Consider the following 144,179-nt stretch of genomic DNA (forward strand, 5'->3'; position numbering starts at 1 on the left):
AGCCAGCAGAACACTCCAACACTCAGACATCATTTACAAACAAAGCATTTGTGTTTAGTGAGTCCACCAGATCAGAGGCAGTAGGGATGACCAGGGATGTTCTCTGTTTAGTGAGTCCTCCAGATCAGAGGCAGTAGGGACGACCAGGGATGTTCTCTGTTTAGTGAGTCCTCCAGATCAGAGGCAGTAGGGACGACCAGGGATGTTCTCTGTTTAGTGAGTCCTCCAGATCAGAGGCAGTAGGGATGACCAGGGATGTTCTCTGTTTAGTGAGTCCTCCAGATCAGAGGCAGTAGGGATGACCAGGGATGTTCTCTGTTTAGTGAGTCCTCCAGATCAGAGGCAGTAGGGATGACCAGGGATGTTCTCTGTTTAGTGAGTCCTCCAGATCAGAGGCAGTAGGGATGACCAGGGATGTTCTCTGTTTAGTGAGTCCTCCAGATCAGAGGTAGTAGGGATGACCAGGGATGTTCTCTTGATAAGTGTGTTCTGTTGAAAAATGTGACAATTTTCCTGTCAAAATGTAACAAGTACTTTTGGACGTCAGGGAAAATGTATGTAAAAAGTACATTATTTTCCTTAGGAATGTAGTGAAGTGAAAGTTAACAAAAAATACATAGTAAAGTACAGATACCCCAAAAAACGACTTAAGTAGTACTTATAAAGTATTTTTACTTAAATACTTTACACCACTGCAGATTTCACAACACACTGTGTACCCTCAGGCCCCTACTCCACCACATATCACATAATCAATGTGTGTGTGTATAGTGCGTATGTTATCGTGTTTTTGTATACATGTGTCTATGTTTGTGTTGCTTCACAGTCCCCACTGTTCCATAAGGTGTGTTTTTACCTGTTTTTTAAATCTGATTTTACTGCTGCATCAGTTACCTGATGTGGTTCCATGTAGTCATGGCTCTATGTAGTACTGTGTGCCTCCCATAGTCTGTTCTGGACTTGGGGACTCTGAAGAGACCTCTGGTGGCATGTCTTGTGGGGTATGCATGGATGTGCCAGTAGTTTAGACAGACAGCTCGGTGCATTCAACTTGTCAATACCTCTCAGAAAGACAAGTAGTGATGAAGTCAATCTCTCCTCCACTTTCAGCCTGGAGAGATTGACATGCATATTATTAATATTAGCTCTCTGTGTACATCCAAGGGCCAGTCGTGCTGCCCTGTTCTGAGCCAATTGTAAATGTTTTTAAGTCCCTCTGTGGCAGCTGACCACATGACTGAACATTAGTCAAGGTGTGACAGAACTAGGGCCTGTAGGACCTGCCTTGTTGATAGTGTTGTTAAGAAGGTAGAAACTAGGGCCTGTAGGACCTGCCTTGTTGATAGTGCTGTTAAGAAGGTAGAAACTAGGGCCTGTAGGACCTGCCTTGTTGATAGTGTTGTTAAGAAGGTAGAAACTAGGGCCTGTAGGACCTGCCTTGTTGATAGTGTTGTTAAGAAGGTAGAAACTAGGGCCTGTAGGACCTGCCTTGTTGATAGTGTTGTTAAGAAGGTAGAAACTAGGGCCTGTAGGACCTGCCTTGTTGATAGTGCTGTTAAGAAGGTAGAAACTAGGGCCTGTAGGACCTGCCTTGTTGATAGTGTTGTTAAGAAGGTAGAAACTAGGGCCTGTAGGACCTGCCTTGTTGATAGTGTTGTTAAGAAGGTAGAAACTAGGGCCTGTAGGTCCTGCCTTGTTGATAGTGTTGTTTAGAAGGCAGAGCAGTGCTTTATTATGGACAGTCTTCTCACCATCGTAGCTACTGTTGTATCAATATGTTTTTACCATTACAGTTTAAAATCCAGGGTTTAGTCACCTCAACTTGCTCAATTTCCAGATCATTTTTTACAAGATGTATTTGAGGTTTAGGGTTTAGTGAATGATTTGTCCCAAATACAATACTTTTAGTTTTACAAATATTTAGGACTAACATTCCTTGCCACCCACTCTGAAACTAACTGCAGCTCTTTGTTGAGTGTTGCAGTCATTTCAGTCGCTGTAGTAGCTGACATGTACAGTGTTGAGTCATCTGCTACATAGAAACTCTGGCTTTACTCAAAGGGGGAATTCCTGATTCTACCTGGATTATGTTGGAGAGGCTTCCATTAAAGAACACCCTCTGTGTTCTGTTAGACAGGTAACTCTTTATCCACATTATAGCAGGGGGTGTAAAGCCATTATAGCAGGGGGTGTAAAGCCATTATAGCAGGGGGTGTAAAGCCATTATAGCAGGGGGTGTAAAGCCATTATAGCAGGGGGTGTAAAGCCATAACACATGTTTTTCCAGCAGCAGACTATGATCAATAATGTCAAAAGCTGCACTGAAGTCTAACAAGACAGCCCCAACAATCATTTTATCATCAGTTTCTCTCAGCCAATCGTCAGTCATTTGTGTAAGTGCTGTGCTTGTTGAATTTCCTTCCATATAAGCGTGCTGAAAGTTGGTCAGTTTGTTTACTGTAAAAATGCATTGTATCTGGTCAAACACCATTTTCTTTTCCAATAGTGTACTAAGGGTTGGTAACAGGCTGATTGGTCGGCTATTTGAGCCAGTGAAGGGGGCTTTACTATTCTTGGGTAGTGGAATGACTTTAGCTTCCCTCCAGGCCTGAGGGCACACGCTTTCTAGTAGGCTAAAATTGAAGATGTGGTAATATTATCCTCAGTCATTTTCCATCCAAGTTGTCAGACCCCGGTGGCTTGTCATTGTTGATGGACAACAATTTCCACAGTCACTTTACAGAATTCAAAATTACAATTCTTGTCTTTCATAATTTGGTCAGATATACTCTGATGTGTAGTGTCAGTGTTTGTTGCTGGCATGTCATCCCTAAGTTTGTTTATCTTACCAATGAAAAAATCATTAAAGTAGTTGGTAATATCAGTGGGTTTAGTGATGAATGATCCATCTGATTATCAGTGGGTTTAGTGATGAATGAGCCATCTGATTATCAGTGGGTTTAGTGATGAATGAACCATCTGATTATCAGTGGGTTTAGTGATGAATGATCCATCTGATGGTTTAGTGATGAATGAACCATCTGATTATCAGGGGGTTTAGTGATGAATGAACCATCTGATTATCAGTGGGTTTAGTGATGAATGATCCATCTGATTATCAGTGGGTTTAGTGATGAATGATCCATCTGATTATCAGTGGGTTTAGTGATGAATGATCCATCTGATTATCAGGGGGTTTAGTGATGAATGAGCCATCTGATGGTTTAGTGATGAATGATCCATCTGATTATCAGTGGGTTTAGTGATGAATGAGCCATCTGATGGTTTAGTGATGAATGATCCATCTGATTATCAGTGGGTTTAGTGATGAATGATCCATCTGATTATCAGTGGGTTTAGTGATGAATGACCCATCTGATTATCAGGGGGTTTAGTGATGAATGATCCATCTGATTATCAGGGGGTTTAGTGATGAATGAGCATCTGATTATCAGGGGGTTTAGTGATGAATGAACCATCTGATTATCAGGGGGTTTAGTGATGAATGAACCATCTGATGGTTTAGTGATGAATGAGCATCTGATTATCAGTGGGTTTAGTGATGAATGATCCATCTGATTATCAGTGGGTTTAGTGATGAATGATCCATCTGATTATCAGTGGGTTTAGTGATGAATGAACCATCTGATTATCAGTGGGTTTAGTGATGAATGATCCTTCTGATTATCAAGGGGTTTAGTGATGAATGATCCATCTGATTATCAGTGGGTTTAGTGATGAATGAACCATCTGATTATCAGTGGGTTTAGTGATGAATGATCCATCTGATTATCAGGGGGTTTAGTGATGAATGAACCATCTGATTATCAGGGGGTTTAGTGATGAATGATCCATCTGATTATCAGTGGGTTTAGTGATGAATGATCCATCTGATTATCAGGGGGTTTAGTGATGAATGAACCATCTGATTATCAGTGGGTTTAGTGATGAATGATCCATCTGATGGTTTAGTGATGAATGAACCATCTGATTATCAGTGGGTTTAGTGATGAATGAACATCTGATTCAATGAATGAAGGAGCTGAGTTTGCTTTTTTTCCCAAAATTTCATTTAAGGTGCTCCAAAGCTTTTTACTATCATTCTTTACGTCATTTATCTTCATTTCATAAATGTACAATTCACGAGGTGACCAGCCTCATTAGCAATGAAAGTACAAGGCGAACATTAGCTTTCCTTTGGCAAATTTTGTAACACTATCATATAACATGTCAATATCGATAATGATTATAAAACAATACGGTTTTCAGCGTAACATGCATTAGATATCATTTTAAAAGTAAAAACACCACATGAATCACGTTTCATACAATTGAAGTCGGAAGTTTACATACGCCTTAGCCAAATACATTTAAACTCAGTTTTATACAATTCCTGAGATTTAATCCTATTAAAATTCCCTGTCTTAAGTCAGTTAGGATCACCACTTTATTTTAAAAATGTGAAATGTCAGAATAATGAGAGAATCTTTTATTTCTTTCATCACATTCCCAGTGGGTCAGAAGTTTACATACACACAATGAGTACTTGGTAGCATTGCCTTTAAATTGTTTAACTTGGGTCAAACGTTTCAGGTAGCCTTCCACAAGCTTCCCACAATAAGTTGGGTGACTTTTGGTCCATTCCTCCTGACAGAGCTGGTGTAACTGAGTCAGGTTTGAAGGCCTCCTTGCTCGCACACGCTTCTTCAGTTCTGCCCACAAATTTTCTATAGGATTGAGGTCAGGGCTTTGTGATGGCCACTCCAATACCTTGACTTTGTTGTCCTTAAGCAATTTTGCTACAACTTTGGAAGTATGCTTGGGGTCATTGTCCATTTGGAAGACCCATTTGCGACCAAGCTTTAACTTCCTGACTGATGTCTTGAGATGTTGCTTCAAATATCCACATCATTTTCCTCCTCATGATGCCATCTATTTTGTGAAGTGCACCAGTCCCTCCTGCAGCAAAGCACCCCCACAACATGATGCTGCCACCCCCGTGCTTCACGGTTGGGATGGTGTTCTTCGGCTTGCAAGCATCCCCCTTTTTTCCTCCAAACATAACGATGGTCATTATGGCCAAACAGTTCTATTTTTGTTTCATCAGACCAGAGGACATTTCTCCTAAAAGTACGATCTTTGTCCCCATGTGCAGTTGCAAACCGTAGTCTGGCTTTTTTATGGCAGTTTTGGAGCAGTGGCTTCTTCCTTGCTGAGCTGCCTTTCAGGTTATGTTGATATAGGTCTCGTTTTACTTTGGATATAGATACTTTGTACCCGTTTCCTCCAGCATCTTCACCAGGTCCTTTGTGGTGTTCTGGGATTGATTTGCACTTTTCACACCAAAGTACGTTCATCTCTAGGAGACAGAACGCGTTTCCTTCCTGAGCGGTATGACGGCTGCGTGGTCCCATGGTGTTTATACTTGCGTACTATTGTTTGTACAGATGAACGTGGTGCCTTCAGGCATTTGGAAATTGCTCCTAAGGATGAACCAGACTTGTGGAGGTCTATCATTTTTTTTCTGAGGTCTTGGCTGATTTCTTTAGATTTTCCCATGATGTCAAGCAAAGAGACACTGAGTATGAAGGTAGGCCTTGAAATACATCCACAGGTACACCTCCAATTGACTCAAATTATGTCAATTAGCCTATCAGAAGCTTCTAAAGCCATGACATCCTTTTCTGGAATTTTCCAAGCTGTTTAAAGGCAGAGTCAACTTAGTGTATGTACATTTCTGAACCACTGGAATTGTGATACAGTGAAATAATCTGTCTGTAAACAATTGTTGGAAAAATGACCTGTGTCATGCAGAAAGTAGATGTCCTAAGCAACTTGCCAAAACTGTAGTTTGTTAACAAGAAATTTCTGGAGTGGTTGAAAAACGAGTTTTAATCACTCCAACCTAAGTGTATGTAAACTTCTGACTCCAACTGTATATACCTTTGACCAGATGCTGTGGTGATTATGTGCACACACATCAATAATAGTACCAGTCAAACATTTGGACACACCTGCTCATTCAAGGCTTTTTCTTTATTTTTACTATTTTCTACATTGTAGAATAATAGTGAAGACATCAAAACTATGAAATAACACATATGGAATCATGTAGTAACCAAAAAAGTGTTAAATCAAAATATATTTTATATTTCAGATTCTTCAAAGTAGCCACCCTTTGCCTTGACAGCTTTGAACACTCTTGGCATTCTCTCAAACAACTTCACCTGGAATTATTTTCCAACAGTCTTGAAGGAGTTCCCACATATGCTGAGCACTTGTTGGCTGCTTTTCCTTCACTCTTTGTTCCAACTCATCCCAAACCATCTTAAGTGGGAGGCCAGGTCATCCGATACTATCAAGACACAAGCAGACACTGGAGGCAGATGGTTGGAGTATTGCAATGTTTATTAATCCAAAAGGAGTAGGCAAGAGAATGGTCGTGGACAGGCAAAAAGATTAAAACCAGATCAGAGTCCAGGAGGTAGAGTGGCAGACAGGCTCGTGGTCAAGGCAGGCAGAATGGTACAGAGTCCAGAACAGGCAAGGGTCAAAACCAGGAGGACTAGAAGAAGGAGAATAGCAAAAAGCAGGAAAATGAGAAAAACGCTGTTTGACTTGGAAACACAAAACGAACTGGCACAGAGAGATAGGAAACAGGGATAAATAAACCAGGGAAAATAAGCGACACCTGGGTGAAGATGGAGATTATGTTAGTGTATTAACATAATAATCTGATTTTGCTTTTTTAATTAGTTTTACACAGATTTCTCAATCAACTGAAAGACTGCCAGTCTGGGCCAGAGTCTGTGAATCTAACTTTGGTCCAGGCAGCATCTCTATTGTGTATGACTTCAGATAGACTAAACCAAGGGAAAGACCCATTTTTAATTCTCCGTTTTTTAAAGGGAGCATGTTCATCAAAGCATCCGTATATTCTTGACACATACAATGGGTCAGTGGTCACTAATATTCAAAGCAAATACCCCACTCCCAGCATATTTCTCTGGAGTATTTGTAAATATGAGGTCAATCAAAGTCGATTTCGAAGGGTGCGTTAAGTTCGGACAAGTAGGCTATGTAATCAGCTAGGACAAATTTAGATTAGTACAAAAATCCTTTAAACAGTCAGCATCCTGCATTCCTCGTGTAAAATTGAAATCTCCAGCGATTAAATCAGTGAGTTCGTTTAGTACACAGATTCCTATAACTTATTTTTTAGTTTGAACCCAACTGAAGACTTAAAGCGAACAATTCAAATAGTTTAGGACTGGAGGTGGCCTTAGACAGAGACACAGAAAGAAGATTCTTTGTGTAAATAGCAACACCACCACCTTTGCCTTTCCTATCAGCCCTAAACACATTGTAACCATCTATAGCAACCTCAGAGTACAGGGTTTTGGGCTCCCAAGTTGCACAGTGATCTAAGGCACTGCATCTCAGTGCAAGAGATGTAATTATAGTACCTGGTTCAAATCCAGGCTGTATCACATCCGGCCGTGATTGGGAGTCCCATAGGGCGGTGCACAATTGGCCCAGCGTTGTCCGGGTTTGGCCGGTGTAGGCCGTCATTGTAAATAAGAATTTGTTTTTAACTTACTTGCTTAGTTAAAAAAGGTTAAATTAAAAAATAAAAAAAAGGAAAAAATCTTGACATGATCCATTTTGGGTAATAAACTACAAATGTTAAGATGTAAAAATGTCAAAACATTTCTGCATTTAAAACCACACGGAGTTTAAATACAAGTCAGATTACTTTGAGATTTCAGAACAACAGGAGACTCAAAGATCGGATTATAACTATTAGGAAAAGAAACCAAAGTAGGAATAGCAATGACAGTTCTACGATTAGCACCATTAGTCATGTCAATCAATCAATCAAATGTATTTATAAAGCCCTTTTTACATCAGCCGATTTCACAATGTGCTGTACAGAAACCCAGCTTAAAACCCCAAACAGCAAGCAATGCAGATGTAGAAGCACGATGGCTATGAAAAACTCCCTAGAAAGGCCAAAACCTAGAGAGGAACCAGGCTATGAGGGGTGGCCAGTCCTCTTCTGGCTGTGCCGGGTGGAGATTATAACAGCACATGGCCTAGATGTTAAAATGTTCATAGATGACCAGCAGGGTCAGACAATAATAATCACAGTGGTTGTAGAGGGTGTAACAGGTCAGCACCTCAGGAGTAAATGTCAGTTGGCTTTTCATAGCCAATCATTCAGAATTAGAGACAGCAGGAGCGGTAGAGAGAGGATCCAAAACAGCAGGTCTGGGACAGGTAGCACGTCCAGTGAACAGGTCAGGGTTCCATAGCCGCAGGCAGAACAGTTGAAACTGGAGCAGCAGCATGATCAGGTGGACTGGGGACAGCAAGGAGTCATCAGGCCAGGTAGTCCTGGGGCTCAGGTCCTCTGAGAGAAGAGAGAGACAAAGAGAGAGAGAGAGAATTAGAGGGAGCATACTTAAATTCACATAGGACACAGACAGGAGATATGCTCCAGACATAACAGACTGACCCTAGCACCCCAGAACATAAACTATTGCAGCATAAATAGTGGAGGCTAAGACAGGAGGGGTCGGGAGACACTGTGGCCCCATCCAATGAAACCCCCGGACAGGGCCAACCAGGCAGGATATAACCCCACCCACTTTGCCTAAGCACAGCCCCCACACCACTAGAGGGATATCTTCAGCCACCAACCTACTACCCTGAGACAAGGCCGAGTATAGCCCTCGAAGATCTCCCCCACGGCACGAACCCGAGGGGGGCGCCAAACCCAGACAGGAAGATCACGTCAGTGACTCAACCCAATCAAGTGACGCACCCCTCCTAGGGACGGAATGGAAGAACACCAGTAAGCCAGTGACTCAGCCCCTGTAATAGGGTTAGAGGCAGAGAATCCCAGTGGAGAGAGGGGAACCGTCCAGGCAGTGACAGCAAGGGCGGTTCGTCGCTCCAGTGTCTTTCCGTTCACCTTCACACCCCTGGGCCAGACTACACTCAATCATATGACCTACTGAAGAGATGAGTCTTCAATAAAGACTTGAAGGTTGAGACCGAGTCTGCGTCTCTCACATGGATAGGCAGACCATTCCATAAAAATTGAGCTCTATAGGAGAAAGCCCTGCCTCCAGCTGTTTTTCTTAGAAATTCTAGGGACAGTAAGAGGCCTGCATCTTGTGACCGTAGCGTACGTGTAAGTATGTACGGCAGGACCAAATCGGAAAGATAGGTAGGAGCAAGGGAATATAATGCTTTGTAGGTTAGCAGTAAAACCTTGAAATCAGCCCTAGCCTTAACAGGAAGCCAGTGTAGGGAGGCTAGCACTGGAGTAATATGATCAACTTTTTGGGTTCTAGTCAAGATTCGCCTGTGTTTAGCACTAACTGAAGTTTATTTAGTGCTTTATCCGGGTAGATGAAAAGTAGAGCATTGCAGTAGTCTAATCTAGAAGTGACAAAAGCATGGATACATTTTTCTGCATAATTTTTTAACAGAAAGTTTCTGATTTTTGCAATGTTACGCAGATGGAAAAAAGTTGTCCTTGAAACAGTTTTGATATGTTCATCAAAAGAGAGATCAGGGTCTAGAGTAACGCCGAGGTCCTTCAGTTTTATTTGAGACAACTGTACAACCATCAAGATTAATTGTCAGATCCAACAGAAGATCTCTTTGTTTCTTGGGACCTAGAACTAGCATCTCTGTTTTGTCCGAGTTTAAAAGTAAAACATTTGCCGCCATCCACTTCCTTATGTCTGAAACACAGACTTCCAGGGAGGGCAATTTTGGGGCTTCACCATGTTTCATCGAAATGTACAGCTGTGTATCGTCCCCATAGCAGTGAAAGTTAACATTATGTTTCTGAATGACATCACCAATATATAGTGAAAACAATAGTGGTCCTAAAACATAACCTTGAGGAACACCGAAGTGTACAGTTGATTTGTCAGAAGACAAACCATCCACAGGGACAAACTGATATATTTCTGACAGATAAGATCTAAACCAGGCCAGAAATTGTCCATGTAGACCAATTTGGGTTTCCAGTCTCTCCAAAGAATGTTGTGATCGATGGTATCAAAAACAGCACTAAGGTCTAGGAGCACGAGGACTTGGTCTGATGCCATTAAAAGGTAATTTACCACCTTCACGAGTGCAGTCTCAGTGCTATGATGGGGTCTAAAACCAGACTGAAGCATTTCGTATGTCACCACTTTCAGATACAACATGTGGAACTCTCATAGAGACTAAAGAGGAAATGGTAAAAACTGACTTACATGTAATGATAATATTGTCCTCGTATCAATTTAACTGACCAACAATCTTTCCAATGTTTGATGACAACAGCAGGGAGCCATTTTCACCCAGGTGAATTCCGTCTTCCACAAAGTAGCCAGGCCTATTCCAGAAGGAGTCAAAATTGTTGACAAAGGACTTTCCCAAGTCCTTGGTCAGACTCATTAACCACTGGCGAAGAGACCAAAGATGGCTAAAACACTCAGTCCCACAAGGCGAGGAGATGTAATTGGGCCAGAGACAACTATACGTTATGCTAATTTCTGAGAATTCTCCAAGAGCTGTAATAAATTGTCTCTTGGCTTTACAGATTTCACATAATATCATTAGACCCAATATGCAACACAACTGTTTTCAGGGCAGGAATCTGTTTCTTGATGGTGGGCATGACTTCTGATAAATCCAATGCCTTAGCTCCAGGAAAACAAAGTGTATGGGTATTTCTGACTTCTAACAATGGAGCTTCCCACAATAATGGTTGATGGCTGTTGTCCATTTCGAGCCGGAGCCCTCAGCCCAACCCATCAGGGGCTCCTCTAACTCGCCCCCCACAAATGACAGGAATAGGAGAACCCACCTTAGACCCCGGCGATGCCATCACAATGTTGGCCGATACGGAAGGAACCTCCTACGCTGTATGACAAGATGGCGCCAGGACATCATGCTCCAGAGCAGCGAAGCTATTTCGATGTTGTCAGCCCATTCATGAATCACGTCACCGCAGAGTGCTCAGAAAGTGGAGGATGCCGCCCTCGACTTCCGCAATGAACGGTGACGTGTCTCCCTGTCCGGCCAGCCAGGTCCAGGAGAGGATCATCCCGCCGACTCCATTCTCCGTTGGTGAGTGACCAATTCCTAGCAGCGGCCAGTCCACCAAAGATAGCCTGCCCGAAGGCGAGACTCCCATCAGCCCAGCGCAATACACGGCCCTTGGAGTGGAGAAAAACGAGAAAATCGCAGGTCTTGGCTTTCCCAGAAGCCTGTGCAAATTAGCTATTTGTATGCCCAGCGTAGCAACTTCTTCTCTGTAGCCCTCCATGAGCAGGCAATTATCGCACTGAAAGTGAGAGTGTTCGACTTCCTCCAGGAACAGGGCGAAGTATATGCAACTCCTACAGAGTTGATAGTGCAACAAGTCCTCCATTTGATCAATACAACGGCTCTGAGATATGAATAATATTACTACAAAGATCATGCACGCAATGTTAGCTAGCGAGCCAGCCAGCTAACGTTAGCTGGCAAGCTAACAGTACAGTTTAACTTGAAATAAAAATGACTTTCTGTCAAAATTAGAAACGAGTAATATCTGAAAATGTAGTTAGCTACACTATCTTACCCGTATACATGGAATGGATGCTTCTCCCTGTCACGGATGCCATGGTTGCCCTTAGTTTGATCTCCTCCTCCTTAGCTATCATACTCTAATTCCACTGATTTCAAAACTCGGTCCTCCAGAAAGTGGAGAGCAACACTTATGCAGTTCTATTACGTGATATATATATATTTTTAAAGCCGTGTTAGACAGGATTACCTACACATACTGACCAGTTCAAATAGACAGAAGCGTGCTACATGGCGGACCAATCCAAACTTGTCTCTCGGCATGTCCAGCCCACTCATTATCTCAGCCAATCATCTTTATCTGTTGCTAAAACAACTAGGCTGGTAATTTAAGAATTGTATTCGTATGTACATATGGCATATATGTTTGTTATTAAGGCACATGAAAGTTCACATTCCAGAAGGCATTTCTGCCTAAAAACACATTTTGATCAAAATAAAAGTTTACGTTAAAATGGTTCTCCTGTGAAGTAGTGAAACCTAGATAAGTTCAGGAGTAAAAGTTTGACTTGTTTCAGGAAACTAGGCGTATGTTGCGATAACAAAGGGTTTGAATACTTATTGACTCAAGACATTTCATATTTTCATTTTTATTTAATTTGTAAACATTTCTGAAAACTCCACTTTAACATTAGGGCATTGTGTGTGTGTGTATGCCACTAAAACAAAATCTCAATATAATCAATTTTAAATTCAGGCTGTAACACAACAAAATGTGGAAAAAGTCAAGAGGTGCCAATACTTTCTGAAATGTACCAGCCATCGTATTAGCTGCTAGCTTGCAGCACCTTGCCCGATTTGAATCATATTTGGTACATAGCCAGAGTGAATTTACGAACGCGCCCTATCTACTCCGATTTCAAATCGCTCTCTTCTGAGTGTGCCAGAGCGCAGAATAACTGTTTAGTTTACGAACGCTCAACACCCGTTGAATATGGTGAATTTGGAGTGAATTTCCGAACGCCCAGAGCACACTCCGGCACTCCAGAGTGAATTTCTGAACGCCCAGAGCACTCTCCGGCACTCCAGAGTGAATTTCCGAACGCCCAGAGCACACTCCGGCACTCCAGAGTGAATTTCCGAATGCCCAGAGCACACTCCGGCACTCCAGAGTGAATTTCCGAACGCCCAGAGCACACTCCGGCACTCCAGAGCAAATTTCCGAAAGCCCAGAGCACACTCCGGCACTCCAGAGCGAATTTCCAAACGCCCAGAGCACACTCCGGCACTCCAGAGCGAATTTCCGAACGCCCAGAGCACACTCCGGCACTCCAGAGTGAATTTCTGAACGCCCAGAGCACTCTCCGGCACTCCAGAGTGAATTTCCGAACGCCCAGAGCACACTCCGGCACTCCAGAGTGAATTTCCGAATGCCCAGAGCACACTCCGGCACTCCAGAGTGAATTTCCGAACGCCCAGAGCACACTCCGGCACTCCAGAGCAAATTTCCGAAAGCCCAGAGCACACTCCGGCACTCCAGAGCGAATTTCCAAACGCCCAGAGCACACTCCGGCACTCCAGAGCGAATTTCCGAACGCCCAGAGCACACTCCGGCACCCCAGAGTGAATTTCCGAAGGACCAGAGCACACTCCGGCACTCCAGAGCGAATTTCCGAACGCCCAGAGCACACTCCGGCACCCCAGAGTGAATTTCCGAACGCCCAGAGCACACTCCGGCACTCCAGAGTGAATTTCCGAACACCCAGAGCACACTCCGGCACTCCAGAGTGAATTTCCGAAGAACCAGAGCACACTCCGGCACTCCAGAGTGAATTTCCAAACGCACCCATATTTGATGAGAGACTTGGTCGTCTGATTCAGTCAGGTAGCAGCAGGTAGCACCAGTACCTATGGGGCAGAGTTATGGGAGACCCGAATCAGCTTCCAAACTTTTGTTTGTTCGTCGCGATGGTCAGTAATGCCACGTTCGAAACACTTGGGAACTCGGAAATCTCCGACTTCAGTGCGTTCAAAACAAATGGGAACTCGGGGAAAAAAACGAGCTGCGACTGGGAAAAATCTATTTGAACGGTGATCCAACTCGAGTACTCTTTCTAGAGCTCCGACATTCCGACCTGAAGATCACCGACGTCATGATTTGGTCTCGTATTTTTCCGAGTTCCCAGTTGTTTTGTTCGTTAGGCAGTCTGATCTGGCGCTGACGCCGGGTCACGGAGGAGAGAGGACGGAGGACGGTCTTTCTGTCGTTTCAAAACAACTGGGAACTTTCGGAATAACAGACGTCTTGACGTGATGATATTAACATCCGAGCTCTAGAAAGATGCCCGAGTATCCGACATGAATACCGAGTTGGATGACCGTTCACAACGTGTTTATCCTAGTCTGATATCGTTTAATAGTTGTTCCCAGTTGTCCTGAACGCCCTGAAGTTGGAGATTTCCGAGTTCCCAGTTGTTTTGAACACGGCATTCTGCCCGAACCAGAAAACCCCTGGTGTCACGCCAACGACAGATCACAACATTCACAATGGAACTTTCTTATCAATCTATCAAAACCGCGAATCAAGCAAGAGAGGCGGTGAGTATTGTTTTGATCAATATGGCTTCATATACAAAGGAATCACTATATTTCTCGCATCATGTTTGTATTAATAAGTAAGTTAACTTTCACAAGCAACCAGTTAGCTAGCTAGTTGCATGTAGCATTCAGCGCCCACTGTTGCCTAGGCAACCCGTCTGGTTGAAAGACGTCTGGTTTGTTACCTGGCTGATCATTATATTACACTTATTAACTCGTTTCTTACATTAGGAAGAAATGAGGACAGAGTCCAGAAGAAGAAATCTACTCATATTAATCTTTCATCATTTAATGGAGGCAGGGTAAGTCAGTGTTATATACTGCATATCTGAGTGTGATTACTGTAAAGTAGTCGAGGTCTACAGAAGGATGGACTAGAACATGATTATGTTGTTGACAGGTACATGGATGCTGCCAGTGCCCTGGAACAGGATACCAATGTCGCACTCCGGCGGTTTGAAGTGTGTGACAATATAGACCTGGACACAGTGTTGATGGAGTATGAGAGTTACTACTTCATCAAGTTCCAGAGATATCCCAAACTAACCAAGAAACGGCCAGAACCAGGTTGGCATGGCGACAGAATCTCACTAATGTCATTCATATGTTTTATTATAGTGCCATGCATCTTCAAGGATACCCAGCCTACATGGGCTCAGAAGACACTGCATTTTCTGTAGCAAAACAAAATAATAATGTATACAATTACAATGAAAAACTATTGAAAAACAACCTGCGGTTTAGGTTATCTTGTGGTAACATGTGGTAATGAATCATATCACTAATTGCTATGTGTTTTGGGTTATCTCCTGTTCATCTCTTTTCAATCTAGTTGAAAGTAGACATGCAAGAAGTTGTGGAAAAAAGAGGTGAGCCTTTTTTCTCTGTTAAAACAAGCTTTAGAGTATGGTGTTGGATTTCTGGAATGGCTCAATATCAGTGTTCTGTCTGTCTGTCTGTCTGTCTGTCTGTCCTTCAGGGTCCCCTGTACTGGAGTTCAGCCCCTGCCCAGAATAAACTCCTCCCACAGACCCCCCTCCAGGGGTGGAGTCAAGAAGACAGAACCCAAGATGGTGGTCAAGGACGCCAGTAGAGCTGTTGGTGTACGTTTTCACACCACTCTGTTTCAAACAATCAAATCAGTTTACTGAATGTGTTTACATTTCACTATAGACCCAGCAGATGGAACAGGCTGTTTGTACCATGTGACATCCCAAATGGCACTCTATTCCCTATATAGAACCCTATGGGACCTGGTCAAACATAGTGCACTATATGGGGAATAGGGTGCCATTTGTTCCTGCTGATCACTATGATTGGCAGATATTGTTGCAGGAGAACGGTGGGCGCTCCACTCCTCCAGAATCGACAGAGTTCGGTCTGAATGTTTCCCCCATCATCAGGAACGGAGCAGGAGAAGGACAGATGAAGAAGGTAGGGAACGGGAACACACACACACACACACACACACACAGTTTTGTACAACTAACCTCGAGGGGACACACAATTCAGTCCCATTCTAAATCCTATTTTTCCTAATCCTATCCTGAAAACCTAACCTTAATCCTAGCTCCTAACCCTAATCCTAACCGTAACCTGAAAACCTAACCTTAACCCTAGCTCCTAAACCTAATCCTAACCCTAACCCCCCTAGAAATAACATTTCAGCTTGTGGGGACAAACAAAATGGCCCCAGTTGGTCCACTTTTTGTTTGTTTACTATTCTTGTGGGAATTTGTGGTCCTCACAAGTCTAGTTAAACACGTCCACAGACACAGACACAGTGTCAAAGTGTTTCATGAGTTTTAGCTGCTGGTATTTTGCTATGTTGATAGTCCTGTGGTTGTGTTGCTTTTCTCTGTTAGGGTCAGCTGATTGAAGGGTTAGGGTTAGGGTCAGCTGATTGAAGGGTTAGGGTTAGGGTCAGCTGATTGAAGGGTTAGGGTTAGGGTCAGCTGATTGAAGGGTTAGGGTCAGCTGATTGAAGGGTTAGGGTTAGGGTCAGCTGATTGAAGGGTTAGGGTTAGGGTCAGCTGATTGAAGGGTTAGGGTCAGCTGATTGAAGGGTTAGGGTTAGGGTCAGCTGATTGAAGGGTTAGGGTCAGCTGATTGAAGGGTTAGGGTTAGGGTCAGCTGATTGAAGGGTTAGGGTTAGGGTCAGCTGATTGAAGGGTTAGGGTCAGCTGATTGAAGGGTTAGGGTCAGCTGATTGAAGGGTTAGGGTTAGGGTCAGCTGATTGAAGGGTTAGGGTCAGCTGATTGACGACAGAGACCTTATCCAGGATCCATCCAACAGTCTGTCAGACCCCATGGTACTGTACTGACCCATAACCCTACCATCCAGACCCCATGGTACTGTACTCTGACCCATAACCCTACCGTCCAGACCCCATGGTACTGTACTGACCCATAACCCTACCGTCCAGACCCCATGGTACTGTACTGACCCATAACCCTACCATCCAGACCCCATGGTACTGTACTGACCCATAACCCTACCATCCAGACCCCATGGTACTGTACTCTGACCCATAACCCTACTGTCCAGACCCCATGGTACTGTACTCTGACCCATAACCCTACCGTCCAGACCCCATGGTACTGTACTCTGACCCATAACCCTACTGTCCAGACCCCATGGTACTGTACTGACCCATAACCCTACCATCCAGACCCCATGGTACTGTACTGACCCATAACCCTACCATCCAGACCCCATGGTACTGTACTCTGACCCTACCGTCCAGAACCCATGGTACTGTACTCTGACCCATAACCCTACCGTCCAGACCCCATGGTACTGTACTGACCCATAACCCTACCGTCCAGACCCCATGGTACTGTACTCTGACCCATAACCCTACCATCCAGAACCCATGGTACTGTACTCTGACCCTACCGTCCAGACCCCATGGTACTGTACTCTGACCCATAACCCTACCGTCCAGACCCCATGGTACTGTACTCTGACCCATAACCCTACCGTCCAGACCATATGACATGGTACCCCCTTTAACCCATGGTAATGTATACAGTCTGAACATATGCACACAGACCATGGAAGAGCTATGAGAGCTCATTTCAAACCTCAAACCACAAAATGATGTTGTTCTCTTCTCTCCAGGAGCCTCTTCTGAAACCCCTCAGCGCCTTCATTGGGATGAACAGTGAGATGAGAGATCTGGCTGCTGTTATTAGCAGGGTAAGAGCTGTTATGAGCAGGGTAAGAGCTGTTATGAGCAGGGTAAGAGCTGTTATGAGCAGGGTAAGAGCTGTTGTTAGCAGGGTAAGAGCTGTTGTTAGCAGGGTAAGAGCTGTTGTGAGCAGGGTAAGAGCTGTTGTGAGCAGGGTAAGAGCTGTTGTGAGCAGGGTAAGAGCTGTTATGAGCAGGGTAAGAGCTGTTATGAGCAGGGTAAGAGCTGTTGTGAGCAGGGTAAGAGCTGTTGTGAGCAGGGTAAGAGCTGTTGTGAGCAGGGTAAGAGCTGTTGTGAGCAGGGTAAGAGCTGTTGTGAGCAGGGTAAGAGCTGTTGTGAGCAGGGTAAGAGCTGTTGTGAGCAGGGTAAGAGCTGTTGTGAGCAGGGTAAGAGCTGTTATGAGCAGGGTAAGAGCTGTTAGCAGGGTAAGAGCTGTTATGAGCAGGGTAAGAGCTGTTATGAGCAGGGTAAGAGCTGTTATGAGCAGGGTCCTTTTTATTTATTTTGGGAAGTCGTTGAAGACCTTTTAATCTGTAATACTCAGGTGAAACACTAGAGGACTGAACAGCTGCTTTTGTTGTGTGAATTTTATGCCACCATTGTATGAAATGTGTGTGTTTATTAATGAAGGTCTGAGCTCCATCCCTCTCCTCTGTCTAAAGGACATCTATGTACAGGACCCCGCTGTGCGCTGGGATGACATTATAGGCCTGCAGGCCGCCAAGCGATTAGTCAAAGAGGCTGTCGTCTACCCTATTAAGGTACCGGCCGTGAGCACCATGCTTTCTCTGCTGCTGTACCACTTCCATTCTATTTCTGAATATGTCTCCACTAAAAGCAGTAGGAAACCAGGTGCTGTTATTTGTGAAAGTGACATTAAATCTATACTTGAATACCACCCAATAAGGGTCTAACAGACGGGCCTTTAATGTCCTATCACAGCCTAATGATGACACTGATACACATTACTCTGTATGTTTCTTTACCCTCCCTGTGCCTGCTGAGGCCCAATCCTGTGTATGTTACTTTACCCTCCCTGTGCCTGCTGAGGCCCAATCCTCTGTATGTTACTTTACCCTCCCTGTGTCCGCTGAGGCCCAATCCTGTGTATGTTACTTTACCCTCCCTGTGCCCGCTGAGGCCCAATCCTCTGTATGTTACTTTACCCTCCCTGTGTCCGCTGAGGCCCAATCCTGTGTATGTTACTTTACCCTCCCTGTGCCCGCTGAGGCCCAATCCTGTGTATGTTACTTTACCCTCCCTGTATCCGCTGAGGCCCAATCCTGTGTATGTTACTTTACCCTCCCTGTGCCCGCTGAGGCCCAATCCTGTGTATGTTACTTTACCCTCCCTGTGCCTGCTGAGGCCCAATCCTGTGTATGTTACTTTACCCTCCCTGTGCCCGCTGAGGCCCAATCCTGTGTATGTTACTTTACCCTCCCTGTGTCTGCTGAGGCCCAATCCTGTGTATGTTACTTTACCCTCCCTGTGTCCGCTGAGGCCCACTCCTGTGTATGTTACTTTACCCTCCCTGTGCCCGCTGAGGCCCAATCCTCTGTATGTTACTTTACCCTCCCTGTGTCCGCTGAGGCCCAATCCTCTGTATGTTACTTTACCCTCCCTGTGTCCGCTGAGGCCCAATCCTCTGTATGTTACTTTACCCTCCCTGTGCCTGCTGAGGCCCAATCCTCTGTATGTTACTTTACCCTCCCTGTGTCCGCTGAGGCCCACTCCTGTGTATGTTACTTTACCCTCCCTGTGCCCGCTGAGGCCCAATCCTGTGTATGTTACTTTACCCTCCCTGTGCCCGCTGAGGCCCAATCCTGTGTATGTTACTTTACCCTCCCTGTGCCCGCTGAGGCCCAATCCTGTGTATGTTACTTTACCCTCCCTGTATCCGCTGAGGCCCAATCCTGGTTCTTCAAATGCTACTGTTACTTACACCTGCTTTTGTGTTTAAAAAAAATATCTCTTTATCTAGAAGGAATAGATTTGACTCTTCCTCACTATTTAAACATTGCTACTTTATTTATTTTTTTGTCAAACTGTGTAAATGGTAAACTTCTGTCCATCAATGGTTCATCTTACGGTACGGCCCATCTTACAGTACGGCCCATCTCACGGTACGGCCCATCTTACGGTACGGCCCATCTCACGGTACGGCCCATCTTACGGTACGGCCCATCTCACGGTACGGCCCATCTTACGGTACGGCCCATCTCACGGTAAGGCCCATCTCACGGTAAGGCCCATCTCACGGTACGGCCCACCTCACGGTACGGCCCATCTCACAGTACGGCCCATCTCACGGTAAGGCCCATCTCACGGTACGGCCCATCTTACGGTACGGCCCATCTCACGGTACGGCCCACCTCACGGTACGGCCCATCTTACGGTACGGCCCATCTCACGGTAAGGCCCATCTCACGGTACGGCCCACCTCACGGTACGGCCCATCTTACGGTACGGCCCATCTTACGGTACGGCCCATCTCACGGTACGGCCCATCTTACGGTACGGCCCATCTCACGGTACGGCCCATCTCACGGTACGGCCCACCTCACGGTACGGCCCATCTTACGGTACGGCCCATCTTACGGTACGGCCCATCTCACGGTACGGCCCATCTCACGGTACGGCCCACCTCACGGTACGGCCCATCTCACGGTACGGCCCATCTCACTGTACGGCCCACCTCACGGTACGGCCCACCTTACGGTACGGCCCACCTTACGGTACGGCCCATCTCACGGTACGGCCCATCTCACGGTACGGCCCACCTCACGGTACGGCCCACCTCACGGTACGGCCCATCTCACGGTACGGCCCATCTCACGGTACGGCCCATCTCACGGTACGGCCCATCTCACGGTACGGCCCACCTCACGGTACGGCCCACCTCACGGTACGGCCCATCTCACGGTACGGCCCATCTCACGGTACGGCCCACCTCACGGTACGGCCCATCTCACGGTACGGCCCATCTCGGTACGGCCCATCTCACGGTACGGCCCATCTCACGGTACGGCCCATCTCACGGTACGGCCCATCTCACGGTACGGCCCACCTCACGGTACGGCCCACCTCACGGTACGGCCCACCTCACGGTACGGCCCATCTCACGGTACGGCCCATCTCACGGTACGGCCCATCTCACGGTACGGCCCATCTCACGGTACGGCCCATCTCACGGTACGGCCCACCTCACGGTACGGCCCACCTCACGGTACGGCCCATCTCACGGTACGGCCCATCTCACGGTACGGCCCATCTCACGGTACGGCCCACCTCACGGTACGGCCCACCTCACGGTACGGCCCACCTCACGGTACGGCCCACCTCACGGTACGGCCCACCTCACGGTACGGCCCATCTCACGGTACGGCCCATCTCACGGTACGGCCCACCTCACGGTACGGCCCATCTCACGGTACGGCCCATCTCGGTACGGCCCATCTCACGGTACGGCCCATCTCACGGTACGGCCCATCTCACGGTACGGCCCACCTCACGGTACGGCCCACCTCACGGTACGGCCCACCTCACGGTACGGCCCACCTCACGGTACGGCCCACCTCACGGTACGGCCCATCTCACGGTACGGCCCATCTCACGGTACGGCCCACCTCACGGTACGGCCCACCTCACGGTACGGCCCACCTCACGGTACGGCCCATCTCACGGTACGGCCCATCTCACGGTACGGCCCATCTCACGGTACGGCCCATCTCGGTACGGTTGCTGCTCGACATTGTAATTTGATCTGACTCTATAGAACTAATATTCCTTCATTCTGTCCTCAGTATCCACAGCTTTTCACTGGCATCCTGTCTCCATGGAAAGGTCTGCTGTTATACGGACCTCCAGGTACACCACACACACACACACACACACACACACACACACACACACACACACACACACACACACCTCACACACACACACACACACACACCTACACACACACACACACACCACACACACCTACACACACACACCACACACACACCTACACACACACACACACCACACACACACACACACACACCTCACACACACACACCCCTACACACACACCCCTCACACACACACCTACACACACACCCCTCCCCCTACACACACACCTACACACACACCACACACACCCCTACACACACACCACACACACCCCTCACACACACCACACACACACACACACACCCCTCCACACACACCCCTCACACACACACACCTACACACACCCCTACACACACACACCACACACACCCCACACACACACACACTCCTCACACACACACCCTCACACACACACACACACCCACACACACACACACCCCTACACACACACACACACACACACACACACACCTACACACACACACCTACACACGCACACTCACCTACACATGCACACACACACCTACAGACACTCCTACACACACCTTCCTACACACACACACACACACCCCTACACACACACACACCTACACACACACACCTACACACGCACACTCACCTACACATGCACACACACACCTACACACACACCTACACACACACACACACACACACCACACTCACACACACACACCCCTACACACACACCTACACACACACACCTACACACACACACCTACACACACACACCTACACACACACACACACACACACCTACACACACACCCCTACACACAAACCTACACACACACACACACACACACACCTACACACACACTCCTACACACACACCTAACACACACACACACACCCCTACACACACACACACACACACACACACACACACCCCCTACACACACACACCTACACACACCTACACACACACACACACACACACACACACACACACACACACACACACACACACACCCACACACACCCCTACACACACACACACACACACCCCTACACACACACACACCTACACACACACACCCTACACACGCACACTCACCTACACATGCACACACACACCTACAGACACTCCTACACACACCTTCCTACACACACACACACACACACCTACACTCTTACACACACACACACACACACTCACCTACACATGCACACACACACACACACACACCTACACACACCCCTACACACACACACACACACACACCTACACTCCTACACACACACACACACACACACACTACTACACACTCCTACACACACACACTCCTAACCTCTCCTCTCAGGTACAGGTAAGACCCTGCTGGCCAAGGCTGTAGCCACAGAGTGTAACACCACCTTCTTCAACATCTCAGCCTCCAGCATCGTCAGCAAGTGGAGAGGAGACTCTGAGAAGCTGGTCAGGGTACGTGTCTGTCTGATGCCCCTGTATGAACGGTAGAGACTGTGATGTTTATTAGTTGACATAATGCACTCCTCTCTCCAGGTGTTGTTTGAGCTGGCTCGCTACCACGCCCCTTCCACCATTTTCCTGGATGAACTGGAGTCAGTTATGAGCCAACGAGGGACTGGAGGAGGGTGAGTTACGGGGAGAGAGGGGAGGGTGAGTTACGGGGAGAGAGGGGAGGGTGAGTTACGGGGAGAGAGGGGAGGGTGAGTTACGGGGAGAGAGGGGAGGGTGAGTTACAGAGAGAGAGGGGAGGGTGAGTTACAGAGAGAGAGGGGAGGGTGAGTTACGGGAAGAGAGGGGAGGGTGAGTTACGGGGAGAGAGGGGAGGGTGAGTTACGGGGAGAGAGGGGAGGGTGAGTTAGAGAGAGAGAGGGGAGGGTGAGTTAGAGAGAGAGGGGAGGGTGAGTTAGAGAGAGAGGGGAGGGTGAGTTAGAGAGAGAGGGGAGGGTGAGTTACGGGGAGAGAGGGGAGGGTGAGTTACGGGGAGAGAGGGGAGGGTGAGTTACAGAGAGAGGGGAGGGTGAGTTAGAGAGAGAGGGGAGGGTGAGTTACAGAGAGAGAGGGGAGGGTGAGTTAGAGAGAGAGAGGGGAGGGTGAGTTACAGAGAGAGGGGAGGGTGAGTTAGAGAGAGAGGGGAGGGTGAGTTAGAGAGAGAGGGGAGGGTGAGTTAGAGAGAGAGGGGAGGGTGAGTTAGAGAGAGAGGGGAGGGTGAGTTAGAGAGAGAGGGGAGGGTGAGTTACGGGGAGAGAGGGGAGGGTGAGTTACAGAGAGAGGGGAGGGTGAGTTACAGAGAGAGGGGAGGGTGAGTTAGAGAGAGAGGGGAGGGTGAGTTAGAGAGAGAGGGGAGGGTGAGTTACAGAGAGAGAGGGGAGGGTGAGTTACAGAGAGAGAGGGGAGGGTGAGTTACAGAGAGAGAGGGGAGGGTGAGTTACAGAGAGAGGGGAGGGTGAGTTAGAGAGAGAGGGGAGGGTGAGTTAGAGAGAGAGGGGAGGGTGAGTTAGAGAGAGAGAGGGGAGGGTGAGTTAGAGAGAGAGAGGGGAGGGTGAGTTACGGGGAGAGAGGGGAGGGTGAGTTACAGAGAGAGGGGAGGGTGAGTTAGAGAGAGAGAGGGGAGGGTGAGTTAGAGAGAGAGGGGAGGGTGAGTTACAGAGAGAGAGGGGAGGGTGAGTTAGAGAGAGAGAGGGGAGGGTGAGTTACAGAGAGAGGGGAGGGTGAGTTAGAGAGAGAGGGGAGGGTGAGTTAGAGAGAGAGGGGAGGGTGAGTTAGAGAGAGAGGGGAGGGTGAGTTACGGGGAGAGAGGGGAGGGTGAGTTACGGGGAGAGGGGAGGGTGAGTTAGAGAGAGAGGGGAGGGTGAGTTAGAGAGAGGGGAGGGTGAGTTACAGAGAGAGGGGAGGGTGAGTTACAGAGAGAGGGGAGGGTGAGTTAGAGAGAGAGAGGGGAGGGTGAGTTAGAGAGAGAGAGGGGAGGGTGAGTTAGAGAGAGAGAGGGGAGGGTGAGTTAGAGAGAGAGGGGAGGGTGAGTTACAGAGAGAGAGGGGAGGGTGAGTTAGAGAGAGAGAGGGGAGGGTGAGTTAGAGAGAGAGAGGGGAGGGTGAGTTAGAGAGAGAGAGAGGGGAGGGTGAGTTAGAGAGAGAGAGGGGAGGGTGAGTTAGAGAGAGAGAGGGGAGGGTGAGTTAGAGAGAGAGAGGGGAGGGTGAGTTAGAGAGAGAGGGGAGGGTGAGTTAGAGAGAGAGAGGGGAGGGTGAGTTAGAGAGAGAGAGGGGAGGGTGAGTTAGAGAGAGAGAGGGGAGGGTGAGTTAGAGAGAGAGAGGGGAGGGTGAGTTAGAGAGAGAGAGGGGAGGGTGAGTTAGAGAGAGAGGGGAGGGTGAGTTACAGAGAGAGAGGGGAGGGTGAGTTACAGAGAGAGAGGGGAGGGTGAGTTACAGAGAGAGAGGGGAGGGTGAGTTACAGAGAGAGAGGGGAGGGTGAGTTACAGAGAGAGAGGGGAGGGTGAGTTACAGAGAGAGAGGGGAGGGTGAGTTACAGAGAGAGAGGGGAGGGTGAGTTACAGAGAGAGAGGGGAGGGTGAGTTACAGAGAGAGAGGGGAGGGTGAGTTACAGAGAGAGAGGGGAGGGTGAGTTAGAGAGAGAGAGGGGAGGGTGAGTTAGAGAGAGAGAGGGGAGGGTGAGTTAGAGAGAGAGAGGGGAGGGTGAGTTAGAGAGAGAGAGGGGAGGGTGAGTTAGAGAGAGAGAGGGGAGGGTGAGTTAGAGAGAGAGAGGGGAGGGTGAGTTAGAGAGAGAGAGAGGAGGGTGAGTTAGAGAGAGAGAGAGGAGGGTGAGTTACAGAGAGAGAGGAGGGTGAGTTACAGAGAGAGGGGAGGGTGAGTTACAGAGAGAGAGGGGAGGGTGAGTTACAGAGAGAGAGGGGAGGGTGAGTTAGAGAGAGAGGGGAGGGTGAGTTAGAGAGAGAGGGGAGGGTGAGTTAGAGAGAGAGGGGAGGGTGAGTTACAGAGAGAGAGAGAGGGGAGGGTGAGTTACAGAGAGAGAGAGGGGAGGGTGAGTTACAGAGAGAGAGAGAGGGGAGGGTGAGTTACAGAGAGAGAGAGAGGGGAGGGTGAGTTACAGAGAGAGAGAGAGGGGAGGGTGAGTTACAGAGAGAGAGAGAGGGGAGGGTGAGTTAGAGAGAGAGAGAGGGGAGGGTGAGTTAGAGAGAGAGAGAGGGGAGGGTGAGTTAGAGAGAGAGAGAGGGGAGGGTGAGTTAGAGAGAGAGGGGAGGGTGAGTTAGAGAGAGAGAGGGGAGGGTGAGTTAGAGAGAGAGAGAGAGAGAGGGGAGGGTGAGTTAGAGAGAGAGAGAGGAGGAGGGTGAGTTAGAGAGAGAGAGGGGAGGGTGAGTTAGAGAGAGAGAGAGAGAGGAGGGTGAGTTAGAGAGAGAGAGGGGAGGGTGAGTTAGAGAGAGAGGGGAGGGTGAGTTAGAGAGAGAGGGGAGGGTGAGTTACAGAGAGAGAGGGGAGGGTGAGTTAGAGAGAGAGAGAGGGGAGGGTGAGTTAGAGAGAGAGAGGGGAGGGTGAGTTAGAGAGAGAGAGGGGAGGGTGAGTTAGAGAGAGAGAGGGGAGGGTGAGTTACAGAGAGAGGGGAGGGTGAGTTAGAGAGAGAGAGGGGAGGGTGAGTTACAGAGAGAGGGGAGGGTGAGTTAGAGAGAGGGGAGGGTGAGTTACAGAGAGAGGGGAGGGTGAGTTAGAGAGAGAGGGGAGGGTGAGTTACAGAGAGAGAGGGGAGGGTGAGTTACAGAGAGAGGGGAGGGTGAGTTAGAGAGAGGGGAGGGTGAGTTACAGAGAGAGGGGAGGGTGAGTTACAGAGAGAGGGGAGGGTGAGTTACAGAGAGAGAGAGGAGGGTGAGTTACAGAGAGAGAGAGGGGAGGGTGAGTTACAGAGAGAGAGGGGAGGGTGAGTTAGAGAGAGAGAGGGGAGGGTGAGTTAGAGAGAGAGAGGGGAGGGTGAGTTACAGAGAGAGAGGGGAGGGTGAGTTACAGAGAGAGAGGAGGGTGAGTTACAGAGAGAGAGGGGAGGGTGAGTTACAGAGAGAGAGGGGAGGGTGAGTTACAGAGAGAGAGGGGAGGGTGAGTTACAGAGAGAGAGGGGAGGGTGAGTTACAGAGAGAGAGGGGAGGGTGAGTTAATGCAGCTCTCTGTGTTACTAATGCAGTTCTCTGTGTTACTAATGCAGTTCTCTGTGTTACTAATGCAGTTCTCTGTGTTACTAATGCAGTTCTCTGTGTTACTAATGCAGCTCTCTGTGTTACTAATGCAGCTCTCTGTGTTACTAATGCAGTTCTCTGTGTTACTAATGCAGTTCTCTGTGTTACTAATGCAGTTCTCTGTGTTACTAATGCAGTTCTCTGTGTTACTAATGCAGTTCTCTGTGTTACTAATGCAGCTCTCTGTTCTCTGTGTTGCTGTCCTGGTCCAGAGGAGAGCACGAGGGCAGCAGAAGGATGAAGACGGAGCTTTTGGTCCAGATGGATGGACTGGCCCGATCTGATGATCTGGTGTTTGTCCTGGCAGCATCTAACCTACCCTGGTCAGTCTAACCCTAACCTACCCTGGTCAGTCTAACCCTAACCTACCCTGGTCAGTCTAACCCTAACCTACCCTGGTCAGTCTAACCCTAACCTACCCTGGTCAGTCTAACCCTAACCTACCCTGGTCAGTCTAACCCTAACCTACCCTGGTCAGTCTAACCCTAACCTACCCTGGTCAGTCTAACCCTAACCTACCCTGGTCAGTCTAACCCTAACCTACCCTGGTCAGTCTAACCCTAACCTACCCTGGTCAGTCTAACCCTAACCTACCCTGGTCAGTCTAACCCTAACCTACCCTGGTCAGTCTAACCCTAACCTACCCTGGTCAGTCTAACCCTAACCTACCCTGGTCAGTCTAACCCTAACCTACCCTGGTCAGTCTAACCCTAACCTACCCTGGTAAGACCTGGCGTTTGTCCTGGCAGCCTCTAACCTGCCCTGGTAGGTCCTGGTGTTTGTCCTGGCAGCCTCTAACCTGCCCTGGTAGGACCTGGTGTTTGTCCTGGCAGCCTCTAACCTTCCCTGGTAGGTCCTGGTGTTTGTCCTGGCAGCCTCTAACCTGCCCTGGTAGGTCCTGGTGTTTGTCCTGGCAGCCTCTAACCTGCCCTGGTAGGTCCTGGTGTTTGTCCTGGCAGCCTCTAACCTGCCCTGGTAGGTCCTGGTGTTTGTCCTGGCAGCCTCTAACCTGCCCTGGTAGGTCCTGGTGTTTGTCCTGGCAGCCTCTAACCTGCCCTGGTAGGTCCTGGTGTTTGTCCTGGCAGCCTCTAACCTGCCCTGGTAGGTCCTGGTGTTTGTCCTGGCAGCCTCTAACCTGCCCTGGTAGGTCCTGGTGTTTGTCCTGGCAGCCTCTAACCTGCCCTGGTAGGTCCTGGTGTTTGTCCTGGCAGCCTCTAACCTGCCCTGGTAGGTCCTGGTGTTTGTCCTGGCAGCCTCTAACCTGCCCTGGTAGGTCCTGGTGTTTGTCCTGGCAGCCTCTAACCTGCCCTGGTAGGTCCTGGTGTTTGTCCTGGCAGGCTCTAACCTGCCCTGGTAGGACCTGGTGTTTGTCCTGGCAGCCTCTAACCTGCCCTGGTAGGTCCTGGTGTTTGTCCTGGCAGCCTCTAACCTGCCCTGGTAGGTCCTGGTGTTTGTCCTGGCAGCCTCTAACCTGCCCTGGTAGGTCCTGGTGTTTGTCCTGGCAGCCTCTAACCTGCCCTGGTAGGTCCTGGTGTTTGTCCTGGCAGCCTCTAACCTGCCCTGGTAGGACCTGGTGTTTGTCCTGGCAGCCTCTAACCTGCCCTGGTAGGTCCTGGTGTTTGTCCTGGCAGGCTCTAACCTGCCCTGGTAGGTCCTGGTGTTTGTCCTGGCAGCCTCTAACCTGCCCTGGTAGGTCCTGGTGTTTGTCCTGGCAGCCTCTAACCTGCCCTGGTAGGTCCTGGTGTTTGTCCTGGCAGCCTCTAACCTGCCCTGGTAGGTCCTGGTGTTTGTCCTGGCAGCCTCTAACCTGCCCTGGTGAGACCTGGTGTTTGTCCTGGCAGCCTCTAACCTGCCCTGGTAGGTCCTGGTGTTTGTCCTGGCAGCCTCTAACCTGCCCTGGTAGGTCCTGGTGTTTGTCCTGGCAGCCTCTAACCTGCCCTGGTAGGTCCTGGTGTTTGTCCTGGCAGCCTCTAACCTGCCCTGGTGAGACCTGGTGTTTGTCCTGGCAGCCTCTAACCTGCCCTGGTGAGACCTGGTGTTTGTCCTGGCAGCCTCTAACCTGCCCTGGTAGGTCCTGGTGTTTGTCCTGGCAGCCTCTAACCTGCCCTGGTAGGACCTGGTGTTTGTCCTGGCAGCCTCAGGGTTCAACACCTACAGGGTCAGGAGGGTTAGAGGTAGTATGGCATGTGGGCTCGGTAACAGAAGAGGTTTCTCCCTCTGTCTTCTCAGGGAGCTGGATCATGCCATGCTGAGACGTCTGGAGAAAAGGATTCTGGTTGGCCTTCCCTCTGGCCCTGCCCGACAGGCCATGGTCTCTCATTGGCTGCCTCCACTCAGCTGCACTGGAGGGGTGGAGCTACGCACCGAGCTGGCCTATGAGACGCTAGCACAGGTAGGGGAAAGGAACAGGGGGATCTCACATCTGTTGACTATATGATTGACTACTAAAAAGCTGTTCTTGCCATAATATGGACTTGGTCTTTTACCAAACAGGCTTCTTCTGTACACCACCCCTACCTTGTCACAACACAACTGATTGGCTCATTAAGAAGGAAATAAATTCTACAAATTAACTTTTAACAAGGCGCACCTGTTAATTAAAATGCTATAGTAATAGTAGTAATAGATGTTATCTTGTATCATAGTAAGTTAGCTAGTTGTAGTAGTAATAGATGTTGTCTTGTATCATAGTAAGTTAGCTAGTTGTAGTAGTAATAGTAGTAATAGATGTTATCTTGTATCATAGTAAGTTAGCTAGTTGTAGTAGTAATAGTAGTAATAGATGTTGTCTTGTATCATAGTAAGTTAGCTAGTTGTAGTAGTAATAGTAGTAATAGATGTTGTCTTGTATCATAGTAAGTTAGCTAGTTGTAGTAGTAATAGATGTTGTCTTGTATCATAGTAAGTTAGCTAGTTGTAGTAGTAATAGTAGTAATAGATGTTGTCTTGTATCATAGTAAGTTAGCTAGTTGTAGTAGTAATAGTAGTAATAGATGTTGTCTTGTATCATAGTAAGTTAGCTAGTTGTAGTAGTAATAGTAGTAATAGATGTTGTCTTGTATCATAGTAAGTTAGCTAGTTGTAGTAGTAATAGTAGTAATGGTAGTAATAGATGTTGTCTTGTATCATAGTAAGTTAGCTAGTTGTAGTAGTAATAGTAGTAATAGATGTTGTCTTGTATCATAGTAAGTTAGCTAGTTGTAGTAGTAATAGTAGTAATAGATGTTGTCTTGTATCATAGTAAGTTAGCTAGTTGTAGTAGTAATAGTAGTAATAGATGTCTTGTATCATAGTAAGTTAGCTAGTTGTAGTAGTAATAGTAGTAATAGATGTTATCTTGTATCATAGTAAGTTAGCTAGTTGTAGTAGTAATAGTAGTAATAGATGTTGTCTTGTATCATAGTAAGTTAGCTAGTTGTAGTAGTAATAGATGTTATCTTGTATCATAGTAAGTTAGCTAGTTGTAGTAGTAATAGTAGTAATAGATGTTATCTTGATATATTAATACTAATATCTGTATATTCTAGGCGATGGAAGGATACTCTGGGTCTGATATCAGGCTGGTGTGTAAAGAAACAGCCATGAGACCAGTCAGGAAGATATTTGATGCTTTGGAGAGCCACCAGCAGGGTAAGGAAACAGCCATGTGACCAGTCAGGAAGATATTTGATGCTCTGCAGAGCCACCAGCAGGGTAAGGAAACAGCCATGTGACCAGTCAGGAAGATATTTGATGCTCTGCAGAGCCACCAGCAGGGTAAGGAAACAGCCATGTGACCAGTCAGGAAGATATTTGATGCTCTGGAGAGCCACCAGCAGGGTAAGGAAACAGCCATGTGACCAGTCAGGAAGATATTTGATGCTCTGCAGAGCCACCAGCAGGGTAAGGAAACAGCCATGTGACCAGTCAGGAAGATATTTGATGCTCTGCAGAGCCACCAGCAGGGTAAGGAAACAGCCATGTGACCAGTCAGGAAGATATTTGATGCTCTGGAGAGCCACCAGCAGGGTAAGGAAACAGCCATGTGACCAGTCAGGAAGATATTTGATGCTCTGGAGAGCCACCAGCAGGGTAAGGAAACAGCCGTGTGACCAGTCAGGAAGATATTAGATGCTCTAGGGAGCCACCAGCAGGGTAAGGAAACAGCCATGTGACCAGTCAGGAAGATATTTGAGGCTCTGCAGAGCCACCAGCAGGGTTACATTGTCATTTTTACTCAGCTGAAAACTCCGGTTTTGACAATAAAAAATTGAGGATTTCGTTTTTCAGTAGCACTTGGCTGTGTGCAGTAGATTTAGCATGTAGAATCATCTGGAAATGAATATAAAATGATGGCCGTGGTGATAGGACGGCTATCCGTTATTAATACCTCTCCTCCCCTTACAGGGAGCTGCAACATGCCTATCTGTTATTAATACCTCTCCTCCCCTTACAGGGAGCTGCAACATGCCTGTCATTCACCTGGAAACTGTGGCAACAGAGGACTTTCTGGAGGTGATCGCTCACACCAAACCCTCGGCCAGGAACCTTACAGACAAATACACCGCCTGGGAGACCGAGTACGAATCTGTGTGACACACTCAACGTAGCAATATACAGCACCGTCAGAAATATTCAGACCCCTGGACTTTTCCCACATTTTGTTACGTTACAGCCTTAATCTAAAATGTATTAAATAAAATGAAAAAAATCCTCATTTACACCCCTTAATGACAAAGCGAAAACAGTTTCAAAAAAATTAACTGAAATATCTTAATTATGTAAGTCTTCAGACCCTTTGCGATAAGGCTCGAAATTGTGCTCAGGGACATCCTGTTTTCGTTGATCATCCTTGAGATGTTTCTACAACTTGATTGGAGTCCACTTGTGGTAAATTCAATTGATTGGACATGATTTGGAAAGGCACACACCTGTCTATATAAGGTCCCACAGTCGACAGTGCATGTTAGAGCAAAAACCAGGCTCTGAGGTCGAAGGGATTGTCCGTAGAGCTCGGAGACAGGATTTTGTCAAGAAACAGATCTGGGGAAGGGTACCAAAACATGTTCTGCAGCATTGAAGGTCCCCAAGAACACAGTGGCCTCCATCAGTCTTAAATGGAAGAAGTTTGGAACCACCAAGACTCTTCCTAGAGCTGGCCGCCCGGCCAAACTGAGCAATCAGGGGAGAAGGGCCTTGGTCACGGAGGTCACCAAGTACCCGATAGTCACTCTGACAGAGCCCCAGAGTACCTCTGTGGGGATGGGACAACCTTCCAGAGGGACAACCATCTCTGCAGCACTCCACCAATCAGGCCATTATTGTAGTGGCCAGACGGATGCCACTCCTCAGTAAAAGGCACATGACAGCCCGCTTGGAGTTTACCAAAAGGCACCTAGACTCTCAGACCATGAGAAACAAGATTCTCTGGTCTTATGAAACCAAGATTGAACTCTTTAGCCTGAATGCCAAGCGTCAAGTCTGGAGGAAACCTGACACCATCTCTACGGTGAAGCATGGTGGTGGCATGAGGATATGTTTTTCAGTGGCAGGGACTGGGAGACTAGCCAGGGTTGAGGCAAAGATGAACGGAGCAAAGTACAGAGAGATCATTGACGAAAACCTGGTCCAGAGCACTCGGGACCTCAGACAGAACAACGACCCTAATCACACAACCAAGACAATGCAGGAGTGGCTTCAGGACAAGTCTCTGAATGTCCTTGAGTGGCCCAGCCAGAGCCCGGACTTGAACCCGATTGAACATCTCTGGAGAGACCTGAAAATAGCTGTGCAGCGACGCTCCCCATGCAACCTGACAGAGCTTGAGAGGATCTGCCGAGAAGAATGGGAGAAACTCCCCAAATACAGGTGTGCTAAGCTTGTAGCGTCATACCCAAGAAGACTCAAAGCTCTAATTGCTGCCAAAGGTGTTTCAACAAAGTACTGAGTAAAGGGTCAGAATTTCTTTCATCTAAAAAAACAGTTTTTGCTTTGTCATTATTGGGTATTGTGTGTAGATTGATAAGGGATTTTTTTTTAAATTCAATTTTAGAATAAGGCTGTAATGTAACAAAATGTGGAAAAGGTCAAGGGGTCTGAATACTTATCGAATGCACTGTACATATCTGTTGCAATGAGCATCTTAGATTAGCAATACAATGTAATAGGTCAGTGTGTCTGTACATAGGGCTTGTCTGAGACTGAACCTTTGGTTAAAAACGGTTCCTGTAACTTCACTGAAGAAATGGAAGGTTGCTGACCTGTGTTTTATACAGCTGAATGGAGTCTCTATGTTCAATTAAAGACAATATGAGTCATTGGTAGTACTAGTCATGATCACTTTTATAAACATAATTACACACAAGACATTTTTCAGAAACATGCCATTTTAAACACTCTTCACAAGTGCAAAAGTTTGATGCAGTCTTGTTATCCCACTACCTATTCATCAACACGGAAACATAACACTACCTATTCATCACACAGCAACTTAACCCCAGTTAGATGAGGAACACAGCAGCCATAGTTAGATGGAGTGTGAGATGTTAGAGGAGGCGTTACTGTCTGGTGCGGGCCTAAAGGAGGTGTTAGTCTGGTGTGGGACTAGAGGAGGTGTTAGTCTGGTGTGGGACTAGAGGAGGTGTTACAGTCTGGTGCGGGCCTAAAGGAGGTGTTAGTCTGGTGTGGGACTAGAGGAGGTGTTACAGTCTGGTGTGGGACTAGAGGAGGTGTTAGTCTGGTGTGGGACTAGAGGAGGTGTTACAGTCTGGTGTGGGACTAGAGGAGGTGTTACAGTCTGGTGTGGGACTAGAGGAGGTGTTACAGTCTAGTGTGGGACTAGAGGAGGTGTTAGTCTGGTGTGGGACTAGAGGAGGTGTTACAGTCTGGTGTGGGACTAGAGGAGGTGTTACAGTCTGGTGTGGGACTAGAGGAGGTGTTACAGTCTAGTGTGGGACTAGAGGAGGTGTTAGTCTGGTGTGGGACTAGAGGAGGTGTTACAGTCTGGTGTGGGACTAGAGGAGGTGTTAGTCTGGTGTGGGACTAGAGGTGTTACAGTCTGGTGTGGGACTAGAGGAGGTGTTACAGTCTGGTGTGGGACTAGAGGAGGTGTTACAGTCTAGTGTGGGACTAGAGGAGGTGTTAGTCTGGTGCGGGACTAGAGGAGGTGTTACAGTCTGGTGTGGGACTAGAGGAGGTGTTAGTCTGGTGTGGGACTAGAGGAGGTGTTAGTCTGGTGCGGGACTAGAGGAGGTGTTACAGTCTGGTGTGGGACTAGAGGAGGTGTTAGTCTAGTGTGGGACTAGAGGAGGTGTTACAGTCTGGTGTGGGACTAGAGGTGTTACAGTCTGGTGTGGGACTAGAGGAGGTGTTAGTCTGGTGTGGGACTAGAGGAGGTGTTAGTCTGGTGTGGGACTAGAGGAGGTGTTAGTCTGGTGTGGGACTAGAGGAGATGTTACAGTCTGGTGCAGGACTAGAGGAGGTGTTAGTCTGGTGTGGGACTAGAGGAGGTGTTACAGTCTGGTGTGGGACTAGAGGAGGTGTTAGTCTGGTGCGGGACTAGAGGAGGTGTTACAGTCTGGTGCGGGACTAGAGGTGTTAGTCTGGTGTGGGACTAGAGGAGGTGTTACAGTCTGGTGTGGGACTAGAGGAGGTGTTACAGTCTGGTGCGGGACTAGAGGAGGTGTGTTACAGTCTGGTGCGGGACTAGAGGAGGTGTTACAGTCTAGTGTGGGACTAGAGGAGGTGTTACAGTCTAGTGTGGGACTAGAGGAGGTGTTAGTCTAGTGTGGGACTAGAGGAGGTGTTAGTCTGGTGCGGGACTAGAGGTGTTACAGTGGTGTGGGACTAGAGGAGGTGTTAGTCTGGTGTGGGACTAGAGGTGTTAGTCTGGTGTGGGACTAGAGGAGGTGTTACAGTCTGGTGTGGGACTAGAGGAGGTGTTACAGTCTGGTGCGGGACTAGAGGAGGTGTGTTACAGTCTGGTGCGGGACTAGAGGAGGTGTTACAGTCTGGTGCGGGACTAGAGGAGGTGTTACAGTCTGGTGCGGGACTAGAGGAGATGTTACAGTCTGGTGCGGGACTAGAGGAGGTGTTACAGTCTGGTGTGGGACTAGAGGAGGTGTTACAGTCTGGTGCGGGACTAGAGGAGGTGTTAGTCTGGTGCGGGACTAGAGGAGGTGTTACAGTCTGGTGTGGGACTAGAGGAGGTGTTAGTCTGGTGTGGGACTAGAGGAGGTGTTACAGTCTGGTGTGAGACTAGAGGAGGTGTTACAGTCTGGTGTGGGACTAGAGGAGGTGTTACAGTCTGGTGTGGGACTAGAGGAGGTGTTACAGTCTGGTGTGGGACTAGAGGAGGTGTTAGTCTGGTGTGGGACTAGAGGAGGTGTTAGTCTGGTGACTGCAGGACTAGAGGAGGTGTTACCCATGTCTGGTGTGGGATCTAGAGGAGGTGTGTTACAGTCCGGTGTGGGACTAGATGGAGGTGCTACAGTCTGGTGATGGGACTAGACGGAGGTGTCTAGTCTGGTGTGGGACTAGAGGAGGTGTTAGTACCGGTGTGGGACTAGAGGAGGTGTTAGTCTGGTAGTGGGACTAGAGGAGGTGTTACAGTCTGGTGTGGGACTAGAGGAGGTGTGATCTACAGTCTGGTGATGGGACTAGACGGAGGTGTCTACAGTCTGGTGTGGGACTAGAGGAGGTGTTAGTACCGGTGTGGGACTAGATGGAGGTGCTAGTCTGGTGATGGGACTAGACGGAGGTGTCTAGTCTGGTGACTGCAAGAGTGATGAGATATACCCATGTCTAATTGATCTAATAGTGATGAGATATACCCATGTCTAATTGATCTAATAGTGATGAGAGAGCCATAGTTAAAGGATGTGTTGGAGGATGTGGTCCACAGCTTGAGTGAAGCTGTCACAGGTCAGGTATGGCGGAGGATTAATTTTACCCTCATCTCCCACTCTGTATTTACCTATAGAAGACAACATGCTATGAATCAATAGAAATGATTGGCATTAGTTGCTTTTAAATAGGTTTTCTTTGAGTTATGAAGCGATGTCATGTCTCTTACCGGTTCTGACTACAATTCCCAGCATGCCAATGTTTTGAGCCCCTCCCACGTCATCTCTGGCGTCCTGTAAGGGGGGGTAGATATTGAACAATACAGTTAAACAGATTGACGTTAGATGTAATACTGCAGTTAGATTGTGGCTTCTATCAATGTAATGTCTGCATCATTTCCAATCCCCCATACAGTGGCAGCAATAACCTCAACCAAATGTTTTCTGTAGTTGTGGATCAGACCTGCAAAACGGTCAGGAGGAATTTTGGACCATTCCTCTTTACAAAACTGTTTCAGTTCAGCAATATTCTTGGGATGTCTGGTGTGAACCGGTCTCTTGAGGTCATGCCACAGCATCTCAATCGGGTTGAGGTCAGGACTCTGACTGGGCCACTCCAGAATAGAGGCATGGCCGATTAATTAGGAACAATTTCAAGTTTTCATAACAATCGGTAATCTGCATTTTTGGACGCCGATTACATTGCACTCGACGAGGAGACTGCGTGGCAGGCTGACTACCTGTTACGCGAGTGCAGCAAGGAGCCAAGGTAAGTTGCTAGCTAGCATTAATCTTATCTTATAAAAAAACAATCAATCTTAACATAATCATTAGTTAACTACACATGGTTGATGATATTACTAGCTTAACTAGCTTGTCTTGCGTTGCATATAATCAATGCGGTGCCTGTTAATTTATCATCGAATCACAGCCTACTTCGCCAAACGGGTGATTTAACAAAAACGCATTCGCGAAAAAAGCACTGTCGTTGCACCAATGTACCGAACCATAAACATCGATGCCTTTCTTAAAATCAATACACAAGTATATATTTTTAAACCTGCATATTTAGTTAATATTGCCTGCTAACATGAATTTATTTTATCTAGGGAAATTGTGTCACTTCTCTTGCGTTCTGTGCAAGCAGAGTCAAGGTATATGCAGCCGTTGGGCCGCCTGGCTCGTTGCGAACTGTGAAGACCATTTCTTCCTAACAAAGACCGTCACTAATTTGCCAGAATTTTACATAATTATGACATAACATTGAAGACTGTGCAATGTAACAGCAATATTTAGACTTAGGGATGCCATCCGTTAGATAAAATACGGAACGGTTCCGTATTTCACTGAAAGAATAAACGTTTTGTTTTCTTAATGATAGTTTCCGGATTTGACCATATTAATGACCTAGGCTTGTATTTCTGTGTGTTTATTATATTATAATTAAGTCTATGATTTGATAGAGCAGTCTGACTGAGCGGTGGTCGGCAGCAGCAGGCTCGTAAGCATTCATTCAAACAGCACTTTCCTGCGTTTGCCAGCAGCTCTTCGCTGTGCTTCAAGCATCAGCGCTGTTTATGACTTCAAGCCTATCAACTCCCGAGATTAGGCTGGCAATACTATAGTGCCTATAAGAACATCCAATAGTCAAACGTATATGAAATACAAATGGTATAGAGAGAAATAGTCCTATAATTCCTATAATAACTACAACCTAAAACATCTTACCTGGGAATATTGAAGACTCATGTTAAAAGGAACCACCAGCTTTCATATGTTCTCATGTTCTGAGCAAGGAACTTAAACGTTAGCTTTTTTACATGGCACATATTGCACTTTTACTTCTCCAACACTTTGTTTTTGCATTATTTAAACCAAATTGAACATGTTTCATTATTTATTTGAGACTAAATTGATTTTATTGATGTATTATATTAAGTTAAAATAAAAGTGTTCATTCAGTATTGTTGTAATTGTCATTATTACAAATATATATATTATATATAAAAACCGGCTGATTAATCGGTATCGGCTTTTTTGGTCCTCCAATAATCAGTATCGGCGTTGAAAAATCATAATCGGTCGACCTCTACTCCAGAAGGCATATTTTCTTCTGTTGAAGACATTCTGTTGTTTTACTTGTTCTGGGTCGTTGTCCTGTTGCATCACCCAACTTCTGTTGAGCTTCAATTGGCGAGGGTTCACATACTTTTTCTTGCCACTGTGTGCGGTGTGTGTGTGTGTGTGTGTGTGTGTGTGTGTGTATATATATATAATATATATAAATATATAGTTTTTATATATTTTCCTTTATTATTTTCAGCTTAGCCTACCATCCCGCCCCTAATTGGAGTAAACTAATGGACAACAACAGTTCATGCTTATACATTTTACGGACACAGTATATTTTACAATAATTATTTGTTTTTAGTTTTTAGTCCCATCCTTCAGCTCCCATCTATCTCTGAACACCATCCAGTCCCATCCTTCAGCTCCCCTCAACCCCTCCCATCTATCTCTGAACACCACCCAGTTTTGAGTTCTATTTGCCATATATTTTTCAGCTGTCCTGTTTCACAAAAGTTCTGAACCTACAGTGCCTTCGGAAAGTATTCAGTCCCCTTGACTTTTTTCACATTTTGTCAGGTTACAGCCTTCTTCTAAAATGTATTAAATAGTTTTTTACCCCTCAATCTACACACAATACCCCATAATGACAAAGCAAAAACAGTTTTTTAGATAATATTTTTGCAAATGTATTACAAAAAAATTATATTCACACCCTTTACTCAGTACTTTGTTGAAGCACCTTTGGCAGAGATTACAGCCTCAAATCTTGTTGGGTATGAAGCTACAAGCTTGGCACATCTGTATTTGGGGAGTTTCTCCCATTCTTCTCTACAAATCCTCTTAAGGTCTGTCAGGATGGATGGGGAGCGTCGCTTCACAGCTATTTTCAGGTCCTCTCCAGAGATGTTCGATTGGGTTGAAGTCCGGGCTCTGGCTTGGCCACTCAAGGACATTCAGAGACTTGTCCTGAAGCCGCTCCTGCGTTGTCTTGGCTGTGTGCTTAGGGTAGTTGTTGTGTTGGAAGGTGAACAGTCGCCCCAGTCTGAGGTCCTGAGCGCTCTGGAGCAGGTTTTCATCAAGGATCTCTCTGTACTTTGCTCCGTTCATCTTTGCCTCGATGCTGACAAGTCTCCCAGTCCCTGCCGCTGAAAAACATCCCCACAGCATGATGCTGCCATCACCGTGCTTCACCGTCGGGATGGTGCCAGGTTTCCTCCAGATGTGACACTTGGCAATCAGGCCAAAGAGTTCAATCTAGGTTTCATCCGGATAGCCTCAGACAACAACATTGATCTGTACGCTGACTCGGTGAGCGAGTTTATTAGCAAGTGCATCGGTGATGATGTACCCACGGTGACTATTAAAACCTTCCCCAAACAGAAACCGTGGATTGATGGCAGCATTCGCGCAAAACTGAAAGTGCGAACCACTGCTTTTAATCATGGCAAGGCGACCGTAAACATGACCGAATACAAACAGTGTAGCTATTCCCTCCGCAAGGCAATCAAACAAGCTAAGCGTCAGTACAGAGACAAAGTGAGAGTCGCAATTCAACGGCTCAGATACGAGAGGTATGTGGCAGGGTCTACAGACAATCACGGACTACAAAAAGAAAACCAGCCCCGTCGCGGACACTGACGTCTTGCTCCCAGACAAACTAAACAACTTCTTTGCTCGCTTTGAGGACAATACAGTGCCAACGACACGGCCCGCTACCAAAACCTGCGGGCTCTCCTTCACCGCAGCCAACGTGAGTAAAGCATTTAAACGTGTTAACCCTCGCAAGGCTGCCGGCCCAGACGGCATCCCCGGCCGCGTCCTCAGAGCATGCGCAGACCAGCTGGCTGGTGTGTTTACGGACATATTCAATCAATCCCAGTCTGCTGTTCCCACATGCTTCAAGAGGGCCACCATTGTTCCTGTTCCCAAGAAAGCGAAGGTAACTGAGCTAAATGACTATCGCCCCGTAGCACGCACTTCCGTCATCATGAAGTGCTTTGAGAGACTAGTCAAGGACCATATCACCTCCACCCTACCTGACACCCTAGACCCACTCCAATTTGCAATTCCACTGCACACTGCCCTAACCCATCTGGACAAGAGGAATACCTATGTAAGAATGCTGTTCATCGATTACAGCTCAGCATTTAACACCATAGTACCCTCCAAACTCGTCATTAAGCTCGAGACCCTGGGTCTCAACCCCACCCTGTGCAACTGGATCCTGGACTTTCTGACGGGCCGCCCCCAGGTGGTGAAGGGTAGGTAACAACATCTCCACCCCGCTGATCCTCAACAATGGGGCCCCACAGGGGTGCGTTCTCAGACCCCTCCTGTACTCCCTGTTCACCCATGACTGCGTGGCCATGCGCGCCTCCAATTCAATCATCAAGTTTGCAGACGACACTACAGTGGTAGGCTTGATTACCAACAACGACGAGACGGCCTACAGGGAGGAGGTGAGGGCACGGTCTGAACTAGAAGCACAAGCATTTTGTTACACTCGCATTAACATCTGCTAACCATGTGTATGTGACCAATAAAATTCGTTTTAATTTGACCAGAGAAGCTTGTTTCTCATGGTCTGAGAGTCTTTAGGTGCCTTTTGGCAAACTCCAAGCGGGCTGTCATGTGCCTTTTACTGAGGAGTGGCTTCCGTCTGGCCACTCTAAAATAAAGGCCTGATTAGTGGAGTGCTGCAGAGATGGTTGTCTTTCTGGAAGGTTCTCCCATCTCCACAGAGGAACTCTAGAGCTCTGTCGGGTTCTTGGTCACCTCCCTGACCAAGGCCCTTCCCCCCCTGATTGCTCAGTTTGGCCGGGCGGCCAGCTCTAGGAAGAGTCTTGGTGGTTCCAAACTTCTTCCATTTAAGAATGATGGAGGCCACTGTGTTCTTGGGAACCTTCAATGCTGCAGAATGTTTTTGGTACCCAGATCTGTTTCTTGACACAATCCTGTCTCCGAGCTCTACGGTGTCAGATAAATTCTATAAGAAGAGAGACTGCAGAGTTTTTCAAACAACATATTTATTATAAGATTTGCAAAAATGAAGCAATCAACCATCACTGAGGTGCACCAGCCATTTGACTGCCTTTCCTTCCAGTTCTCTGCTGCCAATGACTGGAAGGAATTGCAAAAATCACTGAAGCTGGAGTCTGATATCTCTCCCTCTAACTTTAAGCATCAGCTGTTAGAGCAGCTTACCGATCACTGTACCTGTACACAGCCAATCTGTAAATAGCACACCCAACTACCTCATCCCCATAGTACTTACTTATCTCTACGTGCACATCATCATCTGCACATCTATCACTCCAGTTTTAATGCTAAATTGTAATTATTTCGCCTCTATGGCCTATTTGTTGCCTACCTCCCTACATTTGCACACATATATTTTTATTTTGTGTTATTGACTGTAGGGTTTGGTTATATGTAACTCTGTGTTGTTGTTTTTGTTGCACTGCTTTGCTTTATCTTGGCCAGGTCACAGTTGTAAATGAGAACTTGTTCTCAACTGGCCTACCTGGTTAAATAAAAAAAATACAAAATAAATAAATAAATAAAAGGGAAGACATCCTCCTCCCTCATGTGCTACCCTTCCTGCAGGCTCATCCTGACATGACCCTCCAGCATGACAATGCCACCAGCCATACTGCTCGTTCTGTGCGTGATTTCCTGCAAGACAGGAATGTCAGTGTTCTGCCATGGCCAGCGAAGAGCCCGGATCTCAATCCCATTGAGCACGTCTGGGACCTGTTGGATCGGAGGGTGAGGGCTAGGGCCATTCCCCCCAAAAATGTCCAGGAAATTGCAGGTGCCTTGGTGGAAGAGTGGGGTAACATCTCACAGCAAGAACTGGTAAATCTGGTGCAGTCCATGAGGAGGAGATGCACTGCAGTACTTAATGCAGCTGGTGGCCACACCAGATACTGACTGTTACTTTTGATTTTGACCTCCCCTTTGTTCAGGGACACATGATTCCATTGCTGTTAGTCACATGTCTGTGGAACTTGTTCAGTTTATGTCTCAGTTGTTGAATCTTGTTATGTTCATACAAATATTTACACATGTTAAGTTTGCTGAAAATAAACACAGTTGACAGTGAGAGGACGTTTCTTTTTTTGCTGAGTTTACCTTATTTAAATACAGTACCAGTCAAAAGTTTGGACACTTTCTCATTCAAGGGGTTTTCTTAATTTTTTTTAATTTAATTTTACTATTTTCTACATTGTAGAATAATAGTGAAGACATCAAAACTATGAAATAACACATATGGAATCTTGTAGTAAGTGTTAAACAAATCAAAATATATATTATATTTGAGATTCTTCAAAGTAGCCACCGTTTGCCTTGATGACAGCTTTGCACACTCTTGACATTCTCTCAACCAGCTTCTTGAGGTAGTTACCTGGAATGCATTTCAATTAACAGGTGTGGCTTTTGCAAAAGTTAATTTGTGGAATTTCTTTCCTTAATGCGTTTGAGCCAATCAGTTGTGTTGTGACAAGGTAGGGGTGGTATACAGAAGATAGCCCTATTTGGTTAAAGACCAAGTCCATATTATGGCAAGAACAGCTCAAATAAGCAAAGAGAGAGCCACAATCCATCATTACTTTAAGACATGAAGGTCAGTCAATCCGGAAAATGTCAAGAACTTAGAAAGTTTCTTCAAGTGCAGTCTCAAAAACCATCAAGCGCTATGATGAAACTGGCTCTAATGAGGACCACCACAGGAAAGGAATACGCAGAGTTACCTCTGCTGCAAAGGATAAGTTCATTAGAGTTACCTCTACTGAGGAGCTCTCATGAGGCCATCTACTAAAACCACTAAAGGACACCAATAAGAAAAACAGACTTGAGCAATGGACTTTAGACCGGTGGAAATGTTATTTGTCCTTTGGTTTGATGAATCCAAATTTGAGATTTTGGATCCAACCGCCGTGTCTTTGTGAGATGCAGAGTAGGTGAATGGATGATCTCTGCATGTGTAGTTCCCACCGTGAAGCATGGAGGAGGTGGTGTGATGGTGTGGGGGTGCTTTGCTGGTGACACTGTCTGTGATTTATTTAGAATTCAAGGCACACTTAACCAGCATGGCTACCACAGCATTCTGCAGCGATACCCCATCCCATCTGGTTTGCGCTTTTTTGGTTACTACATGATTCCATGTGTTATTTCATAGTTTTGATATCTTCACTATTATTCTACAATGTAGAAAATAGTACAAATAAAGAAAAAACATTTAATGAGAGGGTGTCCAAACTTTTGACTGGTACTGTATACTTATTGATTACTTTACATGTAAAAGGAATGTATATGATGGGGTCAATGAAGGGTGGATAGGAACTTGGTGTATGGAAAGTTACTGAGACAGACATGGGGAAGTGCAGAAAGTTCACATTATGTTCCTAAGGAGGGAGGCAAAGGGCAACAGTCTAGTTAGTCTCTGATAAGGCAGACCAGCTGTGGAACTATGGAGGAGCAAGGAATTCAGCTGGAGGTCAAGTCAATAGCTAAAGTGAGAAGAAACCTCTGGGAGGGGGGCCAGAGGGGCCCACGACAACAACCCTCCTACTACAGTCTCACACACACACACTTCTACGCCCATGAAGGTTCAAGCATCAGGCAGGACCATGACTACACCAGTGAGATGAAGAATGTAGTTCCTGCTTAGCAACAGAGACGTATTGGCTGTCAGGATGTGTAAGGAGTTGACTATTTGGATGTTATAAATATGTGCTTGTGTAATCAGACCTTTATAGATGTATGGCCCAATGGGTGAATGAACTTGGTTTGAGCTCTTCCTATTCGTCCGTTTGAGTTTTTACTATGTTTGCTCAGAACCTAACATGATGAATTGGAACGCAGACTGAGCCAGGCCTAATCGCCCAATATCAGTGCCCGACCTCACTAATGCTCTTGTGGTTGAATGGAAGCAAGTCCCCGCAGCAATGTACCAACATCTAGTGGAAAGCCTTCCCAGAAGAGTGGAGGCTGTTATAGCAGCAAAGGGGGGACCAACTCCACATTAATGCCCATGATTTTAGAGTGAGATGTTTGACGAGCAGGTGTCCACATACTTTTGGTAATGTAGTGTATCTGTGACCAACAGATGCATATCTGTATTCCCAGTCATGTGAAATCCATAGATACAATACATTTATTTCAATTCACTGATTTCCTCATATGAACTGTAACTCAGTAAAATCTTTCAAATTGTTGCATGTAGCGTTTATATTTTTGTTCATTGTAGGTAACCCTAACCCAACTATATAGGGAATAGGGTACTATTTGGGAGTCCTCCAGTGTGACTCACATCTCCGATCATGATGGCCTCTTCAGGACAACAGCCAATGTCCCTCAGAGCCTCCAGGAAGAATGTTCCCTCAGGCTTCCCCACAACGGTGGCCTGACAGTCTGTAGAGTACTCTAACCCTGTCACAAAGGGTCCGGGGCCCAGCGCCAGACCATCCTTCGTCTTATAATACCTGGCCTTATGGATGGCTATGAGGGGGGCCCCGTCTAGAACCAGCCTGGTAGATAGAGGAAAAAAATAGAGTTTTATTTGATGTGTACTAAGGCAGCTGAAAGCTCACTGCAGTAGCACATACAAGAAAACACATTTAAAACAATAAATTGAGATGTGACATATACAGTGGGGTCTGAAATGATTAACACCCATGATAAAGGTGAGCAATAATGACTATAAAATAGATCAAATACTGAGCTATATTACTCAAACAGGTAGGAGTAAAAATTGACACCTGTAGAGATTCTTATGAATAAAGTAGTAAAAAGTATTTGGTCCCATTGCACGCAGTGACTACACCAAGCTTGTGACTCAACTTGCACAAACTTCTTGGATACATTTGCAGTTCGTTTTGTTGTGTTTCAGATTATTTTGTGCCCAATAGAATTTAAATGGTGAATAAAGCATGTATTGTCATTTGAGTCACTTTTATTGTAAATAACAATATAATATATTTCTAAACATTTCTACATTAATGTGGATGCTACCATGACTACAGATAATCCTGAATGAGTGAGAAATTTACAGATGATCAAAGATCTGTATTTATTATGGATCACCATTAGTTCCTGCCAAGGCAGCAGCTACTCTTCCTGGGGTTTATTATGGATCCACATTAGTTCCTGCCAAGGCAGCAGCTACTCTTCCTGGGGTTTATTATGGATCCCCATTAGTTCCTGCCAAGGCAGCAGCTACTCTTCCTGGGGTTTATTATGGATCCCCATTAGTTCCTGCCAAGGCGGCAGCTACTCTTCCTGGGGTTTATTATGGATCCCCATTAGTTCCTACCGAGGCAGCAGCTACTCTTCCTGGGGTTTATTATGGATCCACATTAGTTCCTGCCAAGCCAGCAGCTACTCTTCCTGGGGTTTATTATGGATCCCCATTAGTTCCTGCCAAGGCAGCAGCTACTCTTCCTGGGGTTTATTATGGATCCCCATTAGTGCTGCCAAGCCAGCAGCTACTCTTCCTGGGGTCCGGAACAATTAAGGCAGTTTATACAATTTTAAAAACATTACAATACATTCATAACAGATTTCACAACACACTGAGTGTGTTCCCTCAGGCACATACTCCACTAACACATATCTACAACACAAAATCCATGTGTACGTGTGTGTATAGTGCATATGTTATCGTGTGTGTGTGTATGCATGTGTCTGTGCCTATGTTTGTGTTGATTCACAGTCCCCGCTGTTCCATAAGGTGTTTTTTTAATCTGTTTTTTAAATCTGCTTGCATCAGTTACTTGATGTGGAATAGAGTTCCATGTTGTCATGGCTCTATGTAGTACTGTGCGCCTCCCATAGTCTGTTCTGGACTTGGGGGACTGTGAAGAGACCGCTGGTGGCATGTCTTGTGGGGTATGTATGGGTGTCTGCCCTGTTCTGAGACAATTGCAATTTTCTCAAGTCCCTCTTTGAAGCACCTTACCACACGACTGAAGAGTAGTCCAGGTGCGACAAACCTAGGGCCTGTAGGACCTGCCTTGTTGATAGTGTTGTTAAGAAGGTAGAGCAATGCTTTATTATGGACAGACTTCTCCCCATCTTAGCTACTGTTGTATTAATATGTTTTGAACATGAGTTTACAATCCAGGGTTACTCCAAGCAGTTTAGTCACTTCAACATCTACAATTTCCACATTATTTATTACAATATTTAGTCGAGGTTTAGGGTTTAGTCAATGTGTCCCAAAATACAATACTTTTTGTTTTTTAAATATTTAGGACTAACTTCTTCCTTGCCACCCATTCTGAAACTAAGTGCAGCTCTTTGTTGAGTGTTGTAGTCATTTCAGTCGCTGTAGTAGCTGACGTGTATTGTGTTGAGATATCCACATACATAGACACACTGGCTTTACTCAAAAAGTAAGGGACCTAGACAGCTGCCCTGGGGAATTCCTGATTCTAACTGAATTATATTTGATAGTCTTCCATTAAAGAACCCCCTCTGTGTTCTGTTAGACAGGTAACTCTTTATCCACACTATAGCAGGGGGTGTAAAGCCATAACAGATATGTTTTTCCAGCAGCAGACTGTGATTAATAATGTCAAAAGCCGCACTGAAGTCTAACAAAATGCCCCCCCCCCCCCAAAAAAATTTTTTTTATCATCAATTTCTCTCAGCCAATTATCAGTCATTTGTGTAAGTCCTGTGCTTGTTGAATGTTCTTCCCTATAATCGTGCTAAGAGTCTGTTTACTGTAAAATAGCATTGTATCTGGTAAAAAAATATTTTCAAAACTTTACTAAGGGTTGGTAACAGGCTGCTTGGTTGGCTATTTGAGCCAGTAAAGGGGGCTTTACTATTCTGCGGTAGCGGAATGACTTGAGCTTCCCTCCAGGCCTGAGGGCACACGCTCTCTAGTAGGCTTAAATTGAAGATGTGGCAAATAGGAGTGGCAATATGGGCCGCTATTATCCTCAGTAATTTTCCATCCAAGTTGCCAGACCCCGGTGGCTTGAATTGTTGATAGACAAGAATAATTCTTTCTCCTCTTTCACACTCACTTTACGGAATTCAAAATTACAATTCGTATTTCATAATTTTGTCAGATATACTTGAATGTGGTGTCAGCTTTTGTTGCTGGAAAAATAATGTAAGTAGTTAACAATATCAGTGGGTTTTCTGATGAATGAAATTATAAAATATAATAAAATCGCTCCAAAGCTTTTTACTATCATTCTTTATGTAATTTATCTTTGTTTTATAGTGTAGTTTCTTATTTTTATACAGTTTAGTCACATGATTTATCAATTTGCAGTACGTTTGGTTGTGCAGTCAGACTTATTTTATTACTTATATTATTAAGCCATTCTTTTTGCCTCATCCCTCTCAACCATACCATTTTTAGATTCAGCTTGATGGAAGCCAGTCAATATTTAAATCACCCAGAAAATATACCTTTGTTTGAAAGTGTTTTGTAAAGTTCTTGGTAGCTAGCTAGCTTCTTAGTATGGATACTGCGACGCAGTTGGCATCAGTTGCTGGGATTGCTTGTCTCTTTCCAGTGATCCTGCCGATCAAGGACGGGTCTGAGGAGCTATTTGGCGTCGGAGCTAGCCTAGCTGCTAGCTAGCTGCATATCAAGCTAGCTGGGTTTTCAGGAGCCCGTGATGCGGTTAGCCATTGTGGCTGGGACAGCAGATTGTCCCGGGTTTATGGCTGTCTAGATCCCTGCTGTTTGTTGTTTTCAATCTTCCCCGTGACCTGCCCTGTTTGGAACGGCGAGGAGTAACAGCCTAACATACGTTGCTAGCTACTATGAGAAAGACCAAAGCCGGTGGGAGTACCATTGAGGACAGTGGTGTCTCTCTATCACACGTGAAGGATCTTTTAAAATGAACAAAAAGAGACCTACAAGCAGTTGTTACAACAACAAGAAAATAGCTTCAAGTGTTTTGTTCAGTTACTCGCGGATCCTACTAATAAAAGAATGGACGACCTGACCAGAGAGGAGGACCTGAATAACAGTTTGCCGTTTGAGTTGAAGGAGAACAGCAAGATGGCAGTAAGTCTGTAAGTCTGTAAGTCATTGAGAGAGGACATCAGTTCGGTGTGTGAATCCATGACAACGATGACGGATATATCAGAATCTCGAGGGACAATCAAGACGGCACAACATGGTTGTGGACGAAATTGCAGGACCTCCACATGAGACCTGGATGGAGTCTGAGGACAAAGTGAGGGAAATGATCTCTGAGAAATTGAAGATGGACCACATGAAGATTGAGGTGACAGGCCGATCGTGGTCAGGATCCTGAGGTTCAAGGACCAGGTAGCTGTTCTGGAAAGGGCCAAGGTGACAGGCCGATAGTGGTCAGGATCCTGAGGTTCAAGGACCAGGTAGCTGTTCTGGAAAGAGCCCAGGTGACAGGCCGATAGTGGTCAGGATCCTGAGGTTCAAGGACCAGGTAGCTGTTCTGGAAAGAGCCAAGGTGACAGGCCGAGAGGCTGAGAGGAACGTATATTTTCCTCAACGAGGACCATCCTGAAGCTCCAGAAGAGGAAAGAACTGATCCCAGACATGAAAGCTGCCAGAGCGCGTGGGGGCATTGCTTACATCCGCTATGACAGGCTCATTGTCCACCCTCCCTCCCAGAAGCCTGGAAGGGATGAGAGAGCCAAGACTATGGGTTCGTAGCTTCAACCCTGCAGCACCAATTGATTTTTAGTTATTTCATTTTATTTAACTAGGCGAGTCAGTTAAGAACAAATTCTTATTTACAATGACGGCCTACCTAAAGGCAAAAGACCTCCTACAGTTGAAGTCGGAAGTTTACATACACCTTAGCCAAATACATTTAAATTCAGTTTTTCACCATTCCTGACATTTAATCCTAGTAAAAATTCCCTAGGTCAGTTAGGATCACAGGATCACTCACATGTTTGGAATGTGAAATGTCAGAATAATAGTAGAGAGAATGATTTATTTCAGCTTTTATTTCTTCCATCACATTCCCAGTTGGTCAGAAGTTTACATACACTCAATTAGTATTTGGTAGCATTGCCTTTAAATTGTTTAACTTGGGTCAACTGTTTCGGGTAGCCTTCCACAAGCTTCCCACAATAAGCTGGGTGAATTTTGGCCCATTCCTCCTGACAGAGCTGGTGTAACTGAGTCAGGTTTGTAGGCCTCCTTGCTCACACACGCTTTTTCAGTTCTGCCAATATAGATGCCATCTATTTGTGAAGCGCACCAGTCCCTCCTGCAGCAAAGTACCCCCACAACATGATGCTGTCACCCCCGTGCTTCACAGCTGGGATTGTGATCTTCGGCTTGCAAGCCTCCCACCTTTTTCCTCCAAACAAAATGATGGTCACTATGGCCAAACAGTTCTATTTTTGTTTTATCAGACCAGAGGACATTTCTCCAAAAAGTACGATCTTTGTCCCCATGTGCAGTTGCAAACTGTGGTCTGGCTTTTTTATGGTGGATTTGGAGCAGTGGCTTCTTCCTTGCTGAGCGGCCTTTCAGGTTGTGTCGATTTACTGTGGATATAGTTTTACTGTGGATATAGATACTTGCGTACCTGTTTCCTCCAGCATCTTCACAAGATCCTTTGCTGTTGTTCTGGGATTGATTTGCACTTTTCGCACCAAAGTACGTTCATCTCTAAGAGACAGAATGCGTCTCCTTCCTGAGCGGTATGACGGCTGCGTGGTCACATGGTGTTCATACTTGCATACTATTGTTTGTACAGTTTGAATGTGGTACCTTCAGGCGTTTGGAAATTGCTCCCAAGGATGAACCAGACTTGTGGAGGTCTACAATATTATTTCTGAGGTCTTGGCTGGTTTCTTTAGATTTTCCCATGATGTCAAGCAAAGGGGCACTGAGTTTGAAGGTAGGCCTCGAAATACATCCACAGGTACACCTCTAATTGACTCAAATTATGTCAATTAGCCTATCAGAAGCTTCTAAAGCCACATCATTTTCTGGAATTTTCCAAGCTGTTTAAAGGCACAGTCAACTTTGTGTATGTAAACTTCTGGCCCACTGGAATTGTGATACAGTGAGTTATAAGTGAAATAATCTGTCTGTAAACAATTGTTGGAAAAATTACTTGTGTCACGCACAACGTAGATGTCCTATCCAACTTGCCAAAACTATAGTTTGTTAACAAGAAATGTGTGGAGTGGTTGAAAAACGAGTTTTAATGACTCCAATCTAAGTGTATGTAAACTTTAGGAACTTCAGGAAATAACACTACAGGAACCAGATTATCCACATGTATCGATCACATTTTTACTAATACTGTAGAAATGTGTTCTAAAGCTGTATCTGTACCCAGTGATCACAATGTAGTGGATATATCCAGGAAAGCCAAAGTTCCAACATCTGGGCCTAAAATAGTATATAAGAGATCATACAAAATATTTTTCTGTGACTTATGTGGATGTTAAAAATATTTGTTGGTCAGATGTGATTAATGAGGAGCATCCAGACGCTGCACTTGATGAATTTATGAAATTGCTTCTTCCAATTATTGATAAATATGCACCTGTTGAGAAACTGACTATTAAGGCTCCATGGATTGATGAGGAATTTAAAAAATGTATGGCAAAGTGGGCAAACTTAGGAAATGCCAACAACGAACAGCGAGCAATTGTATTCATGCATAAAAAAAACGAATGAAAGAAAAGCATTGCAAGTATGAATTTTGTAAAGTTAGTATGGGAGAGGTGTAAAAATTATTGTTATCGATCAATAATGACAAACCTCCTGGCATTGACAACTTAGATGGAAAGCTACTGAGGATGGTGGCTGACTCTATAGCCACTCCTATCTGTCATATCTTTAATCTGAGCCTAGAGGAAAGTCTTTGTCCTCAGGCCTGGAGGGAAGCCAAAGTCATTCCACTACCCAAGAGTGATAAAGCAGCCTTTACTGGTTCTAACAGCAGACCTATCAGCTTGCTGCCAGCTCTTAGAAAACTGCTGGGAAAAAATGGTGTTTGACCAAATACAATGCCATTTCTCTGTAAACAAATTAACAACAGACATTCAGCATGCTTATAGAGAAGGGCACTCAACATGTACTGCACTGACACAAATTACTGATGATTGGTTGAAAGAAATTGATAAGATTGTGGGAGCTGTACTGTTAGATTTCAGCTCAGTCTTTGATATTACCATAACCTGTTGTTGAATAAACGTATGTGTTATGGCTTTTCAACCTCTGCCATGTCGTGGATTCAGAGCTATCTATCTAATAGAACTCAAAGGGTTTTCTTTAATGGAAGCTTCTCTAATGTCAAACATGTGAAGTGTGGTGCACCGCAGGGCAGCTCTCTAGGCCCTATACTCTTTTCACCAATGACCTGCCACTGACATTAAACACAGCATGTGTGTCCATGTATGCTGATGATTCAACCATATACGCATTAGCAACCACAGCTAATGAAGTCCCTGGAACCTTTAACAAAGAGTTGCAGTCTGTTTTGTAATGGTTGGCCAGTAATAAAGTGGTCCTGAACATCTCTAAAACTAAGAGCATTGTATTTGGTACAAATCATTCCTTACGATCGAGACCTCAGCTGAATCTGGTAATGAATGGTGTGGCTGTTGAACAAATTGAGGAGACTAAATTACTTGGCGTTACCTTAGATTGTAAACTGTCATGGTCAAAACATATAGATTCAATGGTTGTACAGATGGGGAGAGGTCTGGCATAATAAAGAGATGCTCTGCTTTTTTGACACCACACTCCAAAAAGCAAGTCCTGCAGGCTCTAGTTGTCTAATCTTGATTGTTGTCCAGCCGTGTGGTCCAGTGACGCAAGGAAAGACCTAGTTAAGCTGCAGCTGGTCCAGAACAGAGCAGCACGTCTTGCTCTTCATTGTAATCAGAGGGCTGATATAAATACTATGGCTGCCAGTCTCTCTTGGCTAAGAATTGAGGAGAGACTGACTGCATCACTTCTTTTTATAAGAAACAATGTGTTGAAAATCCCAAATTGTTTGCATAGTCAACTTACACGCAGCTCTGACACACAGACTTATCCCACCAGACATGCCACCAGGGGTCTTTTCACAGTCCCCAAATCCAGTACAAATTCAAGAAGGAGCACAGTATTATATAGAGCCCTTATTGCATGAAACTTCCTTCCATCTCATATTGCTCAAATAAACAGCAAACCTGGTTTCAAAAAACAGATGAAGCAACACCTCGCGGCCCAACGCCTCTCCCCTATTTGACCTAGATAGTTTGTGTGTATGCATTGATATTTTTGTCGCACTGCATTGCTTTATCTTGGCCAGGTCGCAGTTGTTTGAGTTTATTGAGTTTATTTTATTTTTACAGGGACAGTGCACATTAATCAACGTTTCAGTAAAAGTGCCGGTTTTAGCCAGCCGGCTAATTTTCAACCGCAGTCCCTGGGCAGGTTATTAAAAACAATTACAATATAGACAATCATTGAACAGTGAGCACACGCAGAGTAACATAGGACAAGCAAGACATAGCATACAGACAGAGCAACATAGGACAAGCAAGATGTAGCATACAGACAGAGCAACATAGAACAAAAAGCAACAAGACAAAATCCATAAAAACAACAAAGTGTTTCCACACCTCACAAGCTACAGACAACAGACAACATGGAAAGCGGCAATACACAGCTAGGGATTATGTTCACAAATCTGATTGACCTTTAGCCATGTCTTCATGCATTTTGTGAAAGTGTGATAGGTGGTGCAGTTATGTGTGTCTGATGGCAGTGTATTCCAGACATGGGAAGCTCTCACAGAGAAAGCAGATTTACTAAAGGTGCTTTTCCTCAAGGGAACTATACAGTCACCTCTCATGGCAGACCTTGTGGATCTGCTGCCATATGTTTGGGTTTTCTGTTTAACAAAAATACTGAGTGGAGGGGGAGCTAGGCCATTTAGGATTTGGAATACAAGACATGCGTCGGTGTACTGCACAAGATTTTCCCAACTCAGGAGCTCATGCTTTCTGAGGATGTAACAGTAATGATGGCTATTGGGCTTTCTATCGAGCACTTTGAGAGCCTGTTTGTAGACAGACTGAATAGGTTTTAATGTTGTATAGCAAGCTTGGGTCCAACTAGTCAAGCAGTATGTTAAGTGGGGGAGTATCATCGATTTGAAATACAGTTTTGCTACCTCTGTGGTCAAACAATTTCGTATAAATCGGAAATTAGCTAGGTTGAATTTGGTTATTTGAATTACCTTTTTCACATGCTTTTTAAAAGAGAGGTTGGAATCAAGTATGATTCCAAGGTACTTAAAATCAGATACCACCTGGAGCTTCTCCCCTGATACATAGACATCTGGCTCAGTAGCATCTGTTGCCCTCTTTGTGAAGAACATGCAAACTGTTTTTTTCACATTGAGATGCAAACACGAGTCACTGAGCCACTTTGTAACCTGGACCATTACAGTAGTGACTTCTTGTGCAGCTTGTTGTTTGCTCTTTGCATGCACATATATCACTGTATCATCTGCATACATTTGAACTTCAGACCCAGTGCAGACGGAAGGCAGATCATTAATGTACAAGCTGAACAGGAGGGGCCCCAGTATTGACCCTTGGGGCACGCCCACATCATAGCTAAGAGTGGGCGACAGCTCATTGCTCACTCTGACACACTGAGTTCTGCCTTCAAGGTATGATTTCATCCATCTCAAGGCATCGGGGGAAAAGTTGAACTTGGACAATTTTGTGATGAGAATCTCATGGTTAACAGTATCGAAAGCCTTCCTTAGGTCCAGAAACACAGCCCCAACAACGCCCCCTTTGTCCATCTTGGACTTCACATTTTCCAGAAGAAAGCAGTTGGCCGTTTCTGTGGAGTGTTTCGCTCTGAAGCCAAACTGCATGAAGTGTAATGTGAAGGGGCTGTTGTTGAGGTGGGAAATCAGTTGTTCTGCTACACACTTTTCAACAACCTTCGACACTACAGGTAGTATACTAATGGGCCTGTAGTTACTCACATCAGCAGGGTCGCCCGATTTAAAGATGGCCGTTATTATGGCTGACTTCCATACCCTTGGAAACACCCCCAGACCAATAGATGTGTTGGTGACCTTAGTAATGGGGCCAATGAGTGACTCTTTGTAGTTTTTAAGAAAGAGTCCAGCCCAAACACATCTTTGGATTTAGAGTTCTTTAGTGAGCTAATCACCTTGTTCACCTCTGACTCAGAAACCTCCCTTATGATGAAGACGGGTTGAGCGTCATTCACTAGCACTGAGCCCAATAAACCAGTGGAGGGTTTCTGTGTCAGTACCCTGACAGAGTCAATAAAGTAGGAATTGAAGGCTATTGCTATTTCAACTGCATCCTGTGTTAGATTGTTATTCACCACGATCAATTTAGAATTTCCCTTTGCCTCACCAATTATGTTAATAAAAAAGTTTGCCTTGGCCTGTCTGATTTCTTTCATCACCTTATTTCTCAACATGGTAAACCTATGTCTGTCATGCTCTAATTTGGATTTTAGGGCTGTTTTTAGAGCATAATCTCGTTCTTTCATCAATTTCCAAATTTCTCCATTTAGCCAAGCTAGAGTGCTCTTTTGGCCAGGTTTGGATTTGATTTTCTTTAGGAAACCATTTATTGTAGCCTGGATTGTGGATAGAAAAACCTCACTATCAGCTTCCACGTCTGTATAGGACAAGAGATCATTCCAGTTAATTCCATTAATTGCTTTTTCAAAATAGTTTAATTCACTCTTAGGTATTCTTAGTTGATCCGGCTTTCTAACAGTAGAGAGCTTAAACCTGCTCTTAGACAACTTTCTGGCTATAAGTGTCAAATTATGATCAATTATGATTGTAAATGATAACTTGTTCTCAACTGGCCTACCTGGTTAAATAAAGGTTAAATAAATAAAAAATACGTAGGCTGTGTGTGTCTTTTTAAAATGTATGTAGTTCTGTCCTTGAGCTGATCTTGGATGTTGATGTTCTGTATTATGTCATTCTGAATTATGTTTCATGTTTTGTGTGGACCACAGGAAGAGTAGCTGCTGCTTTTGCAACAGCTAATGGGTATTCTAATAAAATACACCCCGCCCCCCCAAAAATAAAAAAAATAAAATGTTATTTGTCACATGCGCCGAATACAACAAGTGTAGACCTTAACGTGAAATGCTTACTTACAAGCCCTTAACCAACAATGCAGTTCAAGAAATAGTTAAGAAAATATTTACTGGAATAAACTGAAGTAAAAAAAATCTGAAATCAAACAGTAACAAGATATTTACATAACAATAACGAGGCACAGGGGATACCGGTACCGAGTCAATGTGCGGGGGTACAGGTTAGTAATGAGGCTATATACAGGGGATACCGGTACTGAGTAAATGTGAGGGGGTACAGGTTAGTAATGAGGCTATATACAGGGGATACCGGTACTGAGTAAATGTGAGGGGGTACAGGTTAGTAATGAAGCTATATACAGGGGATACCGGTACCGAGCCAATGTGCGGGGGTACAGGTTAGTTAAGGTAATTTGTAACGTGACTATGCATAGATAATAAACAGAGAGTAGCAGCAGTGTAAAAACCAATGGGGGGGGGGGGTCAATGTAAATATTCCAGGTGGCCATTGGATTAATTGTTCAGCAGTCTTATGGCTTGGGGGTAAAAGCTGTTAAGGAGCCTTTTGGTCCTAGACTTGGCGCTCCGGTACCGATTGCTGTGTGGTAGCAAAGAGAACAGTCTGTGACTTGGCTGACTGGAGTCATTGACAATGTTTTGGGCCTTCCTCTGACACCGCCTAGTATATAGGTCCTGGATGACAGGAAGCTTGGCCCCAGTGATGTACTGGGGCCATACGCACTACCCTCTGTTGCACCTTACGGTCAAATGCCAAGCAGTTGCCATACCAACCGGTGTGCAACGGTCAGGACGCTCTCGATGGTGAAGCTGTAGAACATTGAGGATCTGGGGACCCATGCGATATTTTTTCAGTCTCCTGAGGGGGAAAAGGTGTTGTCGTGCCCTATTCACAACTGTCTTGGTGTGTTTGGACCATGATAGTTTGTTGGTAATGTGGACACCAAGGAACTTGAAGCTCTCAACCTGCTCCACTTCAGCCCCGTCAATGTTAATGGGGGCCTGTTCGGCCCTCCTTTTCCTGTAGTCCACGATCAGCTCCTTGTTCTTGCTCACATTGAGGGAGAGGTTGTTGTCCTGGCATTCTCTGACCTCCTCCCTATAGGCTTTCTCATTGTTGTTGGCCTACCACTGTTGTGTCGTCAGAAAACTTAATGATTGTGTTGGAGTCGTGTTTGGCCACACATTCATGGGTGAACAGTGAGTACAGGAAGGGGCTGAACACGCACCCCTGAGGGGCCCCAGTGTTGAGGATCAGCGTGGTAGATGTGTTGTTGCCTACCCTCACCACCTGGGAGCGGCCCATCAGGAAGTCTAGGATCCAGTTGCAGAGGGAGGTGTTTAGACCCAGGTTCCTTAGCTTATTGATGAGCCATGTGGGCACTATGGTGTTGAACGCTGAGCTGTAGTTAATTAACAGCATTCTCACGTAGGTGTTCCTTTTGTCCAGGTGGGATAGGGCAGTGTGGAGTGTGATTGAGATTGAGTCACCTGTGGATCTGTTGGAGCGGTGTGCAAATTGGAGTGGGTCTAGGATTTCCGGCATGGTGTTGTGAGCCATGACCAGCCTTTCAAAGCACTTCATGGCTACCAACGTGAGTGCTACGGGGCACTAATCATTTAGGCAGGTTACCGTCGCTTCCTTGGGCACAGGGTCTATGGTGGTCTGCTTGAAACATGTAGGTTTTACAGACTCAGACAGGGAGAGGTTGAAAATGTCAGTGAAGACACTTGCCAGTTGGTCCGCGCATGCTTTGAGTACACGTCCTGGTAATCCATCTGGCCCCGCGGCTTTGTGAATGTTGACCTGTTTAAAGGTCTTGCTCACGTCGGCTACGGAGAGTGATCGCAGTCTGGAACAGCTGGTACTCACATGCATGCTTCAGTGTTGCTTGCCTCAAAGCGAGCATGAAAGGAATTTAGCTCGTCTGGTAGGCTCGCGTCACTGGGTAGTTCGCGTCTGGGCTTCCCTTTGTAGTCTGTAATAGTTTTCAAGCCCTGCCTCATCCGACGAGCGTCAGAGCCGGTGTAGTAGGATTCAATCTTAGTCCTGTATTGACGCTTTGCCTGTTTGATGGTTCGTCTGAGGGCATAGCAGGATTTCTTATAAGTGTCGGGATTAGTGTCCCCCTCCTTAAAAGCGGCAGCTCTAGCCTTTAGCTCGGTGCGGATGTTGCCTGTAATCCATGGCTTCTGGTTGAGAACTGTACGTACGGTCACTTATTGATGAAGCCAATGATTGAGGTGGTGTACTCAATGCCATTGGATGAATCCCGGAACATATTCCAGTCTGTGCAGCAAAACAGTCCTGTAGTGTAGCATCCGCGTCATCTGACCACTTCCGTATTGAGAGAGTCACTGGTACTTCCTGCTTTAGTTTTTGCTTGTAAGCAGGAATCAGGAGGATAGAATTATGGTCAGATTTGCCAAATGGAGGGCGAGGGAGAGCTTTGTATGCGTCTGTGTGTGGAATAAAGGTGATCTGGTGTTTTTTCCTCTGGTTGCACATGTGACATGCTGGTAGAAATTAGGTAAAACGGATTTACATTTGCCTTAGGGATGCATGATATATTGGTAAGCATATCGGAATCGGACGATATTAGCTAAAAATGACAACATCGGCTTGATGTCTAGTTTAACGCCGATATGCAAAACCAATGTCAAAGCTGACGTGCATACCTATATAACGTAGGTCGATGACGTCACGACAAATACAGCGGTACACGTGCAACACAGCATTCCTAACCTAGCCCACAATGTCTGCTGTGTGGATCTATTTTGAAGTTTCAAAGGAAGATAACAAAAAAGGCCATATGCAATGTTTGTGCTGCTATTATTTCCCTAGGAGGGGAGAAAGTGAAATCTAAAATACCACAAACCTAATTCCTCATTTGAAAGTGCATCACCCCCAGACGTTTAGCGGCTACTTAGAACAAAGGCAGAAAACAACAAAGCGCACACTTCCAACTAAACAAGTTCAAGTCGAGCAGTCATTTGAAAGAGTGAGAAAATGTCAGCGAGACAACTCAAAGGCGAAATCCATTAAAGCCAAGATAATGGAATCATTGCCCTTGACAATCAACCGTTCTCTGTCGTGGATGATGTTGGCTTTCGCCGACTGGTCGAGCACCGGCACACACTACCAAGTAGGCGCTATTTTTCAGATGTTGCCCTACCGGAGTTACACAGTATTGTTGAAACTCACATCCATGAGCTACTTGCTATGGGCGTCACTGCTATTAGCTTCACGACTGACATTTGGACCAGCGATGTCAGCCCCAGGAGCATGCTGAGTCTGACAGCACAGTGGGTCGATGAGGATTTCCTACTGAGGAAAGCCGTATTGCATGCTCAAGAATGTGCTGGTTCTCATACCGCTGGTGCCATTTCAATGGCATTTGAGAACATGTATAAAACTTGGAAACATGAATACACTCCTAGCTCCATTCGAACAACTGACTGGAGAAATAAGCTCATCAACTGCGTCTGCAGCAGACGTGATACCCTCTGTCATGGCATTGAAACTCCTGCTCAACAAAACTGCGGACAGACCGTGGGGTTAAAACTTGGAAAAGTACTCTAGAGGCTGTGAACAAGTGATTCGGTGGCATTCTCTCTGAGCCTCTTTACTGTGTCGCCACCATGCTCGATGCTAGGTACAAGGATCGCTACTTCGATGCAGACAAGAAACAGGGTTTACGTGAAATGGATGGAAACGGACACAGTTACAGTGCGCACCGAGGAAGAGGACTCATGACAGAAAAGGCCACGGACAGAGTTGAAACTTCACCGCTTGACATGTATGATGAAATCCTGGTTGAGAATAAAACGACTGAACAAATGAACAATGAAACAGCACAGCAAGTAAGTGAAAGAAAAAGGTTTTGATTATGTTTTACTGGTAATGGGGACATACGTAAATGCCAACAAAATAACTTTTTGGTCAGTGTGTGAGTGTTTCAACTATTTAACTGAACTAGAATACTTAAAAGGCAGCAAAAATGTTAAATATCGGTATCAGGTTTTTTGGCATGGAAAATATTGGATATCGGTCAAAAATTTCAAATCTGTGCATCCCCAGTTCGCCTGCATTAAAGTCCCCGGCCACTAGGAGCGCCGCTTCTGGATGAGCATTTCTCTTGGTTGCTTATGGCCTTATACAGCTCGTTGGCTGCCATCTTAGTGCCAGCATCGGTTTGTGGTGGTAAATAGAAGGCTACAAATAATATAGATGAGAACTCTAACGGTAGATAGTCTGGTCTACAGCTTATCATGAGGTATTTTACCTCAGGCAATCAATAACTTGATGCTTCTAACACACTGACAGCGTCATTGTGCAAAATAGTATGCAGCATCATCTGGATATGTCTGCAACAAAAGTTCAACATTCACCTTCTGCTACCATTTCTGTCAAGTCGTCTACACATACAGTTTAACGCATATGTTCAATAAATCCAACGTCTGCACCACACTGAACGCACTGCAACGCAATGCTGCATGGCAAACGCAGTGTTTCATTGGAAATTAATGTCATTCTGGTGTAAACAAAATGCAATGACGCTGTTGGTGTGTTCGAAGCGTGAGACTTCTTTAATATTAGATAACGCGCACCAACAGTTATTGACAAATAGACACATACCCCCACCCATCGTCTTACCAGACGTAGCTGCTCTGTCCTGCCGAAACACGGAGAAGCCAGCCAGCTCTATATTATCCGTGTCGTCGGTCAGCCAAGTCTCGGTGAAACGTAAGATATTTCAGTTTAATGTCCCGTTGGTAGGATAGTCTTAATTGTAGATCGTCCAGTGTGTTTTACAATGGGGTAGTGGTGGTTTATCTACTCAGCAAATTCTTACAAGGCACCCAACCCTCCTCCCCGTCTTTTCTTCATGCTGATGATGGGGATTTGGCCTTGTCTCAACAAAGCAGTATATCCTTAGCGTCGGACTCATTCATTTCACACGTTATCTAGATAAGATCACAGCCCCAAGACATGCTAACCTTTCACCATTACAATAACAGGGGAGGTTACAGTATGAGGACTGACTCAGCTGTTTACCTGAATGCTTTGTTGAGCGTCTGGTAGTTGAAGTGGTCTGGAGCTAAGCCTATCACCACAGCGTTGGGTTCGGATGTCTCCAGACCTGCAGCACAACATGGATAGAAGACGCTTTATAGAGTTAAAACTACACCTGCATCTCAAATGGCACCATATGCCCTGCACTACTTTTGACCAGGGTCCATACAGCTCCATTGGGATGCATTCTAAATGTAAGTTAGTTTGCTATCTGCTCTGCCTCATCTAGCCCTGTCTCTCACCTGAGAAGTCCTCCAGTGCACTGTCCGCCACCAGCAGTAGGGGGCGTAGTTGTCTCTGCTCCACGAGGCTCCTGGCTGCTGTCAGGGACGTGAAGATCTCCTGCTCCTGGATGTCAAAGTTCAGACTGTGGAGACGCTCCACAAGGTTCCTCTTACACTCCTTAGTGGTGTTGGTCACAAACTTCACTGCTACAGAGGACTGACGCAACCTAGTGTATAAATCACATAGAGACCGTGTCACTTCAGAAGAAACTCACAGAATTAAGGACTGGGTAAATATGGGGACTGAGGCATGCTGCAGAACAAATCTCAGACGTATTTGTGATTTCTTACATTCAGATGGAACCAGAAGGTTGTGTGAGCAGCTCAGGAGAAGTGGCTGGGTGAGTACTGAATAACAAGGCTCTGGGCAGACTGACCTGTTGAGGGCGTCTTGTGCTCCAGGTACGGCTGTGTCTTCTACATGGAGGGTTCCACTCAGGTCAATCAGCACTGCCTTCAGAGCCCGTCTGGTCGCCATGATACCAGGTACCTATGTACTGTATACATACACCCTTAGTGATAGAGATAAATCCATGCACATAGAGATCCTATTCAATTAGTTGAGTATCTGGAGCATCAGCATTTGTAGTAATGAACCCACAAATGCTGATGCTCCAGATACTCAACTAGTCTAAAGGCCAGTTTTATTGCTTCTTTAATCAGAACAAGTTTTCAGCTGTGCTAACATAATTGCAAAATGGTTTTCTAATGATCAATTTGCCTTTTAAAATGATAAACTTGGATTAGCTAACACATCGTGCCATTGGAACACAGGAGTGATGGTTGCTGATAATGGGCCTCTGTACGCCTATGTAGATATTCCATTAAAAATCAGCCATTTCCAGCTACAATAGTCATTTAGAACATTAACAATGTTTACACCGAATTTCTGATCAATTTGATGTTATTTTAATGGACAAAATGTTTAGATTTTCTTTAAAAAACAAGGACATTTCTAAGTGACCCCAAACTTTTTAACGGTAGTGTAGTTATTATGTAAGTGCTGCTCTTACTTTATCCATCACCAACATAGTGGATTAAACACAACGGGGCTAAATATACTGAGGCTGTGTTGCTGCCAGGACAAAGCACTGTGTGTATCTATATATATATATATCTACATATATACACACACACACACACATCTCTAAATAATAGGGGATTACACAGCTGAGTTTGCGCTCCATGCAGGGGGTTTGTGTAACTAACATAGTGGTGGCAGGGTAATGCTAGGAAGACATGGGGATGATGGGGGTGTGTATAATCATCGTACATAGGCCTTATTTGGATAAAGGTTCTCTGTATAATTAAGAAAACTAGGAAATAAATAAATCTAGTAGCTAAATCAACCGGTAGGCTTTATTCTGGTTGCCAACGTATCTAAAGAAAAAGTCAGAGTTGCAACAGCGTGAGCAAGCAGACCAACGATACAGGCTAACTAGCAAACATAACTAACGTTAGCCTGTTGGGGAAACACCGAGCTAGCTACTCCTAAAGTGTTGTTTGAGAGTTGACGTAGTTTCTATCAATGTAATGTTTAAGAAAGATACATAAGGTAGTGTGTAAAGAAATACCAAAACTCCAGTACTTGGAAAACATAGGCTAAGTACGGTATGAAGTTTCGCAACGGCACCTTCCAGCCAACGCTTGTCGAATGTAAACAAAGCTCTGTGACGTCAACATGTTGCGGTCCTTCCGGTTGACTGGAATATTTAGCCGCCTGTCAAACTGCCTGTTTCAATTCGGTTCGGTCAACGAGAGGCTGTTTCTGTAGAATAATAACACAACAATAACATATCAACTATTGAATGTCATCTTCTAATGGGGAAGATGAATAATCACACGCACGCCCACGTGTTATTCTCCTATTATCCATTAATAATTTAAAGGGTTATATGAAACAGATTAGCTACCGGGTTGTAGCGTTCGTAGAATTGACCGAAACGGTGGCGGCGTGTGTGTTTTTACTAGGAATGATGTGCATTTTAACCCTCGTTCAGATGTGAAAATGGTTGGTCTTGAGGTTGCATGGATAGAAACACTTCTTTCTGAATGTCGTCCTATACTTATTGGTGTGTGTTATCGGCCTCCTAAACATAATCATTTCTATAATTTACTTGAATCGAATTGTTGTGATCACAATGTATTTGCTGATAGGGAATGTATTCTGCTTGGCGATTGTAATACAAATGTGCAGTTATCACCCCAGAGAAGTACACTAGTAAATACCCTGTCTGACTTTAATCAGTTATTTGGACTAAAACACCTGATTGTTGAGCCAACCCGGGGGTGTATTGACAGTAAATCAACTTTGGATTTGATTATTGTATCAGACTAAGAGAACGTCTGTCAGTCAGGAGTCTTAAATATTGGGTTTAGTGATCAAATGGTAACCTACTGTACCCGTAAGACATCCACAATCCTTCTAGAGCCAGGTAATATATACATGAAGGTACGGTCTATGAAACAATACTCAAAATAATGTTTTGTAGAGGTCCTTGGAATTTTGGATTGGTCTCATGTTCTAAACTGTGATGATAAAGCTTGACTCTGGCTCCGATGAAACAAATTAGAATCAAACAGCGGTCAAGGAAATGGATCACTTCCGAGATCTTAGACCTCATAAGGAAAATGGATCGCGACCTGGCCAGATTCAGAGGGTCAAATCTACAACATTATGACGGTTATATTAACTGTAGAAACCAGGCAACATACAAAATGGATTTAGGCAAAATCCCAACATTATATAGACACTGTTAATGACAACTTACATCATCCTCGTAAACTGTGAAATGTTAAAGGACATTGGCTCAAAAACTCCCCATAAGGTAAAATACTGAAGTATTGGCCTGGATATTGATTATGTTTTATGTTATGACCAGGCAAAGGTTGCAAATTATTTTAACACATTTTTTTACCACTATAGCCTCATCTCTGGTTAAGAAGTTACCCACCTGCTCTGGACACTATGGCCAATTGTTCATTAACAACTTTTACCATAGCAAAGGTATCACAAATCATTTGTTTGAGCTGTGCATGGTAACAGAGGACAAAGTTTCCAACCTACTATGCTTTGTTAGGTTCTAATCCTCAGAGTAAAAAACTCCACGGACACTATGAAAGCTCAACCAAGTTTATTCTGCCCAGACGGTCAATTCAGCTGCATTCAGACAAAAACATTTTCAAACAAGCACTGATATTTAACCGTTCCTCAGACTGAGTCCCCTCCTACCCATCTGTACAAACATCGTTCTTTACTGCTAGGCAGGACACTAGTGATACGGGCTATAAACTTTTATTTCTCCCTTAGGTGACCTGACCTCAACCCCCCTCCGTCACTAATCCGTGGCTCTCTCCCCTTATCAATGCCTGCCACATGTAATCGCTTCCCTGCACTCAACACATTCCAAGCTTAGTGGCACACACTATGTACCTTCCTCCTATAACCATTAACTTCTGCTGTAGACCCTCTAAACCTCAGCACTCCCTCAGTGACATGAATAAGTATATTTCATATTCTCAGAACCCAACAGTTTAAAATACACTACGTGACTAAAAGTATGTGGACACCTGCTCGTCAAACATCTCACTCTAAAATCATGGGCATTAATATGGAGTTGGTCCCCCCTTTGCTGCTATAACAGCCTCCACTTTTTTTGGGAAGTGTTAATGTTCCATATTAATGCTTGTTAAACACCTGTCAGCTACGGTGTGGCTGAAATAGAGTTTGAAGGGTGTCCACACACTTTGTGATTTTTTTGTAGGAAAAAAATATACAAAGTATTTCCTGAGTTTTTATACCTCTTAGATATAGGACAGACACTTCAACATCTTGTTTCTTAGGATGTCATTTTTCACTGTCCTTTTTGCCATTGATGAATGTGTTTTTCAATGTGTTTCTATGGGCTTTAGTAGTAAAGACCAAAATCAATATTTTATCAAATATTTTTATTTTTTATATTTATTTGATACCCAAAAGGGTCCTAAAATTCAAAATCAAATAGCTAAATGATCCATATTATGATAATCTTATATATATATGCAAATAGTCTCATGGTCCTCAATGAGCAGGAAAAACTGCACTGGTGGAAGAACACCCACAGACCGGGCATGCACACTGACAGGCCTCAGTTCCAGGTGAAAAACAGACACATACACTGACATATGGAATATATATATATATACAGTTGAAGTCAGAAGTTTACATACACTTAGGTTGGCGTCATTAAAACTCGTTTTTCAACCACTCCACAAATTTCTTGTTAACAAACTACAGTTTTGGCAAGTCGGTTAGGACATCTACTTTGTGCATGACACAAGTCATTTTTCCAACAATTGTTTACAGACCGATTATTTCACTTACAATTCCCTGTATCACAATCCCAGTGGGTCAGAAATATACATACGCTGAGTTGACTGTGCCTTTAAACAGCTTGGAAAATTCCATAAAAGGATGTCATGGCTTTAGAAGCTTCTGATAGGCTAATTGACATCATTTGAGTCAATTGGAGGTGTACCTGTGGATGTATTTCGAGGCCTACCTTCAAACTCAGTGCCGCTTTGCTTGACGTCATGGGATAATCAAAAGAAATCAGCCAAGACCTCAGAAAAAAATGATAGACCTCCACAAGTCTGGTTCATAAACACCATGGGACCATGCAGCCGTCATACCGCTCAGGAAGGAGAAGCGTTCTGTCTCTTAGAGATGAACGTACTTTGGTGTGAAAAGTGCAAATCAATCTCAGAGCAACAGCAAAGGACCTTGTGAAGATGCTGGAGGAAACAGGTACAAAAGTATCTATATCAACAGTAAAACGAGTCCTATATTGACATAACCTGAAAGGCCGCTCAGCAAGGAAGAAGCCACTGCTCCAAATCCACCTTAAAAAAAGCCAGACTACGATTTGAAACTGCACATGGGAACAAAGATCGTACTTTTTGGAGAAATTTCCTCTGGTCTGATGAAACAAAAATAGCACTGTTTGGCCATAATGACCATCATTATGTTTAGAGGAAAAGGGGGAGGCTTGCAAGCCGAAGAACACCATCCCAACCGTGAAGCACGGGGGTGGCAGCATCATGTTGTGGGGGTGCTTTGCTGCAGGAGGGACTGGTGCACTTCACAAAATAGATGGCATCATGATGTGGGAAAATGAAGTGAATATATTGAAGAAACATCTCAAGATATCAGTCAGGAAGTTAAAGCTTGGTCAAAAATGGGTCTTCCAAATGGACAATGACCCCAAGCATACTTCCAAAGTTGTGGCAAAATGACTTAAGGACAACAAAGTCAAGGTATTGGAGAGGCCATCACAAAGCCCTGACCTCAAACCTATAGAACATTTGTGGGCAGAACTGAAAAAGCGTGTGCGAGCAAGGAGGTCTACAAACCTGACTCAGTTACACCAGCTCAGTCAAGAGGAATGGGCCAATATTCACCCAACTTATTGTGGGAAGCTTGTGGAAGGCTACCTGAAACAGTTGACCCAAACAGTTCACTTTAGTGGCTACTTCCGGCGCCGACAAAGATGGCCGCCTCGCTTCGCGTTCCTAGGAAACTATGCAGTATTTAGCTTTTTTTATGTGTTATTTCTTACATTGTTACCCCAGGTAATCTTAGGTTTTACTACATACAGTCGGGAGGAACCTTTGGATATAAGAGCAACGTCAACTCACCAACATTACGACCACAAGCATTTCGCTACACTTGCATTAACACCTGCTAACCATGTGTATTTGACAAATACATTTTATCAATTTGAGCAGCAGCAGCTGAAAAATGAGCTCCTACAAATATTGAAATTTACATGGTTTTTAGAGTGAAGTACATCGGAAAAAAGCAAAAGAAAACTGCAAGACTGAATAGGAGAAAAAACAAGCAACAAACAAAGAAGATAGGCTTTTGAAAAATAACTATTTTTCATAAAATTGTAGTTATCTTAGCAAGCTGAATTGTTTACCAGTTGCTAAGCAGTTGCTAGGGACTCTTTTGGAAGAAGCTAGCTAGCTAACGAAGAACAACAAAGAATATCTAGTTAACAGAAGAAAAGAAAGAGAAAATCAGGACAGAAGAAAAAGGATATCAAAGTGAAACAGTTCTCTAAAGACACAGGAGACAATAATACAAGAAACAACACTTCTGTAGCTTGTCAACTATGTGTCTGTCTATCCCTGTTCTCTCCTCTCTGCACAGGCCATACAAACGCTTCACACCGCGTGGCCGCTGCCACTCTAACCTGGTGGTCCCAGCGCGCACGACCCACGTGGAGTTCCAGGTCTCCGGCAGCCTCTGGAACTGCCGGTCTGCAGCCAACAAGGCTGAGTTCATCTCAGCCTATGCTACCCTCCAGTCCCTAGACTTCCTGGCGCTGACGGAAACATGGATTACCACAGATAACACTGCTACTCCTACTGCTCTCTCTTCGTCTGCCCACGTGTTCTCGCATACCCCTAGAGCATCAAGCCAGCGGGGTGGTGGCACTGGAATCCTCATCTCTCCCAAGTGGACATTCTCTCTTTCTCCCCTGACCCATCTGTCTATCTCCTCATTTGAATTCCATGCTGTCACAGTTACCAGCCCTTTCAAGCTTAACATCCTTATCATTTATCGCCCTCCAGGTTCCCTTGGAGAGTTCATCAATGAGCTTGACGCCTTGATAAGTTCCTTTCCTGAGGATGGCTCACCTCTCACAGTTCTGGGTGACTTTAACCACCCCACGTCTACCTTTGACTCATTCCTCTCTGCCTCCTTCTTTCCACTCCTCTCCTCTTTTGACCTCACCCTCTCACCTTCCCCCCCTACTCACAAGGCAGGCAATACGCTTGACCTCATCTTTACTAGATGCTGTTCTTCCACTAATCTCATTGCAACTCCCCTCCAAATCTCCGACCACTACCTTGTATCCTTTTCCCTCTTGCTCTCATCCAACACTTCTCACTCTGCCCCTACTCGGATGGTATTGCGCCGTCCCAACCTTCGCTCTCTCTCTCCCGCTACTCTCTCCTCTTCCATCCTATAATCTCTTCCCTCTGCTCAAACCTTCTCCAACCTATCTCCTGATTCTGCCTCCTCAACCCTCCTCTCCTCCCTTTCTGCATCCTTTGATTTTCTCTGTCCCCTATCCTCCAGGCCGGCTCGGTCCTCCCCTCCTGCTCCGTGGCTCGACGACTCACTACGAGCTCACAGAACAAGGCTCCGGGCAGCCGAGCGGAAATGGAGGAAAACTCGCCTCCCTGCGGACCTGGCATACTTTCACTCACTCATCTCTACATTCTCCTCTTCTGTCTCTGCTGCTAAAGCCACTTTCTACCACTCTAAATTCCAAGCATCTGCCTCTAACCCTAGGAAGCTCTTTGCTACCTTCTCCTCCCTCCTGAATCCTCCTCCCCCTCCCCCCCCCCCTCCTCCCTCTCTGCGGATGACTTCGTCAACCATTTTGAAAAGAAGGTTGACGATATCCGATCCTCGTTTGCTAAGTCAAACGACACCGCTGGTCCTGCTCACACTGCCCTACCCTGTGCTTTGACCTCTTTCTCCCCTCTCTCTCCAGATGAAATCTCGCGTCTTGTGACGGCCGGCCGCCCAACAACCTGCCCACTTGACCCTATCCCCTCCTCTCTTCTCCAGACCATTTCCGGAGACCTTCTCCCCTTCCTCACCTCGCTCATCAACTCATCCTTGACCGCTGGCTACGTCCCTTCCGTCTTCAAGAGAGCGAGAGTTGCACCCCTTCTGAAAAAACCTACACTCGATCCCTCCGATGTCAACAACTACAGACCAGTATCCCTTCTTTCTTTTCTCTCCAAAACTCTTGAACGTGCCGTCCTTGGCCAGCTCTCCTGCTATCTCTCTCAGAATGACCTTCTTGATCCTAATCAGTCAGGTTTCAAGACTGGGCATTCAACTGAGACTGCTCTTCTCTGTGTCACGGAGGCTCTCCGCACTGCTAAAGCTAACTCTCTCTCCTCTGCTCTCATCCTTCTAGACCTATCTGCTGCCTTTGATACTGTGAACCATCAGATCCTCCTCTCCACCCTCTCCGAGTTGGGCATCTCCGGCGCGGCCCACGCTTGGATTGCGTCCTACCTGACAGGTCGCTCCTACCAGGTGGCGTGGTGAGAATCTGTCTCCGCACCATGCGCTCTCACCACTGGTGTCCCCCAGGGCTCTGTTCTAGGCCCTCTCCTATTCTCGCTATACACCAAGTCACTTGGCTCTGTCATATCCTCACATGGTCTCTCCTATCATTGCTATGCAGACGACACACAATTAATCTTCTCCTTTCCCCCTTCTGATAACCAGGCGGCGAATCGCATCTCTGCATGTCTGTCAGACATATCAGTGTGGATGACGGATCACCAGCTCAAGCTGAACCTCGGCAAGACGGAGTTGCTCTTCCTCCCGGGGAAGGACTGCCCGTTCCATGATCTCGCCATCACGGTTGACAACTCCCTTGTGTCCTCCTCCCAGAGTGCTAAGAACCTTGGCGTGATCCTGGACAACACCCTGTCGTTCTCCACTAACATCAAGGCGGTGACCCGATCCTGTAGGTTCATGCTCTACAACATTCGCAGAGTACGACCCTGCCTCACACAGGAAGCGGCGCAGGTCCTAATCCAGGCACTTGTCATCTCCCGTCTGGATTACTGCAACTCGCTGTTGGCTGGGCTCCCTGCCTGTGCCATTAAATCCCTACAACTCATCCAGAACGCCGCAGCCCGTCTGGTGTTCAACCTTCCCAAGTTCTCTCACGTCACCCCGCTCCTCCGCTCTCTCCACTGGCTTCCAGTTGAAGCTCGCATCCGCTACAAGACCATGGTGATTGCCTACGGAGCTGTGAAGGGAACGGCACCTCCATACCTTCAGGCTCTGATCAGGCCCTACACCCAAACAAGGGCACTGCATTCATCCACCACTGGCCTGCTGGCCCCCCTACCTCTGAGGAAGCACAGTTCCCGCTCAGCCCAGTCAAAACTGTTCGCTGCTCTGGCACCCCAATGGTGGAACAAGCTCCCTCACGACGCCAGGACAGCGGAGTCAATCACCACCTTCCGGAGACACCTGAAACCCCACCTCTTTAAGGAATACCTAGGATAGGATAAAGTAATCCTTCTAACCCCCCCCCCCCCTTAAAAGATTTAGATGCACTATTGTAAAGTGGTTGTTCCACTGGATATCATAAGGTGAATGCACCATTTTGTAAGTCGCTCTGGATAAGAGCGTCTGCTAAATGACTTAAATGTAAATGTAATTTGATTTGAAGTTAAACAATTTAAAGGCAATGCTACCAAATACTAATTGAGTGTATGTAAACACTTTTTCAAAGAAATAATAGCTGAAATAAATCATTCTCTACTATTATTCTGACATTTCACATTCTTAAAATAAAGTGGTGATCCTCACTGACCTAAGACAGGGAATTTTTACTAGGATTAAATATCAGGAATTGTGAAAAACTGAGTTTAAGTGTATTTGGCTAAGGTGTAAGTAAGCTTCCGACTTCAACTGTATATATTTTAACTGCATTGTTGGTTAGGGCCACGTAAGTAAGCATTTCACTGTGAGGTCTACTACACCTGTTGTATTCAGCATTTCACTGTGAGGTCTACTACACCTGTTGTATTCAGCATTTCACTGTGAGGTCTACTACACCTGTTGTATTCAGCATTTCACTGTGAGGTCTACACCTGTTGTATTCAGCATTTCACTGTGAGGTCTACTACACCTGTTGTATTCAGCATTTCACTGTGAGGTCTACTACACCTGTTGTATTCAGCATTTCACTGTGAGGTCTACACCTGTTGTATTCAGCATTTCACTGTGAGGTCTACTACACCTGTTGTATTCAGCATTTCACTGTGAGGTCTACTACACCTGTTGTATTCAGCATTTCACTGTAAGGTCTACTACACCTGTTGTATTCAGCATTTCACTGTAAGGTCTACTACACCTGTTGTATTCAGCATTTCACTGTAAGGTCTACTACACCTGTTGTATTCAGCATTTCACTGTGAGGTCTACTACACCTGTTGTATTCAGCATTTCACTGTAAGGTCTACACCTGTTGTATTCGGGGGATGTGACTAATACAATTTGATTTAAGAGTGTTGTGGAACTCATTATAAACAGCCTTCACATCTGGAGAGAAAAGGAGAAATTGAGGAGAGAGAAGGAGAGAGAGGGGGAATGAGAGATCAGGGCATGACAGATGTAATTTACATTTTACATTTTAGTCATTTAGCAGACGCTCTTATCCAGAGCGACTTACAGTAGTGAATGCATACATTTCATACATTTTTTCTCCGCACTGTAATAATGTAATAGATGGTATGGAGTACAGTGTATACATATGAGATGAGTAATGTAGGTTATGAAAACATTATATAAAGTGGCATTGTTTAAAGTGGCTAGTGATACATCTAATTACATCAAGATGCAGTAGATGGTATGGCGTACAGTATATACATATGAGATGAATAATGTAGGTTATGTAAACATTATCTAATATAAATATATAAAGTGGCAAGTGATAAATTGAATACATCAATTTTCCATTATTAAAGTGGCTAGAGTTGAGTCAGTATGTTGGCAGCAACCACTCAATGTTAGTGATGGCTGTTTAACAGTCTGATGGCCTTGAGATAGAAGCTGTTTTTCAGTCTCTCGGTCCCTGCTTTGATGCACCTGTACTGACCTCGCCTTCTGGATGTTAACGGGGTGAACAGGCAGTGGCTCGGGTGGTTGCTGTCCTTGATTATCTTTTTGGCCTTCCTGTTACATCGGGTGGTGTAGGTGTCCTGGAGGGCAGGTAGTTTGCACCCGGTGATGCGTTGTGCAGACCTCACTACCCTCTGGAGAGCCTTACGGTTATGGGCGGAGCAGCTGCCGTACCAGGCGGTGATACAGCCCGAAAGGATGCTTTCGATTGTGCATCTGTAAAGGTTTGTGAGTGTTTTTGGTGACAAGCCGCATTTCTTCAGCCTCCTGAGGTTGAAGAGGCGCTGCTGCGCCTTCTTCACCACCCTGTCTGTGTGTGGACCATTTCAGTTTGTCCGTGATGTGTACGCCGAGGAACTTAAAACTCTCCACCCACTCCACTACTGAATTGGAGGCGTGCATGGCCACACCGTCGTGGGTGAACAGAGAGTACAGGAGGGGGCTGAGAACGCACCCTTATGGGGCCCCAGTGTTGAGGATCAGCGGGGTGGAGATGTTGTTACCTACCCTCACCACCTGGGGGCGGCCCGTCAGGAAGTCCAGGATCGAGTTGCACAGGGTGGGGTCGAGACCCAGGGTCTCGAGCTTAATGACGAGTTTGGAGGGTACAATGGTGTTAAATGCTGAGCTGTAATCAATGAACAGCATTCTTACATAGGTATTCCTCTTGTCCTGATGGGTTAGGGCAGTGTGCAGTGTGATTGTGATTGCGTCGTCTGTGGACCTATTGGGTCGGTAAGCAAATTGGAGTGGGTCTAGGGTGTCAGGTAGGGTGGAGGTGATATGGTCCTTGACTAGTCTCTCAAAGCACTTCATGATGACAGAAGTGAGTGCTACAGGGCAGTAGTCATTTAGCTCAGTTACCTTAGCTTTCTTGGAAACAGGAACAATGGTGACCTTCTTGAAGCATGTGGGGACAGCAGACTGGGATAAGGATTGATTGAATATGTCCGTAAACACACCAGCCAGCTGGTCTGCGCATGCTCTGAGGACGCGGCTGGGGATGCCGTCTGGGCCTGCAGCCTTGCGAGGGTTAACACGTTTAAATGTTTTACTCACGTTGGCTGCAGTGAAGGAGAGCCCGCAGGTTTTGGTAGCGGACCGTGTTAGTGGCACTGTATTGTCCTCAAAGCGAGCAAAAAACGTATTTAGTCTGTCTGGGAGCAAGGCATCGTGATCCGCGACGGGGCTGATTTTTCTTTTGTAGTCCGTGATTGACTGTAGACCCTGCCACATACTTCTCGTGTCTGAGCCGTTGAATTGCGACTTCACTTTGTCTCTGTACTGATGCTTAGCTTGTTTGATTGCCTTGCAGAGAGAATAGCTACAATGTTTATATTCGGTTATGTTTCCGGTCACTTTGCCCTGATTAAAAGCAGTGGTTCGCGCGTTCAGTTTTGCGCGAATGCTGCCATCAATCCACGGTTTCTGGTTGGGGAATGTTTTAATAGACGCTGTTGGTACGACATCACCGATGCACTTGTTAATAAACTCGCTCACCAAATCAGCGTATTCGTCAATGTTGTTGTTCGCAGCAATGCGGAACATATCCCAGTCCACGTGATCGAAGCAATCTTGAAGCAAGAATCCGATTGGTCAGACCAGCGTTGAACAGACCTGAGGGCGGGAGCTTCCTGTTTTAGTTTCTGTCTATAGGCTGGGAGCAGGGAGGGTGGGGGAGGGCCTTACATGCATCGCTGAAGTTAGAATAACAGTTGTCTAGGGTTTTGCCAGCCCTGGTAGCACAACCGATATGCTGATAGAATTTGGGGAGCCTTGTTTTCAGATTAGCCTTGTTAAAATTCCCGGCTACAATAAATGCAGCCTCAGGATATGTGGTTTCCAGTTTACATTGAGTCCAATGAAGTTCTTTCAGGCCCGTCAAGGTATCTGCTTGAGGAGGATATACACGGCTGTGACTATAATCGAAGCGAATTCTCTTGGTAGATAATGCGGTCGTCATTTGATAGTGAGGAATTCTAAGTCAGGTGAACAAAAGGACTTGAGTTCCTGTATGTTGTTATGATCACACCACGTCTCGTTAATCATAAGGCATACACCCCCGCCCTTCTTCTTACCAGAGAGATGCTTGTTTCTGTCGGCACGATGCGTGAAGAAACCAGGTGGCTGTACCGACTCAGATAACGTGTCTCGAGTGAGCCATGTTTCCGTGAAACAAAGAACGTTACAGTCTCAGATGTCTCTCTGGAATGCTACCCTTGCTCGGATTTCGTCTACCTTGTTGTCAAGAGACTGGACATTGGCGAGTAGTATGCTCGGGAGCGGTGCGCGATGTGCCCGTCTACGGAGCCTGACCAGAAGACCGCTCCATCTGCCCCTTCTTCTGCGACGCCGTTGTTTTGGCTCGCCGACTGGGATCCAATCCATTGTCCTGGGTGGTGGGCCAAACAGAGGATCCGCTTCGGGAAAGCCGTATTTCTGGTCGTAATGTTGGTGAGTTGACGTTGCTCATATATCCAATAGTTCCTCCCGACTGTATGTAGTAAAACCTAAGATTACCTGGGGTAACAATGTAAGAAATAACACATAAAAAAAGCTAAATACTGCATAGTTTCCTAGGAACGCGAAGCGAGGCGGCCATCTTTGTTGGCGCCGGAAGTTGGTTGAAGCAACAAAAGTGTATTACTAGAACAAGGGGCAGGCAAACGACAAGTCAAGGGCAGGTAGAGGTCAGTAATCTAGATCAGAATCCATAAGGTACAGAATGGAAGGCAGTCTCAGGGTCAGGGCAGGCAGAGGTCAATAATCCAGGGTGGTGTGACAATGACAGAATGGCAGGCAGGCTCAGGACAGGCAGAATGGTAAAAACTGTGAAAACTAGAAAACAGGAACTAGAAAATGACAGGAGAAAGGGGAAAACCGCTGGTAGGCTTGACGAACAAAACAAACTGGCAACAGAGAAACAGACAAACAGAGAACACAGGTATAAATACACTGGGGATAATGGGGAAGACAGGTGAAACTGATCAGAGTTTGACACTCCTGTGATTGGTCAAAGATAGACTCCATCTCCTCCATGTAGTAAGAGGGTAACGGGTCACCTCTTCCAGAACCTTCTCCAAGCGGGGAACGCACCTGGGGGTGTTGCATTGGCAGGAGATGTACACATTAGTACACTCACCCACGTACAAAGATAAAGGCAGGTTTGCCAACATCATGTTATTACAATATTACAATATTGAGAAAAGGGTAAATGTACCAAAAAAGTAGTTATCCTGTACTTACATTGATTGGGGTTGTATTCTATTTTCAAATGTGTTGGCAGATTACAGACAGATATTGTTGATCTAGAAAAATAAATACAATTAACTGTAATATCAGGTAACGTTGTTGCCAGAAACAAATAACACCTTGTTTAATCATAGGACTGGATGGTTTCAAATCCTAACGTTAATTAGTTAGCTATCTTACTAGTTATTTTACTCAAGGCCTTTTAAAATAAGAAGTCAACTCAGCTGTTATATAACTATGGCGCCGACAGAGATGGTCGTCTCGCTTCGAGTCCTCAGGAAACTATGCAGTACTTTTTTAATCTTCCCTGGGTTAGGTCCCACCCTAGTCAACAGCCAGTGGAATCGTGTGGCGCGAAATACAAATACCTAAAAAATGCTATAACTTCAATTTCTCAAACATATGACTATTTTACACCATTTTAAAGACAAGACTCTCGTTAATCTAACCACATTGTCCGATTTCAAAAAGGCTTTACAGCGAAAGCAAAACATTAGATTATGTCAGGAGAGTACCCTGCCAAAAATAATCACACAGCCATTTTCAAAGCAAGCATATATGTCACAAAAACCAAAACCACAGCTAAATGCAGCACTAACCTTTGATGATCTTCATCAGATGACACTCCTAGGACATTATGTTATACAATACATGCATGTTTTGTTCAATCAAGTTCATATTTATATCAAAAAACTGCTTTTTACATTAGCATGTGATGTTCAGAACTAGCATACCCACCCAAAACTTCTGGTGAATTTACTAAATTACTCATGATAAACGTTCACAAAATACATAACAATTATTTTAAGAATTATAGATACAGAACTCCTTTATGCAATCGCGGTGTCAGATTTTAAAATAGCTTTTCGGCGAAAGCACACGTTGCAATATTCTGAGTACATAGCTCGTTCTTCGTCAGAATGCACTCCCAGGACTTCTTCTTCAACAACAAATGTTGTTTTGGTTCCAAATAATCCATAGTTATATTCAAATAGCTCCGTTTTGTTCGTGCGTTCAGGTCACTATCCGAAGGGTGATGCGCGAGCGCATTTCGTGACAAAAAAAATTCAAAATATTCCATTACCGTACTTAGAAGCATGTCAAACGCTGTTTAAAATCCATTTTTATGCTATTTTTCTCGTAAAATAGCAATAATATTCCAACCGGGCAACGTTGTATTCATTCAAAGGCTGAAAGAAAAAAATTGAGAATTCTCGTGAATGCGCATCTCAGTCTCACTGTCCCCAGGCTGACCACTCACAAACAGAGCTGTTGTACTTCACCCAGAGACAGCAGACACCCCATTCCACTTTCTGGCGGCTTTATAGAGCCAATGAGAGCCTTAGAAAGTGTCACGTTACAGCACAAATGCTGTAATGTCGATAGAGATGCAACAGAAGGACAACAAATTGTCAGACAGGGCACTTCCTGTATGGAATCTTCTCAGGTTTTGGCCTGCCATATGAGTTCTGTTATACTCACAGACACCATTCAAACAGTTTTAGAAACTTTAGAGTGTTTTCTATCCAAATCTACTAATTCTATGCATATTCTCGTTTCTGGGCAAGAGTAGTAACCAGATTAAATCGGGTACGTTTTTTATCCGGCCGTGCAAATACTGCCCCCTAGCCCCAACAGGTTAATGTATTATTTCTTACATTGTTACCCCAGGAAATCTTAAGTCTTATTACATACAGCGGGAAGAACTATTAGATATAAGAGTGATGTCAATTTACCAACATTACGACCAGGAATACGACTTTCCCGAAGCGGATCCTCTGTTTGGACAGCCACCCAGGACAATGGATCGGATCCCAGCCCGCGACCCAAAACAACGGCGCGGCGGTCATCTGGTCAGGCTCCGTATACGGGCACATCGCGCACCGCTCCCGTGCATACTACTCGCCAATGTCCAGTCTCTTGACAACAAAGTAGACAAAATTCGAGCAAGGGTTGCCTTCCAGAGAGACATCAGAGATTGAAACATTCTCTGTTTCAAGGAAACATGGCTCTCTTGGGATATGATGTCGGAATCGGTACAGCCACCAGGCTTCTCCATGCATTACGCCGACAGAAATAAACACCTAACTGGGTAGGTATCTAACGTCATAACTTTTATGACCTATGCCGTGTTCATGACAATTAGGAACTCCCCCCCAAAAAAAGAGGTCCAACTGGGAAAACACATTTTGAATGTGATCCTAATTCCAAGTTGGAAACTCAAGCATCTTTCTAGAGCGCCGACTTTCCGACAGTGAAGAGGAGACTCCGGGATGTTGGCCTTCTAGGCAGAGTTCCTCTGTCCAGTGTCTGTGTTCTTTTGCCCATCTTAATCTTTTCTTTTTATTGGCCAGTCTGAGATATGGCTTTTTCTTTGCAACTCTGCTTAGAAGGCCAGCATCCCGGAGTCGCCTCTTCACTGTTGACATTGAGACTGGTGTTTTGCGGGTACTATTTAATGAAGCTGCCAGTTGAGGACTTGTGAGGCGTCCGTTTCTCAAACTAGACACTCTAACGTACTTGTCCTCTTGCTGTTGTGCACCGGGGCCTCCCACTCCTCTTTCTATTCTGGTTAGCGCCAGTTTGTGCTGTTCTGTGAAGGGAGTAGTACACAGCATTGTACATGATCTTCAGTTTCTTGGCAATTTATCTCATGGAATAACCTTCATTTCTCAGAACAAGAATAGAATGATGAGTTTCAGAAGAAAGTTCTTTGTTTCTGGCCATTTTGAGCCTGTAATCGATGCCACAAATGCTGATGCTCCAGATACTCAACTAGTCTAAAGAAGGCCAGATTTATTGCTTCTTTAATCAGGACAACAGTTTTCAGCTGTGCTAACATAATTGCAAAAGGGTTTTCCAATGATCAATTAGCCTTTTAAAATGATAAACTTGGATTAGCTAACACAACGTGCCATTGGAACACAGGAGTGATGGTTGCTGATAATGGGCCTCTGTACGCCTATGTAGATATTCCATAATAAAATCTGCCGTTTCCAGCTACAATGGTCATTTACAACATTATCAATGTCTACACTGTATTTCTGATCAATTTGATAATATTTTAATGGACAAAATTGTTTGCTTTTCTTTCAAAAACAATGACATTTCTAAGTGACCCCAAACGTTTGAACGGTAGTGTACCTCAGCACAATAATCATTAGCTAGATGTAAAATGGGGTGACTAAGACTTCCTCACCAAAAATACAACATTGTTACCATTTATTGTTTTACATTAACTCAGACAGTTTTGAAGCAGAAATGGGGTTCAGCAGATGTCACCTGGGTAATATTTTAGAATGTTATGGCAGCCCATTGTAGCCAGACTTTTATCTATCCCATTACCCTTTGCGAGATACGAGACAATGGCGGCATATAACCCATTTTAGCATGGACATTGCCATTGAGGGCTTCTGCCATTTTAAAGTAGTCAACTGGATTCCTATGAGTTAGGAGCAATCAGCTGAAGAAGAAAAATTGACTACTTTAAAATGGAGATGGCCTCAATGGCGTTGGCAATGCTGTCACAGACACCATAAAGGCACAGAATACAAAGATGAGTCCTCTATCTATCTCTATGGCCGGTTGTTCACAGCTATCTGCATCTCCCGCCTGCCTTTCATCTGTAAAGGACATGCATTTCCATTGTTAGAGCGGTCACATGATGATCTTGTTAATATGATACACAATCTTTGCCTAGCCACATTTTTTAAATACATAATTTTTAAAATCCATCCTTCCTCCTTCACTTAAGACAATTGGCCAAATAATGAATTTCTACTTTTACCAAGGGTTTTGACTGCTTCATTGAATATAATGCATCCTCATTTCTTACTGATGGAACAGTCATAGACCTCTCTTACTGATGGAACAGTCATAGACCTCTCTTACTGATGGAACAGTAATAGACCTTTCTTACTGATGGAACAGTAATAGACCTTTCTTACTGATGGAACAGTAATAGACCTCTTACTGATGGAACAGTAATAGACCTCTCTTACTGATGGAACAGTCATAGACCTCTCTTACTGATGGAACAGTCATAGACCTTTCTTACTGATGGAACAGTCATAGACCTCTCCTACTGATGGAACAGTAATAGACCTTTCTTACTGATGGAACAGTAATAGACCTCTTACTGATGGAACAGTCATAGACCTCTCTTACTGATGGAACAGTAATAGACCTCTTACTGATGGAACAGTCATAGACCTCTCTTACTGATGGAACAGTCATAGACCTCTCTTACTGATGGAACAGTCATAGACCTCTCTTACTGATGGAACAGTCATAGACCTCTCTTACTGATGGAACAGTCATAGACCTTTCTTACTGATGGAACAGTCATAGACCTTTCTTACTGATGGAACAGTCATAGACTAAAAAGTCTATCTTCTCACCAAAGTAAAAGTATTGTAAACAATTATGAATAAAAATATAATCAATAGAAAAAAGTCAGAGTATTAATTATTGTATAGACTTTTATTTATGAACATAAATAGTAGAGAAACTACAAGAACATATATTTAAATACATCTGCATTAACAGTTTGTAATAATAATAATAATATAATTGATTTTGTATTAATGACAATTCATCCATTATATCTTCTGAACAAGGAAGATGCCTTGTGGTTATTTGTATTCTTCTTGTTCTATTTGTAATGTTAATTGTTCTTCCTGTCTGTGAGAAAATGTTTGTACTCAGGGCACCATTGGGAATGAGACCCTGGTCTCAATTGGGCTACCCTGAATAAATTCAAGTTAAATCAAAATAAATAAAATCAGGATGAGTTTTAATGTTCTCTGTTGATGCATCTGTCTTCCTCCTTTGACATGTGACACGTTTTCATGATCAGGATCATAGTCAGTAATGTAGTCAGTAATGTAGTCAGTCATGTAGTCAGTAATGTAGTCAGTAATGTAGTCAGTCATGTAGTCAGTAATGTAGTCAGTAATGTAGTCAGTAATGTAGTCACTAATGTAGTCACTAATGTAGTCACTAATGTAGTCAGTAATGCACAGTAGTCTGATTGAGAGAGCAAAACAAACACATGTGGTTTCAATGTACAGGTACATTATCAGTTAAGAGTTCAATCATGTTGTATTGGAACACCTACGTAGATCTCCATGGATGGCTGGGTCAGTGTAGGACATTAATATATGCAACACAGTAGTATTTCACTGTTGTCTCAGTTTAGACCTGGATGGACAAAGTCTGTCTCCGTTTCATCGATGCTCCATGATAATGCTCTATGATACTTCATATCAGAGACTGTCCAGTGTTATCTGTCCAAGGTTAAAGGTCATGGGTTGGCTGGGGGACGAGGTCACTAATCTGTTTCAGATGGTTTTAGTCCTGTTTCAGGTTATTTTACTCCTGAGGTTCATAGGACCTTAGTTTCTCCTTCAGATTTTCAGGAATGTCTTCCACGTTCCCTGGAAGGTATGACCTCATTATTATATCATGTGTATCATGTTTAGTATAGTAGTATACAATGAATTCAAAAAGTATTCAGACCCCTTGGCTTTTTCCACATTGAAATTTACGTTACAGCCTAATTCGAAATATATTAAATTATTTGTTTTCCTCATCAATCTACACACTATACACAATAGTGACAAAATGAAAACAGGTTTTTATAAATGTGTTCAAATTTATAATAAAAAAAAAAAAAAAAATACCTTATTTACATAAGTATTCAGTTCCTTTGATATTAGACTCGAAATTGAGCTCAGGTGCATCCTGTTTCCATTGATCATCCTTGAGATGTTTCTACATGATTATTTATTTAACCTTTATTTAACTAGGCAAGTCAGATAAGAACAAATTCTTATTTTCAATGACGGCCTAGGAACAGTGGGTTAACTGCCTTGTTCAGGGGCAAAACGACAGATTTGTACCTTGTCAGCTCAGGGATTTAAACTTGTAACCTTTCGGTTACTAGTCCAACACTCTAACCACTAGGCTACCCTGCCAGTGGATTAGACTACACCTGTGGCCAATTCAATTGATTGGACATGATTTGGAAAAGCACACACCTGTCTATATAAGGTCCCAAAGTTGACGGTACATGTAAGAGCGAAAACCAACCCATGAGGTCGAAGGAAATGTCCGTAGAGCTCGGAGACAGGATTGTGTCGAGGCACAGATCTGGGGAAGGATACCAACACATTTCTGCAGCATTGAAGGTCCCCAAGAACACAGTGGCCTCCATTATTCTTGAATAGAAGTTTGGAACCAGCAAGACTCTTCCTACAGCTGGCCGCACAGCCAAACTGAGCAATCGGGGGAGAGGGGCCTTGGTCAGGGAGGTGACCAAGAACCCGACAGAGCTCTAGAGTACCTCTGTGGGGATGGGAGAACCTTCCAGAAGGACAACCATCTCTGCAGCACTCCACCAATCAGGCCATTATTGTAGTGGCCAGACGGAAACCACTCCCCAGTAAAAGGCACATGACAGCCTGCTTGGAGTTTGCCAAAAGGCACCTAAAGGCTCTGACCATGAGAAACAAGATTCTCTGGTCTGATGAAACCAAGATTGAACTCTTTGGCCTGAATGCCAAGCGTCAGGTCTTAAGGAAACCTGGTACCATCCCTACGGTGAAGCATGGTGGTGGCAGCATCAAGCTGTGGGGATGTTTTTCAGCGGCGGGACTGGGAGCCTAGTCAGGATCAGGGCAAAGATGAACGGAGCAAAGTACAAATCCTTGATAAAAACCTGCTCCAGAGCGCTCATGACCTCAGACTTGGGCGAAAGTTCACCTTCCCACAGGACAATGACCCTAAGCCCACAGCCAAGGCAATGCAGGAGTGGCTTCGTCTCTGAATGTCCTTGAGAGGCCCAGCCAGAGCTTGAACCCGATCGAACAGCTCTAGAGAGACCCGAAAATAGCTGTGCAGCGATGCTCCCCATCCAACCTGACAGAGCTTGAGTGTATCTACAGAGATGGAATGGGAGAAACTCCCCAATTACAGGGGTGTCAAGCTTGTAGCGTCATACCCAAGAAGACTCGAGGCTGTAATCCCTGCCAAAGGTGCTTCAACAAAGTACTGAGTGAAGGGTCTGAATACTTGTGTAAATGTGATTTCTAAATTCCTGTTTTTGCTTTGTCATTATGGGGTATTGTGTGTAGATTGATGAGAAAAAAAACAAAACAATTTAATACATTTTAGAATAAGGCTGTAACGTAACAACATGTGGAAAAAAGTCAAGGTGTCTGAATACTTTCCCAATGCACTGTACAACCTTTCATACATTTGCAACATGCTAGCAAACTTCCAACACCATGTTCTTCCAAAAACAATATCATTAATTGAATCATTTTTAATAAATAATATACATGTTTGATTTATCTAGCTGTTTTAAATCTCCTCCACAACAATCTTCCTCAATGCCTTTACAAAACACTTACAGAAACCATCAATATTTTATTTACCATTTAGGTGTTAAGATGTGATGTGATCTTTGCTTTCCGGATGTTGTTTCTGGATGGAATCTGAAGAACAAGACAGAGCAAAAACAAACATTATTCCAGTGTAGAAAATTAGTCCAGGGCCGCCCCCAGGTGGTGAAGGTAGGAAACAACACCTCCACTTCGCTGATCCTCAACACTGGGGCCCCACAAGGGTGCATTCTCAGCCCCCTCCTGTACTCCCTGTTCACCCATGACTGTGTGGCCAAGCACACCTCCAACTCAATCATCAAGTTTGCAGACAACACAACAGTGGTGGGCTTGATTACCAACAATGACGAGACAGCCTACATGGAGGAGGTGAGAGCTCTGGGAGTGTGGTGCCAGGAAAATAACCTCTTACTCAATGTCAACAAAACAAAGGAGATGATCGTGGACTTCAGGAAACAGCAGAGGGTGCACCCCCCTATCCACATCGATGGGACAGTAGTGGAGAAGGTGGAAAGCTTTAAGTTCCTCGGCGTACACATCACTGACAAACTGAAATGGTCCACCCACATAGACAGTGTGGTGAAGGTGCAACAGCACCTCTTCAACCTCAGGAGGCTGAAGTAATTTGGCTTGGCACCTAAAACCCTCACAAACTTTTACAGATGACAATTGAGAGCATCCTGTCCGGCTGTATCACCACTTCACGGCTATAGTACATCTAACACGGCTACATCTAATAAGGCTACCGTGCCTTCAGAATGTTTTTTACCCATCTACCAATAGGTGCCCTTCTTTGTGAGGCATTGCACAACCTCCCTGGTCTTTGTGGTTGAATCTGTTTGAAATTCACTGCTCAACTGAGGATCCTTATGAATAATTGTATGTGTGGGGTACAGAGATTAGGTAGTCTTTATCATCCAGAAGGCGAGGTCAGTACAGGTGCATCAAAGCTGGGAACGAGAGACTGAAAAACAGCTTCTATCTCAAGGCCATCACTGTTAAATAGCCATCACTAGCCGGCTACCACCTGGTTACTCAACCTTGCACCTTAGAGGCTGCTGCCCTGTATACATAGACATGGAATCACTGGTCACTTTAATAATGGAACACTAGTCACTTTAATAATGGAACACTAGTCACTTTAATAATGTTTACATACTGCTTTGCTCATGTAATATGCTGTTATTTTTTGTCAATAACAGCTGGTACGTGATGTCTAATATTAAAGAAGTCTCGATGTATTGCTCGCCTGAGGTAGAGTACCTCATGATAAGCTGTAGACCACACTATCTACCGAGAGAGTTCTCATCTGTATTATTCGTAGCCGTCTATTTACCACCACAAAGCGGAGCTGGCACTAAGACCGCTCTCAACCAACTCTATAAGGCCATAAGCGAAGAAGAAAATGCTCACCCAGAAGCGGCGCTCCTAGTGGCCGGGGACTTTAATGCAGGCAAACTTAAATCAGTTTCACCAAATTTTACCAGCATGTCTCATGTGCAACCAGGGGGAAAAAAATCCTAGACCACCTTTACTCCACACACAGAGATGCATAAAAAGCTCTCCCTCACCCTCCATTTGGCATATCTGACCACAATTCTATCCTCCTGATTCCAGCTTACAAGCAAAAACTAAAGCAGGAATTACCAGTGATTTGCTCAATACGGAAGTGGTTATGCAGTAGCATGACGCGGATGCTACACTACAGGACTGTTTTGCTGCACAGACTGGAATATGTTCCGGGATTCATCCAATGGCATTGAGGAATACACAACCTCAGTCATTGGCTTCATCAATAAGTGCATCGATGACGTCGTCCCCGCAGAGACTGTACGTACATATCCCAACCAGAAGCCAAAGATTACAGGCAACATCCTCATCGAGCTAAAGGCAAGAGCTGCCGCTTCAAGGAGCGGGAGACTAATCCGGACGCTTATAAGAAATCCCTCTAGGTCCTCAGACAAACCATCAAACATGCAAAGCGTCAATACAGGACTAAGATTGAATCCGACTACACTGGCTCTGACGCTCGTCGGATGAGGCAGGGCTTAAACTATTACAGACAACAAAGGGAAGCCCAGCAGCGAGCCGCCCAGTGACGCAAGCCTACCAGACAAGCTAAATTCCTTTCATGCTCGCTTTGAACCAAGCAACACTGAAGCAGAGGTGTGGTAGTTTCAGAGGTGTGGTAGGATCAGAGGTGTGGTAGAGTCAGGTGTGGTAGGATCAGAGGTGTGGTAGGATCAGAGGTGTGGTAGAGGTGTGGTAGAGTCAGAGGTGTGGTAGGATCAGAGGTGTGGTAGGATCAGAGGTGTGATAGAGGTGTGGTAGAGTCAGAGGTGTGGTAGGATCAGAGGTGTGGTAGAGTCAGAGGTGTGGTAGGATCAGAGGTGTGGTAGGATCAGGATCAGAGGTGTGGTAGAATCAGAGGTGTGGTTGAGTCAGAGGTGTGGTAGGATCAGAGGTGTGGTAGGATCAGAGGTGTGGTAGGATCAGGATCAGAGGTGTTGTAGGATCAGAGGTGTGGTTGAGTCAGAGGTGTGGTAGGTTCAGAGGTGTGGTAGGATAAGAGGTGTGGTAGGATCAGAGGTGTGGTAGAGTCAGAGGTGTGGTAGGATCAGAGGTGTGGTAGAGTCAGAGATGTGGTAGGATCAGAGGTGTGGTAGGATCAGAGGTGTGGTAGAGTCAGAGGTGTGGTAGGATCAGAGGTGTGGTAGGATCAGAGGTGTGGTAGAGTCAGAGGTGTGGTAGGATCAGAGGTGTGGTAGAATCAGAGGTGTGGTAGGATCAGAGATGTGGTCGGATCAGAGGTGTGGTAGAGTCAGGTGTGGTAGGATCAGAGGTGTGGTAGAGTCAGAGGTGTGGTAGGATCAGAGGTGTGGTAGAGTCAGAGGTGTGGTAGGTTCAGAGGTGTGGTAGAGTCAGAGGTGTGGTAGAGTCAGAGGTGTGGTAGGATCAGAGGTGTGGTAGAGTCAGAGGTGTGGTAGGATCAGAGGTGTGGTAGGATCAGAGGTGTGGTAGGATCAGAGGTGTGGTAGGTTCAGAGGTGTGGTAGAGTCAGAGGTGTGGTAGGATCAGAGGTGTGGTAGGATCAGAGGTGTGGTAGGATCAGAGGTGTGATAGAGGTGTGGTAGGATCAGAGGTGTGGTAGGATCAGAGGTGTGGTAGGATCAGAGGTGTTTTTTGTTTTGTTTTTTTCACCTTTATTTTGCCAGGTAGGCTAGTTGAGAACAAGTTCTCATTTACAGTGGGGGGAAAAAGTATTTGATCCCCTGCTGATTTTGTACGTTTGCCCACTGACAAAGAAATGATCACTCTATCATTTTAATGGTAGGTTTATTTGAACAGTGAGAGACAGAATAACAACAAAAAAATCCAGAAAAACGCATGTCAAAAATGTTATAAATTGATTTGCATTTTAATGAGAGAAATAAGTATTTGACCCCTCTGCAAAACATGACTTAGTACTTGGTGGCAAAACCCTTTTGGCAATCACAGAGGTAAGACGTTTTTTGTAGTTGGCCACCAGGTTTGCACACATCTCAGGAGGGATTTTGTCCCACTCTTCTTTGCAGATCTTCTCGAAGTCATTAAGGTTTCGAGGCTGACGCTTGGCAACTCGAACCTTCAGCTCCCTCCACAGATTTTCTATGGGACTAAGGTCTGGAGACTGGCTAGGCCACTCCAGGGCCTTAATGTGCTTCTTCTTGAGCCACTCCTTTGTTGCCTTGGCCGTGTGTTTTGGGTCATTGTCATGCTGGAATACCCATCCACGACCCATTTTCAATGCCCTGGCTGAGGGAAGGATGTTCTCACCCAAGATTTGACGGTACATGGCCCCGTCCATCGTCCCTTTGATGCGGTGAAGTTGTCCTGTCCCCTTAGCAGAAAAACACCCCCAAAGCATAATGTTTCTACCTCCATGTTTGACGGTGGGGATGGTGTTCTTGGGGTCATAGGCAGCATTCCTCCTCCTCCAAACACTGCGAGTTGAGTTGATGTCAAAGAGCTCCATTTTGGTCTCATCTGACAACAACACTTTCACCAGTTGTCCTCTGAATCATTCAGATGTTCATTGGCAAACTTCAGACGGGCATGTATATGTGCTTTCTTGAGCAGGGGGACCTTGCGGGCGCTGCAGGATTTCAGTCCTTCACGGCGTATTGTGTTACCAATTGTTTTCTTGGTGACTATGGTCCCAGCTGCCTTGAAATCATTGAAAAGATCCTCCCGTGTAGTTCTGGGCTGATTTCTCACCGTTCTCATGATCATTGCAACTCCACGAGGTGAGATTTTGCATGGAGCCCCAGGCCGAGGGAGATTGACAGTTCTTTTGTGTTTCTTCCATTTGCAAATAATCACACCAACTGTTGTCACCTTCTCACCAAGCTGCTTGGCGATGGTCTTGTAGCCCATTCCAGCCTTTTGTAGGTCTACAATCTTGTCCCTGACATCCTTGGAGAGCTCTTTGGTCTTGGCCATTGTGGAGAGTTTGGAATCTGATTGATTGCTTCTGTGGACAGGTGTCTTTTATACACGTAACAAGCTGAGATTAGGAGCACTCCCTTTAAGAGTGTGTTCCTAATCTCAGCTCGTTACCTGTATAAAAGACACCTGGGTGCCAGAAATCTTTCTGATTGTTTTTATTTCCCTCATTAAAATGCAAATCAATTTCTAACATTTTTGACATGCATTTTTCTGGATTTTTTTGTTGTTATTCTGTCTCACTGTTCAAATAAACCTACCATTAAAATTATAGACTGATCATTTCTTTGTCAGTGGGCAAACGTACAAAATCAGCAGGGGATCAAATACTTTTTTCCCTCACTGTACAACTGCGACCTGGCCAAGATAAAGCAAAGCAGTTCGACACATACAACAACACAGAGTTACACATGGAATAAACAAACATACAGTCAATAATACAGTTGAAGAAAATCTATATACAACATGTGCAAATCCGGTAAGAAAAGGGAGGTAAGGCAATAAATAGGCCATGGTGGCGAAGTAATTACAATATACCAATTAGACACTAGAGTGATTGATGTGCAGAAGATGAATTTGCAAGTAGAGATACTGGGGTGCAAAGGAGCAAGATAAATAAATAAATACAGTGTGGGGATGAGGTAGTTGGATGGGCTATTTACAGATGAGCTATGTACAGGTGCAGTGATCTGTGAGCTGCTCGGACAGCTGGTGCTTAAAGCTAGTGAGGGAGATATGAGTCTCCAGCTTCAGTGATTTTTGCAATTCATTCCAGTCATTGGCAGCAGAGAACTGGAAGGAAAGGCGGCAAAAAGAGGAATTGGCTTTGGGGGTGACCAAAGACAGTTGTAGGGTCAGTTGAAAAAAGTAAAGGGGTCTGAATACTTTCCGAATGCACTGTATATATATAGAAACACACCAACATATATTAAATAAGAATAATGAATCAGAAGTGCTTTCATATAGAGGGAATATAGGGGATGGGGAATAAGTGCAAATCATAAATCAAATCCATAATGGATGGAGGAAAAATTGTCCTTCGTATTAATATTGACATTTAAAACTATCATAGGAATTATTTCCATTACACCATATTTACCAACACCACACAAACGTAATCAAAGGTAAAGACCATTCTACAGGAATCCAGACAATACATAATAATCATCATGACAAGTACAATAGATATTCAACTTTATCCTAAACCAATTATGAAATCCCAGTGGAGACTCCAGGTGTATAAAACAGCCACAAGATGGAGACAAATTACTGGGTGGCTTAGTATTTCTCCTTGAGGTCTAGAGCAGTGGTTCCCAAACTGTTTATAGTCCTGTACCCCTTCAAACATTCAACATCCAGCTGTACCCCCTCTAGCACCATGGTCAGCACACTCTCAAATGTTGTTTTTTGTCATCATTGTAAACCTGCCACACACACACTATATGAAACATAGTGGTTAGAGTGTTGGACTAGTAACCGAAAGGTTGCAAGATCGAATACCCGAGCTGACAAGGTAAAAATCTGTCGTTCTGCCCCTGAACAAGGCAGTTAACCCACTGTTCCTAGGCCGTCATTGTAAATAAGAATTTGTTCTTAACTGACTTGCCTAGTTAAATAAAGGTTAAATAAAAATGTTAAATAGTTTTTGTCACAACCCGGCTCGTGGGAAGTGACAAAGAGCTCTTATAGGACCAGCACACAAATAATAATATAATAATAATCAATAATTTTGCTCTTTATTTAACCATCTTACATATAAAACCATATTTGTTCATCGAAAATTGTGAATAACTCACCACAGGTTAATGAGAAGGGTGTGCTTTAAAGGATGCACATAACTCTGCAATGTTGGGTTGTATTGGAGAGAGTCTCAGTCTTAAATCATTTTCCACACACAGTCGTTGCCTGTATTTAGTTTTCATGCTAGTGAGGATCGAGAATCCACTCTCACATAGGTACGTGGTGCAAAGGGCATCAGTATCTTAACAGCTCGATTTGCCAAGGCAGGATACTCTGAGCGCAGCCCAATCTAGAAATCTGGCAGTGGCTTCTGATTCAATTCTATTTTCACAGAACCGCTTGTTGCAATTTCGATGAGGCTCTCTTGTTCAGATATTGGTAAGTGGACTGGAGGCAGGGCATGAAAGGGATAACGAATCCAGTTGTTTGTGTCATCCGTTTCGAGAAAGTACCTGCATAATTGCACACCCAACTCACTCAGGTGCTTCGCTATATCACATTTGACATTGTCCGTAAGCTTGAGTTCATTTGCACACAAAAAATCATACAATGATGGAAAGACCTGTGTGTTGTCCTTGTTAATGCAGACAGAGAAGAGCTCCAACTTCTTAATCATAGCCTCAATTCTGTCCCGCACATTGAATATAGTTGCGGAGAGTCCCTGTAATCCTAGATTCAGATCATTCAGGCGAGAAGAAACATCCCCCAGATAGGCCAGTCGTGTGAGAAACTCGTCATCATGCAAGCGGTCAGACAAGTGAAAATTATGGTCAGTAAAGAAAACTTTAAGCTTGTCTCTCAATTTTAAAAAAATGTGTCAATACTTTGCCCCTTGATAACCAGCGCACTTCTGTTTGTTGTAAAAGCATTACATGGTCGCTGCCCATATCATTGCATAATGCAGAAAATACACGAGAATTCAGGGGCCTTGCTTTAACAAAGTTAACCATTTTCACTGTAGTGTCCAAAACGTCTTTCAAGCTGTCAGGCATTCCCTTGGCAGGAAGAGCCTCTCGGTGGATGCTGCAGTGGACCCACGTGGCGTCGGGAGCAACTGCTTGCAGGCGCGTTACCACTCCACTATGTCTCCCTGTCATGGCTTTTGCTCCATCAGTACAGACACCAACATGAGCAGCAGCTACGTTTGGCTACATACGGACCGTTAGTGGAATTCCCACGAGAGAGTAACGGTTAAGGTGATTGGATGTTAATTATTTGACTAGGCTTCCTGTATTTTACATTGTGTTGTTATTTCTCTGAACACTAGATGGTTTAATGTTATTTTTGGCAGTGAAACAAGGCTACTCCGGCGAGACAAAAACCTCACCCAAATGTATATAAATGTATGGCCCCATTGGAAAATATAAAGTATCCTATTGGCTGATTTGGGCCAGAATGCTTATTGGACAGAAACTTTGTTCGAGTGAAATATTAAGTTTCTTCTTATTTCTCCTGAAGGCTGAGATTACCCAGAAATCTTTTCAAGGCCTCACAATTATTCTGGGTCTGTTAAAAAGGAGATTTAAGTTCAGAGTTGAACCACACCAGAGACTGAGAATAAATCCCCACAAATGGAACCAAAGTTATCCCTCTCTACCTTCTATGTTCCATGGGTCTGGAAGGTCCGATTTACCTCAGCCATAACCTCTTTTAGGAACCGCCTAGGTTAGCCCTAGGGCCTTAAGGCTGTGAGGGGTTAGGGTTAGGGTGTGAGGGGTTAGGGTGTGAGGGGTTAGGGTGTGAGGGGTTAGGGTTAGGGTGTGAGGGGTTAGGGTGTGAGGGGTTAGGGTGTGAGGGGTTAGGGTTAGGGTGTGAGGGGTTAGGGTGTGAGGGGTTAGGGTTAGGGTGTGAGGGGTTAGGGTGTTAGGGGTTAGGGTGTGAGGGGTTAGGGTGTGAGGGGTTAGGGTGTGAGGGGTTAGAGTTAGGGTGTGAGGGGTTAGGGTGTGAGGGGTTAGGGTGTGAGGGGTTAGGGTTAGGGTGTGAGGGGTTAGGATGTGAGGGGTTAGGGTGTGAGGGGGTAGAGTCAGGGTGTGAGGGGTTAGGGTTAGGGTGTGAGGGGTTAGGGTGTGAAGGGTTAGGGTGTGAAGGATTAGGGTTAGGGTGTGAGGGGTTAGGGTGTGAGGGGTTAGGGTTAGGGTGTGAGGGGTTAGGGTGTGAGGGTTTAGGGTGTAAGGGGGTAGAGTTAGGGTGTGAGGGGTTAGGGTTAGGGTGTGAGGGGGTAGAGTTAGGGTGTGAGGGGTTAGGGTTAGGGTGTGAGGGGTTAGGGTGTGAGTGGTTAGAGTTAGGGTGTGAGGGGTTAGGGTGTGAGGGATTAGGGTTAGGGTGTGAGGGGTTAGGGTGTGAGGGGTTAGGGTGTGAGGGGTTAGGGTTAGGGTGTGAGGGGTTAGGGTGTGAGGGGTTAGGGTGTGAGGGGTTAGGGTTAGGGTGTGAGGGGTTAGGGTGTGAGGGGTTAGGGTGTAAGGGGGTAGAGTTAGGGTGTGAGGGGTTAGGGTTAGGGTGTGAGGGGTTAGGGTTAGGGTGTGAGGGGTTAGGGGTTAGGGTGTGAGGGGTTAGGGTGTGAGGGATTAGGGTTAGGGTGTGAGGGGTTAGGGTTAGGGTGTGAGGGGTTAGGGTGTGAGGGGTTAGGATGTGAGGGGTTAGGGTGTGAGGGGTTAAGGTAAGAGTTAGCGTGTGAGGGTTAGGGTGTTAGGGGTTAGGGTGTGAGGGGTTAGAGTTAGCGTGTGAGGGGTTAGGGTGTGAGGGGTTAGGGTGTGAGGGGTTAAGGTAAGAGTTAGCGTGTGAGGGGTTAGGGTGTTAGGGGTTAGGGTGTGAGGGTTTAGTGTGCGAGGGGTTTGCATTTGTATTTGTTTTGATCCCCATTAACTCTTCCTGGGGTCCAGCAAAATAAAGGCAGCTATGCATTTTAAAAACATAAGACATTCATAACAGATTTCACAACATATTTTGTGTGCCCTCAGACATCTACTCTACGACCACATATCTACAACACAAAATCCATGTGTACGTGTGTGCATAGTGGTTATGTTATTGTGTGTATGTGTGTGTATGCATGTGTCTGTGTGTGTGTCTCTTCACAGTCCCCGCTGTTCCATAAGGTGTATTTCTATCTGTTTTTTACATCTAATTTTAGTGCTACCATGAGTTACTTGAGTTCCATGTAGTCATGGCTCTATGTAGTACTGTGCGCCTCCCATAGTCTGTTCTGGACTTGGGGGACTGTGAAGAGACCTCTGGTGGCATGTCTTGTGGGGTATGGATGGGTGTCCGAGCTGTGCGCCAGTAGTTCAAACAGACAGCTCGGTGCATTCAACATAATCAACACCTCTTACAAATACAACTAGTGATGAAGTCAATCTCTCCTCCACTTTGAGCCAGGAGAGATTGACATGCATATTATTACAAGATTTAGTTAAGGTTTAGGATTTTAGTGAATGATTTGTCCCAAATACAATGCTTTTAGTTTTTGAAATGTTTAGGATTCATTTATTCGTTGCCACCCATTCTGAAACTAACTGCAGCTCTTTGTTGAGTGTTGCAGTCATTTCAGTCGCTGTAGTAGCTGATGTGTATAGTGTTGAGTCATTTGCATACATAGAAACTCTGGCATTACTCAAAGCCAGTTGCATGTCATTAGTCAAGATTGAAAAAAGTAAGGGGCCTAAACAGCTACCTTGGGGAATTCCTGATTCTACCTGGATTATGTTCGAGAGGCTTCCATTAAAGAACACCCTCTGTGTTCTGTTAAGGTATGCAAAATTACAATTCTTGTCTTTCAGAGTTTCGTCAGATATACTTGGATGTGTAGTGTCAGCGTTTGTTGCTGGCATGTCATGCCTAAATTTGCTCATCAAAGTAATTCAAGTAGTTTGCATTATCAGTGGGTTTAGTGATGAATGATCCATCTGATTCAATGAATGATGGAGCTGAGTTGACATTTTTTCCAAAAATGTAATTTAAGGTGCCCCAAATCTTTTTACTATCATTCTTTATTTCATTTATCTTTGTTTCATAGTGTAGTTACTTATCTTTATTCAGTTTAGTCACATGATTTCTCAATTTGCAGTACGTTTGCCAATCGGATGTACAGCCAGATCTATTCCCCATCTCTTTTGCCTCATCACTCATTGCATAAAATTGTTCAATTCCTCATCAATCCACGGGGATTTAACCATTTTTACAGTCATTTTCTTAATGGGTGCTTATTAGTAACTGGGATAAGAAATTTCATAAATGTGTCCAGTGCAGCGTCTGGTTGCTCGTCATTACACACCACGGACCAACAAATATTCTTCACATCAACAACATAGGAATCACTCTAAAAATGTATTATATGACCTCTTATACACTATATTAGGCCCAGCCTTTGGAACTTTGGTTTTCCTTGATATGGCTACTATATTGAGATCACTTCATCCGATGGATTTCCCAAAAAAATCTGCAGCATTAGTAAAGATATGATCAATACATGTTGATGATTTAATTATTGTGCTGTTTGTAACTACCCTGGTAGGTTGATTGACAACCCGAACGTTTGAAGGTTTCTCTTGAGTGGGCAGCCTGATGAAAGCCAGTCAATATTTAAATCACCCAGAATGTATACCTCTATTGATATCACATACATGATCAAGCATTTCACACATTATTCAGATAATGACTGTTAGCCCTTGGTGGTCTATAGCAGCTTCCCACCATGGTTAGGGTGTGAGGGGTTAGGGTGTTAGGGTGTGAGGGGTTAGGGTGCGAGGGGTTAGGGGTTAGGGTGTGAGACAGCGAGGTAGACCTACGGAACACAGGGAAGGGGGAGTTTCCCTTCAGAGCGTGGAACTCCTGTTCTAGTCGTCCCACCATGGTTAGGGTGTTAGGGTGTGAGGGGTTAGGGTGTTAGGGTGTGAGGGGTTAGGGTGCGAGGGGTTAGGGGTTAGGGTGTGAGACAGCGAGGTAGACCTACGGAACACAGGGAAGGGGGAGTTTCCCTTCAGAGCGTGGAACTCCTGTTCTAGTCGTCCCACCATGGTTAGGGTATGAGGGGTTAGGGTGTTAGGGTGTGAGGGGTTAGGGTGCGAGGGGTTAGGGGTTAGGGTGTGAGACAGCGAGGTAGACCTACGGAACACAGGGAAGGGGGAGTTTCCCTTCAGAGCGTGGAACTCCTGTTCTAGTCGTCCCACCATGGTTAGGGTGTTAGGGGTTAGGGTGTGAGGGTGTTAGGGTGTGAGGGGTTAGGGTGTTAGGGTGTGAGGGGTTAGGGTGTTAGGGTGTGAGGGGTTAGGGTGTTAGGGTGTGAGGGGTTAGGGTGTTAGGGTGTGAGGGGTTAGGGTGCGAGGGGTTAGGGGTTAGGGTGTGAGACAGCGAGGTAGACCTACGGAACACAGGGAAGGGGGAGTTTCCCTTCAGAGCGTGGAACTCCTGTTCTAGTCGTCCCACCATGGTTAGGGTGTTAGGGTGTGAGGGGTTAGGGTGTTAGGGTGTGAGGGGTTAGGGTGCGAGGGGTTAGGGGTTAGGGTGTGAGACAGCGAGGTAGACCTACGGAACACAGGGAAGGGGGAGTTTCCCTTCAGAGCGTGGAACTCCTGTTCTAGTCGTCTTCGTAGGTCGATCTGTTCCAATAGAACCTTCTGGAGTTCCTCTTTCTCCATGTTCTCAACATCCTCCTTTAGTGGCACGGGGGAACTTCCATCTTGAGTTTGATCACCTGGAACAAATGAAAGAAAATACATTTTTTGATTCAGTAAGACAGTGAGTTATATTATCCAAACATACCCTCGTAAAACTGACTATCCTACCGATCCTTGACTTCGGCGATGTAATTTACAAAATACCCTCCAATACCCTACTCAGCAAATTGGATGTAGTCTATCACAGTGCCATCCGTTTTGTCTCCAAAGCCCCATATACTACCCACCACTGCGACCTGTATGCTCTCGTTGGCTTGCCCTCGCTTCATATTCATCGCTAAACCCACTGGCTCCAGGTCATCTATAAGTCTTTGCTAGGTAAAGCTCCGCCTTATCTCAGTTCACTGGTCACCATAGCAGCACCCACCCGTAGCACGCGCTCCAGCAGGTATATCTCACTGGTCACCCCCAAAGCCAACTCCTCCTTATGCCGCCTTTCCTTCCAGTTCTCTGCTGCCAATGACTGGAACGAATTACAAAAATCACTGAAGCTGGAGTCTTATATCTCCCTCACTAACTTTAAGCATCAGCTGTTAGAGCAGCTCACAGATCACTGCACCTGTACATAGCCCATCTGTAAATAGCACACCCAACTACCTCATCCCCATATAGTTATTTATTTTTTGCTCCTTTACTCCCCAGTATCTCTTCTTGCACATCTTCTGCACATCTATCACTCCAGTGTTAATGTTAAATTGTATTTATTTCACCACTATGGCCTATTTATTGCCTTACCTCCATAATCTTACTACATTTGCACACACTGTATATAGATTTTTCTATTGTGTTATTGACTGTATGTTTGTTTATCCCATATGTAACTCTGTGTTGTTTGTGTTGCACTGCTTTGCTTTATCTTGGCCAGGTCGCAGTTGTAAATGAGAACTTGTTCTCAACTGGCCACCTGGTTAAATAAAGGTGAAATAAATAAATCCCTCTAATAATCTGTAGTACTCTGACTGCAATGAAACCATTGGCCTATAGGTGTCAGTCTAACTGCATATTTCCAGCTGGCTACAACCAGAGCTTTTTATAGACTACCAGTCGTTCCTGTAGCCCTTTCACTGAATAACTGTAACAAAATAAAATACAATCTCAATGGTCATTGCATTCCGTTAAGAATATCTTGGTTTTGATTGAAATTAGAAACTACATTTAAAATCTCTATAACAATCACTCTAGTGTCTAATTGGTATATTGTAATTACTTCGCCACCATGGCCTATTTATTGCCTTAACTTACCTCATTTGCACTCACTGTATATAGACTTTTTTTTTTTTTTTTTCTACTGTATAATTGACTGTACGTTTGTTTATGTATAACTCTGTGTTTTTGTTTGTGTCGAACTGCTTTGCTTTATTCTTGGCCAGGTCGCAGTAGTAAATGAGAACTTGTTCTCAACTGGCCTACCTGGTTAAATAAAGGTGAAAAAATAAATCTAAAAAAGAATAATCATGCTCACTATTCATTTGACGGAATTGACAAATAAGACAATCGAAATGTTTTGCATTACGCATTGCTGAAGAGTATTACATCAACATGTAAAATGGAATTAATACTGAACACACCTTGATGATTTAAATAACTAATTAATCAAATTGTTCAATGCTAAATGCATTAAACCTTCAATAAAACAAATGCAAGAAATAGATTTCACGTGAAACAATATTAAAATGTTTATGCTTCCCGTAAAACCTATTGTTCTGGCTGCAGTCTATAGTGTCTGTAGCCGTGCTGCGTTGGTAACAGTGGATTGGTATTACTGTAGTCCTGTAACCATGATAACCATATTGTTCTATCACTCTTCTACAATGTTAGTGTCGTTTCCATTATGGCCTGATTTCTTCATCTATGAACCTGAAAATGTCTTGTGTGTTTGTGTCTGAATTCAGATAATGTGGCAAATCAAACGGCTTAAATGAAGCGATCCAGCACATTCGTTTATATAATCTCCCCCACCCCTCTCCCCCTCTATATATAATCTATCCTTCTCTCCATTTCTCACTCTCTCTCTTTAACTCTTTTGTCATTTCATGTCTTGCCTCCTTCAGCCTCCCAACGCTTCCCTCATTTCGAATGGTTTGCTCTCGCTCTCTCGCCGCTCTCTCTGTCTCATTTGACAAGCAAATCAGCAGACAGTGCCTCGGGATATCCGCCTCGTTTGACAGTCAATTAACCGGGAATAGTCAAAGCCAAAGCAGTTTGCATTACATAAATGGAAAATTAGATACTTTTTCTCCCAAGAAACAGCCCTCCCCTTTAGACAGAGCCTGAGAGTCTTTGGAATCAGAACGTCTAATCACGTCGTCCATCGCCCAGGGAGTTGTTTAGCAATCAGACAAAGGTGGTCTCATTTAATTTGTATTGTGTAATTTTTAAAAATATATTCTATATTATGTGAGGACATCATTATGGGCTAGATAACATAAATGTTGCCATAGATGTCATAAAATACTGAATGTTTCTGAGATAGATATAAAAGGCAATAACTGTGATCCTTGTAATGGAAGGTTTTGCCAAGGAAAAGGCAATTATATGGGTTTGATATTGTTGAAATGGAGATTGTCAACTTCCCTGTGTTGAGCTGATTGTCTTGTTTGCTCCCTGTAGAACACATTGTAGAACTGTAATGGTTCCCTGTAGAACACATTGTAGAACTGTAATGGTTCCCTGTAGAACACATTCTACAGCACATTCTGGACAACATTGGAACATTGGAAACAGCCGTTCTTCCATTCCACAGTCTATCGGCTATTCCATCTGTTTATGTTGTTCTAATAATCCCTAAACCTTTGGTCTGTGAGAGGAGAATGAGTCTCTAATAATCCCTAAACCTTTGGTCTGTGAGAGGAGAATGAGTCTCTAATAATCCCTAAACCTTTGGTCTGTGAGAGGAGAATGAGTCTCTAATAATCCCTAAACCTTTGGTCTGTGAGAGGAGAATGAGTCTCTAATAATCCCTAAACCTTTGGTCTGTGAGAGGAGAATGACGCTCTAATAATCCCTAAACCTTTGGTCTGTGAGAGGAGAATGAGTCTCTAATAATCCCTAAACCTTTGGTCTGTGAGAGGAGAATGAGTCTCTAATAATCCCTAAACCTTTGGTCTGTGAGAGGAGAATGAGGCTGTTGTTCTCCTTGTCATGATAAACCGCAATGGTATGATAGCTGTAATGGTATGATAGCTGTAATGGTATGATAGCTGTAATGGTATAATAGCTGTAATGGTATGATAGCTGTAATGGTATGATAGCTGTAATGGTATGATAGCTGTAATGGTATGATAGCTGTAATGCTATGATAGCTGTAATGGTATAATAGCTGTAATGGTATGATAGCTGTAATGGTATGATAGCTGTAATGGTATGATAGCTGTAATGCTATGATAGCTGTAATGGTATAATAGCTGTAATGGTATGATAGCTGTAATGGTATGATAGCTGTAATGCTATGATAGCTGTAATGGTATGATAGCTGTAATGGTATGATAGCTGTAATGGTATGATAGCTGTAATGGTATGATAGCTGTAATGGTATGATAGCTGTAATGGTATGGTATAATAGCTGTAATGGTATGATATGATAGCTGTAATGGTATGATAGCTGTAATGGTATAATAGCTGTAATGGTATGATAGCTGTAATGCTATGATAGCTGTAATGCTATGATAGCTGTAATGGTATAATAGCTGTAATGGTATGATAGCTGTAATGGTAGGATAGCAGTAATGGTAGGATAGCTGTAATGGTAGGATAGCTGTAATGGAATGATAGCTGTAATGGTATAATAGCTGTAATGGTATAATAGCTGTAATGGTATGATATGATAGCTGTAATGGTATGATAGCTGTAATGGTATGGTATAAGAGCTGTAATGGTATGGTGTAATAGCTGTAATGGTAGGATAGCTGTAATGGTATAATAGCTGTAATGGTATGATATGATAGCTGTAATGGTAGGATAGCTGTAATGGTATGGTATAATAGCTGTAATGGTATGATATGATAGCTGTAATGGTATAATAGCTGTAATGGTATGATAGCTGTAATGGTATAATAGCTGTAATGGTATGAGAGCTGTAATGGTAGGATAGCTGTAATGGTATGGTATAAAAGCTGTAATGGTATGATAGCTGTAATGGTATGATATGATAGCTGTAATGGTATGATACCTGTAATGGTATGATAGCTGTAATGGTATGGTATAATAGCTGTAATGGTATGATAGCTGTAATGGTATGATAGCTGTAATGGTATAATAGCTGTAATGGTATAATAGCTGTAATGGTATGATAGCTGTAATGGTATGATAGCTGTAATGGTATGATAGCTGTAATGGTATGATATGATAGCTGTAATGGTATGATATGATAGCTGTAATGGTATGAGAGCTGTAATGGTATGATAGCTGTAATGGTATAATATGATAACTGTAATGGTATAATAGCTGTAATGGTTTGATATGATAGCTGTAATGGTATGATAGCTGTAATGGGGTGATAGCTGTAATGGTATGGTTTAATAGCTGTAATGGTATGATAGGGGAAGTTTTACCTGCCATCTCTCTCCAGTACTCAGGGTCAGATGATTTTGTCTCTGATACAAAGAAGTTGCTAGGTTCTTTGTTTTCATCTAGAGGAGAAGGAGAGAAGGAGAAGAAGGAGAAGAAGGAGAAGAAGGAGAAGAAGGAGAAGAAGGAGAGAAGGAGAGAAGGAGAGAAGGAGAGAAGGAGAGAAGGAGAGAAGGAGAAGGAGGAGAGAAGGAGAGAAGGAGAAGAAGGAGAAGAAGGAGAAGGAGAAGAAGGAGAAGAAGGAGAAGGAGAGAAGGAGAGAAGGAGAGAAGGAGAAGAAGGAGAAGAAGGAGAAGGAGAAGAAGGAGAAGAAGGAGAAGGAGAGAAGGAGAGAAGGAGAGGAGAGAAGGAGAGAAGGAGAGAACAGAAGGACATTAATTCATCAGTTCATCTGGAGCCTCTGAGTTGATTTGGTCCCATGCACACAGAAAACTGATAGGAAGGAACCAATGTCTTTAAACACCTAGGTAACACTGCGTACCAGCTGTTTTGGAGTTTTCTTTGGTTGCATAAACAGGCAGTCCATGGTCTCTGCTTTTATGAGTCTGAGAACACAGAGAGAGACAGAGGTTTTAACATCTACATATCAGAGATAGTGTTGAATAATGCTATCCAGAACAGAACCACTGGTGTCCTGGGATGCAGGATGCTGGTGTACACTAGACTACCAGCTGGCTTTCACAGACTTGAAGAATCAATGGAGTGGAACAGTTCTCCTTTTGGCCTAATCTTGTATGTCCAGAACAATGCTGTTAACAATGCTGTAGACATGAGCGGAGGGTGACTTTCAAGTAAATCACCTTGGTGATGAAGCATGGATCTAAATCACCTTGGTGATGAAGCATGGATCTAAATCACTTTTATGATGAAGCATGAATCTAAATCACTTTTATGATGAAGCATGGATCTAAATCACCTTGGTGATGAAGCATGGATCTAAATCACCTTGGTGATGAAGCATGGATCTAAATCACCTTGGTGATGAAGCATGGATCTAAATCACCTTGGTGATAAAGCATGGATCTAAATCACCTTGGTGATGAAGCATGGATCTAAATCACCTTGGTGATGAAGCATGGATCTAAATCACCTTGGTGATGAAGCATGGATCTAAATCACCTTGGTGATGAAGCATGGATCTAAATCACCTTGGTGATAAAGCATGGATCTAAATCACCTTGGTGATGAAGCATGGATCTAAATCACCTTGGTGATAAAGCATGGATCTAAATCACCTTGGTGATGAAGCATGGATCTAAATCACCTTGGTGATAAAGCATGGATCTAAATCACCTTGGTGATGAAGCATGGATCTAAATCACCTTGGTGATAAAGCATGGATCTAAATCACCTTGGTGATGAAGCATGGATCTAAATCACCTTGGTGATGAAGCATGGATCTAAATCACCTTGGTGATGAAGCATGGATCTAAATCACCTTGGTGATGAAGCATGGATCTATCATCGCATTTGCAGACAAGCTGTATTGTTACTGTTAGACTGTGAATGTCTCTTCATTAGTGTTATTAGACTGTGAATGTCTCTTCATTAGTGTTATTAGACTGTGAATGTCTCCTTCATAGCTGTTACTATTTGTATATGTTGGAGAATGACCTGGCTACGCCAAGTTCAAGCCCTTGGAGTTCTCCTTGCATTCTGGCTCCTAAACCTGATGGTACGTCCAGGTTATGTACGGATTATCAAAAGGTAAATTCTGTCACATTGCCAGATTCGTTCCCGTTACCCAGACTGGACGACTGTATCAACACTGTTGGTGCTGCTAAGTATGTAACTAAGTTGGACCTCTTAAAAGGTTACTGGCAGGTTCCGTTAACCTCACGTGCTTCTGAGATTTCTGCCTTTGGGACCCCAGACAACTTCCTACAATACTCTGTCATGGCTTTTGGGATGCGGAATGCACCAGCCACTTTCCAACGACTGGTTAACACCGTATTAGCTGGCGTTCCCAGTTGTAGTGCCTACCTAGATGATCTAGTGATTTATTCATCTGAGTGGACAGATCATGTTAACTCTCTAAGGGTAGTATGTGAACGTTTGGCAGCTGCTTCTTTAACCCTGAACTTGGCAAAGTGCGAGTTTGGGAAGGCCACTGTTACCTATCTCGGCAAAGAGGTCGGCCATGGACAGGTGTGCCCTGTTGATGCCAAGGTCTTGGCTATAACGGCATTCCCTGCACCTACCGCCAGACGAGAGCTACGCCGCTTTTTAGGGATGGTTGGCTACTACCGTAGCTTCTGTAAAAACTTCTCTGTGGTAGTTGCTCCATTGACCGATTTGCTCAGTCCGGCTAGATCGTTTGAGTGGTCCCCGGATTGTAAGGTAGCTTTTGATACTGCTAAAGCACTCTTATGTAATACCCCTGTACTTGCTGCTCCGGATTTTGAACGACCGTTTAAACTTGAGGTAGATGCTAGTGCCAGAGGTGCTGGTGCTGTTCTACTGCAGCGGGACAAGACTGGACTGGATCATCCGGTGTGTTATTTTCACGAACATTTAAACTATGCCACCATCGAGCAAGAAGCTCTAGCTTTGTTGTTCGCTCTGCAATACTTTGAAGTGTATATTGGTTCCAGTGCCCTACCAGTCATCGTATATACTGACCATAACCCCTTAGTGTTTCTCCACTAATATCTCTTCATTAGTGTTATTAGACTGTGAATGTCTCTTCATTAGTGTTATTAGACTGTGAATGTCTCTTCATTAGTGTTATTAGACTGTGAATGTCTCTTCATTAGTGTTATTAGACTGTGAATGTCTCTTCATTAGTGTTATTAGACTGTGAATGTCTCTTCATTAGTGTTATTAGACTGTGAATGTCTCTTCATTAGTGTTATTAGACTGTGAATGTCTCTTCATTAGTGTTATTAGACTGTGAATGTCTCTTCATTAGTGTTATTAGACTGTGAATGTCTCTTCATTAGTGTTATTAGTCTGTGAATGCCTGCTTCATTTATATTACTATTAGAATGTGAATGTCTCTTCATTAGTGTTATTAGACTGTGAATGTCTCTTCATTAGTGTTATTAGTCTGTGAATGCCTGCTTCATTTATATTACTATTAGACTGTGAATGTCTCTTCATTAGTGTTACTATTGTACTGTGAATGTCTCTTTATTAGTGTTGTTATTAGCCTGTGAATGTCTCTTTATTAGTGTTATTCGAATGTGAATGGCTCCTTCATTAGAGTTGTTACTGGACTGTGAATGTCTCCTTCATTATTGTTGTTTGTTGGACTGTGAATGTCTATTTCATTAGTGCTACTATTAGACTGTGAATGTCTCTTCATTAGTGTTATTCGAATGTGAATGGCTCCTTCATTTATGTTAATATTAGACTGTGAATGTCTCTTCATTATTGTTGTTTGTTGGACTGTGAATGTCTATTTCATTAGTGCTACTATTAGACTGTGAATGTCTCTTCATTAGTGTTATTAGACTGTGAATGTCTCTTCATTAGTGTTATTAGACTGTGAATGTCTCTTCATTAGTGTTATTAGACTGTACATGTCTCCTTCATTTTTGATACTATCAGACTGTGAATGTCTACTCCTTAGTATTGTTATTATACTGTGAATGTCTCTTCATTATTGTTACTGTTAGACTGTGAATGTCTCTTCATTAGTGTTATTACTAGATGTGAATGTCTCTTCATTATTGTTATTAGACTGTGAATGTCTATTCATAATCGTTACTATTATACTGTGAATGTCTCTTCATTATTGTTACTGTTAGACTGTGAATGTCTCTTCATTAGTGTTATTAGACTGTGAATGTCTCTTCATAATCGTTACTATTAGACTGTGAATGTCTCTTCATTAGTGTTATTAGACTGTGAATGTCTCTTCATTAGTGTTATTAGACTGTGAATGTCTCTTCATAATCGTTACTATTTGACTGTGAATGTCTCTTCATTAGTGTTATTAGTCTGTGAATGACTTTTCATTTTTTGTTATTAGTCTGTGAATGTCTCTTCATTAGTGTTGTTATTATAAGGTGAATGTCTCTTCATTAGTGTTATTAGACTGTGAATGTCTCTTCATAATCGTTACTATTTGACTGTGAATGTCTCTTCATTAGTGTTACTATTAGACTGTGAATGTCTCTTCATTAGTGTTAAGAGACTGAGCATGTCTCCTTAATTAGTGTTATTAGACTGTGAATGTCTCTTCATTAGTGTTACCATTAGACTGTGAATGTCTCTGTGAATGTCTCTTCATTAATGTTATTATACTGTGAATGTCTCCTTCATTAGTGTTACCATTAGACTGAGAATGACTCCTCCCTTTTATTAGTACAACGCGACTGTTTCCCCTGGTTGGGAACCTACTCCCTTGTTAATGTGGAGTCGACAGGTTCCAGATTGGAAAGGCTAACAGGCAGAAAGTGTTAAGGAGAGAACCGATATATTTTGACCATTACAATACCGGACTGTTCTTACTATCAGGGATCAGAGCACTCTGTGGATGTTTCAATTCTTCAGTGAGACGCCGCTATCAATCTCTTTATGCATATTACATCAACCAGCCTACAGTGCCATTTAAATAATAATTAAAGTGCCTTACTTTTACATGTTTGTAGGACTGGTCCTCCAGTTGCAGCGGGGTGTGTGTGGGGCTGGGGAGAGAGAGTGTGAGACTGGCAGGGGGAGCAGGAGGAGAGGCAGGCAGGCTTGTGCTGCTCTGGTCCTGGCTGTGATCTGCAGGGCTGCAGGGAAAGTTGACTGCCTCTTTCTCTCCTCTCTCCCATAGTCCTGATCCTTCACTTTGCCCTCGGAGGTGCAGGCCGCTGTGTGTCTGTGGTGGGGTTGGTCTTTTGGAGTGTTCCTCTTCCTCCTCCTGCTTGGTCTCTACATCCACCTCTCCTTCCTCCCCCTCTCCTCCGCTCTCAGAGGCGTAGCTGCAGCTGGTCGTGGGGGACAGGTGGAGCTCTGACCCAAACTCCTCCAGGTTGCCATGGAGCTTGGCGATGCTTTCTGCGTCCTTGACGACGGGTCGGAAGGCTGAGTGGTAGTAGGCTTTCCTGGCCTGGAGAGACGGGGTGTCCAACACCTTCAGCCAGCCCTCTGAGGTCACAGGGTGCAAATCAGAGGTCAGAGTGGAGGAGTCAAGGTCAAACAGACCTGACCTGGGTGTGGCTCCCATGCCTGGCCCCGCCCCTGGGTGTGGGGGCTCTGATAGGTCGAGGAAGGCCTGCCTGAGGGAGGGGCTCTCGGCCAATGAGGACAGAGTGTTGACGGAGGGCTGTGGCTGCAGGTAGGTGGGCACTGGGAGGCCCCCAGCTGCCCTAGGGGGCCAGAACATGCAGAATGGAGGATAGAAGGTGTCTTTACGACCGGGCCACAGCAGACCTGACAGACCAGTGTTCTTCTGTCCTCCAGCCACCTCACTGTCATCTTTCTTCTGACAGAGGCTGAAGGCTGGGAAGGAGTAGGGGCTGGGGAACAGGGAAGTGTGGGCGAACTTCTGCAGCATGCCGAACCCTTTACTGGGCACAGGGATCACCGGGTAGCTGCGAGGGTTCTTACGGGGAGACAGGCTGCTTCCATCCAGGTCCTCCTCCTCCTCGAAGCGGCTCCTCTTCTGGACCAGGTCAGGGGTCATCATGTGGGGCAGACCAGAGTTCACAACCTTCCCCGGCCCCATGGGGGAGCAGTGAGATGAGGGTAGACACCGCTTCCTGCTGCCACCATTAAACATGGCCTTCACGTCCTCCCAGGCAAACGCCAGGTCATCAGGAGGGGTTTTATCTGACAGCTTCAGGTGGCGTCTCCAGGAGTTGAAGTTAGCAGCGTCCGGCTGGGTGTACTTGGCTTCAGGAGTACGGTGAGAGTGGAAGATGAACTTGTTAGGAGAGAAGTACATGTTGCAGTAGGAACACTTGATGCACTTGGCTCTGCTGCTGTTGTAGCGCGCTGGGATGAAGTTACCACGGCTACCCCAGGCACACTCGTGTGACACATCAAAGGCGAAGTTGTCGGGCAGTTTGGGGGGGTTGTTCTCCCCCAGGAAGGACTTACAGAGCCGCTCCGCCTCTCGCTTGGTGATCATGCCACAGCGGCGGGAGGAGATGGGCATGGCGCCAGCTCGCCTCAGGATCTCCAGCTGGACAGGGGTGCACTGAACACAGGTGATACCCAGCGCCACGCGGCGGTTGTGGATCTCGTTATAGCTGTAGTTCTTCAGCAGGGTGTTGGAGATCTGGGCCAGACACAGCCGCTCCTGATGGTCGATCACCAAGGAGACGATGGGTACACCATACAGAACCACTTGACCCACCTGGTTGGGCTTCAGGGAGGAGGAGTGGGGGGGTCTGGGGGGGGTCAGGGGCTCCTGCTGGTACGAGCTGGGGGAGGTCGTCATGGTAGCGCTGGTGTAGGTTGTGTTGCCGTGGAGTCTGATTGGAGGATACTGTGCTGAACATATGAGTCAGAGGTTAAACTGAACATCAGTCAGACACTCTTTTAGTTGTAATAATAATGACAATAACAACAATCAGCACTTTGTATTATTATCAAAAAGGATTTTCCTAATGGTGAAGAACTTGATTGTGATTAAATAGCAACACCACATTTGATTTCTTATGTTGCTTATTTGTATTATTTCATTATAAACATTCAATGAAGTTTGTACCTTGAATGTTTAAAAAAAATCACATTTTGCAGAACAAGTTTAATGCAACTCCGCCTGGGCCCGCTGCATATTCGACTTTAATGAGCATAGAAGACAAGAAGCCGAACTGTTTACAACAAATGTATATCTGGGAGAACGATAAAGGGATCAATAGTTACTTTACTTTGGGTGTCATTTGTTGATAGCCTACATATATACGTTGATAAAAAAAAGTATAGAATTGCAATAGAACATGACAGATTAAAAAATAAAAAATGTCCTAATTTAACAGAACTTCCATTTCTCTGACGTTCAAACAAAAGTTTGTATTTGACATTTTCTGCCAAAACACTGGAGGCTATTTACACACGTCAATCTGAGAGGCAGTATAGAATTTTAATTGATTAACACTTTAATCTGAGAGGCAGTATAGAATTTTAATTGATTTACACGTTAATCTGAGAGGCGGTATAGAATTTTAATTGATTTACACGTTAATCTGAGAGGCAGTATAGAACTTTAATTGATTTACACGTCAATCTGAGAGGAGGTATAGAACTTTGATTGTAAATGTATTATTATATATTATTAACCGAATATACCTTATTATATATGGCGTATCATAGTGTGACCTCTGCTTAATAATAATGGGTATTCGTCAGGCGTTACATTAGGCTATATACAAACAAACCGACTCGCAGATCAAACCGACTCGTTAGGCCTTCCCGACCAGGGCCTAGATACACAGGACAACGAAATATCCCCCCAAACAGTGGAGGATGTTTACTGTGAGATTCTAAATTAAAAGGTCAAATAAAAATAAAAGGTACCATATTATGTCGCTTCTTGATTTTACTGCAGCTTTAGACCAGAATGCATTCAACATATATACATGATTATAGCCTACTAATAATACCCCATTGATGCCGAAAGACACAACACAAATATTACTAATCATACTGAAAATAATAATAAAAAAAAAAATGAAGGTTAGTGGAGGCTAATAATACAGTAGGCTACTCTTCCTATTTACACCAATTTGTTGTTCACGAAACAGGATATCTTACCTCGTCTTCTCTGATGAGAGAGATCGAAATGTTATGAAAATAAAAACATCCCTGATCTCCCGCCCAAAACAACCGATAAATTAAACCCCATGTGCCTTATAAAATGTCTCCTATAAACAGCAGTAAATTAATTCAGAATATATAAGAAGAGAATATATGATAATAACTCCGGCTTATTCCCGTTAGAAGACAAGGCGCGTGTCTGGAAACCGGCGGACCGGACTTATTGGCGCGTGGCTCTGCCCCGCTTCTAGATGTACAGCTCGAGCCAATGACGTTTCACTGACACGACACCTGAAGAGACGAACTCACCAGCGGGTCCAACACCGGGCTGTGCATATCCCATCTGAAGGAGGAGGGTCACTCACAAATCCACAAACACCACATATATTGCAGACCTACCAACAATGACAGGAACAGTAAGTAGGTCGATGTCACCAACTAAAATGTGTCAGATCACAGAACTCATAGGCCTATGTAAATCAAATGATAGGTCTAACCTAAAATGCTTTATTTAGGCCTATAGGCTATCAATTCAAACGAATATAATCAATACTCGCCTTCAGGTAATTCTTGATTGCACTTCATTTGTCTTAAGCAAATTTTCCTTATAACCCGTTTCTCTACCAAGACATCGAGAAAGGCATGTAGCAGGCAATAGGCCTACCAAATAAATGTACAGGCCTGTAAGGAACCAACATGTCACATATGGGCCCTCGTCACAATATCAAATAGGCTACAGAAAGGCCTGTGAAGGAGCGGGAAATTAACATTAACCAGTGTTGCATTTCCGGTTTAGTCATTTAGCAGGTGTTGTTATCCAGAGCGAAGTGAGTGCATACATTTGTCGTACTATTTCGTACTGGTCCCTCGTGAGAATCGAACCCACAACCCTGGCGTTGCAAGCCATGTAGCGGTGTAGCTAACTAGAACTACACACTACTTTTTTTTTGCAAAAATAAAAGAGCCTATGCGTGAAGTAGGCAATAATGTTTCATCACCAGAACTGCCAAATTCTGACTCGAAACATGTTTTTGTTGTTGTGTTTAATAGGCTAAATTACACATTCTGTTAACATATGACCCCGAAGTGATCTGTATCCATTTTTAAGTCTATGATATTTCAGATTTATATATGATAATTTTCACAAAGTAGTTATAGTCAAACTAAAATATAATTGTATTGGTCCCATACACATCGTTTAGCAGATGTTATTGCAGGTGTAACAAAATGCTTGTGTTCCTAGATCCAACAGTGTAGTACTATCTAACAATTCACAAAAATACACATAAATCTAAAAGACCAAGAATGGAATTAAGAAATATATAATTTTAAGATGAGCAATGTTGAAGTCTGGAGTATAAATACAGCATATATACAGTGTGTGTGTGTGTGTGTGTGTGTGTGTGTGTGTGTGTGTGTGTGTGTGTGTGTGTGTGTGTGTGTGTGTGTGTGTGTGTGTGTGTGTGTGTGTGTGTGTGTGTGTGTGTGTGTGTAAACATTATGGACAGTATGTGGATAGAATATTTAGTATATCTGTAGAAAACGAAGGATAGAATAGCATATATACAGCTATAGTTGAATAAGATGGCCTTGACTAGAATACAGTATATACTGTACATATGAAATGAGTCAAACAGTATGTAAACAGTATTAAAGTAAACCAGTGTTCCATTATTAAAGTGGCCAGTGTCCCATGGATATGTACATAAGGCAGCAGCCTCCAAGGTGCAGGGTAGAGTACCCTGGTGAACTACTTTATCAAAATAACATTAGTTCAGTAAACTATATTTTTCGTAAGGGTAGCTTAACTTATTCCAGTATGAAGTAATTGGTAGCTTTGTAAACTATATTTTTTAGAGCTTCCCCAACACTGACATTAACTCAAACAGGCCTACATGGAAGAAATTCCAGAAATGTGAGATTTTCCATGCAGGATACAATGAATAACAAGACTAGTTACCTGGAACAAGACAATAGGTGTCACGTCCTGACCATCGAGAGCTCTTATTTTCTATGGTAGAGTAGGTCAGGGCATGACAGGGGGTTTTGTCTAGTTTATTTTTTTCTATGTGGGGGTTCTAGTTTCTGTATTTGTATGTTTCTTGTTGTTGTGATAATCTCCAATTAGAGGCAGCTGGTCATCGTTGTCTCTAATTGGGGATCATATTTAAGTTGTTGTTTTTCCCACTAGGGTTTGTGGGGAGATTATTTTGAGGTAGTGTGTGTTTCACCTCTTCGTCACGGTTTGTTATTTTGTTTAGTAGTTTATTTGTATATCTTGCATAGTTTCACAGTTATAATAAAATGTGGAGCGATACACACGCTACGCTTTGGTCTCCTTCATCATACGACATACGTGACAGAATCTCCCACCACAACACAGGACCAAGCAGTGTACCCAGGAGGTAATGGCATCCGGGGCTTGGGATGAAATAGTAGCAGGAGACAAGAGCCTGCCAGGGAAGCAGGTGGAAGCAGAGAAGGAGGGACAGCTACGAAGTCGGGAAGGAAGGCCACAGAAACCCCAATATTTTTTTTGGGGGGGGGGGGGGGGGGCACATGGAGCAGTCATATGAAGGAGGAGACCAAAGCACAGAGTGTGTATCGCTCCACATTTTATTATAACTGTGAAACTATGCAAGACATACAAATAAACTACTAAACAAAATAACAAACCGTGACGAAGAGGTGAAACATACACTACCTCAAAATAATCTCCCACAAAACCTAGTGGGAAAAACAACTTAAATATGATCCCCAATTAGAGACAACAATGACCAGCTGCCTCTAATTGGAGATCATCCCAAAAAACAACAACATAGAAATACAGAAACTAGAATCCCACATAGAAATACAGAAACTAGACAAAACCCCCAACATAGAAATAAACTAGACAAAACCCCCTGTCACGCCCTGACCTACTCTACCACAGAAAATAAAAGCTTTCTATGGTCAGGACGTGACAATAGGCCTAAATGTTATTTAATTATTCACTATAGGCCATTTATTGCGTGGCCATATGATCCTTCTGTCAGCTGATTGGGTACAGTGAAAATGTAATGTGAATCATGCTGATTGTTAAAATCACTTAAGCCTAATTGGTTTCATGTTTACTGACACCATCATCATCACCTAGAGATCCTTTCATAGATTGGCCTTTACAGACCACAGAGACAACATTCAGAGAAATACATCATCATGTTTCCGAGGAGGAGAGGGGAGATGAGGAGATGAAGAGGAGGAGGAGATGAGATGTAGAGGAGGAGGAGATGAGATGAAGAGGAGGAGATGAGGAGGAGGAGATGAGGAGGAGGAGATGTAGAGGAGGAGATGTAGACGAGGAGGAGGAGATGAGATGTAGAGCAGGAGATGAGATGTAGAGGAGGAGATGTAGAGGAGGAGATGAGGAGGAGGAGGAGATGAGGAGGAGATGTAGAGGAGGAGATGTAGAGGAGGAGATGTAGAGGAGGAGATGAGGAGGAGGAGATGTAGAGGAGGAGATGAGGAGATGAGGAGATGAGGAGGAGGAGATGAGGTGGAGGAGGAGATGTAGAGGAGGAGATGTAGAGGAGGAGATGTAGAGGAGGAGATGAGGAGGAGGAGATGTAGAGGAGGAGATGTAGAGGAGGAGATGTAGAGGAGGAGATGTAGAGGAGGAGATGAGGAGATGAGGAGGAGGAGATGAGGTGGAGGAGGAGATGTAGAGGAGGAGATGTAGAGGAGGAGATGTAGAGGAGGAGATGTAGAGGAGGACATGAGGAGGAGGAGGAGAGTGAAAAGGTAATAGAGAGATGATATTTCTTCATCATAATAGAGGGCCGCATATGAGACATACTCTATTCCTGCCATCACTAACAATACACTGGATGGAGGAGAGAAACGGATCATCTGAAACAGATGACGTGTTTGTAGCCGAAACACCTCATCAATTACCTGAACTGTTTATTGATGTAAAGAGTATTGATATGTAGTCACATGTAGTCTCATTATGTAGTCAACACTGGAAACAAACTGATTGGAATTAAAGCCAACGGATGAATTACCACCCAGTAGTCAGAGAGTTGACTGGACACATTTAGTCAATGAGATGGAATAGGATAACAACTGTTTAATATACACTAGATATTCCAATATCTTTCAATACTTAGAAGGAAAAAAATGCAATTTCACTCAATAGGATAAGACACATTTACATTTAGAATAGTCTACTTTGATTGCAAATAATATTGAAAATGGTATGAAATAAATTAATGCATGCTATTTAATTTAGTTTTTGTCCTAAACCTGACGGCAGTGACAGCACCCCAAGCCCCATCTGTTTCTCTTTAGACCAATTTAGATGTCATTGCTCGAGCTTTTGTCTCGCCTCCGGAGCACGCGGCCAGGCAGCAGCATCAAGCGGCAGGAGGTTCCCACGGTCCAACACACACACTACAATGGTTAAAAAAATTCACTGCATTTGATCATTAAAACTAACATATTACTTTAACAAGGTATAGGCTAAATTAAGTCAATATAATAAAATCATATTTCTTATTTATCTTACACTTCAATAGCCTAGGTTGCCTTTCCTTTCTTTTCAATGAACGATCCCGGACATTAATTTGGGCAAGCCACGGGCTATATATATATATATATATATATATTATAATATTTTGGACCATTTTAACGGCGAAATCCATTCATTGTCCATTTTGATAATACATGACGCGCATCATGTTATTGGCGGTCTCCCTTCTGTGAAATGAATCATGCGTTTAAAACTGAATAGCTGTTTGACCTCTGTGGGTCAATAAGAAACAACGTTATATATTAAGAGTTACAAGAGTAAGTGATCCGGAGACGTTTAACATCAAATCAGTCAACAAATGAACGGAGCCCCGGGTGGGTCATTATCAGATAGAAATACATCATCTGATCTCCGTATATTATCAACATCTGAGGCAGAACGGCGCGTGGGAAGTTAACTAACATTTGCTTTTGTTTCAAAAATTATTATTTGTTTGCAATTTTTTGTTTGTTGCCATTTTGATTATATATGATAAGTAGACCTAACTTATCGCCTAGATTTTGGGGCTGCATATTGCTGATGCTCGCCGCGCTGATATGTATTGTAATCCTTATTTAACTCTGCGGGTCTAGCACAATTTTAATTATATTTAATTTGAATTTAACCTTTTATTTTAACAGGGAAGACATATTGAGACCTAGGTCTCTTTTGCAAACGCGCCCTGTATAATACAACATAAATATACACATTATACCTAAAAAATGTATAAATTGGCAAACTTTTAAAAAGTCAATGTAGGCTGCATAATTAAATGGATTGTTGAAAAATCCCAAAAGGTTTCAATCCACTTCTAGACGTTGGTATTGTGCTTATGCAGCCAACATTATTTTTTGCTATAATAACGGTGTCACGGTTTTATAATTGATGGTCAAATCATACACACATCTGGATGTGTAGCGTAAGGCCGGGTCGTGACGTCAGAACACAGCCTCCCATCTGATTCTGTAATATGAGGTCATAATCACAACATGGAATTAGAATGATGATCTAACAGGAAGCACCACTGAGTCTTTTCTCAGTAAAAACAACTGTTAGATAAATCTAGATTTATATTGGTAAATCTTCACAGATGAAGATGGTCTTGTGATTTGTGATGATTTGTTTTGTGCTTCCCATGACTGTTTTTTTGTATTTTAATGTGTATATACAAAATACAAAAAATGTATATTTATTGAGGGGAGCCCATTGATACCAGGGTCTCATTTACAATGGTGCCGTGATGACGGCAAAACAACAATTCAAAATGATCAATAAAAAGACAATTATTTACATTAAATCCAAACAGCTGCAATCTTCATTAAACGTATTCAGCATTAAAGTCCTAAACTGCCCTAGAGGCACCAGAGAGTCGAGATGTAGGGAGGTTGTAGGCTATTTAAAAATGGGGGGCACTAAAACTGTAGGCAGATTCATCTAGATCAGTCCGGACTAGTGGCACCTCCAGAGTTAACCATCCCTGGGATGTATTGTTTATTATATTTTAACAGTGAAGCGAGGTAGGTTGGAAGCTTTTTCAGCAGAACTTTGTAAACAAAAAAGGGATTAATGAAGTGATCTACTGGACTTTAATGAGGACCAGCCAACCTTTTGATACAGGATGCAGTGATGAGTATTAAAACTGTAATCTCTAACAAAACAAAGCTCACTATGATAGACTGCATTTAAAGGTTTTAGAGTGGTGTCTGGTGGATTTTGATAAATTGTGTCTGTCACCATAGTCTACAATTGGCAGGAAAGTTTATTGTATATTCTGTTTCCTGCTATTTAGGGAGAGGCAAGATCTATTTAAAAAAAAAAGCCCACTTTAAATCTTTACTTTTTAACTAGCTCTTCTCAATGTTTTTTAAAACTCAGATCTTTAACAATCCAAAAGCCCAGATATTTCTAGGTGGGAACCTGCTCGGTGAGAGAACCATCCAATGTGTAAATATGTAGCTTGCATTAAGGACTCGTTTTAAATTAACAAGGGCTCTCTGTAATGTAACAAATTCAGATTGCAGCTCTAACATAGCTTGGTCAACAGTTGGTGCATTGGCATACATAACTGTATCGTCTGCATACAGATGAATGTTACAGGATTAATAGTGGAAACTAGACTTGACGCCATCAGAAAGCACACATTGTGTCCTGTCTGTCAGATAGTTCTAAACCATTTGCAAGACTCCTGATCCAGGCCCATTTCAGACAGTATTTGAATGAGTAGGGAATGGTCAATGTGTCAAAGGCCTTAAAAAGGTTTATAAGGCAGCACAATGAAAGGTCTATAAGGCAGCACAATGAAAGGTCTATAAGGCAGCACAATGAAAGGTCTATAAGGCAGCACAATGAAAGGTCTATAAGGCAGCACAATAAAAGGTGTATAAGGCAGCACAATGAAAGGTCTATAAGGCAGCACAATGAAAGGTCTATAAGGCAGCACAATGAAAGGTCTATAAGGCAGCACAATAAAAGGTGCATAAGGCAGCACAATGAAAGGTCTATAAGGCAGCACAATAAAAGGTGTATAAGGCAGCACAATGAAAGGTCTATAAGGCAGCACAATGAAAGGTCTATAAGGCAGCACAATGAAATGTGTATAAGGCAGCGCAATGAAAGGTCTATAAGGCAGCACAATGAAAGGTCTATAAGGCAGCGCAATGAAAGGTCTATAGGGCAGCACAATGAAAGGTCTATAAGGCAGCACAATGAAAGGTCTATAAGGCAGCACAATGAAAGGTCTATAAGGCAGGGCAATGAAAGGTCTATAAGGCAGCACAATGAAATGTGTATAAGGCAGCGCAATGAAAGGTCTATAAGGCAGCACAATGAAAGGTCTATAAGGCAGCGCAATGAAAGGTCTATAGGGCAGCACAATGAAAGGTCTATAAGGCAGCACAATGAAAGGTCTATAAGGCAGCACAATGAAAGGTCTATAAGGCAGCGCAATGAAAGGTCTATAGGGCAGCACAATGAAAGGTCTATAAGGCAGCACAATGAAAGGTCTATAAGGCAGCACAATGAAAGGTCTATAGGGCAGCACAATGAAAGGTCTATAAGGCAGCACAATGAAAGGTCTATAAGGCAGCACAATGAAAGGTCTATAAGGCAGCACAATGAAAGGTGTATGAGGCAGCACAATGAAAGGTGCATAAGGCAGCACAATGAAAGGTGTATGAGGCAGCACAATGAAAGGTGCATAAGGCAGCACAATGAAAGGTCTATAAGGCAGCACATTGAAAGGTCTATAACAATGAAAGGTGTATAAGGCAGCACAATGAAAGGTGCATAAGGCAGCACAATGAAATGTCTATAAGGCAGCACAATGAAAGGTCTATAAGGCAGCACAATGAAAGGTCTATAAGGCAGCACAATGAAATGTGTATAAGGCAGCGCAATGAAAGGTCTATAAGGCAGCACAATGAAAGGTCTATAAGGCAGCACAATGAAAGGTCTATAAGGCAGCACAATGAAAGGTCTATAAGGCAGCACAATGAAAGGTGTATAAGGCAGCACAATGAAAGGTCTATAAGGCAGCACAATGAAAGGTCTATAAGGCAGCACAATGAAAGGTCTATAAGGCAGCACAATGAAAGGTCTATAAGGCAGCACAATGAAAGGTGTATAAGGCAGCACAATGAAAGGTCTATAAGGCAGCACAATGAAAGGTCTATAAGGCAGCACAATGAAAGGTCTATAAGGCAGCACAATGAAAGGTCTATAAGGCAGCACAATGAAAGGTCTATAAGGCAGCACAATGAAAGGTCTATAAGGCAGCACAATGAAAGGTGTATAAGGCTTATGATCTAGGAAATGTACCATCCCCTAAAAGCCTAGTGGCTGAATCAGTGCAGGGATTCTAATGCCGTGGCTCGGAAGATCACTTGGAGATGGGGCAGTAATTATCGAAGTCAGAAGGATCTCCGCCCTTATGCAGGGGTTCGACATCTGCCACTTTCCAGATTTTAGGGATAACACCAGTAGCAATTGTCAAATAAAAAATGCAGGTTAAAGATTCAACAATGAGTGAGCTGTAGGAAGAAGGGGCGATCAGCTCCATCAGATCTTTAGCACTAAATACATCATAGACAGAAAATGGCTGAAATGTAAATAAAGAAGATTGTGAGACTGGGAGTAGATCATTATATACGATTTGCTAGTTAAATAAACTACCTCTAGACAAAGAGGAATTCTCAGAAAATATTAATTTAAAAAAGATGGCCAACTGAGGCAAAATGTCACTTTAGTCTATTATGGGACCAGAGGCTCATAACCTGAGGGGGTGGAGTTTGGTTTCAAAGATTTAATGGTATAACAGGAGAAATAAGAACCATATCCCATCATAATAATTATTGACTAACTCTGTCTCATATAATAATAAACACCACATGTAATGACCTGGAGCTGCTGCAAACTAACTTCTGAAAGTTTAAGTGGAGATGAACCCATTGGAGACAGACAACGTGGCACCGGCCAGCAGCAGGTTTTAGAGAACATAGTCTCTCTGTTTTATAGACTCCAAGGTTGTTAAGGCCTGGTTATACTATGCTACATTATGTCTAGAATAGTTAGTGCTGTTCAATTCCGATCCTAGAGGGGCAGAAACACTTATGTTTTTTATCCTCGACTAACCAGGGACTAATTCAGACCTAGGACACCAGGTGAGTACAATTAACTACGAGGTAGAAACATAAAACAGAAAATTTCGGCCATCTAGGACCGGAATTGAACAGCCCTGAGATAGACTGTCTCGAGGATGCAGAGTTCCAACCCGCCAGCGGCTCGCAGAGCCCACCACTCACCATCACGTGTCTGTAGTATGGGCTAGCACCTCTCAGCAGCTGCACACTGACACACTGAAACTTTTCAATCAACTCAAGTGCCAGGACAGCTCATGCAATGAAAATAGGAAAATAAAACATGTACAACTCATTATGTGTGTAAATGTACCACCCAGACTATTTACATATTTACATACTCGCTGTTTATTATCTATGCAGAGTCACTTTACCCCTACCTGTTTATTATCTATGCATAGTCACTTTACCCCTACCTGTTTATTATCTATGCAGCCCCACTTTACCCCTACCTGTTTATTATCTATGCATAGTCACTTTACCCCTACCTGTTTATTATCTATGCATAGTCACTTCACCCCTACCTACATGTACAAATTATCTCGAACGTTGACTCGGTACCTCCTGTATTTAGCCTCGTTATTGCTGTTTTATTGTGTTACTTTTAATTTAATTTTTTACTTTAGTTTATTTAGTAAATATTTTCTTAACTCTATTTCTTGAACTGCATTTTTGGTTGAGCTTGTAAGTAAGCATTTCACGGTAAGGTATACATACACCTGTTATATTCAGTGCATGTGATAAATAAAATTTGATTTGACAAACGTGGGAAACCAGTGTAAGATGGTAGAATTCGTGCGTGAATATGTGTTCATTCATGTCCTTATCCTACCGCATTAATTGACGCTGTCCTTTGGACATGTTGAAGCTACAAATTAATTATATCGATTTAAATGGGTATATGTCAATCTATCCCAGAGATGGTCAGTGGAAAATAGTCACTGAATCAAAAGAAAATAAACAGTCCAAATCTAACATAACTTCTGACTTATAGTCAATAGTTGAACCAGAATCGAATGATACCGTAAATATTAAATTATATATTTCAATTGATATGTAGTATATTAGATAATATCATACCTTCTGTCGAGTGGATGTACACGTCTTCAGGTTTGGTGTGCCATCACACCGGTTTACCCCTCTGTCTCCTCTCTCAGGTGAAAGCACCCCGGGTTTATAACAAGGCTTTCACAACATATGGGACCCGAACTAAGGCACAATGCACTGCACTGCGCGCGATACTTGTGAAATTACTCAGCACGCACGCTCAGACAATGGGAGGTTCTACAGAGTAGAAACATATTCTTCAGCCAATAAGCTGCCGTCACTCCGCACAGCACGCAGTCATCACCACCAAACCAAACCCATGTTCCCTTTACATCCACTGAAGGGTGAGGGTGTAAATGGGATTATCTCAGATCAGGTATCCTGCAATTTATCAGACACTTATCAGTGTAGCACAGCATAGCAAAAGTAATAGATATCGTTGCTACTTCTTGCATTTCTGTATGTCCCTTGGAGTTCTCACCAATCTCACTGCATTAGATTTGTGTTTCAGTATGTCTCTGTCCATAGTTCTGAATGTTCCTGTCCATGGTGCCGCAATACATGCATTCTGAATGTTCCTGTCCATGGTGCTGCAATACATGCATTCTGAATGTCTCTGTCCATGGTGCTGCAATACATGCATTCTGAATGTCTCTGTCCATGGAGCTGCAATACATGCATTCTGAATGTCTCTGTCCATGGAGCTGCAATACATGCATTCTGAATGTTCCTGTCCATGGTGCTGCAATACATGCATTCTGTATGTCTCTGTCCATGGTGCTGCAATGGACATCATGAACAGGATGTATGGTGCTATATATTTTTAAATCTAGTCTTACTTCCTGAAAGCAGATATTGGGTTTTACTTAACACAAGTCATGCATTTCAGAATTGTCAATCAATGTCTTTCAAAAATATAATGTACAATAATATGTTCTCAATGGGAGGTGCAATGGGCCTATAGCCGTGTACCAGTACCAGGAGTTCTGTTATAGCTGTGTTGCAGTACTAGGTGTTCTGTTATAGCTGTACCAGTACCAGGTGTTCTGTTATAGCTGTACCAGTACTAGGTGTTCTGTTATAGCTGTACCAGTACCAGGTGTTCTGTTATAGCTGTGTTCCAGTACTAGGTGTTCTGTTATAGCTGTACCAGTACCAGGTGTTCTGTTATAGCTGTACCAGTACTAGGTGTTCTGTTATAGCTGTACCAGTACCAGGTGTTCTGTTATAGCTGTACCAGTACTAGGTGTTCTGTTATAGCTGTACCAGTACCAGGTGTTCTGTTATAGCTGTGTTCCAGTACTAGGTGTTCTGTTATAGCTGTACCAGTACCAGGTCTTCTGTTATAGCTGTACCAGTACTAGGTGTTCTGTTATAGCTGTACCAGTACCAGGTGTTCCGTTATAGCTGTGTTCCAGTACCAGGTGTTCTGTTATAGCTGTACCAGTACCAGGTGTTCTGTTATAGCTGTACCAGTACCAGGTGTTCTGTTATAGCCGTGTACCAGTACCAGGTGGTCTGTTATAGCTGTACCAGTACCAGGTGTTCTGTTATAGCTGTGTTCCAGTACTAGGTGTTCTGTTATAGCTGTACCAGTACCAGGTGTTCTGTTATAGCTGTACCAGTACCAGGTGTTCTGTTATAGCTGTACCAGTACCAGGGGTCTGTTATAGCTGTACCAGTACTAGGTGTTCTGTTATAGCCGTGTACCAGTACCAGGTGTTCTGTTATAGCTGTACCAGTACTAGGTGTTCTGTTATAGCTGTACCAGTACCAGGTGTTCTGTTATAGCTGTGTTGCAGTACCAGGTGTTCTGTTATAGCTGTGTTGCAGTACCAGGTGTTCTGTTATAGCTGTACCAGTACTAGGAATTCTGTTATAGCTGTACCAGTACCAGGTGTTCTGTTATAGCTGTGTTGCAGTACCAGGTGTTCTGTTATAGCTGTGTTGCAGTACCAGGTGTTCTGTTATAGGCATGTACCAGTACCAGGTGTTCTGTTATAGCTGTACCAGTACCAGGTGTTCTGTTATAGCTGTACCAGTACTAGGTGTTCTGTTATAGCTGTACCAGTACTAGGTGTTCTGTTATAGCCGTGTACCAGTACCAGGTGTTCTGTTATAGCTGTACCAGTACTAGGTGTTCTGTTATAGCTGTACCAGTACTAGGAGGTCTGTTATTGCTGTACCAGTACTAGGAATTATGTTTGATCCCAGTAGGAAGTTTTTGACTCCAGGTCAGTAGACCTGTTGGTTCCTCTCACCACGGTCTGTAAACAGCTTCCTCTCACCACGGCCTCTAAACAGCTTCCTCTCACCACGGCCTGTAAACAGCTTCCTCTCACCACGTCCTGTAAACAGCTTCCTCTCACCACGGCCTCTAAACAGCTTCCTCTCACCATGGCCTGTAAACAGCTTCCTCTCACCACGGCCTGTAAACAGCTTCCTCTCACCACGGCCTGTAAACAGCTTCCTCTCACCATGGCCTGCTAACAGCTTCCCCTCACCATGGCCTGTAAACAGCTTCCTCTCACCACGGTCTGTAAACAGCTTCCTCTCACCACGGCCTGTAAACAGCTTCCTCTCACCACGGCCTGTAAACAGCTTCCTCTCACCATGGCCTGTAAACAGCTTCCTCTCACCACAGCCTGTAAACAGCTTCCTCTCACCATGGCCTGTAAACAGCTTCCTCTCACCACGGCCTGTAAACAGCTTCCTCTCACCATGGCCTGTAAACAGCTTCCTCTCACCACGGCCTGTAAACAGCTTCCTCTCACCTCGGCCTGTAAAGAACTTTTAACCCTAAAGAGGCTTTTAGCAACAAGACTCTTAGTGTAACCAGACACTAGAGACAGGAAGCAGAGAAATCAGCCTGTTGTTTATTATTGATGAAGAGGTTTAATCACGTTGGTACTCTGCTGCTGCTGTGGTCATGAGAACATTGTTAGTTTAAAATGTGGTCAGGGGAAGAGAGTTTAATGAACGATTCAGAGACTCTTACTTTCTCTGTCACAAAACAACCTGAATTATACATCTTAATGAAACAAGTTCAATTCCTCCTGATTGTCAAACATTATCCCCAGTGTGTTTAGGGGTTTAAGCAGTAAGGGTTAGTGTGAAGGCCATACCCAGTGATATAAGCGGATTCAGCAGTAAGGGTTAGAGGGTTATCCCCAGTGATATCAGGGGCTTCAGCAGTAAGGGTTAGATGGTTATACCCAGTGATATTAGGGGCTTCATCATTAAGGGTTAGAGGGTTATCCCTAATCTAATCAAATACATTTTATTTGTCATATGCGCCGAATACAACAGGTTAGGGTTAGGGTTACCTTACAGTCAAATGCTTACTTACAGCCCTTAACCAACAATGCAGTTTTAAGAAAATACCCCCCCAAAAAGTATGAGATAAGAAAAACAAATAATTAAACAGCAGCAGTAAATAACAATAGCGGGGCTATATACAGGGGGTACCGGTACAGAGTCAATGTGTCAATGTGCGGTGGCACCGGTGTCGAGGTAATTGAGGTAATTATGTGCATGCAGGTAGGGTTATTAAAGTGGCTATGCATAGATAATACAGAGAGTAGCAGCAGCGTAGGGGGCAGCAAATAGTCTGAGTAGCCATTTGATTAGCTGTTGAGGAGTCTTATGGCTTGGGGGTAGAAGCTGTTTAGAAGCCTCTTGGACCTAGACTTGGAGCTCCGGTACCGCTTGCCGTGCGGTAGCAGAGAGAACAGTCTATGACTAGGGTGGCTGGAGTCTTTGACCATTTTTAGGGCCTTCCTCTGACACCGCCTGGTATAGAGGTCCTGGATGGCAGGAAGCTTGACCCGGTGATGTACTGGGCCATACGCACTACCCTCTGTAGTGCCTTGCAGTCGTAGGCCGAGCAGTTGCCATACCAGGCAGTGATGCAACCCGTCAGGATGCTCTAGATGGTGCAGCTGTAAAACCTTTTAACCTCTCTGGGGTATATGGGACGCTAGCAGCCAGTGAAATAGCAGAGCGCCAAATTCAAAAGAACAAAAATCTCATAATTCAAATTTCTCACACATTTTAAAGATAAACTTCTCGTTAATCCAACCACAGTGTCCGATTTCAAAAAGGCTTTACGGCGAAAGCATACCATTAGATTATGCTAGGACAGCACCTAGACAAGAAAAACCACACATCCATTTTCCAAGCAAGGAGAGGCGTCACAAAAACCAGAAATACAGCTAAAATGAATCACTAACCTCTGATGATCTTCATCAGATGGCACTCATAGGACTTCATGTTACACAATACATGTATGTTTTGCTCGATAAAGTTCATATTTATATCCAAAAACCCCATTTTACATTGGCGTGTAATGTTCTGAAATGTTTTGCCTCCAAAACCCCCGGTGAATGAACAAATCAATTTACAGAAATACTCATCATAAACGTTGATTAAATATACAACTGTTATGTATAGAATTATAGATACACTTCTCCTTAATGCAACCGCTGTGTCAGATTTCAAAAAAGCTTTACCTCGAAAGCACACTGTGTAATAATCTGAGTACAGCATTCAGTCACCAAAACAAGCCACACAGATACCCGCCATGTTGTGGAGTCAACAAAAGTCAGAAATAGCGTTATAAATCTTCACTTACCTTTGCTGATCTTCGTCGGAATGCACTCCCAGGAATCCCAGTTCCACAATAAATGTTTGTTTTGTTCGATAAAGTTCATCTTTATGTCCAAATACCTCCATTTTGTTCACGCGTTTAGTCCAGCATTCCAAATTCACAAAGTGCGCGCGTTTAGTCCAGACGAAAAGTCAAAATAGTTCCATTACAGTTCGTAGAAACATGTCAAACGATGTATAGAATCAATCTTTAGGATGTTTTTATCATAAATCTTCAATAATGTTCCAACCAGACAATTTCTTTGTCTTCAGAAATGAAAAGGAACTCAGCTCGCTCTCACGGCTGCACGCATGACTGAGGTCATGGCAATTTTCTAGACACCTGATTCCAATAGCTCTTATTCTCTCCCCATTCACAGTAGAAGCCTGAAACAACATTCTAAAAACTGTTGACATCTAGTGGAAGCCTTAGGAAGTGCAATATGACCCCACAGACACTGTATATTGGATAAGCAATCACTTGAAAAACGACAAACCTCAGATTTCCCACTTCCTGGTTGGATTTTTCTCAGGTTTTCACCTGCCATATGAGTCCTGTTATACTCACAGACATCATTCAAACAGTTTTCGAAACTTCAGAGTGTTTTCTATCCAAATCTACTAATAATATGCATATCCTAGCTTCTGGGCCTGAGTAGCAGGCAGTTTACTCTGGGCATGCTTTTCATCCGGACGTGAAAATACTTCCCCCTACCCCAAAAAAGTTTTAAGGATCTGAGGACCCATGCCAAATCTTTTCAGACTCCTGAGGGGAATAGGTTTTGTCGTGCCCCCATCACGACTGTATTGGTGTACTTAGACCATGTTAGTTTGTTGGTGATGTGGACGCCAAGAAACTTGAAGCTCTCAACCTGCTCCACTACACCCCCATCGATGAGAATGGGGGCATGCTCGGTCCTCCTTTTCCTGTAGTCCACAATCATCTCCTTAGTCTTGATCACATTAAGGGAGAGGTTGTTGTCCTTGCACCACATGGTCAGGTCTCTGACCTCCCTATAGGCTGTATCATCATTGTCGGTGATGAGGCCTACCACAGTTGTGTCATCAGCAAGTGGCTTCAGCAGTAGGGGTTAGAGGGATCTCCCCAGTGATATAAGGGTCTTCAGCAGCAGGGGTTAGAGGGATCTCCCCAGTGATATAAGGGTCTTCAGCAGCAGGGGTTAGAGGGATCTCCCCAGTGATATAACGGTCTTCAGCAGTAGGGGTTAGAGGGATCTCCCCAGTGATATCAGGGGCTTCAGCAGTAGGGGTTATTTTTGTATTTATTATGGATCCACTTTAGTTCCTGCCGAGGCAGCAGCTACTCTTCCTGGGGTTTATTATGGATCCCCATTAGTTCCTGCCAGGGCAGCCGTTACTCTTCCTGGGGTTTATTATGGATCCCCATTAGTTCCTGCCAAGGCAGCAGCTACTCTTCCTGGGTTTTATTATGGATCCCCATTCGCTGTTGCCAAGGCAACTGCTGCTCTTCCTGGGGTCTGGCAAAATGAAGACAGCTATACTTTTAAAAACATTACAATACATTCATAACAGATTTCACTAAGTGTGTGCCCATACGCCCCTATTCCACTACCACATATCTACAACACAAAATCCATGTGTACATGTGTTTATTGTATGTATTTTATCATGTGTGCATAAGATGTATTTTTATCATTTTTTTAAAATCTGGTTCTACTTGCATTAGTTCCCTGATGTGGAATAGAGTTCCATGTAGTCATGGCTCTATGTAGTACTGTGCGCCTCCCATAGTCTGTTCTGGACTTGGGAACTGTGAAGAGACAACTTGTGGCATGTCTTGTGGGGTATGCATGGGTCTCCGAGCTGTGTGCCAGTAGTTTAGACAGACAGCTCGGTGCATTCAACATGTCAATACTCTCATAAATATAAGTAGTAATGAAGTCAATCTCTCCTCCACTTTCAGCCAGGAGAGATGGGCATGCATATTATTAATATTAGCTCTCTGTGTACATCCAAGGGCCAGCCGTGCTGCCCTGTTCTGAGCCAATTGCAATTTTCCTAAGTCCTTTTTTGTGGCACCTGACCACACGACTGAACAGTAGTCAAGGTGCGACAAAACTAGGGCCTGTAGGACCTGCCTTGTTGATAGTGTTGTTAAGAAGGTAGAAACTAGGGCCTGTAGGACCTGCCTTGTTGATAGTGTTGTTAAGAAGGTAGAAACTAGGGCCTGTAGGACCTGCCTTGTTGATAGTGTTGTTAAGAAGGTAGAAACTAGGGCCTGTAGGACCTGCCTTGTTGATAGTGGTGTTAAGAAGGCAGAGCATCGCTTTATTACAGACATACTTCTCCCCATCTTAGCTACTACTGCATCAATATGTTTTGACCATGACAGTTTACAATCTAGTGTTACTCCAAGCAGTTTAGTCATCTCAACTTGCTCAATTTCCACATGATTTATTACAAGATTTAGTTGAGGTTTAGTGAGTGTTTAGTGAGTGTTTTGTTCCAAATACAATGCTTTTAGTTTCAGAAATATTTAGGGCAAACTTATTCCTTACCACCCACTCTGAAACTAATTGCAGCTCTTTGTTGAGTGTTGCAGTCATTTCAGTCGCTGTAGTAGCTGACGTGTATAGTGTTGAGTCATCCGCATACATAGAAACTCTGGCTTTACTCACAGCCAGTGGCATGTCGTTAGTAAAAATTTTAAATAAGCAAGGGGCCTAAACAGCTACCCTTGGGAATTCCTGATTCTAGCTGGATTATGTTTGAGAGGCTTTTATTAAAGAACCCCCTCTGTGTTCTGTTAGACAGGTAACTCTTTATCCATATTATAGCAGGGGGTGTAAAGCCATAACACATATGTTTTTCCAGCAGTAGACTATGATCAACAATGACAAAAGATGCTCTGAAGTCTAACAAGACAGCCCCAACAATCATTTTATCATCAATTTCTCTCAGCCAATCATCAGTCATTTTATTTTTTATTTTTTATTTATTTCACCTTTATTTAACCAGGTAGGCAAGTTGGGAACAAGTTCTCATTTACTATTGCGACCTGGCCAAGATAAAGCAAAGCAGTTCGACACATACAACAACACAGAGTTACACATGGAGTAAAACAAACATACCGTCAATAATACAGTAGAAAAATAAGTCTATATACAATGTGAGCAAATGAGGTGAGATAAGGGAGGTAAAGGCAAAAAAAGGCCATGGTGGCGAAGTAAATACAATATAGGCTCTGCATCTGTCCTCGTGCTCCTAGACCTTAGTGCTGCTTTTGATACCATCGACCACCACATTCTTTTGGAGAGATTGGAAACCCAAATTGGTCTTCACGGACAAGTTCTGGCCTGGTTTAGATCTTATCTGTCGGAAAGATATCAGTTTGTCTCTGTGGATGGTTTGTCCTCTGACAAATCAACTGTAAATGTCGGTGTTCCTTAAGGTTCCGTTTTAGGACCACTATTGTTTTCACTATATATTTTACCTCTTGGTGATGTCATTCGGAAACATATGGTTAACTTTCACTGCTATGCGGATGACACACAGCTGTATATTTCGATTAAACATGGTGAAGCCCGAAAATTGGCCTCACTGGAAGCCTGTGTTTCAGACATAAGGAAGTGGGTGGCTGCAAACGTTCTACTTTTAAACTCAGACAAAACAGAGATGCTAGTTCTAGGTCCCAAGAAACAAACAGATCTTCTGTTGAATCTGACAATTAATCTGGATGGTTGTACAGTCGTCTCAAATAAAACTGAAGGACCTCGGCATTACTCTGGACCCTGGTCTCTCTTTTGACGAACATATCAAGACTGTTTCAAGGACAGCTTTTTTCCATCTACGTAACATTGCAAAAATCAGACATTTTCTGTCCAAAAATGATGCAGAAAAATGAATCCATGCTTTTGTCACTTCTAGGTTAGACTACTGCAATGCTCTACTTTCCGGCTACCCGGATAAAGCACTAAATAAACTTCAGTTAGTGCTAAATACGTCTGCTAGAATCCTGACTAGAACAATTTTTTTGAATCATATTACTCCAGTGCTAGCCTCTGTCATGACTGTCCTGATCAGGTCAGGGTACAGGAGACCACCACCCTACAGATTATCTCCCAAAACCCCAACAGAGGAGGAGAGATCTAGGGGTCTGAAGATGTGGGGGTTTTATGACCCCTCACGCCATAATAAACCTTAGGCCACAGAGAAATTCCTTTGTCCTCACAATGGAATTCTGGCCTCAGAACATTAAACATGCAATAAAGGGACTTTGGAACAATGGTTTCCGTCAGCCACAATGGTGGTCATGACGAGAGGTGGAATATGAAAATGTATGTAACTTTTGAATTGTTATTAAAGGTTAAGAGATGACGTTATTATGAAAACATTGTACCTTTAAGAGTTTTCCCAGTATATGCCTGATGTTTATACATTGTACGTTGTGTGGAAAATATCCAAATCAAAGACAATGTTTTGGTAAAGATGAGATGTGAAGGTAGTGTCTAAAAATAGGATTTTAGTCAAATCTAGGCCTTGCCCCTTAACTTGGTCCGCCCAGAGAATTGCCCTAACGGCGGTTACACCCACTTCTGACCCGAGGGTATAAGACAGGAGAGTGAAGAATTAACATATCAGACTAATTGACCCCAAGCTGCAGCGAAGGTCTAACAAAGTCAACGAACCCCAAAACGAAACACAAGGTTGAAGACAAAGAAATCTTTTTCTACACGAGCTACGGACGAGTAGCTGTGTCTAAGCGGGTGAATTCAAGCCGAACCACCCAGCCTCCACTCTCCATTGAATCGTGGTATATACACCGTTCGAGTCCGAAGCTGTGAGCTCTGAGCTACAGAGCTGTCTGTCCTCAGAAGACCCCTTTCAGATCAAGGGCGAGGGATCAGACCACTTAGCCAAGAAGGACACTGACATCGTGAGGACAACCAGAGAGTTGCGCCGGAGAAGTGCGTCATTGAGAAGCCTAAACAACACACGCGGAGCTTCCCACCTGAGACCTCCAACACGTAATTACATCATTATATTCTGACCCATAAGAGCGGCAGTTCGGGGCAAGGCTAGGTTTCAATAAGCATGGCTGACAAATGAACCCAAATGTATATTTCTCTCGTGTACTTTCTTGGTTTCTCTCTCTTTTAAATCCCCATTTTGGGTAACACGCGCCATAGTGTGTTGGCCCGTTATACTAAGTCCTAATCAATAGCTAGACTGTGTTTTGTGTATGTGTATTTTTATCATCATTTTAGCTTGCTAGTAAATAAATAATAAACTAAGATTGGTGTGGTAAACTCATTGGTGAAGCCCGGGTCCATGCAGATTCCCGGATTATGCGACGTTCAGAATGAGACTGTAGAGGAAATTGATTAGTTTAGCGACTGTTGTAAAATCGATATTCTGATATCCTTTGAGTTAATTTGGGAAATAGAAACTCAATCAAAATACTGTTCCCATGGTGCCCCAGGTTGATGAGTTAATAATTGCTTGATTCATTGCTTAATTCATTTAATCACGCAATTATAAACCGTTAATCATTCGATGAGCAACAGTCGTCACATTAACTAATACAACGTCACGACATATGGTGCCCCCTGTGAGGAGTCTAAGATAGGACTAGGCCGCACTGTTGGGTTATTCCATATCAATTGCGTAGCAAGATATATACATTCCATTAATAGCTATAGGCAGGACTAGTGTGGGAGAGAAGTGTGTGTGTCGTTCCATTTCACCCAGATACTGGTCGGAAGAGAACGACCCCTGTTGTATATCTGACCAAAGCCAGTGTGAAGGGGGGTCTACTGAATGCTACGTGCTAGGACATATGTACCAGCCGATGTAGGCATTCTGAGAAATAATACTAGTTGGGCCTAACGTAGTGTTATTTCTGTCGATCGCTTTCAGGAGTGATCTGACTCGGTCATAAGTAATTCCTAGAGCAGAGGACATATGAGCCAGCCATTACGGAAATTAGAGTAGATCTATTCGTTTGACCGAAGCGAAGTTATTATCTCTCTACCTCTCGCGTTTGGTAAACGGGAAGAGGTTAAGGGTTGAACATGAGACGTCACCAAGTAAACCTGTTCCCTTGTTGGAGGGAACTTCCCTTGTGCGGCGAGGGGGAAACCCCACGCAAGGAAAGCTAAGCATTGCGCCAGATGCTAAGCTAACAAAGGGGAGCAGCCATTTTTGTTTTCCTCTTTGTTCATAGTGAATTCCCGCGTTAGGCAGGAATCCTGTGAGATCTCAGCTGGGGCTATCCGTAACCTCTGGCGAAGAATCGCCAGTCATTTTTCGTGAAATAAGTCAGGTTACGCTGTAGGATATCAAACCAGTCTTAACTGATTAGATATCATTGTCTTGTTCAATTTTATAATACATTAAATTGATACACTACCTTTCCAGGTTGGTTATGGGAATAATACACACACGAATGTGCCATAACCAATGAGACATAGTTAAACTTTTCAACGTTAACTTAGATATAGCAACTAATTCAGGTTAATTAAAGCTAATTCCTTTAGCCTATACGGGGTTGACTAATCATTCAAATTGATTCATAGATTAAAGCTGTTTTACCAGCTTAATGGTGTTTAGGTAGACTTTTTAACAGTATTGTAAAATTCTATTTTCACTGGTACCCTGTCGATTTTAGCTTGTGTTAACAGTGACCTCCGGTGGTGAAGAATCACCAGTAATTATGTTTAAATAATTCAGGTTATGCTGTACGATATCTAACCAGTCTCAACTGATTGGATATCATTGTCTCGTTCAATTTAATATACATTAAATTGCTACACTACCTGTCCAGGTTGGTTATTGGAATAATACGCAAACTAATGTGTTCTAACCAATGAGACATAGTTAAACTTCTCAACGTTAACTTAGAGATAGCAACTCTTTCAGGTGAATTAAAATTAAAATTCCCAAATAGCCTATACAGGTTAGATTTATCATTAAAATCGATTTAATCAGTTAAACCTGTTTTGGCAAGTTCGGTAATAACCAACTCACATTACTGACCCAGTTTTGATGATTCATTGACGTTTACAAACTGAGTTAAATCGTGTTTGCAGCCTCCAACTAAAAAACCCAAACATTATGTAAATTGAAATAACTGACAATCATAATAATGAGCAATCCATCAGATGGGTGTCCACCCATTTCCCCTCTAATCAGCGGACCTTCACCCACGGAAAGATTGATCGCGGACCTCAGCAACGATGCAAATCCTAACTATGCCAAGGGGCTGAAAATGTTAGATTTCAATGCCATAAGCGAGAAAAATGCAGACATTGCGACAGACGCTCTTCAAAATAGACCATCAGGCGGAGGCCTTGTGAAGGTTCTCTCCAGTTTAGCCCTCAACTATGCCCACCAGCAGAGATGGACAGTGCACCAGTACCTCAGTGCCCAGCGGAGGCACGAGCAAGAAGCTGGGGAGTTCAGGGTACAGGTGGAGAGAACCAGGGAGCTGGCATCGAAAGCCGAAAAAGATAAGCTACTGCTAGCCGAGGAACTGTGTGTGAGAACAGATAAATTGGAAGATCTGTCTAACACTTATAACAAAGAACGCGAACAAACTCTTGACCAAGTCTGTATTCTAAAAGAACAACTCGGTTTAGCTAAAACTAAATACGATGAAGTCCACGCGAAACTAGATGAGTCGGACGCGCTAGCTAGAAAACGGGGCGAGCAAATTGATGCCCTGCAAGCGGTTGTGAATGAAACCACTCAAAGCAATAATGCTCTATTCCAAAAGCTGCAGACCAAAGACGATCAGTTAACCTGTTAGGGCTAGGGGGCAGTATTGACACGGCTGGATAAAAAACATACCCGATTTAATCTGGTTACCACTCCTACCCAGTAACTAGAATATGCATATACTTATTACATATGGATAGAAAACACCCTACATTTTCTAAAACTGTTTGAATGGTGTCTGTGAGTATAACAGAACTCAAATGGCAGGTCAAAACCTGAGAGATTCCTTTACAGGAAGTGGCCTGTCTGACCATTTCTTGAACTTCTTTTCCATCTCTATCATTTACTAAGGATCTCTGCTCTAACGTGACACTTCCCACGTCGTCCATAGGCGCTCAGAGCCCGGGAAAAAACAGAATGTCGTCATTCCAGCCCCAGGCTGAAACACATTATCGCCTTTCTCAAGTGGCCGATCAAGGGACACTGGGCTTATGCGCGTGACCCGACCGCCCCCGCCTTTGGGATTTTTTCCTCTGTTTGCCGAAAAGGAGATTCCCTGTCGGAATATTATCGCTTTTCTACGAGAAAAATGTCGTAAAAATTGATTTTAAACAGCGGTTGACATGCTTCGAAGTACGGTAATGGAATATTTAGAATTTTATTGTCACGAATTGCGCCATGCGCGCGACACTTCTTTACTATTTCGGATAGTGTCTGGAACGCACGAACAAAACGCCGCTATTCGGATATAACGATGGATTATTTTGGACCAAACCAACATTTGTTATTGAAGTAGCAGTCCTGGGTGTGCATTCTGACGAAGACAACAAAAGGTAATCAAACTTTTATAATAGTAAATATGATTATGGTGAGTGCTAAACTTGCCGGGTGTCTAAATAGCGAGCCCGTGATGCCTGGGCTATGTACTTAGAATATTGCAAAATGTGCTTTCACCAAAAAGCTATTTTAAAATCGGACATATCGAGTGCATAGAGGAGGTCTGTATCTATAATTCTTAAAATAATTGTTATGCTTTTTGTGAACGTTTATCGTGAGTAATTTAGTAAAATGTTAGCGAATTCCCCGGAAGTTTGCGGGGGGTATGCTAGTTCTGAATGTCACATGCTAATGTAAAAAGCTGGTTTTTGATATAAATATGAACTTGATTGAACAAAACATGCATGTATTGTATAACATAATGTCCTAGGGTTGTCATCTGATGAAGATCATCAAAGGTGAGTGCTGCATTTAGCTGTCTTCTGGGTTTTGGTGACATTATATGCTGGCTTGAAAAATGGGTGTCTGATTATTTCTGGCTTGGTACTCTGCTGACATAATCTAATGTTTTGCTTTCGTTGTAAAGCCTTTTTGAAATCGGACAGTGTGGTTAGATTAACGAGAGTCTTGTCTTTAAATAGCTGTAAAATAGTCATATGTTTGAGAAATTGAAGTAATAGGATTTTTAAGGTGTTGAAAATCGCGCCACAGGCTGCCAGTGGCTGTTACGTAGGTGGGACGCAAGCATCCCACCTAGCCCATAGAGGTTAATGAACACAATGACCAAGTTGGAGGACAAAACAGCAGAACTCATTGAAGTCGCTGATTTAATGAAGGATGAGAAAGACCAGGTGAGAAAGTTGGAAAATGTGACCTCTAAACAAAAGGAGGACATCGCATCACTGGATCTCTCACTCCACACTCGCGACCTCTCCCTGCAAACCATGACAGATAAGTATGAGGCCGAGCGAAGCAAGGGCGACACCTACGTGTCGAAAATAAACACCCTTAACTCCCAGGTGGACTCTGCGATGCAGCATAACACCACCCTTAGGTATCATCTGGAGGAACTCCAGAACAGTCACGCGCTATCGCGGGACAACCAAACCAAGCAACCTAGCTCACATCCGGAGCTAAGAGAACGAGGGAAGGTAGATGACAGGAGATTTCAGCCCCTTTCTCGTGGCCATTCGGCCCACAGTGAATTGGGGCCTCCTCGCCAACACAACCACAGCTTGACTTTTCCTCTTGGCCTCTCGGCCCACAATTCTCCACGGGAGAGTGCAGATGCTCCCTGCGCACTGGGCGGGGATCGCCTTGACAAAATCGTCAAAAACTTCCGCCTCTTCGACCCCGTTCCGGGAGAGCCAAACGACACTGAGACATTCTTAGCAGACATAGAGGACGCCTTGGATGGCTACCCAAATGCTACGAATGCAGATAGGCTCTATCTTTTGAAGCGAACGTCCAACAGACACGTGACAAGGTTCATCCGTCTACAAGAGCAACACGTGCAAAACGACTATGCTAAACTTGCCACGGTTTTGAAAATAGAATTCAGTGGTTCTGCGACTCGCAAACACGATAGTTCGTTGGCTAACAATATCAGACAAGCTCGAAATGAACACCCACAAGCCTACTATCACCGGCTTCGTTCAGCTTACTTTGGCATGCTCACTGAAACAGGAATGGAAGACCTATTACCATTCAAACAACTTTTTCTGTCAAACATGTCTCCCAACTTCATTAACTACTTGGGCCCTACTGCCCACGTCGGGTTGCCAATCTCGACGCTCCGAGAGCTGGCAAGCACCGCTTTTGAAGCATCAAAAGCAAGCCGGGCTAAGAGCCCGGACCCCTCGACTTTCGAGCTTAGGCGGGAACCATCACTCGAATTAGAAGGGGCTGCATCAGGGACATATGCGGTAAAAGATGACGATCAAAGGGGGTGGCTACCAAGTAACCACCACCCCGACAACCACCGCCGTAACAATAGCTACGATGAACGTCCCCAATCTAACAGGTCCCGTAGAGATCAACCTAGCCGACATGCCCCTCCGCCTAACTCTCACAAAGGGTCAGGACACAAGGGTAACAAGCTTAACAAGGGCAACAAAGTGTTCAACAATGATTTAAACGCTAACCGAAATGATATAGAAGCTCTGATAAAAGATGTACTGCATCGTAAGAAATTTGAGAAAGAGGACAAGGATAAGTCCTCATGACTAGGCGTAAAATCGTTGGAAACCGAGTCCGCCGAAATTCATGCAATTCAAGAGGACGCAAACATTTCCATTACCCCCGCCCCCACTCAAATCCCTGTCCAGGTACCGCCCGTTCTAGACACAAGCCCGCAGGTTTTGTCTACAGACTTGGACACAGAGGTGGAGATGCACGAGATAAGCAGCTTTGCAACAGATGATTCCTCTCCCATTCCGATAGAGGACCCACTGGGTCACGTAGGTGACTTATCTGTCTTGGAAATCGACGCAGATTACAAACCGCTCCGTTCTCCCAACCCACTCCATTTTGTTGGGGATATGACGAGAAAAACCAACTCGAACATGCCATACCTTAGAACAGTCCTGGAGGACTGTGTGACCTGTCACGCTCTGATAGATTCGGGTTCGACAATTTCCCTCATATCCGAAACCTTGCTGGATGAACTAAAAAGGGCAGTGGACCCAACAAAACGTTGGTTGAAAACGGAACATTGCGATACGAATCTTCGAGGTTTCACTCAAGCTACCTCGCCCCTAACCAAACGTCTCCTACTTAAACTCAACTTCGAAAGCGTGTCACTGATACACCCCGTGTATGTGACTAGCATCGAAATCGAACGGATGCTGATTGGGAGTGATTTAATTGACCGTTTGGACTAATGGATAATAACTAACTAATGGATTGGAAAACCAATCAAATCTGGTCACAAATACCTATGCCAACTCCGTTGACTTCGCCGCATTCTTCCAAGGCTACCTGCCATACATTGTGCAACGACGTGGGTCCGACGTCAGCATCTGACGCAAACCCGGTGAACTTGACCATGAGCCCGCCATTTGTGGCAAATGACAATGTGAGTTCGACTCGGAACTTAACCGAACATGAGGTTTTCTTGTGCGGCTTGGGTGATTCACCAGCCGACACTTACCACCCTCCTCTGATAGGGGGCGTGTGCCTGAACGGCACTATGGCTGAGGATACCAGGCTGGCCACCTGGTCAGAAAAATCCGCAATCAGTTTGGAAATGTTCAACGAAATTTCGAAAACAGCTAACTGCCATCCCCTTGTGCCGAAAACTTTTAGATTTCCACTGGGAACGACTCCCCAGACAACACTCACCGCAATAGGGGTGTGTGCGCTATCGATCCGCATTGGAACCAAGGAATTATCCCACTACCTACTGGTTGTCGCGGACCTCCCACATACAGTCTATGTGGGAGCGAATATCTTGGTAAGATTGGGTGTTAAACTTGATACCATACACCAAGTTCTTTGGTCTTTGGCGCAGCCAAACCAACATGCCTTGTCTTTCGACCCGGTGCGAATGGCTTCCGGGCAGACTATTCCTGAAGCTTGCAAGGCGATAACTGAGTCCGCCATGTTGATACCGGCAAGAACCACAGAGGTTTCTTTAAGTCTGAACCTGGCGCCTGGATACCGGATGGAAGGCACCACTGCGTTCTTCCAAAACTATTCGACTTGGGGCTAACTATCAATGGCAACCCACTGTTGGAACTAACCGCTAGATCCACTTACCTCCTAGTACAAAATCTGACTCAAGCAGATATTTCCATTCCTCGGCACACTCAGCTAGGAACATTGATCGATTACGCCTTCCATGATTTTGAACTAGTTGTTCCCGTGATTGGGCCTCTTCCGTCCTCCCTAGACCTAGATGGCGAGGGAGGTACACTGTTTACTTGTCAGTCAAAAGCAATAGCACTAACTCCCGTATTGCCACTGGACGACACATCGGCGTTCCGGCTGGATGTCGATCCTGACAGCAACCTGTTAATATACTCCATCGTCACGGAGTATGATATTGCGTCTCCTCCGGCATGCGAAGTACACTCTTGTGAGGTAACAACCGATGACTCTTCCAAAAGTGACATGCCGTCACCACCCGATGAAGACCTGTACAATGTCGCCGAACCATATCCTGGTTTCCATGCACAGGTAATACAACTACTGTCGGAGGCTGATGCTCTTGTCAATGACACTGAACGCCATCAGTTGAGAGAATTGTTTAATAAACACAGTGAGATCTGGTCGACAGACTCGCTGGATTGCGGGGATACGGGTATCCATGTGGTGCGTATTGCTACGCCACCCGGAGCAACTCCTACGTTTGTTAGACAATACAAAATCCCGCTCGCAGCATACGCAGCAGTACAAGAGATTATCGATTCCTTATTAGCTAAACGGATAATCAGGGAATGTAACAGTACGTACAGCGTTCCCGTGTGGCCCGTTCTGAAACCAACGGGTAAATGGCGTCTTACCATTGACTATAGACAACTCAACAAACTGGTTCCGTTGTCTCGTTGGCCAATGACACAGCTCGACCAAGAGTTGCCAAAGGTGGCAAACGCCAAGTACTTCTCCACCGTCGATGTGGCAAATGGTTTCTGGACCATGACAGTCGACCCGCGTGACCAACACAAGTTGGCTTTCTCTTTCTCGAACAAGCTCTTCACGTTCAATCCTTGCCCATTCGGGTATGCGAACTCCCCCTCAGAGTTCAACATCTTCCTGCACAAGGTGATGCCTGACGCGCCTCTAGGGGGACGATAATTTACGTGGACGACGTTCTCATGAGAAGTGAGACTTGGTCACATCACCTCAATGAAATGGACCACGTTCTCACCCAACTCGGGACTGCAGGGGCTAAGTTGGCCATCAACTTAGCCCCTGCAGTTAGCCCCTGCAGGACCAAGGTAAACTACGTTGGGCTTCTGGTGGGTGCCGAGGGCATCCTGCCACAGTCTAACCGAATCCAAGCAGTCCGCAACATCAAAACACCTACAAACCTTTACGAGGTGCGCAGCTTCTTGGGAGTATGTAATTACTCCCGTCAATTCATCGAAAACTACGCCGACTTGTCAAAACCGTTGACTCACCTTCTTCAGAAAGACACCCCATTCGTTTGGGATGCCACTCACAACGAAGCGGTGGCTTCCTTGAAAAACCTGCTTTGCGAGGCACCCTGCCTGGTATACCCCAACAAAGACAAGACATTCTTTTTGGAAGTCGGTTTCTCAGAGCACTGCCTTAGCGCTGGGTTGTACCAAAAATACGACCAAGACAAACGTGTGGTTGCTTACGCGAGCAAAACACTCAACCCCGCCGAACACAAATACTCAGACTGCGAAAAAGCGCTGCTGTCGACAGTCTGGGCAATCAAACACTTCACCAGTTATGTCGGCGGACAAAAGGTGATCATAGAAACATGTCACCAGCCTGTGACTTTTCTGAAAAGCCAACGAATCCGTGAGGGTGCTGTACACAACAGCAGGATAGCGGCTTGGCTCATGACGCTGCAGAGCCATGATGTAGTAATCAACTACGCAAAAGCAAAAAACCTGCCTTTGGGCAGTGCTTTGGCGGTGTGTCAACACTGTGGTGACGATGAAACCGACTCCGGACCACCCCCGCGTGACATCGCTCCGCCATTGCCTTCGAACCATCACTATTTCGAAGAGAACGTGTGTCTCGACATGCCGATGGCATTTGTAGATGGCTGTTCTTACCGCCATCTAGACCACTTGCAAGCTGGGGTGGGATTGGTATGGCACAACGACATTCCGTGCAAACCACTTCAATTTCAGCTTGGCAACAAGACCAGCCAGTTTGCAGAAGTGGCTGGCGTGCTGATCACCCTGCAAACAGAGGTAAAACACGAATTGGCAGAACTGGCGATCTGCACCGACTCAAACTACGCGAGACTCACCTTCTTATGCCACTTGCCGTTTTGGAAACAAAAGCACATGACTACTTCAAGTGGTAAAGAGGTGAAAAACAAAGAGCTCATTCTAGCTTGTGATGACCTCATCACCAAACACGACATACAGGTGTATTGGAAGAAAGTCAAGGGACACTCCAAATCACCTGGTCGTGACAAACTTGGCAACGACCATGCTGACAGCATGGCGAAATCTGGTGCAATTCACGGCACCCCTTGGGTGTTTGATGCTTGAGACGAGAAACCCACTGAGGAAGCTATGGTGTCTGCGGTAACGCGTAGCCATGTAGCACCACGGAAAACGTCTTCGCACGAACATAATGTGCTGCTAACGCATTAATTCATGAATGGCGACCTGGTAGCAATGCAACACCAAGATGAGTCCCTCGCCACTTTGATGGCATTCCTGTCGGATCCTGTCAACCACCCAGTGTCCGAACTGGCTTTGGCAGGTTCACACGACTTGCGTTCGCTGTACGCAACTAAACAGCACCTCACACTTGTAGATGACCTATTGGTGTATGTTTCAGAAACTGACACCGCTCGAAGGTGGGTGGTTCCTAAAACACAGAGGGGGATAATGATAGCTCATGCCCACGACGAGCCATGTGGAGGCCATAGGGGGGTCAAGGCTACATGTGAAACATTGCGACAGGTGGCCTACTGGCCTCACATGGAACAAGACATGGCACGATACATGAGGGGGTGTCTAGTTTGCTGCCAGTTTCAACCCACCAAGCCACTTCACAGAGCACCCCTGCAACGCAAGGGTGTGTCTTACCCCTGGAGCTCGATCCAGATCGACTGGGTCGGCCCAGTTGCCAGGTCGGCCAGAGGCAACAAGTACCTCCTCACAGTGACTTGCGCATTCACAAAGTGGGTGGAGTGCCTGCCGGCGACCAATGACACAGCGGAAACCACTGCCGTTCTTTTGCTTAACCACGTTTTCAGTCGTTTCGGCCTGCCAGGAGAAACCGTGGACAGCGACAGAGGAACCCACTTTTCGACAGCTGTAATGACCGAACTGTGGAAACTCCTGGGAGTCAAAGCTAAACTCCACATCGCGTACCACCCTAGGAGCTCGGGGGGGGGGGGGGGGGGGGGTAGAAAGGAGCAACCAATCAATTGTCAGAATCTTGAGGAAATATGTGGCAGCCAACCACAAAGATTGGGACCTCAAACTCCCATTGGTACTGATGGCAATCAGAGCCACACGCAACAGGTCTACGGGAATGACACCCTTTGAGATGATGACGGGCCGTTGATCATATTACTCCAGTGCTAGCCTCCCTACACTGGCTTCCTGTTAAGGCAAGGGCTGATTTCAAGATTTTACTGCTAACCTACAAAGGATTACATGGGCTTGCTCCTACCTATCTTTCCGATTTGGTCCTGCCGTACATACCTACACGTACGCTACGGTCACAAGATGCAGACCTCCTAATTGTCCCTAGAATTTCTAAGCAAACAGTTGGAGGCAGGGCTTTCTCCTATAGAGCTCAATTTTTACGGAATGGTCTGCCTACCCATGTGAGAGACGCAGACTCGGTCTCAACCTATAAGTCTTAAAATTGAAGACTCATCTCTTCAGTAGGTCCTATGATTGAGTGTAGTCTGGCCCAGGAGTGTGAAGGTGAACGGAAAGGCACTGGAGCAACGAACCACCCTTGCTGTCTCTGCCTGGCCGGTTCCCCTCTCTCCACTGGGATTCTCTGCCTCTAACCCTTTTACAGGGGCTGAGTCACTGGTCTACTGGTGCTCTTCCATGCCGTCCCTAGGAGGGGTGCGTCACTTGAATGGGTTGAGTCACTGACATGGTCCTCCTGTCTGGGTTGGCGCCCCCCTTGGGTTGTGCCATGGCGGAGATCTTTGTGGGCTATACTCAGCCTTGTCTCAGGATGGTAAGTTGGTGGTTGAAGGTATCCCTCTAGTGGTGTGGGGGCTGTGCTTTGGCAAAGTGGGTAGGGTTATATCCTGCCTGTTTGGCTCTGTCCGGGGGTATCATTGGATGGGGCCACAGTGTCTCCTGACCCCTCCTGTCTCAGCCTCCAGTATTTATGCTGCAGTAGTTTGTGTCGGGGGGCTAGGGTTAGTCTGTTATATCTGGAATGTAATGTAAATGTAAATGTAATGTAATATATCTGGAGTATTTCTCCTGTCTTATCTGGTGTCCTGTGTGAATTTAAGTATGCTCTCTCTAATTCTCTCTTTCTCTCTTTCTTTCTCTCTCTCGGAGGACCTGAGCCCTAGGACCATGCCTCAGGACTACCTGGCATGATGACTCCTTGCTGTCCCCAGTCCACCTGGCCGTGCTGACCTGTTGCACCCTCAACAACCACTGTGCTTACTATTATTTGACCATGCTGGTCATTTATGAACATTTGAACTTCTTCGCCATGTTCTGTTATAATCTCCACCCGACACTGCCAGAAGAGGACTGGCCACCCCTCTCTAGGTTTCTTCCTAGGTTTTGGCCTTTCTACGGAGTTTTTCCTAGCCACCATGCTTCTACACCTGCATTGCTTACTGTTTGGGGTTTTAGGCTGGGTTCCTGTACAGCACTTTGAGATATCAGCTGACGTTAGAAGGGCTATATAAATACATTTGATTTGATGTAATAGAGTTGCGTCTTCCCTAGTAATATATAGGTGGGATATATGGCTGATATCTAAGTCCATTCCACTGTTGATGTATTGAATTCATTCAAATCTCACACATCAATACTTACTCAAGGTGATTCTTTTTTTGGTATGAATTTTTATTTACAAAATACTAGCCAGCATTCTTTTCCTAAGTTATTCAGTCTTTATTTCTCCCTACTGCTCCAGTAGTGAACCTAAATGGTCCAATAGAGTTTAAGCTTAAACATACAGTAGCCCATAGAGTAAAGCAATTGTTACACAATAATAATTTCTAAGAAAATCTGCAGGACTATACTATATTCTACAGGACCAGACTCTGTTATAATAGAATCTACAGGACTAGACTCTGTTCAAATTGAATATACAGGACCAGATACTGTTCTAATAGAATCTACAGGACTAGACTCTGTTCTACAAGACTTGTTCTACAGGACTAGACTTGTTCTAATAGAATCGACAGGACTAGACTCTGTTCTAATATAATCTACATCACTAGACTTGTTCTAATAGAATCTATAGGACTAGGCTCTGTCCTAGTAGAATCTACAGGAACATACTGTTCTAATATAGTCTACAGGTCTAGACTGTTGTAATGGAATCTACAGGCCTAGACTCTGTTCTAATATAATCTACACGACTAGACTGTTCTACAGGAATAGACTTTGTTCTACTCTGTCCTCCTGATTCCTGCTTACAAGCAACAATTAAAGCAGGAAGCACCAGTGACTCAGTCTATAAAAAAGTGGTCAGATGAACCAGATGTTAAACTACAGGACTGTTTTGCTATCACAGACTGGAACATGTACCGGGATTCTTCCGATGGCATTGAGGAGAACACCACATCAGTCACTGGCTTTATCAATAAGTGCATCGAGGACGTCGTCCCCACAGTGACTGTACGTACATACCCCAACCAGAAGCCATGGATTACAGGCAACGTTCGCACTGAGCTAAAGGGTAGAGCTGCTGCTTTCAAGGTGCGGGACTCTAACCCGGATGCTTACAATAAATCCTGCTATGCCCTGCGACGAACCATCAAACAGGCAAAGCGTCAATACAGGGCTAAGATTGAATCATACTACACCGGCTCCGACGCTCGTCTTATGTGGCAGGGCTTGCAAACTATTACAGACTACAAAGGGATGGACAGCCGCGAGCTGCCCAGTGACACGAGCCTACCAGACAAGCTAAATCACTTCGATGCTCACTTCGAGGCAAGCAACACTGAGGCATGCATGAGAGCATCAGTTGTTCTGGACGACTGTGTGATCATGCTCTCCGTAGCCGACGTGAGTAAGACCTTTAAACAGGTCAACATACACAAGGCTGCGGGGCCAGACGGATTACCAGGACGTGTGCTCCGCGCATGTGCTGACCAACAGGCAGGTGTCTTCACTGACATTTTCAACATGTCCCTGATTGAGTGTGTAATACCAACATGTTTCAAGCAGACCACCATAGTCCCTGTGCCCAAGAACACAAAGGCAACCTGCCTAAATGACTACAGACCCATAGCACTCACGTCTGTAGCCATGAAGTGCTTTGAAAGGTTGGCAATGGCTCACATCAACACCATTATCCCAGAAATCCTAGACCCACTCCAATTTGCATCCACAGATGATGCAATCTCTATTGCACTCCACACTGCCCTTTCCCACCTGGACAAAAGGAACACTTATGTGAGAATGCTATTCATTGACTACAGCTCAGCGTTCAACACCATAGTACCCTCAAAGCTCATCACTAAACTAAGGATCCTGGGACTAAACACCTCCCTCTGCAACTGGATCCTGGACTTCCTGACGGGCCACCCCCAGGTGGTGAGGGTAGGTAGCAACACATCTGCCATGCTGATCCTCAATACTGGAGCGCCACAGGGGTGCGTGCTCAGTCCCCTCCTGTACTCCCTGTTCACCCACGACTGCATGGCCAGGCACAACTCCAACACCATCATTAAGTTTGCAGACGACACAACAGTGGTAGGCCTGATCACCGACAACGATGAGACAGCCTATAGGGAGGAGGTCAGAGACCTGGCCGTGTGGTGCCAGAATAACAACCTATCCCTCAACGTAACCAAGACTAAGGAGATGATTGTGGACTACAGGAAAAGGAGGACCAAGCACGTCCCAATTCTAATCGACGGGGCTGCAGTGGAGCAGGTTGAGAGCTTCAAGTTCCTTGGTGTCCACATCAACAACAAACTAGAATGGTCCAAACACACTAAGACAGTCGTGAAGAGAGGGCACGACAAAGCCTCAGGAAACAAAACATTTGGCATGGGTCCTGAGATCCTTAAAAGGTTCTACAGCTGCAACATAGAGAACATCCTGACTGGTTGCATCACTGCATGGTACAACAACTGCTCGGCCTCTGACCGCACAGCACTACGGAGGGTAGTGCGTACGGGCCAGTACATCACTGGGGCTACGCTGCCTGCCATCCAGGACCTCTACACCAGGCGTTGTTAGAGGAAGGCCCTAAAAATTGTCAAAGACCCCAGCCACCCCAGTCATAGACTGTTCTCTCTACTACCGCATGGCAAGCGGTACCGTAGGGGCCAAGTCTAGGACTAAAAGGCTTCTCAACAGCTTGGTCCCCCAAGCCAGTGGTCCCCAACCTTTTTTGGGTCACGGACCGGTTTAATGTCAGACAATATTTTCACGGACCGGCCTTTAAGGTGTGGCGGATAAATACACAAAATAAAATGATACGACCGGCATAAAAACGGTGGTATTTTTTAAATATAATAATAAACGTGAATCCACTGTGTACTCATATGCAACATTATTAGCAGCGTCCTCGTAACATCGCACCAACAACATAACATGAGTAACATCCTCTCTGCCCCCTAACACTCTCTGGTCACTATGGTAACGTTTAAACATGCCTTAAAAATAAGATGCAACACAAAAACAAATATAAAGTGCATGAAAAATACAACTCACCATAACGCTAAATCAGTGGGTGCCCTGAGCTTGTTTCTCTGCAACGAGACGGTCCCATCTAGGGGTAATGGGAGACAATGACACCCGAAGTGTGTTGCTTATGTCCAGTCTACTCCGTAATTTTGTTTTGGTTGCTGTCACTGCAGAAAATCCCGCTTCACACAAATAGGATGTCGGAAATGGCAACAGGGTTTTCAGTGCTGTTGTGGCGATCTCAGTGTATTCTGCCGTGACTTTAATCCAGAACACCGGCAGAGTTGTTGTCTCGAACACGCTTTTAAGGCCGCCGTCATTTGCGATCTCCAGCAATGGATCTTCTTGCATAGACATGCTGGATTCACCTGGTTTGTTGACAAATGGGTTGCGGATCCATTCCTTGGCAGTTCGTGGGTCTTTTGTGGTTGGGAAGTAGCGCTCAAACTCTTTTAAAAGCAAAGACAGGTGATCGTGCACCAGCTGGGACAATGAAGGCTCAGTCTCTTCCAAAATCCCCGCGAATGTTTGAAACATGTCAAATATACCTCTGTTCACGCGCCGTCCCCACAAATCCAGTTTGACTTTAAATGCAGCTACTTTATCTGCCAACTTGAAGACAGTTGTCATTTTCCCGTGAAGTGACCGATTGAGTTCATTGAGCAGGTTGAATATGTCGCACAAGTAAGCGAGTTTTGCGACTCATTCCTCGTCACTGAAATGTGCTGCCAGCGGTGACTTTTTTTCTGAGAGAAATCTCTGCAGCGGCTTCCAAAGACGTTTGTTTTTTACTCGTTTTGCTGCTTGTCGGTTTAATTTTAGCAGCAACGTATCACGTGACCGAGACAAGCGTCAAGAGTGAGTCATAGACGGAGTGAGTCATAGACGGAGTGAGTCATAGACGGAGTGAGTCATAGACGGAGTGAGTCAGACGGAGTGAGTCATAGACGGAGTGAGTCATAGACGGAGTGAGTCAGACGGAGTGAGTCATAGACGGAGTGAGTCATAGACGGAGTGAGTCATAGACGGAGTGAGTCAGACGGAGTGAGTCATAGACGGATGTAACAGAGGGAATCCGGTCATTTTTCAAAATAAAACATTGTTCAGACTCAGATAATAAATAAAACGGAAATAATGTAAGTTATTTATTCTTTCTCTGCGGCCCGGTACCAAATGACCCACGGACCGGTACCGGTCCGCTGCCCGGGGGTTGGGGACCGCTGTCCCAAGCCATAAGACTCCTGAACAGGCAATCAAATGGCTACCTGGACTATTTGCATTGTGTGCCCCCCCAACCCCTCTTTTTACACTGCTGCTACTCTCTGTTTATCATATATGCATAGTCACTTTAACTATACATTCATGTACATACTACCTCAATTGGGCCGACCAACCAGTGCTCCCGCACATTGGCTAACCGGGCTATCTGCATTGTGTCCTGCCACCCGCCAACCCCTCTTTTACGCTACTGCTACTCTCTGTTCATCATATATGCATAGTCACTTTAACCATATCTACCTGTACATACTACCTCAATCAGCCTGACTAACCAGTGTCTGTATGTAGCCTCACTACTTTTATAGCCTCTCTACTGTATATAGCCTGTCTTTTTACTGTTGTTTTATTTCTTTACTTAACTATTGTTCATCTAACACCATTTTTGCACTATTGGTTAGAGCCTGTAAGTAAGCATTTCACTGTAAGCTCTACAACTGTTGTATTCGGCACACGTGACAAATAAACTTTGATTTGAATCTTCAGGACTAGACTCTGTTCAAACAGAATGCACAGGATAAAACTTGTCTACAAGGCTAGACTCTGTTCTACAGGACTAATATAATATAATATACAGGACTAGACTCTGTTCTACAGGACTAATATAATATAATATACAGGACTAGACTCTGTTCTACAGGACTAATATAATATACAGGAATAGACTCTGTTCGACCGGACTGGACTATGTTTTACTAAAATCTATAAGACTCTCTTCAAATAGAATGAATAGGATTAGACTTGTCTATTGGACAAGACTATGTTCTACAGGACTAGACTCTGTTCTACAGGACTATGTTCTAATAGTCCTGTAGAACAGGACTAGACTGTTCTAATATAATCTTCAGGACTAGACTGTGTTGTAATATAATCTACAGGACTAACTAGACTATGTTCTAATAGAATCTTCAGGACTAGATTCTGTTCTACCGGACTAGACTCTTTTCTACAGGTCCAGAGCCTGCTCCAATAGAATCTACAGGACTAGACTCTGTTCTACAGGAGTATACTGTGTTCTAAAGGACTAGACTGTGTTCTAATAGAATCTACAGGACTAGACTGTGTTCTACAGGACTAGACTCTGTTCTACTGGACTTGACTATGTTCTACTAAAATCTACAGGACTAAACTATGTTCTAATATAATCTATAGAACTAGACTGTTCTAATATAATCTACAGGAATAGACTGTTCTACAGGACTAGACTCTGTATTTAATAGAATCTTCAGTACTAGACTTTGTTGTAATATAATCTACAGGACTAGATTCTGTTCTACAGGACGAGACTCTGTTCTACAGGAAAATACAATGTTATAATATAATCTATAGGACTAGATTCTGTTCTACAGGATGAGACTCTGTTCTACAGGAAAATACAATGTTATAATATAATCTATAGGACTCGACTCTCTTCTACAGGACTAGACTCTGTTCTAATAGAATCTTCAGGTGTAGACTCTGTTCTAATGGCATCTTCAGGACTAGACTGTGTTGTAAATTAATCTACAGGACTAGAATGTGTTCTACAGGACTAGACTGTTCTAATATCATCTACAGACAGCGCTTGACTCTCTTCTAACATAATCCACTCAACTATACTCTGTTTTATAAGAATATACTCTGTTCTAATAGAATCTACTGGACTAGACTGTTCTAATATAATCTATATGACTAGAATCTGATTTACATTTACATTTTAGTCAGTTAGCAGATGCTGTTATCCAGAGTAATTTACAGTTAATTAAATTTAAGATAGCTAGGTGCGGCAACCACATATCACAGCCATAGAAAATAGAAAGCAGGGCTGTGGCCTCAAGTGCAAGACTGGATTCTGTTGTACAGGACTAGACTCTGTTCTACAGGATCAGAACCTGTTCCAATAGAATCTACAGGATTAGACACTTTTCTACAGGATTAGCCTGTGTTCTACGGGATTAGACTCTGTTCTAATATAATCTACAGGACTAGAGTCTGTTCGATAGGACTAGACTCTGTACTGATGGAATCTACAGACCGTGAGGCTGCCTGAGAGACTGGCCCATTCAACATCACCAGCTGTCATCATAGGCAGCTATATGGTGAGAAACATCTTGGTCCCCAAGCTACCCATCTTGGTCCCCAAGCTACTCCTGTGCTACCCAGGAGCACGAGTACAGGACATAACAAGGCTGCTTCTGACTGTTCTGCCACAGATGCCGGGAGCTGACACTGTCGTAGTCCATGTGGGGTCAAACGACATCAGGAGGGCTAGCTAGGCACATCTGAAAATTGATTTTAAAGAACTGATTTTAGCATTAAAAGACTCCAAAGAACTGCCAATAATTTCAGGTCCAGTACCATCGTTGGGCCGCGGGTGTGAAAGATTCAGCAGACTGCTGGCATTACACATCTGGCTAAAAGATTACTGTAGCTCTGCTGGAGTCACTTTTATTGATAACTTTGACACCTTCTGGAAACAGAAGATACTCTACAGGAATGACGGAGTCCATCCAAATTATCTTGGCTCCTGGACTCTGTCCACGCATTTCAAGGCTGCGTTGAAACAATGACTGGTAAATTATCCAACAACAGCTCAGTTAATCCATACCATTGTGACAATGAGTCATCATAATGCTGCATGAAATG

The 144,179-nt window shown here is 44.3% G+C and overlaps 3 protein-coding genes across 10 annotated transcripts; 1 reads left to right on the forward strand and 2 right to left on the reverse strand.

The window, feature by feature from the left end:
• Positions 1-3,997: 3,997 nt before the first annotated feature.
• Positions 3,998-32,790, forward strand: katnal2 (katanin p60 subunit A-like 2). Of its 5 annotated transcripts, none has more exons than XM_082960616.1 (15): positions 3,998-14,178; positions 14,410-14,480; positions 14,579-14,745; positions 15,011-15,047; positions 15,158-15,281; positions 15,502-15,612; positions 17,303-17,380; positions 18,035-18,133; positions 21,176-21,239; positions 22,592-22,710; positions 22,792-22,883; positions 26,701-26,811; positions 28,718-28,880; positions 30,016-30,118; positions 30,924-32,790. In XM_082960616.1, the coding sequence occupies exons 1-15, from the start codon at positions 14,128-14,130 to the stop codon at positions 31,061-31,063; spliced, it is 1,530 nt and encodes a 509-aa protein (XP_082816742.1). In that variant the 5' UTR covers positions 3,998-14,127; the 3' UTR covers positions 31,064-32,790. The 5 variants fall into 5 exon arrangements, with proteins under 5 accessions (XP_082816742.1, XP_082816746.1, XP_082816744.1 ...); XM_082960617.1 differs by having other exon boundaries at positions 3,999-14,178; positions 15,514-15,612; XM_082960620.1 differs by lacking the exon at positions 18,035-18,133.
• Positions 32,791-35,236: 2,446 nt separating this feature from the next.
• On the reverse strand, positions 35,237-61,613 carry hdhd2 (haloacid dehalogenase-like hydrolase domain containing 2). Of its 4 annotated transcripts, none has more exons than XM_014139053.3 (7): positions 61,494-61,613; positions 60,238-60,357; positions 59,819-60,027; positions 59,559-59,643; positions 43,697-43,913; positions 35,541-35,604; positions 35,237-35,441 (listed from the first exon to the last, which is right to left on the reverse strand). In XM_014139053.3, the coding sequence occupies exons 2-7, from the start codon at positions 60,336-60,338 to the stop codon at positions 35,338-35,340; spliced, it is 780 nt and encodes a 259-aa protein (XP_013994528.1). In that variant the 5' UTR covers positions 60,339-60,357; positions 61,494-61,613; the 3' UTR covers positions 35,237-35,337. The 4 variants fall into 4 exon arrangements, with proteins under 4 accessions (XP_013994528.1, XP_013994526.1, XP_013994527.1 ...); XM_014139051.3 differs by having other exon boundaries at positions 61,449-61,564; XM_014139052.3 differs by having other exon boundaries at positions 61,435-61,541.
• A 31,273-nt stretch (positions 61,614-92,886) lies between these two features.
• skor2 (SKI family transcriptional corepressor 2) lies at positions 92,887-104,125 on the reverse strand. Its single transcript, XM_082959763.1, has 4 exons — positions 102,281-104,125; positions 98,180-98,243; positions 97,683-97,760; positions 92,887-93,149 (listed from the first exon to the last, which is right to left on the reverse strand). The coding sequence occupies exons 1-4, from the start codon at positions 104,075-104,077 to the stop codon at positions 92,887-92,889; spliced, it is 2,202 nt and encodes a 733-aa protein (XP_082815889.1). The 5' UTR covers positions 104,078-104,125.
• Positions 104,126-144,179: the final 40,054 nt, after the last annotated feature.

Source organism: Salmo salar, chromosome 13 (genome assembly GCF_965601325.2).
Source record: "Salmo salar chromosome 13, fSalSal1, whole genome shotgun sequence".
Lineage (NCBI taxonomy): Eukaryota > Metazoa > Chordata > Actinopteri > Salmoniformes > Salmonidae > Salmo > Salmo salar.

Excerpts from the sequence above, each read along its gene's own strand:
- skor2 (XM_082959763.1), bottom strand. The coding sequence starts at position 104,077 with ATGACGACCTCCCCCAGCTCGTACCAGCAGGAGCCCCTGACCCCCCCC. Across the intron at positions 97,761-98,179 it reads AGAAAACTCCAAAACAGCTG|ATGAAAACAAAGAACCTAGC; the intron begins GTACGCAGTGTT and ends CTTCTCCTCTAG. Across the intron at positions 93,150-97,682 it reads GTACTGGAGAGAGATGGCAG|GTGATCAAACTCAAGATGGA; the intron begins GTAAAACTTCCC and ends CATTTGTTCCAG.
- hdhd2 (XM_014139053.3), bottom strand. The coding sequence starts at position 60,338 with ATGGCGACCAGACGGGCTCTGAAGGCAGTGCTGATTGACCTGAGTGGA. Across the intron at positions 59,644-59,818 it reads TGCACTGGAGGACTTCTCAG|GTCTGGAGACATCCGAACCC; the intron begins GTGAGAGACAGG and ends GTTGTGCTGCAG. Across the intron at positions 43,914-59,558 it reads ACGCTCAACAAAGCATTCAG|GCTGGTTCTAGACGGGGCCC; the intron begins GTAAACAGCTGA and ends TCTATCTACCAG.
- katnal2 (XM_082960616.1), top strand. The coding sequence starts at position 14,128 with ATGGAACTTTCTTATCAATCTATCAAAACCGCGAATCAAGCAAGAGAG. Across the intron at positions 15,613-17,302 it reads GAGAAGGACAGATGAAGAAG|GAGCCTCTTCTGAAACCCCT; the intron begins GTAGGGAACGGG and ends TCTTCTCTCCAG. Across the intron at positions 17,381-18,034 it reads TGGCTGCTGTTATTAGCAGG|GACATCTATGTACAGGACCC; the intron begins GTAAGAGCTGTT and ends CTCTGTCTAAAG.